General features: G+C 35.1%; 8 protein-coding genes and 1 pseudogene across 13 annotated transcripts; 4 read left to right on the top strand and 5 right to left on the bottom strand.

Moving 5' to 3' along the window:
* Nucleotides 1-56,139: 56,139 nt before the first annotated feature.
* LOC132295866 (uncharacterized) lies at nucleotides 56,140-57,958 on the bottom strand. The gene is made up of 4 exons (XM_059794133.1): nucleotides 57,843-57,958; nucleotides 56,878-57,268; nucleotides 56,638-56,808; nucleotides 56,140-56,508 (listed from the first exon to the last, which is right to left on the bottom strand). Exons 1-4 carry the CDS (start codon nucleotides 57,956-57,958, stop codon nucleotides 56,140-56,142), a joined length of 1,047 nt encoding a protein of 348 aa, XP_059650116.1.
* A 21,813-nt stretch (nucleotides 57,959-79,771) lies between these two features.
* Nucleotides 79,772-80,768, top strand: LOC132286214 (vacuolar iron transporter homolog 4-like). The gene has a single exon (XM_059788489.1). The coding sequence runs from the start codon at nucleotides 79,855-79,857 to the stop codon at nucleotides 80,527-80,529; it is 675 nt and encodes a 224-aa protein (XP_059644472.1). The 5' UTR covers nucleotides 79,772-79,854; the 3' UTR covers nucleotides 80,530-80,768.
* A 4,569-nt stretch (nucleotides 80,769-85,337) lies between these two features.
* LOC132295865 (uncharacterized) lies at nucleotides 85,338-86,128 on the bottom strand. Its single transcript, XM_059794131.1, has 4 exons — nucleotides 86,037-86,128; nucleotides 85,803-85,965; nucleotides 85,599-85,728; nucleotides 85,338-85,504 (listed from the first exon to the last, which is right to left on the bottom strand). Exons 1-4 carry the CDS (start codon nucleotides 86,126-86,128, stop codon nucleotides 85,338-85,340), a joined length of 552 nt encoding a protein of 183 aa, XP_059650114.1.
* A 5,304-nt stretch (nucleotides 86,129-91,432) lies between these two features.
* On the bottom strand, nucleotides 91,433-93,684 carry LOC132294313 (uncharacterized). The gene is made up of 2 exons (XM_059792121.1): nucleotides 93,094-93,684; nucleotides 91,433-93,009 (listed from the first exon to the last, which is right to left on the bottom strand). The coding sequence occupies exons 1-2, from the start codon at nucleotides 93,181-93,183 to the stop codon at nucleotides 92,479-92,481; spliced, it is 621 nt and encodes a 206-aa protein (XP_059648104.1). The 5' UTR covers nucleotides 93,184-93,684; the 3' UTR covers nucleotides 91,433-92,478.
* A 142-nt stretch (nucleotides 93,685-93,826) lies between these two features.
* Nucleotides 93,827-98,099, bottom strand: LOC132294312 (serine decarboxylase 1-like; annotated as a pseudogene).
* Nucleotides 98,100-99,058: 959 nt separating this feature from the next.
* On the top strand, nucleotides 99,059-111,270 carry LOC132294308 (uncharacterized). Of its 5 annotated transcripts, XR_009478030.1 has the most exons (4): nucleotides 99,060-100,761; nucleotides 110,013-110,181; nucleotides 110,780-110,900; nucleotides 111,016-111,270. XR_009478030.1 is itself a non-coding variant. In XM_059792115.1 (2 exons), the coding sequence occupies exon 1, from the start codon at nucleotides 99,214-99,216 to the stop codon at nucleotides 100,750-100,752; it is 1,539 nt and encodes a 512-aa protein (XP_059648098.1). In that variant the 5' UTR covers nucleotides 99,059-99,213; the 3' UTR covers nucleotides 100,753-100,761; nucleotides 110,780-111,270. The 5 variants fall into 5 exon arrangements, 3 of the variants coding, with proteins under 3 accessions (XP_059648098.1, XP_059648099.1, XP_059648097.1); XR_009478029.1 differs by having other exon boundaries at nucleotides 110,780-111,270; XM_059792115.1 differs by lacking the exon at nucleotides 110,013-110,181 and having other exon boundaries at nucleotides 99,059-100,761; nucleotides 110,780-111,270.
* Nucleotides 111,271-113,732: 2,462 nt separating this feature from the next.
* LOC132294310 (vacuolar iron transporter homolog 4-like) lies at nucleotides 113,733-114,639 on the top strand. The gene has a single exon (XM_059792117.1). It carries the CDS (start codon nucleotides 113,788-113,790, stop codon nucleotides 114,424-114,426), a length of 639 nt encoding a protein of 212 aa, XP_059648100.1. The 5' UTR covers nucleotides 113,733-113,787; the 3' UTR covers nucleotides 114,427-114,639.
* A 2,977-nt stretch (nucleotides 114,640-117,616) lies between these two features.
* Nucleotides 117,617-121,590, bottom strand: LOC132294311 (glycine-rich RNA-binding protein RZ1A-like). Of its 2 annotated transcripts, none has more exons than XM_059792118.1 (4): nucleotides 121,477-121,590; nucleotides 119,192-119,310; nucleotides 117,984-118,501; nucleotides 117,617-117,902 (listed from the first exon to the last, which is right to left on the bottom strand). In XM_059792118.1, exons 2-3 carry the CDS (start codon nucleotides 119,300-119,302, stop codon nucleotides 118,007-118,009), a joined length of 606 nt encoding a protein of 201 aa, XP_059648101.1. In that variant the 5' UTR covers nucleotides 119,303-119,310; nucleotides 121,477-121,590; the 3' UTR covers nucleotides 117,617-117,902; nucleotides 117,984-118,006. The 2 variants fall into 2 exon arrangements, with proteins under 2 accessions (XP_059648101.1, XP_059648102.1); XM_059792119.1 differs by having other exon boundaries at nucleotides 119,192-119,311; nucleotides 121,483-121,584.
* A 3,095-nt stretch (nucleotides 121,591-124,685) lies between these two features.
* Nucleotides 124,686-127,434, top strand: LOC132286204 (putative clathrin assembly protein At1g03050). Its single transcript, XM_059788484.1, has 2 exons — nucleotides 124,686-125,355; nucleotides 125,761-127,434. Exons 1-2 carry the CDS (start codon nucleotides 124,701-124,703, stop codon nucleotides 126,873-126,875), a joined length of 1,770 nt encoding a protein of 589 aa, XP_059644467.1. The 5' UTR covers nucleotides 124,686-124,700; the 3' UTR covers nucleotides 126,876-127,434.
* Nucleotides 127,435-144,179: the final 16,745 nt, after the last annotated feature.

The raw sequence follows: 144,179 nt of genomic DNA, 5'->3' as shown, positions 1-144,179 counted from the left end.
CAGGTTCTACTTCTATCTCTTTCCCTTTGATTCGTGTTTCTATACATGCCTAGGAAATTCCAGAATTTATTAAACACATAAAATTAAATAATTATGCATGTTTAATTGGGTTAGAACATAGGTTTTATGAAATTGGTTCATATCTGTTCTTGTGTTATGAATTGATAAAATGCATGATTTTGATTTGATTTCTTATGTGAATTTTTACATGTTTAAATTATATATATTTCGTGGAATGATGGAACGTAGAAACATGCCTAGGATTCCTGAACATTAAATAGGAACTAGGTTTGGGTTTAAATAAATTTAAATAGACTCAATCATAATGAAGTTTGCTATTTGAATGTTTTAAACAAACGAATGAATTTAATTTTTTAATATGTTTTAACAATTGAGATTAAATGTGTAGGATGAATTGGATATGGAGAATGCTTATTTGACGGTATAATAAAATATCATCATATGTATAAGATTCAGTTTATGTAGGACATATGATATAGGAAACTTAAATAAATAATAAGTCATTCCTATTTTGTGATAACTTGAAATCATATTATCATAGTTATTTCTGGATTGTTTGATGTATTTCCTTAATTGTTACATCAATTGTTGAATTGTGTGATTTAATGCACCGGTATAGGACGGTGGCATTCTAGGGACGGATTAACTTATCAGTTAAGTCCTACCTATTTTATATAATGGAATGGATTAACTAAAATGTTAAGTCCTACTTATATTCAAGTTAGGGCAGCTGAACAAGTTGAATGACTTATGGATGATTAATTTATTATATAAGGGAATGGATTAACTAAAATGTTAAGTCCTACTTATATTCAAGTCAGGTCAGCTGAATAAGTTGAATGACTTATGGATGATTAATTTATGTCGGATAGGATGGTTACTAGATTATATATATATAAGTATGGTGCCATGATATGAGCTTGAGTCTCAGGATCAATGGTTAGGGTGCGTATATCGCCAGGGATGTGTAGTTAGATATAGTGTAGTTGTGTACCCTGGTAGGTCTACGTATTCATGCCCACTATATGTGCGTTTTGCATGTTGCCTACTATTCAGGTTGAGACAACCCTATAGTCTAGTGAGGTTCCTTTAGTGTGTATATATATATATACGGACTACTAGTTACTGTTGGATTGACTAGGATGTATACGTGTATCGGATCTTTGCTTGGACTGTAGTAGAGTAGAACTTGTTTGTGTGCCTGACCCACCATTATTTTTCAGGTGTTCGTCACAAGTAGAGGTTGTTCGTGCTGAGCGGGGATTAGTCTACTTCATTCTTCCGATGCTACATAGGAGTTCCTTTATGATTCAGTTTCCTGTTTTAGATTACTGTCATTTGTTTAGTTTGGATTTTCTAGGGGTCCACACAGTATGGATTCCCGAGTTGTATTTTGGAGGATCAGTTGTATCAGAAGAGTTTATTAATTAATGGAAATATATTATGAGGTTTATTATTAGATTATCATTTTAGTTTCTTCTCAGCATTTTATTTATTCTTCTTTATTCTTTTGTACTCTGTGTTCGTTTATCATCAATTTGCTTTGATATCCTTGGGTATTCGGGCGTGGGCTTGGCCAACCCGCATTCGGAAATCCGAGGGTATCACAGGTTGTCTCTTATTGTAAATTCTACATAGTACTTTGCAGCCACTGCTTTCTGGTTTACTGTAGTAGTGTTTGTAATACCCCTACTTTAAAAAGGGATAAAATTGAAATTTAAGTGTTATTTTATGCGCATTTTTTTTATTTTATTTATTAATTTTATGATTAAGTGCTTATGTGGCAAATTGTTTATTTGTGTGTATTAATTGATTTATTTGTTAATTATTTATTTGCGTTTATTATTTTGGTTTAATTGCCTTAGTTGAATTATTTAACATTATTTGCATTAATTGACTTAATTGGATAATTTGATTTAATTGATTTATTATTGTTTTATTAAATGGAATTTAATTGTAGATTTTTGTTATGGGCCAACTCGGATTAAGTTTAGGGTTCTATCTCAATGTGACAAGGATTAGTGTTTTAGTATTTAGTTTATAAATACACCATTATGCGTTAAGCTAAGGTTTTACGATATATCACATAGCATATTCACGTAGAAGGTTCTGCAAAACACAGAAAGATACAGAGTAAGGTTTGAGAGAACAGAGCAAATTGTGAGTTCTCGACTGAGGTTTCAAGGCCAAACCTAGGAGAAGGAAAGGGCAGATGTAATAGGAGGCTAGACAGTGTTGCAGTGGTCACCAGAAAGTCTAGGAGGAAGACGATGTTGAAAGGTTTCAAATCGGAACCGAAAGGCAAGTTCTATCTTCCTCTTTCCCTTTGGGCCGTGTTCTGTGCACCTAGATAATCTCTAGGGTTTAACTAATCAGTAATTGGAACTTACGTGTTTATATATATATTTCATTGATGATATGTTTGCCTTAAAACAAATCTGTTACAAAGCATGTAACACTGGTTCCAGTTTTCTGCCTTTTAAGCATGTTGTAACTTTAATTTTTGTAGTTAATTTAAACTACTGTAAACAAAGTATAAGAATGCTCCTAGGGTATATAAAACTCATAGGGATGCTATTATTCTATTTTAATTACTTGTTGCAATCCGTTCTGTTTCAATTTGCACATGGTTCCAGTGTTCATACTAACAGCATGTTAAGTTGGGTAGCAAACTTAAGCTTTGTAATTGATTTAAATTGCTATAATCAAACCCTGGGGATGCTATTAGGAGGGTATTAGATCCTTAAGATCAGTTTAAGAAACCAACAGAGGGGTAGGAATTGATCAGAGAAGGAGCAGATTGACGGAAACGGAGCAGAGATAAACTGGAGGCTCTCAAGAGGGAGAGAGCCGGCTCTAGAAAGTCAAGAGCCGGCTCCCCTTCAGCAAGAGCCGGCTCCTAGGGAATTGGAGCTGGCTCCAATAGGGGAAGAGCCGGCTCTTCCATTTTAAGAGCCGACTCCAATTTGTTTTACGTCCAGAAAGTGTTTTCTAGGGCTCTATTTGGTGTTTTAAGCACTGTTTGAGCTTTTGAGTGATGCTAATGAACTGTAGGGACTTAACAGAGGATCTAAGTAGTTAATTTTAAGTGCTATTAAACTTATTGCTGTATGGTTTAAGTCTCTAAGACAAAGGATGAAGCAGTGTAAAAATATACAACGATGTATGCTACTAACAGAGAAAGGAACTAAATGGCTTGATTAAATTTTAGAAATTTAATAAGACTTCACGGGGGGATTAAATAGTTAATTTTTGGTGTTATTAAGACCCTAAATTGATTTAAGGTTAATTCTAAATTAACGGATCAAACTGTATAACACTTATGTACAATTGTATACGGTTAGTGGATGAATGAAGTTTTAAATGCTTAAGCTTATTTTTAGGCATTCCAGTGGGATTTAATATATTTATAAAATGGGTTTAGATATATTATAGGGTCATTGGTGTGTTAGATGTGATCTATGCATGCTCTGGATGTTAGTTGTTGATTTATTAAATCATCTCATGTAACTATATGGTTAACTGTTTGGATTTAGATTACTGAAACTTTAAACAGTTTCTTACAATGGTTTGGATATTGGTTTGGACTGTAAATTGCTAAACTTTAATTTAGGTGTTGTAATTTACTTGGTTTGGATGCCAATTGTGAAATCTTATATATTATTCTGCAATCAACTGGATTAGGGTTTTGAACTGAAATTGCTATAATATTGTATAAACGATGCTGCAATTACTTGGCTTTAGTTTTGGATTTAAATTACTTGCTTATTATATATATGTGGTAATTTACATGGATATGGAGGATTGTATGTACCGGTATGGATTAGTTATAACACTAATCCTACCTAATTTGGAATAAGTTGGATTAACCATACAAAGGTTAAGTCCTACTTAAATGGATGTATATGAACCGGTATGCGACGGTGTCATATTAGGGATGGCTTAGTTCAAAACACTAAGACCTACCTATATTGGGAATGGATTAGTTCAAAACACTAAGTCCTACCCAAATTGGATTAAGGTATGGATTAACCCTAATGGTTAAGTCCATCATCTATTTGTGTCATATCAATTGAGAACTGAATGACCTATTTGGTTTCAGGATGGATTTGTTATACATATATCAGACCCCTATATATATGGTTGATATTTTGTATTAGGAGGAGTATGGACTTTACATATATAATATACGTGCCATGGTATGAGCTTGAGTCTCAGGACCATGGTTAGGGCGCGTACATCGCCTGAGATGGATAACTAGACATAGGTGTTGTTCCCTGGTAGGTCTAGGTAGTCATGCCCACCTTAGGGTGCGTATTTGCATGTTGCCTTCTATTCAGGCTGAAACAGACCTACTGGACTAGCGAGCGTCCTATAGTGTGTACTATATACATATATGGACTACTCTAGCTATTGTTGAGATATCTAGGGTGTATCTGCGTATCGGGTCACTGTGTGGATTGCAGTTAGATTAGAACTTGCTCGTGGGCCTAACCCACCCTTCTATTATTTTTTTTACAAGTGTTCGTTGCTCCAGTCATAGAGCTGGATCGTGCTGAGCAGGTACAGTCATTCACTCCACCGTTGGCATAGGATTGTATTTCATATGGTAGAATTGAGTTTTATTTCCAGTTCTTTTGAATACAGTTGGGATTTGAATAGGAGTCCACTAAATGGATTCCCGAGTTGTATAAGGAGGATCAGTTGTATCATAAAGGTTGTTTATTAATGAAATTTTATTTCGGGATTTCATTCAATGGATTATCATTTTAGTTTTCTATTCAGCAAATTTTATTTATTCTTATTTACTTTAAAATTGTACTCTGTGTTCGTTAATTGCTAATTTGTTTGATATCCTCGGGTAATCGGGCGTGGGCCTGGCCAACCCGCATCCGGAAATCCGGAGGTATCACAGTTGGTATCAGAGCACTCCAGGTTCTAGTGTCCTTAGGAGTGTTTTCGTTATAAGTCTTCCGCGTTGCGTCTCTTAAAACTTAGAGCCATATTAGGATTGGTTGTATTCTACTTACGATTCGTTAGGAGGAACGGATGTCAATTAGATTCCATAGTTATGGAATGGTTGACACTAGGAGGAGGATCGGGTCCACGACGAAAGCAATACGGACCTAACGGAGTAAAGGAGTATGTTGTCAATTTCTTTGCAAGAAACATAACTTAGGATTGAAGGCTTAGTTCCAAAATTAGCATTGCTTAGAAAGTATACGCCATGGTAGGATTAAGGTGTAGGTGGTAGGTCACCGTTCATCGGGACCAACACAATTTCAGTTGTGTTCAAAGAGGAGAAAAGCGAAGAGTAGGATTCTGAAGAGGATCCTAAGGTAGGAGATTTCGGCGTATCCAAGAAAAGGGATACTGAAATTTGAGGATGACAAATCGCACAAATGTGTTTTCATTCACCAGTAGTATAGTGAATGATACTGGTAAAGTTGGTGTGAACCAATCTACATATGGATGAATTTTTATATCATGTCTTAAGGAGTTAATTGAAAAGTACTCTTTAGGAGTTTGGGAATCGGATGGAGTTCTTGTCAGAACAAAGATGTGATTTTATATCACATTCTGGAGCGTACGGGAATTAGGATGTAACGTGCTAAGTTGTTTTAATAAAGCCACGATAGACGGTTTGCGTATTAGGTGGATGAGGGTTAAGCCATTGGATATTTGCTTAAGCAAATGATTGTGCAGTTAAGCTACGGTTAATGGATCAGTTTCAGGGTTGGATAATTACCAACGAAACTATGGAACAGACTTTTGCGAACTTGAGTTCAAAGGAGGTTTTCTTCTTTGGAATGGAGGATATCTTTAAAAAGGATTATATTTTGGTTGTTTTATGTGTTGTGTGTATCTACATGTTTCATCTTTGATTGCTATGTGTTTCGGTTTTGTTATTGCATGTTTTATTTTTGTTAATTAATCCGGATTAGGGGTATGGATTGGTCGGGGACACAAGTATGTGTTCACTTTTGGATTTCGCATTAGTTCTACATGGCACTTACAATGGAGGAGATACTTGGGATAGGTATCCTAGGTTTTTATGGGAAGTTGTAAGTGTTTTTTTTTTCACTTCTCATATTGTTGGCACAGGGAGGATAGTATGATAACGTAAAAGGTTTTATATTTTATATGGTGCAGACTTCTTACCTGTTGGTTTGACATGGAAACGGGGGGTTATACAATAACTTCATTTAAGGATACGTTAGAGAGATATACTCTTCTTTGTAGTGGATTACGCGCAGTTTGGAGGCGGTAATAGGATATGGTAACTAATTCCATTCATACACTAACGATTTTCCTGTTAAGGAACAGTTGATTGGGTTGTCTTCCATATCGGAAGCAAGGAGCGTGATTAAGAAAGGTCAGTTTTTATGTCTTAATTAGATTGATTTTTTATGGATGGTGTTTCTCCGTTTAAGCAGTAACCTATCGATTTGTGTTTTCAAACATTGGGATGGGATGCATAGAAGTTTTACATATCTATGTTATGGAACTTGTAGGAATATGGACCTTTACCCTATATCAAAATTTGGGTACGGATGAGTAATTGTTAAATACAACTTACATGTTGGATAATTTTTGTGTGTCCTGTATATCGGACATATATATTTTTCTTTACGGATTTGGAAATCAGTGGAGCCCTTACACGGAGGCAGAATCCACAACGGAATGGAGTAAAAAGTGTAATCAAACTAATTCAGAGTTTTGTGAATTCCGAGGACGGAATTCCTTTTGTTAGGGGGGAAGAATGTAATACCCCTACTTTAAAAAGGGATAAAATTGGAATTTAAGTGTTATTTTATGTGCATTTTTTTTTATTAATTTTATGATTAAGTGCTTATGTGACAAATTGTTTATTTGTGTGTATTAATTGATTTATTTGTTAATTATTTATTTGCGTTTATTATTTTGGTTTAATTGCCTTAGTTGAATTATTTAACATTATTTGCATTAATTGACTTAATTGGCTAATTTGATTTAATTGATTTATTATTGTTTTATTAAATGGAATTTAATTGCAGGTTTTTGTTATGGGCCAACTCGGATTAAGTTTAGGGCTCTATCTCAATGTGACAAGGATTAGTGTTTTAGTATTTAGTTTATAAATACACCATTATGCGTTAAGCTAGGGTTTTACGATATATCACATAGCATATACACGTAGAGGGTTCTGCAAAACATAGAGAGATACAGAGTAAGGTTTGAGAGAACAGAGCAAATTGTGAGTTCTCGACTGAGGTTTCAAGGCCAAACCTAGGAGAAGGAAAGGGCAGAGGTAATAGGAGGCTAGACAGTGTTGTAGTGGTCACCGAAAAGTCTAGGAGGAAGACGACGTTGAAAGGTTTCAAATCGGAACCGAAAGGCAAGTTCTATCTTCCTCTTTCCCTTTGGGCCGTGTTCTGTGCACCTAGATAATCTCTAGGGTTTAACTAATCAGTAATTAGAACTTACGTGTTTATATATATATTTCATTGATGATATGTTTGCCTTAAAACAAATCTGTTACAAAGCATGTAACACTGGTTCCAGTTTTCTGCCTTTTAAGCATGTTGTAACTTTAATTTTTGTAGTTAATTTAAACTACTGTAAACAAAGTATAAGAATGCTACTGGGGTATATAAAACTCATAGGGATGCTATTATTCTATTTTAATTACTTGTTGCAATCCGTTCTGTTTCAATTTGCACATGGTTCCAGTGTTCATACTAACAGCATGTTAAGTTGGGTAGCAAACTTAAGCTTTGTAATTGATTTAAATTGCTATAATCAAACCCTTGGGATGCTATTAGGAGGGTATTAGATCCTTAAGATCAGTTTAAGAAACCAACAGAGGGGTAGGAATTGATCGGAGAAGGAGCAGATTGACGGAAACGGAGCAGAGATGAACTGGAGGCTCTCAAGAGGGAGGGAGCCGGCTCTAGAAAGTCAAGAGCCGGCTCCCCTTCAGCAAGAGCCGGCTCCTAGGGAATTGGAGCTGGCTCCAATAAGGGAAGAGCCGGCTCCAATTTGTTTTACGTCCAGAAAGTGTTTTCTAGGGCTCTATTTGGTGTTTTGAGCACTGTTTGAGCTTTTGAGTGATGCTAATGAACTGTAGGGACTTAACAGAGGATCTAAGTAGTTAATTTTAAGTGTTATTAAACTTATTGTTGTATGGTTTAAGTCTCTAAGACAAAGGATGAAGCAGTGTAAAAATATACAACGGTGTATGCTACTAACAAAGAAAGGAACTAAATGGCTTGATTAAATTTTAGAAATTTAATAAGACTTCACAGGGGGATTAAATAGTTAATTTTTGGTGTTATTAAGACCCTAAATTGATTTAAGGTTAATTCTAAATTAACGGATCAAACTGTATAACACTTATGTACAATTGTATACGGTTAGTGGATGAATGAAGTTTTAAATGCTTAAGCTTATTTTTAGGCATTCCAGTGGGATTTAATATATTTATAAAATGGGTTTAGATATATTATAGGGTCATTGGTGTGTTAGATGTGATCTATGCATGCTCTGGATGTTAGTTGTTGATTTATTAAATCATCTCCTGCAACTATATGGTTAACTGTTTGGATTTAGATTACTGAAACTTTAAACAGTTTCTTACAATGGTTTGGATATTGGTTTGGACTGTAAATTGCTAAACTTTAATTTAGGTGTTGTAATTTACTTGGTTTGGATGCCAATTGTGAAATCTTATATATTATTCTGCAATCAACTGGATTAGGGTTTTGAACTGAAATTGCTATAATATTGTATAAACGATGCTGCAATTACTTGGCTTTGGTTTTGGATTTAAATTACTTGCTTATTATATATATGTGGTAATTTACATGGATATGGAGGATTGTATGTACCGGTATGGATTAGTTATAACACTAATCCTACCTAATTTGGAATGAGTTGGATTAACCATACAAATGTTAAGTCCTACTTAAATGGATGTATATGAACCGGTATGCGACGGTGTCATATTAGGGATGGCTTAGTTCAAAACACTAAGACCTACCTATATTGGGAATGGATTAGTTCAAAACACTAAGTCCTACCCAAATTGGATTAAGGTATGGATTAACCCTAATGGTTAAGTCCATCATCTATTTGTGTCATATCAATTAAGAACTGAATGACCTATTTGGTTTCAGGATGGATTTGTTATACATATATCAGACCCCTATATATATGGTTGATATTTTGTATTAGGAGGAGTATGGACTTTACATATATAATATACGTGCCATGGTATGAGCTTGAGTCTCAGGACCATGGTTAGGGCGCGTACATCGCCTGGGATGGATAACTGGACATAGGTGTTGTTCCCTGGTAGGTCTAGGTAGTCATGCCCACCTTAGGGTGTGTATTTGCATGTTGCCTTCTATTTAGGCTAAGACAGACCTACTGGACTAGCGAGCGTCCTATAGTATGTACTATATACATATATGGACTACTCTAGCTATTATTGAGATATCTAGGGTGTATCTGCGTATCGGGTCACTGTGTGGATTGCAGTTAGATTAGAACTTGCTCGTGGGCCTGACCCACCCTTCTATTATTTTTTTTACAGGTGTTCGTTAGCTCCAGTCATAGAGCTGGATCGTGCTGAGTAGATACAGTCATTCACTCCACCGTTGGCATAGGATTGTATTTCATATGGTAGAATTGAGTTTTATTTCCAATTCTTTTGAATACAGTTGGGATTTGAATAGGGGTCCACTAGATGGATTCCCGAGTTGTATATGGAGGATCAGTTGTATCATAAAGGTTGTTTATTAATGAAATTTTATTTCGGGATTTCATTCAATGGAGTATCATTTTAGTTTTCTATTCAGCAAATTTTATTTATTCTTATTTACTTTAAAACTGTACTCTGTTTTCGTTAATTGCTAATTTGTTTGATATCCTCGGGTAATCGGGCGTGGGCCTGGCCAACCCGTATCCTGAAATCCGGGGGTATCACAGTGTTGCAGTTGGATGCCTGTGATAGTGTTGCAGTACTGTTGCATCTGCATTTGCATTTGTAATTGTTGTATTTAGCTGCCACTAGTTGCAGTTGTTTTTGTTGTTTTCCCCTCAGGGACCCCATGTATATTCTTCCTTTCTTAATACAAGTTTACCTTTAACCAAAAAAAAAAAAAAAAAATTTATCATTAAAAACTGCATTGACTGACCACACAGTCCATTTTCAGACATAAAAATAAAGTATACTGCCCAATACAATTCCAATGGAAAGAAGGCATCAAAGAGCACTAGAGGCTGAACTTTATCTTCAATATGGTTAGAAAAGAATTTGATTGATAAAATGCTCCATTCAAATACTAATGGTTAAAAGAGGACACTACTGATTCACACTCCAAATCAGTATATTACATTATGTTTACTGCTCGATTGTTGGTCTTGCACTTTGCAGCAGTTCTGGCATACTATACATTATTTACATATGGTAATTCAACAAGGTCATATATATCTAGCTACTTGGCACTACAAGAAAATTTTAACGCATTGTATTGCAGACATAAACAAACCACGTTTTAAATTAATGATGAACACTATAGCAATGACGAATATCATCGTTCAAAATGAGGAATTAGAAAAAGATGACAAAACAAGTAATTTACCTCACCTAGCTCTCTTTCTACCCTTGTAAAAAGTTGTTTCACAAGCATCTGCTAGCTATTTTCTTTTTCTTTTTTCTTCTGCTAGCTAATTCAGAAGGTGGATTTTCATTATCAAGTGGAAAAAGACTCTATAAATGCACCAATAAAGTTGAATCAAACTCTCCACATAAGAATATGCGCATAATAAACATCCATGGATTCCTAACTCCTCAGCTTTTTGGGTGTCAATATTATTAGTCAGCAGCTGGGTGTGGTCTGCTACTAGCAGTTCACCGCTCTTTCTCAAGCAAAGCACTCTCCTATGTGAGTCACCAAAATCAACACCTACATCAACAGTAAATCTTTTTGTCAAAGAATCTATTTTGCCACACTCCATTGTCCGTAAGTCACACCACCTGTTAAAGTGATAGTCTCCGAAAAGATACAGTGTTTCCCCCAAAACTGCAATAGTGTACTGATGACAACCCCGAGCACCATCCGGTAGGTAGCATTATCTCTTCAAAAACTTCATCACCCATTTCGAAACGCACAAGTAGATAACAATAACCCTCATCAGTTTTCTTCACTGCAACCCAATATACAGCTCCATTCACGATTGCAGGTTTCCAACAAACAAAAAAACATGAAGGGGCAACATCAATTCTTCTCCAGGAGTCCGTGCTTAGACTATAAACCTCAGTTAGGTATCCATTCTTGTAGGATATAATCCGCACAACCTTGTAGTCATTAACTCCCAGGTGGAACCCAAATGCTACATGGGTAGTAATCCTATAATTATGATCCAAATTGGAAGTGGAGTTAAGAATTAGAGATTTAGGTAGGGTTTTTAGTTTTTGAAGTGCTGGGTTCCATAAGCATATGGTGCTCCTTACATTAGACAAGCATATGAGCCTATTACAGGAACTGTGCAGCGATAAAGATTGTAGGAGGATGTGTGAGGGAAACTGGGGTTCAAAATACTCGTGAAAAGATTTATCATCATAACGTATTGAGTACAAGTATTTGACTTGATATTGGTAGTTTCTGAGGATGCTGTAACTGTTTTGGCTTGAGGTTTTGAGATGTAGTTGAATGAAAGCAGACTCAGTGATTAGAGAATACCAATGTTGCCAGACTGACCTGAATCGTAGTGATTTTACCGGCAGTCTGACGAGGATCTGAATCAAGATTTCTTCAGGGAAATAGTAATAATTGATGAGATATATGTACTTTTATAATAGCAGAGAGAGGACCAGTTTTCCTTTTAGTAATTTAATATTCACTTTCCATCAAAGTAAGGAATAAATAGAAAAGCACTTCCCCAATAATTAATTAATAAGTTGACCAAATAATATAATATTAATCTGATATCTATTTACTTAACCACTAATTAATGAAATATATTACATATCCAAATCATGTGGGCCACACAATTAATAAATAATCTTATAGTCTCTCACTTGACCCATATGATAACTTCTGTAGTGGTTTAGTAAAATAGTCATTAGTGTGTACCACAAATTAGATTGACTCATTAAGCTGGCCATCATAAATACCATGGTAAATAAACAACCAATGCGAGTCATGGCGGTTATATGTCACTAAATGACACAGTCCCTTCCATGTACCACAACACTAATAACCTATTCAACATAGTCTATAAATAAGAAGTATCAATAATGATCTAACAATAGTGTATTTTCCAAAACTATTCCTATTACCATTTATTAAAGCAATACGTACATGTATATTAATTAATAAGAAATATCATAAACACATTTAATGAACGCAAAATGTCAAATATATATAAGCACTGTTAAACAATCCACAATTAAAAAATAATCATCACTGACTACATTCAAGACCCATTCTTTCAACATATTCCATAAATGTCTTGGTTTATAGTCCATTCGTTAATGGATTGCAATAATAAATTATGTGATTATATGTTCAATAGACACTAGTTGTTTCTAAATATCTTTTTTAATGATAAAGTATTTTAACTTTAAGTTACCTATCATTTTTCATACACGCAGATCAACAATTATAGCATAAATTTTCAGCAATCTGAAAATGGTACCCATAACTCCAAGTCCTGAAATAAATTATGTAACCATAAATTGTAGCATCAAAGCATACTACAAATAAAAATAAAATAAAAAAATCATAATAGACAAAGTAATAATAAATTATTTTCCATTTTTTCATAATATTGTTCCTCCAGCAAAAAGGAACAAATAATCAATTGTGAATTAATAATTGTTCACATATTTATAAAAATGTCTTCCTAAGTGTGAGCATATAATCTTTTATCCCTTACCAACCTATATATACATCAAACTCCATAATATATACATAAGGAATATTTTTCATTTCTTTACCTTCTAGCTAACTCATTCTTTGGGATTGCATTAGGCTGAATTTATCTCCTTTTATATATGGAATAATACTGGTTAAACAATATTTCATACCAAATTTTTCTAGAACTCTTTCAATATATGCTTTCTGAGACAATCCTAAAAATTCACGTGATCTATCATAGAATATTTCTATTCTTATCACGTAGGATGCCTTATTCATATCTTTCATTTCACAGTTCTTAGAGATAACTTTTAGTTTCATATAATGAACTAAAATCACTACTAGCAAACAAAATATTATCAATATATAGAATTAGAAATATAAACTTACTTCCACTGACCATCTAGTATATGCACCGATCAACAATGTTTTCCTTAAAACCAAAAGAAATAATAGTATCATTGAACTTAATATACTATTGTTAGGAAGTTTGTTTAAGTCCATATATTGACATCTTAAGTTTATAGACCATATATTATTTACCCTCTAATGTGAAGCCTTCAGGTTGATCCATATAGACTTCCTTTTTCTATACTCCTATTCAAAAAAGTTACTTTCACATTCATTTGATGTAACTCTAAATCATAATAAACTACTAATGTCATGATATTTTAAGAGAATCCTTCTTAGATACTGTAAAAAATGTTTCTTTATAATCTTTTAATTCACGGCACTAATTCATTTAGTAAAATCATTACTGTTAATGGCTTGTGAATATATAACTGGATCCTTATATATCTTAATATCAAAATTAAATTCTTACAGAAATATCACATAGTCATCCGAAATAGCAAATCTCCTTTCTTTTTGAGATTGTCTTAATGTTATTCCTTGTGGTTCTTCTATAATCTATTCATTGGTGACAATCTCATCATAGAGTTGTTGATCATTCAATTATTCTTTATTGTTATATTGTTTAACAACTGAAGGAATAATTATTTCCTTAGAAATTATGGGTAAATAAATTTGTACTCTAACTTTTTGAAAGATCACATTCTTATTTTTATCACTCTCATTGACTTCACTATTTTCAATGTATCTGACATTACCAGTTTCAATAATTATCGTACTATGTTTAGGATAGTAAAACTTGTACCCTTTAGATTACTTAACATCCACAATATTATGAGTAACGAGGAATTACTTAACATATTCCTAATATTTATAAGAGTACGATTACGCCTTTTAGCTACACGCTTCTGCTGTAACATGCATAGTATAGTGTATTGAGCACAAATGCCATACATTTCAAGGAGTTTAGCAAACGGTTAGAGTATTAACCCGTTTCATCATACTTTCCATAATATTCACCACCTCTATATAACCTTATGATTTTTATTTTTCTATCTAGTTGTTTTTCAACCTCATTTATGTATATTCTGCTTGAGATTTTTTATGCAACAATTAAATATATCCATAACGTGAGAAATCAACTATAAAGAAGATAAAATATTTTTCTCCACCAAAAGATGGAAAGGTCTACAAATGTCTATATGAATAATTTCAAGAAGTTATGTACTTCTTGTGGCTCATTTCTTTTTATGTTTGGTTTGTTTACCTTTAATACAATCCATACATACACCAAAATCAGTAAAGTTTAGATTTAAAATAATCACATCCTTTACTAATTTTCCTAATCTTTCACTGAACATTGTCATAACCTTTTATGCCACAAGATAAATGAATTTTCAATAATTGAGCTACGCCTAATTCTAACATTATGATGCAAGGTTAAAAGGGTTTTAATAAATAAACTATCAAATTTAAATATACGGAAATTATCAACAAAAATATCATAACTCACAAATTAGAATTTCTTGAATAAATATTGTTATCAAATTTAAAGGACAAATCATTAACATAAAGTTTTGAAATCAAATCAAATTATAGGAAATTAAAAAATTATAAAGAGTTTAAAATAATTTAAATAAAATTTATAGTCTAAGACTAAACAAAATGTCTCAATGGTTTCAACAAAATTTTTTTCCAATTCTCATAAATAAGAAATTCTCATTTGAATTTGTGGTTTAGGCCATAAGAAATCCTTGCATCTATTAGAAACATAAATATTAGTACTTAAGTCAATCCATCATGTATTAGAAGGAACACCAATAAGTGATTCGAAATATACAAAAGCCAAAGGCTTACCATTCTTTTTCGAATCATTTTTTATGTTTCATGTAATCTTTCTAAAATTGAACAATACATAAATGACATTTTTTGCATTATTACATTCCTTTCTTTTAGTAGATTGACCTAAATCTTTTAATTTTGGGTGTTGCTCACTTAATGTCTTTTCAGGCTTATTCCCAAATTTATTTCTAACTTCTTGAGTCATCAGATGAACATAATGATTACCTTGTTGCTTAAGCCTTGTCTCCTTCTAAATTAACATAATAGTCAATTCTTTCACTTTCCAATTGTCTTAATAGTGTTAATTCGAAATGACCCATATTGAGTAAACAAGAAATTGTGAATAAATTGAACAAGAAAATTCTCAACCACAATCATCTCTAAGGTTCTTAATTTTGCAGCAGCATTAGTCATCTCATAATTATGTTCATACATGATATGAGTACCAACAAAAATGCACAATAGTGATATCAATTAATAATTTTCGGTTTAGATATTTATCTACAATACAAAAACATTCTTACAGTAAAATATTCCTTAGCACTATTACTACGGGGAACAATTATTCACATAACCATAATGCTTAATATGTTCGATCTCTCCCAAGTTTTATGGAGAATATTTTCTTCCTCGCTATTTTTATCAGTAATGACAGCAAGTTTCTCAATTTAAAATGCTAAATCAAGATTTAGCACACCTAAATTTTAAACTTAACTTACTCATTCTATTATGAGAAGTTAGTCCTATTGAGAACTAGAACAAATATAGCATGCATATTAAGGGATGTAATAAAATAAATATAATAAGATAAAATGCTTACAACAATAATGCTTTAAGTTAACAACACGTATATATATAACTTAAAATATAAATACAATATATAACTATAATACCCCTTTGGGTGGCAACTGTAAAATACTAATAATGATGCTTGCATGTATTTATATGTATACCTTTATTGGTGATATATTATTTAAGTAAACAGATAAGTTACCTTTGGATATCCTATATGTACCCAATTAAAAAATACATACAACCCTTTAATTTTCATTTAAACACTTGAAAATCAATTCCCTTTGGAAAATTATTTCTCATAATTAAATAAGCTCAATATTCATGAATATCACAAAAAATCGTAAGCATCGTAATTCATGAAATATTGCAATTATATCTACCGCTAAAATTAATATCCATCAACCATTATGGTTGGGCCACTTTGGTAGTTACCAACTTTTACATAATATGAATATTAAATTAGTTAATAACTAATTCATCATTAATTATGTTTACTACTAAAATTAATATTCATCAATCATCATGGTTAGGTTACTTTGGTAGCTACTAACTCTCACATAATATGAATATTAAATTAGTTAGTAACTAATTAATAATTAATTTACCCATTTAACATTATACACACATACTCATACTGATCGATTCAAGTTTAGGTAAGTTTCATCTCAGAAATTTAATAGTCCAAAAATTCAATAAAATATCCTTTTACTTTATATACATAATAAAACATATTATTTTTATTTTCGGACTTGAAGATCATAATTGAATCAATTTAAAATTGATTCTCCTTCATGTATATATGTTTGAATACAAAACAAGAAGTTATTTGCATGTCCAATAGTATTAGATCAAATTTCTAAACTCACAAATTATTCTACAAATTCAAATTCCTAAAGTAAATCAATCAATACATATATTTTATATATTTAATAACTTTAAGTTTAATTAAAATTAGAATCTTCAAATTATTGAACAAGCACGTATAACAATAATTTAAATTTCTTTAATAAAATAAATAAATACACAAACTTTATGTATTTATTAATTTTCAAAGAATAGTAATAATAATGAGTACTTATATTTTGTAATCAGTGGACAGCCATTGAGTTTCTTTAAAGCAATAGCAAACAAATACTATTACTTTTCAATTCCATGTTCTCAGTCATGCGCAAAAATCAAGTAACAAGCACATGTATATATGGTGCATCTTGTTTGTTTATATCTATACATGACGAATAATTTAAACTAATCCACACCATGAACTAGGCAATCCGTGAACAATCTTATGAGGCCAATAAAAACACATAATATATATATATATATATATATATATATATATATATATATATATCAATTCTAAAAGAATATATTATACAATCATTTAATTTTACTTTTATTTATGCAACTTTAGAGGAAAATCATGAGTTCCTAAACCAGAAACTCTGATACCACATGTAAACTTTAATAATTCGTGGAAACCATTCATCACAAATAAACATGAATCCCAAAATCTAAGAACATCATTATTCTCACGTACCTATAATGCATAAATAAATAGTTAAATATAAATACATCGATCTGTAACTACAAATCTCATAGAGATCAAGTCACACATTGAGATCTTTTTTGCGGAATGAATAACGTGATAAATTGTAAGTACAAACAATAGCCAAAGCGTGTGGAAACTGATTTCTCTCTCGCCTTTTGCACATATAAAACTTTATACGTGTTATTTCTTTAGCGTACATAATTGATGGGATATATGCACTTTTATAATGGCAGAGAGATGACCAGTTTTCCTTTTAGTAACTTAATATCCACTTTCTATCAAAGTAAGGAACAAATAGGAAAACATTTCCCAAATAATTAATTACCAAAAAGGTAATTAATAAGTTGACAAAATAATATAATATTAATTTGATATCTATTTACTTAACCACTAATTAATGAAACATATCACATCTTCAAATCATGTGGGCTACACAATTAATAAATAATCTTACATCATGATTGCAGGTCTCCAACAAACAAAAAAAACATGAAGGGGCAACATCAATTCTCCTTCAGGAGTCCGTGCTTAGACTATAAACCTCAGTTGGAATCCATTATTGTACGATATAATCCGCACTACCATGTAGTCATTAACTTTAGGGTGGAACCCAAATGCTACACCGGCAGTACTCCTATATTTATGATCCAAATTGGAACTGGAGTCTATAGTTAAAGATTTAGGTAGGGTTTTTAGTTTTTGAAGTGTTGGGTTCCATAAGCATAAGGTGCTGCCGGTTATATTAGACAAGCATATGAGCCCATTACAAGAACTGTGCAGCATTAAAGATTGTTTGAGGATGTGTGAGGGAAGATGGGGTTCATAGTACTCCTGAAAAGATTCATCATCATAACGTATTGAGTACAAGTATTTGGCTTGATATTGGTAGTTTCTGAGGATGATGTAATTGTTTTGTCTTGAGGTTTTGAGATGTGCTTGAATGAAAGCAAAGTTAGTGATTAGAGAATACCAATGTTGGCATACTAACCTGAATCAAATTAGTGATTTTACCGGCAGTATGACGAGGATCTGAATCAAGATTTCTTTAGGGAGATGGTAAAAATTGGAATTTAAGGACTCTGCTCTGCCCATACTCCTTGCCATTTTGTGGATAGTCAGAAACCCTAGATTTTGATTTCAAATCAATAAACATGAACTTATAATCAGAACCCTAGACACTTCTGAACTCCTAGCCATCGTGGAGTTGGGAAAATTGCTTTAGTTGGGTTAGATTAGGTTTGGTTTCAAGTTTTTTTTTTCCTAGTTTGGTTTGAAGATTAGATCATCTATATATATACTCCGTATATAATATGGAAAAGGAAAAGGAAAAAGAAAAAAAATTATAAGGTTAAAATAAGCAAAGAAGAAAAATATGACTTACATTTTATTTTTCTCTACTCCTATAGGATTTCAAATTTAGTTTCTATATAAACTTTGTGAGGTAGTTACATACTTACTTACTATATTTTAATAGATCATTTTTTTCACTTTTTCTTCTATTTTTCCAAAATGGAACTTGGATCACTATTGGGACTTGCCGGATCCATTCCGGGTGGCAGCGGTGTCCGCCTTGGTGCGGTGGGTGCAGTGGTGCTGGCAGGCTTAGCGTGGTGGGGGCAATGGTGCCATTACTGGCGCCAGCATTGGGGAGGGTGGTTGTTAATTAATGAATGAAATGCTTATTGTGTTATATCATGTGTGGGTTTTAAATTCTTTTTTCTTGCTGATATTTCAGTTTTCTTTTGGTTGTACTTTGATCGTTTTTAAATTTTCAGTATAAGCTTCGGAGATGCCAAAAAAAGTGATTGGTGTAATTCTGAAAACAATTTACTAAGAATTTAGAATACATAAAACTCTTTTTAAAGTAAGTTTTACGTTATATGAAAATAGTCATTTTTATTACTCAATTTTCAAAAAATAAATTTCCTGAGTTTTTGTATTGTTTTCTGTAAGGCTCCGTTTGGTTAGATAGAAATAAGCAAGAAAAGAAAAGAAATGGAAAATGAAAGAAAAGTGAGGTGAATAAAAAGAAAAGTTATTTTCTATCAAGCATTTGGTTAACATGAAAATTTATTTTGGAAAAATTAAATGAAAATATTAGTTTGTTAATTCGGATAGCATGAAAATAAAAAGAAAGTGATTGTGCATATCAAAATTACCCTTATGATTTCAAATACTAAAAAAATAAATAAATTTGTATTTGATGATGTTTATTTTTATCAAAGTTTTAATAAAATGATGAATTATTAAATTTTTATAATATAATTATTTATATTTTTTAAATTAAAACAATACTTCAAGATTTCTTAGGTAGAACTGAAGAAGTAGATCGGTAGAACTATTTAATCATTTAAGAGAAATAAAGAAGCTTAAAAATATAAAAAGTAAAATAAAATTTTTTTAAAAAATTTGGGCTCATGGACTTTCAAGCAAAGAACACAAAAAGAGAAAATATATATATATATATATATATAATAGAGGTGTATAATATATCTCATACAATGTATATATTTGGAACCAAAAAAAAAAAAAAATCGTTCAAATAGTATTGCAAGAGAACATGTTTAGATAAAGTTGCCTTCTAAAGTCCACTAAAATAGAAATTGTTAGAGAACTTACATGATTGAGTTGTTGGATAAAATAGGAATTTCAAATAAAAAGGAGCAATTTTTACGAGAAAATATTATTTCCCCATATTTTGTGTGAGAAAAGTTTTCGAGAAACTAATCTAATGCAGAAACTATATTTTTTATTTTAATTCTTTTTCCATCTATCCAAACTCTAAAAAAATTTAAAAATTTGTTTTTTCATCTTTGATTCCATCAACCAAACGAAGCCTAAGGGTTCAGATTTTACCACAAATAGTTTTTTTCCTTCAATCATACCATGTATTTTTCTATTTTTTTATAGACAAAATTGTTTTCAGAATATACAAAATTATCATATCATGCCTCACAAAACTTTCATATCATCTGCCATGTAATTCAATTACTTTCACATAATTTGTGATGTTTAACATTTTTCATATATAATTAATGAATTTTTTAATAGAATTGTTAATCAATTACTTGTACGCAATTCCTTTGGACCCAAGTATGATTACCCAACAAGAATTTTTCCTAAATAAACCTAACTCTTTAATCAAAAGATATTAAAAATAGATCATTGAAAAAAGAAAAAAAAAAGTATGAACCCCCACCAAAAACTTTGATCCAATGCTATATATCTATTATTGCTTCCCAAAAATATGTAAAACCTCACTCCCCTATTGACATCATTCAAGAGTACACAATTAAAAAGAAATCGTGATCAAGCTTAATACCCTTTGCTTGCATCTGCCCCAAAAGTTGCTCATCACCACCACCCCCACCCCCACCCCAACATATTCTTTCTTAATGGAGAGTTTTTTTTTTTTTTTTTTTTTTTTTTTTGTTGGTACCCTGACAATAAGAAACAGCCATACAGCCATACGGCATCTACATAATAATAGATTCATAAATGGCTGTATAGAGGCAACAAAGGCAAGCCAAAAAAAGACAAACAAATCATGAAACAAAATAAGATAATTGAATAATAGGATCCAGATTTGTTGAGAAAGAGCCACTGCTCAATAACAGAAACCACCAAGGGAGAAGAAGAAAGGTTAGGCCATCATCTAGGAAACAGCTCCAAAACTACATTCACAAGGCACCTTTGACCGGAGAAAAAATCACCCAAACCCCGCACAAGATAAAATCAAGTCGGGGACAACAAAAACTGACATAGATCTGAGATCTAGCCGAAGATAAAATAACAAATCTACCCATGCGAGCCGAAAATAAGCCAAATAGGAGCAGATCTAACAAAACAAAAGCAAAAATGACGTGAAAAACACCCCCAAGAAGAACTTATTGTTACAAAAACAAAAGCAAAAATGACGTGAAAAACACCCCCAAGAAGAACTAATTGTTACACGCCGAATTTATTTAGCCTGTGGAGACAAGAAACGGCACCTCCCCACTCCCGTGGAAGGGAACAGGGAGAAAAACAGAAGGGGAAGACAAAGGTGTAGGCGGCCGAACTGATAGAGAGAGAAGAGAAAAAACAGTAGAGAGTTTTATGGATATGTTTTGCTGCATTTTCTTAATGGAGTGTTGGGGACAGTTGCTAGTTGCCACTTTTTTTCGATTTCCTATCACATATGATACTCTGTGTAATAGGAAGCCAAAAAAAAAAATGTGGCACTTGTGTGATTAGTTTAACAAATGTTGCAGTTCACCGCTCTTTCTGAAGCATAGCAGTCTCCCACGTGCGTCACCGGAATGAACAGTAAATCTCTCTCCTATTGACATGATCAAGCTAAATCAAGCTTAATACCCAGTTTTTGAAACCAGAACCGAACCGTTGGAACAGTAGAACCGAGCAGAACCGTTAAGATTAGTCCGATTCGGTTTGGTTCCACGGTTGCCCTTGGGTTTCTTTAATTGCTCTCGTACTGAATAATTTCCACTTCTGCCCATCACGTACTTGAAAGCCTATTAAGCCGTGGTTGGGGTTCCTCAGGTGAAGCTCGTTGGATGATTGAGAACTTGAGACAGAGAGACTGAGAGGGAAGATGATGAAATCAGTGAAAAAAAGCTGTATCAGTCACCAATATTAGCCAAACAAGCATCAATAGAAAAATTCCAACAAGAACCTGCCAACAAACATGCAAGAATTGAAACCCTAGTTTTGAAATATGGCCAAAAAAAAAAAAAATTGACTCGGTTGATGATTTGATGAATGGATGAAGACTTGAAGCGTGCTATAACTCCAAATTGATTTGATGAAGGCTTCAACGACTAGACCACAGATGACTCGAAGAGACAAAGACGAATCAAACGTTTGAATCGATTAGTCTCAATTTGCAGATTTAAAAGCCCTCAAACAGTCAAACATTGAGGCGATTTTAAGTTTTGTTTGGGGTCCGTTGTTATGTACATGGCGGTGATTGAATAATGACAAGTAAGGTGTAAGTCTGACTTTTTAAGTTTGGTGAATGGCAGTGACTTGGTAATATAGTTATATAGTATTAAATTAGTAATTATATAATTTAAAAATAATATATATAATATATATTAAATTGCCGGTCTGGTTCGGTCCGATTTTAACAGGCCTAGAACTAAAACTGAACCGTAAACTAATGGTTCTAGATTTTTAAAACCGGGATCATCTCGTGAGACTCGGAACCAAAGCTCTCCAAAGTTTTTTTTTTTGCGCACCCCTGTGAATTGTCACCACTTTCTCATGTCCCAAAATTTAAGACAGAAAAATAAAGCATATATACTGCCCCAATACAAATTCCAATGGAAAGAAGGCGTCAAAGAGACTAAAGGATCAACTTTATCTCGACTCTTCAATATGGTTAGAAAAAATATTTGATTGGTAAAATGCTTCATTCAAATACTAGTAGGTAAAAGAGAACACTACTGATTCACACTCCAAGAGTGATAAATCAGTATATTACACAAGGTTTACTTGCCAAAGACAAAACTCCAGGCAATTATCCTCCTCGCAGAGTCGAGTTTGGGCTTAGTGCCGGCTAGGGTTACGTTGATGAATTCAAGAGAGAGAGAGAGAGAGACATGGGGTAGGTTTTGGTTGATGGATCGAGCGACGATTGAGAGGAGTATTGAATATCTTCGCGCGCCGCTTAATGATAGTGATAAAAATAAGCGCCATACTTTTTAGACACTGATTATTATTATTATTATTTTCAAGATTCCTTTAGAATCAACTCAAAAAAAAGAAAGGAAATAGAAAGTTGGCTTTAATTCAGTTAGACTCTCTGTGATTTGTCCAATTTTTAAGGAAATTCCATATTTGCAAAAATTTAAGGGATTTTTACGTATAAATGTACTTAAGGGCCTATATTTACAGTCTTATACAGTCAAAGTCTCATATTTTCTAAAAAATGAAATTGACCAAATTAATGATGTGGACATGAATTTTTACTGTTCACTATATTTTATTGTCCAAAATAACCTTTCACTTTTTGAACCAAATTACCATGTTACCCCATTTCATTAATTCACCTAAACAAAGCCCATAATTTTTTTTTAGGGCATTAATGATTCTGTTCATGCCCGCCGCTTCTCTCTTCCGGAGTCACCATTGACAGCGGCGATTGTCCTGAAAACCTCAGCTTCTCACCTCAGAAACCATAAACTACCACCACACAACCTCCATCACCTAGTGTAACATACAAATTCACTGCTACCACCCAAAACCAAAGCAATAGAAACTCTCAAATAATTGATGCTGAACCAGATTGTGAAACCCACAAATCCACTCCGCCACCACCATCATCACCAAATCAAACCATTCAAACCATCACCATCATCGCGGACACCTTGCAGAGCCCTAATCGAACCCAACACCACCACCCTTACCGATTCGGCTTGTCTGCAGAACCTAATTGAAACCCAACAACACCAAATCAAACCATCACCATCATCGCGGACACCTTGCAGAACCCTAATCGAACCCACCACCACCATCTGCAGAACCTAATTGAAACCCAACAACACCACCATCGATTGCTCAACCAAACTCAGCGTGGACAAATGCTTGTTGGATTCAATGGAAATGCACAACGGGCTTCAAGAGTAGAGATAAAGTAAGCTATTGCTTTGCATGGCTGGCTCTGCATCAGTGGGAGGTCCGTTGATCGATGGTGGTTTTTGAGAGCTCTGGGCATCATCCATGAACTTTAGAGAGGGAAAAAAATGAGATGATTAACAGTGATTTCTTATTATTATTATTATTATATATATATACCAGCTTGGTTTTGTTCATGCCCCGCCGCGCCGCCGTTGTGGTGGTGGTGGTGGTGACTGGTTACTGAGAAAATGTTCCAAAAATGTGTGTAATGATGGAAGAGAGAAGCGCCGACGGCTGGGCTATACACAATCATGCCCTAAAAAAAATTAAGTGGTTAAGTTATTTGGGTGAATTAATGAAAAGGGGCAGTATGGTAATTTGGTTTAAAAAGTGAAAAGGTTATTTTGAGTAACAAATTATTGTAAACAGTAAAAATTCATGGCCACGTCATTAATTTGGTCAATTTCATTTTTTAGAAATTTTGTGACTTTGACTGCATAAGACTGTAAATATGGGCTCATAAATACATTTATATGTAAAAATCCCAAAATTTAATGAGACGCCTACACACATCAGTCTTTCCCCGGAGCAAAACTGGTTAGAGACACTTTTTGACCACGTAAGCAAAAAATTAAATTTTAATGACCAGATTGGTCCTCAACGGTTATGTTTGACTACGGACTGTAAACCACCTTTGAATTATATCAAAATTACAATATACCAACTTTGAATTATACCAAAATTTCACTCAAAGGTCAAAGTGATCATCAGCACTCAGCAGCCGCCATGATTGGTCCGTCCAGTCCGGCAAATGCTTTTATAGTCAAGCTTAATAACTCCGGTGTGGCGTAAAGTTCATTCCAGGCTTGCATTGCATTGCATTCTTGCTTCACAGGCTTATGAGTTGCACAGCTCTCAGGACCCATCTTTATCTTTTTCCTTCAATTCAGTAAAAAATCAATTCAAAGAAAAAATAAAATGGAATACACACTAGAGCTGGTGACTAGAGAATACAAATATATATAAATATATATATATTAATGTTGATTATGACCTAAGAGAACAAATTTATTGTATTTTCCGTTGTGTTGGCGTCAAAACCAAATCCCAATTGGCTCCGGCTACCTTCTGGAATCCACCACCATCACCCTTCATACACGCACTCCTTCGCATACAGATACCCTTTGTTTTGTTTTTTTTCATTACATTAAAATCCCACTTAAAATTCCATTACATTAAAATCGCCATCACATTTAAAAACACCTCCACCCACAACCACCTTCTTCTCCCAACCCTTTTACAGAAAAAAACAAAAACGTCTTCATATCCATGCGTTTGTAGTGAGAGAGAGAGCTCACCTTTGGTGAGAGAGAGAGAAGAGAGGGAATTTAGCGATGCTTTGTTCGGGTCGACTTTTAGCAGGTTCGTACCCCTTAACGCCTTTGTTTCGTCACCATTACACACCCTCCAACTCCAGAGTTCTTAATAAAAAGCTCGAATCTGGCCTGAAATGGAGACCCATGGCGTCGGAGCCCGATGCTTCCTCTTTTGCGTCTTCCATTGATTCTGATTCAACCGATCAAAGTGCTACTGGGTATTCTCTAATCACCAGAGACCAAAAAAAAAAATAGAGGATAAGAGAGAAGAGAGGAGAGAAGGGAAAAAAAAGCGAAAAGCCTTACCGGTGAAATCGGCCGCTGCTCTACTTCGCGCTACTTCGACGACTCGCTTAATTTTGTAACCCTAACTTTGCTATTGAGAAATGAGGGTTGAGAGAAGATTAGGACTGTTTGGTTCAACAAATAAAGCTAACGTTGGTGGGAGTTATAAAACATGTTGTTTGGTCAAGTGTATATAGGAAAATGACAAAAGGGTAAATTAGTCTTTACATTTATTTATTTGTTTTTGTAAGCCGACAATGTCAGAGTGTTTGATTGAATTTTTACAAATGTGAGAAGATCTCTTTGAAGATTGGACAAACCACATGGGGTCTAACTGAATTAAAACTTTTTTTATAATTTGGTTAGATAAAAAAAGAAAATTCTAAAAAATTAGAATTCTTGTAACTATTTATTTTTTCCAAAATGTTACACGAGAAAATTTTTTTTTTCCGTGAAAACATTATCTTTTTATTTAATGTTCCTATTTTACTCAATAATTTAATTGATATTATTTTACCCAACAACTTCATCTATATTTAGAGACAACAGCAATTTTTTATTAGGTTTCATAGAATCGGAAGTCCACTAATAACTTTATCTTTGATAAACTTTTAATTAACTTGATTTCCATGGTTGTTTTTCATCATATATGAATAATAGTAATTCAGAATGTTTAAATTAATTGAAAACTTTATTATTTTTTTAATATATTTTATTGTTAATTATTTATTATTTTATTATTTTTATAAAATAAGGGTAATTCAGGTATCCAAATTATAATACGATATTTTTTTATTATTTTCTTGAATAAATTTTTATGATAACAAAATACATACTAGAAAATCAATTTTATTTTCATTCACTTCACTTTTATTTTCATTTTTCATTTCTTTTCCTTTCTTGTTTTTTTCATATAATCAAACGGAGCCTCAAAGAGAGTGATTTTTAGAGTGGTATGTTAGATTATAAGGGATGTACACGGCTAATATTTACTAATTCAACTATAAAATAAAATTGAAGATTGTGTGTACGAGAAAGAAGTTATCGGATGTATTGGTAAAAATTATATTTTAAGAAAAATTAAAAAAAGTTTTAAAATTAATTAAAAATTAGATGAAAACTTAAACTATTTTTAAAATTAAATAAAAATTTAAAATTAAATAGAAACTATATATCTATATTTTTAATAATAGTATACATATAGATATATAAATTTATGTTTACATAATGCATTTCAATTGGACCGCTGATCTCATTATGCCAATAACTGGAGGATGGTAGGAAATGAGCTTTGGGAATTAAAAATTGCGCTGGGTTAGTTTTATTTTAAAAGAGAAAATGATATCAAATTGGGTTAGGCTGTGTTGTTGGGCTAGTGTTATTAGATAACTAATGGGTTGGTTTGGATTGTTGGGCTTGGTTTTAAAATAAATTCGAATGATTGGCAAGAAACACACACCTCACCCACACATTCACTTTGTCATTTGAGAATTTAAATCTTTATCATTCACTTTAAAAATAAGAGAAAATAACCACCACACTACAAATATATGTACACAACTGTGGACTTTGTTTTGAACTATTCGGATATCTCTCTCTCTCTCTCTCTCTCTCTTGCCTATACGTGGTACTTGGATCGCCAACTAACATGAGTCTAACTCGCCTCTCTCTCTCTTGCCTATACGTGGTACTTGGATCGCCAACTAACATGAGTCTAACTCGCCCTTTATTAGCCATTTTTCTACCTGAGAAATTATCTGTACGTATAGCATTAAAATAATTTATTTCAAAATAAATAATATGTTCATCTACTTTAATTTTCAAAATGAATTTACAAATGAAAGTTAACATCATAAAATCAGTACAAAAGATAGAAGTCCTTGTCACATCGATGGCTGAAATTTAATGATGTAACTAGGAAAATTTAATTATCATGGAGCACCACGAATCTAGAATGGAATGATTTTTCTAAAAAATATCATTTTCGGTTTATATTATTTTTTAATAAAATCAATTTAATTAATATTTTGACGATGAATTATGGGATGTTATAAGATGCTCAGAATGTGATAACAACAAATTTCCAAGAGAATTCTTCTCCCTGTCAATTAAATAAGCAATTCGTATTCCAAACATTGTCGTTGAATGAATGTTCAATGGTTAATCTCAATTGCTTAGATGTCAACCAATGTAGATTTTTTAAGTGACTATTTGATTCTGTTTTATTAGAATAGTTGCGCTGAAGAAGAAGAAGAAGAAGAAGAAGAAGAAGAAGAAGAAGAAGCAGCAACAATAACAACACCACAAATAAACAATTACATTTGATTAATAGGTCGTAATAAATAAATATTAATGATTGTTAATTTTTATTTTATGTTATCGCTCTATATATAAATGTTCGAAGAGAGAAAGATGGAGAAATCATACAAACGTTTCAACACAAAGATACAAAAATAAATAAATAAATAAAATTAATACAAAAAAAGAAAAAAGTGATATACTCATAGAATAAAGAAATTAATACCTACAATTTGGTTTACGGACCTGCAACTTTTTGTCAATGGCAGCCCTGAGTATATTCAGAAGAGATAAAAGATGAAAGACATTTACCACGCCTAATAAAGAAGCTCGAGAAACATGAAAAATGGAATGTGAAAGATTTTTTGTCTATGCGAAAGATTTTTGCCTGTTATTGAAATGTAATGAAGGGTTTATTGAAAATATTATAAAAATATTTAATCTTATTATGGAATGGAATCGTCATTCCATAAGTTTAGTAATTGAATAAATTTTCATTCTAATGGAATGGTCATTCCATTCCATTTCTGCACACCAAACAAATGAATAGTTAAAATAAGTATTTCATTTCATTCCTGCACACCAAACATAACATTATTCTTGACTAAATAAAATAAAATAAAATAAGATAGATTCATTTGTTCATTGACCATATGGTAGCATTAATAGATACAAATTTCAAAACCAGTTGAGATACATGCATTTGGTGTGGTATATATATTGGTTGTAGTAACATATAATTTTTTTATCATATAAATAAATGGGATTGCAGATTTATCTATATTTTACAGAGGAAAGTGTGGCATCCACAATAAAGCCACATTATATATATTATTCATATTCCAGACCAAACCAAAGTTGTCATTTTCAAATTTTTAGCAAACCATGGTGAACAGTCTAAGCAAAGATCAGTACACTGTGTATGTGTATATTTGATCATAATGAAGAGGACAAACTAATTAAAATTGATGGACCGAGTATGAAGGACTAAAGCGTGTACAAAGAGATTAGGTTTTCTCTGGGTAAGTTAAGATATTCTAGATGTACAAAGAGATCAGTTTCTACGAAAGGGTTATGTACATATCCCTATGATATATACACACACACGCATTACAACAAATGGGGCTATTTCCGACGCCAAAAGGCGTCATAAAAACCCAAAATTAAAAAGATGGCAGGGTTGCAAAAAAGGTATATTTATTTCCAATCCCTTCTTGGAAATAACTTGTTACTGACGCCGGATTAGTGTCGCTAATATACTAGTATTTACGACACCATAGGGCGTCGAAAATAGCCTATTATTTTTGACCCCCATAATAGGGTCGCAAAAGCCTACTAAGTACGAAAATATGTGGCCTATTGTGACGCAAAACAACTTGTTACCACCCCTCTTTGGCGTCACAAAAGGTCCAAAATTTATTTTATAAAAATATAAAATCTCAAAAATTTGTAGTACCTACAATAATACGGTACAAATTTTTTAGATTTTATATATTTTTTAATATATATGCAAAAGATATTTTAAATAGCAAAATTAAAAATCATAAACCGTTTACAAATAAAGTTGAAGTATGGTTAACGAAGATCTAAACCATAGCAAGTATTTATATGTAATAACCCTAGTTTTCAAAAGGATAAGATTGAAATTTAAATTTGTTTCTCTATATCAAATTGTTTATTGAATAGTGGTTTATTTTGTTTTACTTAAATGAATTATTTTTTTTATTGTTTGTGTTTGTTTGAATTAATTAATTTATTTAAATTTGATTTTGCTTTTTCGTAGTTACATTAATTGTGTTTATGGACTTAGTGTTTAAGGACTTAATTGGCATTATTTGAATTAGTTGCATTTATTACATTAGTGGATTTAACTTGTGTAAAGGTGTGTCCTTAAGTGTTTTTGTAATTTTTCTTTATTATTATTATTATTTTTATATAATTGGGTAATTAAGTTAAATAAGTGTTTTTATTATGTTATTTATTTACAGTCTTTTAGAAGTCAAATATGTAAGTGCCGTAGATGACAACTGTGGTTTTGTTTCTATGGGCCGACTGGGATTGGAATTAGGGCTTAGTCTTTAATTGAATATGGACTAGGGTTACGGTAATAAGCTTATAAATATAAGCATTACAGTGGTTTAGGGTTTTAGAGACGTGAGCATAATGGTGGTAAAACGGAGAGAGTTACAGAGGGAATTACAGAGAGAGATAAAGGGAAAAAGTTTAGGGTTTTGCCTTAGGCTAGGGTTGAACCAAGGAAGAGGAGGAGCAGAGGTTGGCTTGTGGGTAAAACCAAGAGCAACAAAGGTGGAACGGTCGTCGGAGATTTCATCGGAAAATTCAGAAACGGTTAAGGCAAGTTCTTTCCTTTCTCTCTCCCGTTGCCTGTGTTCTGTGCATCCTTAGACTGTCTCTAGGGTTTTAATTGATCATTAGTTAATTTATACATGCTTGTTATATGCTAAATCAGATGTCTGTATATGTGGAAGTAATCTGTTTTAGTTCTTGTACCTCTGGGTTCTAGTTTGGAGTGGAAGCATGTTTAATCGGTTAAGGTTTTAAATACTGTATTTGAATTGAACTATTATGAACAAGGCATAGGGTTGTTTTTGGATGTTTCTAGGACTCTTAAGACCAGATTTAAGAAGCAACAGAGGGGTAGGAAAGGGTCGGAGATGGAACAGATCGTCAGAGACGGCAAAGGAACAAACTAGGGCTCTCAAAGGGGAGAGAGCCGGCTCTAGGCAAGGAGAGCCGGCTCTAGGCAAAGTGGAGCCTGCTCCACTTATTTTGGGAGCAGGCTCTTTCTTTTTGTGTGTACACTGAAGCAGTTGCACCTTGTTTGGTCCAACTGTGGGTTTTTGAACAATGTCTGGGCTACTGTGATGATTTTTAAACACTAATTCATGGAGTATTAAAGCCCTAAGATACATTAATTTGTTTGTATGCTAATGTTTTAAACAGGAGGAAAATCTAAAGTAAGTCGCAAGCTATTTAAGGACTTAACGGACCGGAAGAATATTATTGTGCAAACTATGTCTAGGAATTAAAAAGGGTTGGAACATGGATTCCAAACAATATTACCATGTTATATTAGAGCCTCACATAATAAATTATTGTCTTAGTACTATTGGATTTAACAGTAAGAGGGAAAGTGCAGCGGTGCAGGCTGTTAATGGAAGGAACGAATTTAATTGCCTAGTTTAATTTCAGTAATTTAACGGAGTATATTTATATTTAAAAATCTTATTCTGGTGGCATGCTAGGATCATTTAATTAACAAGTGTGATCTATGCATATCTTGGATGTTAATTGTTGAAATACTAAATACTTTTATGCAATGCATGGATTTAAGCTTGGAACTTTAGTTGCGGTAATTTTAAGCATTACACTGCAATTATTTGGATTAGAGTTTGGACTTCAATTAGACGTTGGCTTGGAATTAATTGAAGAATTAAATATATTTTCTATCAATTACCTGGATGGATGCTGGATTATAACATGACGAATTAGTAAACTTTGTCTCGTTTAATTACAATGATGGATTCTGGATATTTAGTTGATGACTTGTTTAAATTCTGTGTTTGTCAACTATATGGATAGTGTGGACTTTATTTGATGTACTGCTTATAATGTTGCATCATTTACGGATCATTTGCATATATGCACTGGTATGGGACGGTGGCATACGGAGGGATGGATTAGGTCACAACGCTAATTCCTACCTATTCATATATACGGAATGGATTAACTAAAACAGTTAAATCCTACATGGTTTCATGTCCTGTCAACTAAAACAGTTGAACGACATACTGGATGGTTGTTTATATTTCTACGTTATGATGGATAGGGTTTTAACTAAAACGTTTAAATCCTGATTATATGTTGTGTCTTGATCAATGAACTATTGACCGGCACAACATTGTATTTGGAAGGAACTTATATATATAATTGGAGTAGGGATTTAATTAAAACATTTAAATCCTAATTTTATGTCGTGTCATGGCAATGAATCAGTTGAGCGGCACTACATTGGTTTGGATGGGAATTTATAGATATAAGTTATGGTACCGCGATTTGAGCTTAAGTTTCATAGTCGACGATTAGGGTGCGTATATGCAGTAGGATGCGTAGCTAGCTATGTTGGTTGAGGTATACCCTGTTAGGCTTAGGTAATCATGCCCACTCAGGTGCGTATTGCATGTTACCTTCTATTCAGGTTGAGACCCTCAGCATAGTTAGTGAGAGTCCTGTAGTGTGAATATATATTTATCTATTACGGACTATATAGATATATTTGAGACGTCTAGGATGTATCTGAGTATCCGGTCTCTGTTTGGATTGTAGTTAGGATAGAACTTGTTCGTGGGCCTGACGCACTATTATTTTTCAGGTAACGGACGGTTCCAGGTCTTAGAGCTTGTTCGTGCTGAGCAAAGACGACTACTCATTCTTCCGACGACGTAGGCGGTTCCTGTATGGTTTAGCATTGGATTCTTTTTCGGTGGTTCATTTCTCAGTAATGATTTTTATTAGGGGAGAATTTGGATGTATCAGAATAATTCTTTATTAATTTAATTTTATTCTGAGGTTTCAGTATTTGGTTTATCATTCTAGTTTCTTTTCAGCAAATTTTTATTTATTCCTGTTTCCTTAATTGTATTCTGTGTTCGTTTATTGCTACTTTGTTTGATATCCTCGAATAGTCGGGCGTGGGCCTGGCCAACCCGCATCCGGAAATCTAGGGGTATCACAGTTGGTATCAAAGCACTCCAGGTTCTAGTGTCCTTAGGAGTGTTTCCATTATAAGACTTCTGCGTTGTGTCTCTTAATACTTAGAGCCATATTAGGATTCATTGTACTCTTTTTGCGGTTCGTTAAGAGGAGTTGATGTCAATTATATTCCATAGTTATGGAATGGTTGACACTAGGAGAAGGATGGGATTTAAGGGGAAAACGATACGGACCCCATGGAGTAAAGGAGGATGTTGTCAAGTTCTTTGTCAAAAGCAAAACTTGGGGATCGAAGATCTAGTCCAAAGGTTGGCATTACTTGGAAAGTATACGCCAAGAATGGATTAAGATGTAGGTGTTAGGTCACCGCATGTCGGGACCAACACAACTTCAGTTGTTCTCAAAAAGGAGGTAAGCGAAGAGTAGGATTCTGAAGAGGATCCTAAGGGAGGAGATATCAGCGTCTTCAAGAAAAGGGATATTGAAGCTTGAAGATAAAGGATCGCACGAGGGTGCTTTCATTCACCAGTAGTATAGTGAATGGTACTAGTGGAGTTGGTGTGAACCAATTTACATATAGTTAAAGTTTCGTATCATCTCTCCGGGAGTTATTTGCAAAGTACTCTTTAGGAGTTTAGGAATTGAATGGAGTTCTTACCAGAACAAAGACGTGATTTTATATCACATTCCGGAGAGTATGGGGATTAGGTTGTGATATTCTAAGTTGCTTTGTAAAGCCACGATAGACAGTTTATATTTCGCATATTAGGAGGATGAGGGTTAAGCTTTTGGATAATTGTTTAAGCAAACGATTGTGCAGTTAAGCTACGGTTAATGGATAAGTTTCAAGGTTGGATAATTACCAACGAAACTATGGAATGAACTTTTGCGAACTTGAGTTCAAAGGAGGTTTTCTTCTCTGGAATGGAATATGTCTTAAGTGGAATTATATTTTGGTTGTTTTGTGTATTGTATGTACTACGTGTTTCATCTTTTGTTATGTGTTTTAGTTTTGTTATTATGTGTTTCATTTTATTAATTAGTCCAGATTGGGAGTATGGATTGGTTGGGAACACAAGTATGTGATCAACCAACTATTATATTGATGACATGGATAATAGCGCTATGTACGCTAGGATTTGTGACGGTATGGTCATAGGATTGGGTAGAAATACAAACTTCTAGCCAATCTAATGGATCTGGATATGCATCAATATGGTATGCTAGTTAGGATGGGATAGTTAAACTATCAAAATGAGTCAAATAATCAAAAGGATCAGTTTGATATGCTCAATGCTAGGTGGGGATTCGTTTTTACAACGCTATAATAATGGTGGTTGTTGGTGTCTTGGGGATTCGTGAGTTTGTGGTAGGTAAAGATCACTGTAATGCCACTATGGTTCAGACGGAGGATTTTGTACTGGTAGGTACTTATTAGAATGACGCTGAGAGAGGATAGTGGGCTGATAAAATCTTTAGCAGTCTATTCGTAATCAAGACATTATTTTACGAGGGTGTCATTTGGAGGAGTTGCTGGTGTTACACTTAGAGGAGGAACCAAAGTTTCTACACTGTATAAAAAAGTGGAATTTTTTTATTTATTTAATTTTTTTTTTTTTAGGGTTATCTTTCGCAACAATTAGCTGTTGCTCCGACATTGATGACTAAATGGAGGATACAAAAGGTTTCAAATTCAATTGAAACGAGACAAGGAGTTAACTTGACACTTACCCATAATAGAGAAGTAGGGTGTGTCAAGGATAGGAAGGTGAAACTGAACACCTATATAAGGAAGCGGTGCACGGTGTGTGTGAAAAAGTCATAATGAGTTGACCTTCAATAAATGGAATTACCGGTTAATTTTATTATCGGTAAGTTTATCACTAACTGGTGATGCATAGATACAGTTTCTGGGTTAGCTTTTGACAATGCTTCGATGTAAGCAATGGGTGCATACGAACGCTGGTGGTACCAGACCAGTTGGTACTTTCTATAGACAAACGGGAAGGAGGATATAAAAATTGAGATTCAGATCTCTTTATTCATCCCGGTACATCATAAAATGCTTCATGGTATGAAGCAGTTGTTTGGCGGATTGGCAAGCAGAGGGATGTGGTGATTTGGATACCATTTCTCATATGATCGTGATGGACCATTCGAGATTACGAGACCTTTGTAGACATTTTCTATGTTCAACTGATAGACCCTTTTCACGGATTTGGATTCGGATTTGGTTAGGATGTTGGTTCGTTTCTTTATTAAGTCAGCTAAATTCTGGTTTATTGCGAACTAGTGGGTCATCAGTTCGTATGACTAGAGGGGATTACAAGACGACTTAGATGCCTCAATGTGATGATTCACATTTTGCATTAAGTTCTGTCCAGTTGAAGGGAAATGGGAAATGGACGTTTTCAATAACCGCTAGGAGATTGTGATTATTTGTTGAGTTCGTAGTTGAAGTTTAGCCTGGATAATATTGACACTGGCTTTTATCACAGAAATAAGCAAGTCAACTGCAAATGTTGGGGTTGATCTTCGTGGAGGTGTTACTTTACTCCACTTGAGCTTAAGGTGCTGACGGGGGTTTAGTGGTTTGTGCTAGTGCTGTCAAGATGGGTTGCGATTTAAAATCGGCACTTCTTTTCAATGCACTCGGATGATTATAAGGTACATCAGGATATCAAATGTCTGGTTAAGTGAACCGGATAATGTTGGATATATAAAAATTTGTCTATCTGGATGGGTTGGTTTTAGATTAATGTTATACGTTTGATATATAGGCTCGGACTATGGGTAATTTAGTTCTTTGTTCAGTTTCAAATTGGTATATAATTAAATTAAGGCATGGTTGATTTGCTAAAGTTTAACTAAATAGACTTAAGGTGGCATGGTTTATTTGCCAAAGGCATGGTTAAATTGTCGACATGGTTGATTTGTCAAGTATAATAAATTGTCAAGTATAATAAATATACTTACGGCGGCATGGGTGATTTGCCACAAACATGGTTGATTTGCAACGGTTTAACACAATATACGAAAAAGGGGGCATGGTTTATTTGCCAAAGTATAAATACTTATACTTAAGGAGGCATAGGTTAGTTGCCAAGGTATGGCTCAATCTATTCGTACTGATAGAGCGGAGTCCACACGAGAACAGAAATGAATTTTAAAAGGAATAATTCAGGGTTTCGTGAATTCCGAGGACGGAATTCCTTTTGTTAGGGGGGAAGAATGTAATAACCCTAGTTTTCAAAAGGATAAGATTGGAATTTAAATTTGTTTCTATGTGTCAAATTATTTATTGAATAGTGGTCTATTTTGTTTTACTTAAATGAATTATTTTTTTTTATTGTTTGTGTTTGTTTGAATTAATTAATTTATTTAAATTTGATTTTGCTTTTCCGTAGTTACATTAATTGTGTTTATGGACTTAGTGTTTAAGGACTTAATTGGCATTATTTGAATTAGTTGCATTTATTACATTAGTGGATTTAACTTGTGTGAAGGTGTGTCCTTAAGTGTTTTTGTAATTTTTCTTTATTATTATTATTTTTTTATATATAATTGGGTAATTAAGTTAAATAAGTTTTTTTATTACGTTATTTATTTACAGTCTTTTGGAAGTCAAGTATGTAAGTGCCGTAAATGACAACTGTGGTTTTGTTTCTATGGGCCGACTGGGATTCGAATTAGGGCTTAGTCTTTAATTGGATATGGACTAGGGTTACGGTAATAAGCTTATAAATATAAGCATTACAGTGGTTTAGGGTTTTAGAGACGTGAGCATAATGGTGGTAAAACGGAGAGAGTTACAGAGGGAATTACAGAGAGAGATAAAGGGAGAAAGTCTAGGGTTTTGCCTTAGGCTAGGGCTGAACCAAGGAGGAGGAGGAGCAGAGGTTGGCTTGTGGGTAAAACCAAAAGCAACAAAGGTGGAACGGTCGTTGGAGATTTCATCGGAAAATTCAGAGACGGTTAAGGCAAGTTCTTTCCTTTCTCTCTCCCGTTGCCTGTGCTCTGTGCATCCTTAGACTGTCTCTAGGGTTTTAATTGATCATTAGTTAATTTATACATGCTTGTTATATGCTAAATCAGATGTCTGTATATGTGGAAGTAATCTGTTTTAGTTCTTGTACCTCTGGGTTCTAGTTTGGAGTGAAAGCATGTTTAATCGGTTAAGGTTTTAAATACTGTATTTGAATTGAACTATTATGAACAAGGCATAGGGTTGTTTTTGGATGTTTCTAGGACTCTTAAGACCAGATTTAAGAAGCAACAGAGGGGTAGGAAAGGGTCGAAGATGGAACAGATCGTCAGAGACGGCGAAGGAACAAACTGGGGCTCTCAAAGGGGAGAGAGCCGACTCTAGGCAAGGAGAACCGGCTCTAGGCAAAGTGGAGCCTGCTCCACTTATTTTGGGAGCAGGCTCTTTCTTTTTGTGCGTACACTGAAGCAGTTGCACCTTGTTTGGTCCAACTGTGGGTTTTTGAACAATGTCTGGGCTATTGTGATGATTTTTAAACACTAATTCATGGAGTATTAAAGCCCTAAGATGCATTAATTTGTTTTTATGCTAATGTTTTAAACAGGAGGAAAATCTAAAGTAAGTCGCAGGCTGTTTAAGGACTTAACGGACCGGAAGGATATAATTGTGCAAACTATGTCTAGGAATTAAAAAGGGTTGGAACATGGATTCCAAACAATATTACCATGTTATATTAGAGCCTCACATAATAAATTATTGTCTTAGTACTATTGGATTTAACAGTAAGAGGGAAAGTGCAGCGGTGCAGGCTGTTAATGGAAGGAACGAATTTAATTGCCTAGTTTAATTTCAATAATTTAACGGAGTATATTTATATTTAAAAATCTTATTCTGGTGACATGCTAGGATCATTTAATTAACAAGTGTGATCTATGCATATCCTGGATGTTAATTGTTGAAATACTAAATACTTTTATGCAATGCATGGATTTAAGCTTGGAACTTTAGTTGCGGTAATTTTAAGCATTACACTGCAATTATTTGGATTAGAGTTTGGACTTCAATTGGATGTTGGCTTGGAATTAATTGAAGAATTAAATATATTTTCTGTCAATTACCTAGATGGATGCTGGATTATAACATGACGAATTAGTAAACTTTGTCTCGTTTAATTACATGGATGGATTCTGGATATTTAGTTAATCACTTGTTTAAATTCTGTGTTTATCAACTATATGGCTAGTGTGGACTTTATTTGACGTACTGCTTATATGTTGCATCATTTATGAATCATTTGCATATATGCACCGGTATGGGACGGTGGCATACGGAGGGATGGATTAGGTCCCAACGCTAATTCCTACCCATTCATATATACGGAATGGATTAACTAAAACAGTTAAATCCTACATGGTTTCATGTCCTGTCAACTAAAACAGTTGAACGACATACTGGATGGTTGTTTATATTTCTGCGTTAGGATGGATAGGGTTTTAACAAAAACGTTTAAATCCTGATTATATGTTGTGTCTTGACCAATGAACTATTGACCGGCACAACATTGTATTTGGAAGGAACTTATATATATAATTGGAGTAGGGATTTAATTAAAACATTTAAATCCTAATTTTATGTCGTGTCATGGCAATGAATCAGTTGAGCGGCACTACATTGGTTTGGATGGGAATTTATATATATAAGTTATGGTACCGCGATTTGAGCTTGAGTCTCATAGTCGACGGTTAGGGTGCGTATATGCAGTAGGATGCGTAGCTAGCTATATTGGTTGAGGTATACCCGGTTAGGCTTAGGTAGTCATTCCCACTCAGGTGCATATTGCATATTACCTTCTATTCAGGTTTAGACCCTCAGCATAGTTAGTGAGAGTCCTGTAGTGTGGATATATATTTATTTATTACGGACTATATAGATATGTTTGAGACGTCTAGGATGTATCTGCGTATCGGGTCTCTGTTTGGATTGTAGTTAGGATAGAACTTGTTCGTAGGCCTGACCCACTATTATTTTTCAAGTAACGGACGGTTCCAGGTCTTAGAGCTTGTTCGTGCTGAGCAGAGACGACTACTCATTCTTCCGACGACGTAGGCGGTTCATGTATGGTTTAGCATTGGATTCTTTTTCGGTGGTTCATTTCTCAGTGTTGATTTTTATTAGGGGTCCACCAGAGGGATTCCCGAGTTGTATTAGAAATGGAGAATTTGGATGTATCAGAATAATTCTTTATTAATTTAATTTTATTCTGACGTTTCAGTTTTTAGTTTATCATTCTAGTTTCTTTTCAGCAAATTTTTATTTATTCCTGTTTCCTTAATTGTATTCTGTGTTCGTTTATTGCTAATTTGTTTGATATTCTCGAGTAGTCGGGCGTGGGCCTGGCCAACCCGCATTCGGAAATCCGGGGGTATCACATTATACAACTTGTAAGCCAAGCACTAGTCCTAAAAAAAAAAAAAGGCTTGACACATGTTCAACAAAATTACAAACAAGTACAGAAGACATCAGTCACAATTGTTTCCTATGCAGAACTTGGTGGTGGAACATTGCTTTGAGAGAGCAACCCTTTTAGGATCATGCTCATCTTAGCTTCTAATCTTTGCTCCATATTGGGTCTCCATATCCTTGATTACTTTAGTGGCATTAGCATATTTCTTTTCGAATGCAATACTAAGTCTTCTTTCATTCTCTAGCTCCGCATGCATTAGGACGGGCTAGTGGGGGTTTCATTCTATACCCCAAGCCACAGATATATTTGGGCTTCTTCCTTGCTTCTCATTTTCAAGTCTATCTCCATCTATAGGATCTAAAGCCTGTATTGTTGCAACCAGCTCCCCTTGCAAAAGCATAATAACTATTAATTTTAGGATTCGAAAATATAAGATGTAAAATAAGAAGATGAAATAGAGAAAGAAAAGATTAAAAACACAGCATATACATGGTTCGACACTAAGACCTACATCCATGGATCAAGAGTCACTGAGGCTACATTTCTCTTATTACTTGTATTTCTTGATATGTTTACATTGTATTGATACACAATATATAGGGAATAAAGTTGCAGACAAAAGGAATAAATCAAAGAGTAAATCAAGGAGGAAAGAAGGGAAAATGAATATAATATATTATACATATATATATTATATATTTCAATATTTTTCCACAAACTCAAGATGGATTTCTCGAAGCCAATTTGAGTTTGGAGATGAAATCTTAAAAACGGTGATGGAACGAAAAACATCCGAAAGGCCGGAACAACGCCGGGGAAATGGCCGGAACAACGCCAAGAAATAGTTGAAAACGGTGGTGGAGTGAAAAACATCCGAAAGGCTAGAACAATGCCGGGTAATGCCGGAACAATGTCGGGGAATAGTCGGCTCTCTGGCGACTGCGGAAGCCGAACAAAGGAGCGTGTGGGCGTGTGTAGTGCGAGTGAGATCTACTCACAGGGGTGTGTGTCGCGTGGGCGCGTGAAGTGCGAGTCAGATCTACTTCGTAGGAGCGTCAGCGCGTAACAGTTTGGGCGACAAAGAGAGATTGATTTGGACCAGAAACGGATAAAATTTTACTGGTGTTCTCCTTCAATGCTCTCTGTAATCAGTAAAGGAAAGGAAAAAAAAAAAATGGCAGAGTTCCAAATGGAGCCACAGAAAAGACAATGCAAACTTTGATGCAAACGATCTAGGATCGTTGCTCTGACACCATGTTAATTTTAGGGTTTAGAAATATAAGATGTAAAATAAGAAAATGAAATAGAGAAAGAAAAGATTAAGAATACAACATATACATGGTTCAGCACTAAGGCCTACATTCATGAATCAAGAGCCACTGAGCCTAAATTTCTTTTATTACTTGTATTTCTTGATATGTTTACATTGTATTGATACACAATATATAGGAAATAAAGTTGCAAACTAAAGGAATAAATCAAGGAGGAAAGAAGGGAAAACGAATATAATATGTATGTATAATATATTATACATATATATAATATATATTTCAATAATAACTAAGAAATTTCAGATTTCAATTAAACTAAGAAAGTTCAGATTTGTAGCTATGACAACCCAATTTATAGTAGTATGTATGTTGTCTTAAAGATGTAGTTCCATTAGCAAGAATTCTAGTTTCAGTTTGTATGTTCTTCAGCCATTGTTTGAACAAACGGGATTCAATAGCCTTGAGTTGTTAACCACTTTCAAAACAACCGACTTGCAAATTACAAATAACTAACTACATATAATGGGAAGATAAAATTAGATATATATATATATATATATATATATATATATATATATATATAAACTCAAAAAATTTTAAATTGTTCTTTGGTCTCTCAAATTGGGAATAGTGTAATGGTAATTCTCACGTCAAATTCTACAGGTTGGAAGTTCAAATTTTCTTAGGGTCATCCCAGGAAATATTTTCAGTAATTGTGAGATGAGAGGATTATTCGGTGGTAGAACATGAGAGTGCTCTAAGAGACTTGACACGACAATTGTTGAAACAAAAAATTATTCATTGTGAAGTAGTATAGTTTACATCTTGAACCGCCATAAATTCAAGTCAGGAAATATTCCATGGTAATTAATCTATGAACATGTTGTTACTGCTGAACCCCAATTAGCAAATGTGCACCCAACTTGAACACCATTTTGATATGTACACAGCCATAGCACAACAACCTGGTCTCCTCCATATATTTAATAGCCAATATGCACCCCAACTTGAATATCTATGTGACATTTGACAACATATATAACAAGACAATATTATTGCTTTAAAATAATTTATTTTGACCTGCTTAGGAAATTTTTTTAATTGTATTTATTAAAACACTTATATGTATATATGTATTTATGCTGGGGTCCTATTGTAATTGGATATAGGGTTTGTGGCCATTATGTAAATAAGCCTTTCTTGTATCATATGTAACCCCTTTTATGTTTTAGGGTTAAAGAATAATATGTGAAATGTGTGCTGCGCCTCAAACTTTCTGTCCAAGCTCTCTCTCTCTTTCTCTCTGTATTTCTATTCTCTTTCTATACAAATCTCCATTTTTACATGGTATCATAGCGGATTGAAATTATGATTTTGGGAAATTGCAGTTGTATCATTCTTGTATAAATCTGTTCAAAGCTCATGACGGTGGTGAAGTTGTTGCCGTTTTGGTTGTCGATAAGCTCGCCGCCTTCTCTCATTGTCGCTGCTCGTTGCTTGGTCTCAGATCTGAAGCCCAGTTTGGTTGCTCGTGTTGTTGCCGTTTTGGTTATCAACGAACTCACTGTCTTCTCTCGTCGTCACTGCTCCTTACTTGGTCACCGACAGCTGTCGCGAGTTGTGTTGCTGCTTGTTGATTCCATCGCCACCGCCACTATCGCTGCTGCAGCGTGCTTGTTTGAGAACTGAGATTTTGTAAAGAAGAACGGTGTTTGGCTATAGGGTTCTCACTATCCCAATCCAGGTTAACATAAACCGGATTTGTTCCGACCCGATTTAAGGTCCAGCCTGTTTGGCCCGATTTAAGGTCCGGACCGTTCGACCAGATTTAAGGTCCGGCCCATTCGACCCAATTTACCGACCGGGTCTGTTCTACTCCGAGTCATCTTTTGTTCCTTGTTCAACTCTGTTCTGGCCTTCTCGAGTGCAACAGTTTCTTTGTTCTTTGGTTTCGGTACAGATTTGGCATCTTAACTTAGCGCAAATAAGTTTTTGTTTTTACATCTTCATATATCCATGTTGGACGATTCAAATGTTGCTTCTGGGTTTACTGGAGTTAAATCTTCTGCAACACATGTTCATCCTGTCAGGCTATAAATTACATCTATGAAATTAAGTAATTCCAATAACTTACTATGGGCTCAAGCAGTAAAGATCTCTTTAGGTGCCCGATGAAAGCTGAAGTTTATTACAACTGATCCTCCATCAAAAACATCAGCAACATATGAGGATTGGGAAACTAATAACTATATGGTTATGTCCTGGTTGTGGAATAGTATGGAACCTTCCATTGCATCCACTTTTATGTTTGTCAATACTGCAAAGGCAATCTGGGATGTAGTTAAAGAAACTTACTCTATGGACACGAATGTTTCTCGCATATATTACAGTACCATCTCTTGACTACTGATCCTGACGTTCTCAAACGACAACGTGAGGAATTTTCTGTTTCTATTTTTCTTGCTAGTTTGCACCCGAGCCTTCATAATATTCGGGATCAGATCTTTGCTGGTGATGGAGGACTCCCATCTTTGGGTAACATTTATTCTTGCTTACTTCGGGTTTCAGACCAATCACATATGACACCCACTGGAGTAAAAGAAAATTCAGCTATGATGATTCCTTTTATTTTTCTACAGTCCTCTAGAGGTCGTGATACTCCTAGTGGCAACAGAGGGTATGGTGGAAATTTAGGTGATACTCTTAGTGGCAACAGAGGGTATGATGGAAATTCGAGTAGTTCTCGTGGTGGTAGTGGCCGTGATAGAAGTCGCAATCGCCGTGGTCGTAGATATAATGATACTCGCATCTGTAACCATTGTCGGGGTATTAACCATTCTGTTGAGAACTGTTGGACTCTTCATGGAAACCAGCATAGGCAAATCAAGTAGTGCTTTCCTCTGATCTTGCGGGGTCTCATCACTCTCTTGGTCAGACTTCTGTATTACCATCACCTGCATCTATTAGTGACACCGTGACACTATCATTATCACGAGCTGAGTTCAGTGCATTGGTCAACCGAACACATCCCAACTTTACTAATGTGGTTAATTTTGCGCAATCAGGTAATATTGCATGTTTTTTCAATTTACAGACTTCAGCATCCCCTTGGGTTATTGACTATGGGGCTTCTACCCATCTCACAGGTGATGCCTCTCTATTTTCTAATTTTCAGAAGTCTAGTTCCTTATCTTTTGTTACTCTGGCTAATAGTAGAATATGTTCTATTATCCAAGGGAATAATTAAATTAACCCCATCCATTTTTTTTATCCTCTATGTAATTAGTTCCAAATTTTCCCTTTAATTTATTATCTGTAAGTAAATTGACTCAAACACTGAATTTTTTTGTCACATTTATCCTTTCGTTTTGTGTCTTTCAGGACCTCAACACGAAACAGACGATTGGTGGGGCAGTAACAGAAATGGCCTATACTATTTGGATTGCAAACCTACCACTGTTGTTTTACATTCCCAGATGTCTGTGTACCAGTGGCATTATCGGTTAGGTCATCCCTTGTTGCGGTATTTGAAGTCTGTTTTGCCTTTCCTTGAGTCAGTGTCTTCTTTAAATTGTGAGTCTTGTCAATTGGGTAAGCACCATAGAGTGCATTTCCCTCCTCGTATCATTAATCGTCGATCTTCTTTATTTGAATTAGTGCATACGGATATTTGGGGTCCTGCTTGTCACACTAGTCACTCAGGTTTTTCTTATTTTGTTACCTTTGTTGATGATTATTCAAGGATGACTTGGTTGTTTTTAATGAAAGACCGTTCTGAACTTTTTTCCATATTTCAAATATTTTTAAAAGAAATTGAGGTCCAATTTGGGTGTGTTATACGCACTTTACAATCTGATAATGCTATGGAATATGTCAAAGGTGTTATTTCTAGTTTTTGCGACTCTCGTGGTATTTTGCACCAAACTTCTTGTTCTTATACTCCTCAACAAAATGGCGTAGCTGAACAGAAAAATAGGCATTTAATTGAAATAGTTCAGACATTGATGATACATATGCATCTTCCAAAAGCATTTTGGGGCAATGCGGTTTTAACTGCTTGTTTTTTAATTAATCATATGCCATTTTCCGTTCGTAATTGGAAATGTCCTTATTCCTTTGTTTTTCCTACTCGACCGTTATTTGCATTGCCACCACGTGTTTTTAGGTGTGTGTTTTGCTCACATATTACGCCCTGGCGCTGATAAATTGTCTCCTCGTGCCATTAAGTGTGTCTTTATTGGATACTCTCGGACTTTAAAAGGTTATAAATGTTAGGATCCTAGCACTCATAATGCTTTTGTGTGCATATACGTTACCTTTTTTAAGGATACTCCTTATTTTTCTTCACATAGTTCGTCTTTAGATACCGAGTTGCTGCTTCGTTGCCTATTGCGTCACATTTATTACCCTGTGACCCACCACAACCACCTCATGTGCCACCGCCACTTCAAGTGTATAGACGTCGATCACGAGTACCCCCCCCCCGCCCCCCGCCCCCCATTGTCTACTTCCATTGAGGCTCCTCCTACTACTGATGATCTTCCTATTGCATTACGCAAGGGTATTCGCTCTTGTGTCACTACACACCCCATATCTAACTTTGATTCCTATAAAAAGGTATCGCCCTCATTTTCTTGTTTTTTATCCACGTTATCTACTATTGTTGTTCTGAAAACTGTGTAGGATGCTCTATCTGATACAGCTTGGTGCAAAGCCATGATAGATGAAATGGATGTTCTTCATTATAATGGGACTTGGGACCTTGTTCCCTTACCTCCCGGTTTCAAAACAGTTGGTTGTAAGTGGGTCTACACTGTCAAATATCTCTATGATGGATCTATTGAGCGATTGAAGGCTTGCCTTGTTGCAAAGGGATACACACAAACCTATGGTATTGATTATGATAAGACTTTTTCCCTTGTTGCGAAGATTTCTTCTATCCAAATCCTTATTTCCATTGCCGCCAATTGTAATTGGTCGTCGTTTCAATTAGGAAAAATGTTTTCTTACATGGTGACTTACATGAAGAGGTTTACATGGAGCAACCACCTAGATTTGTTGCTCAGGGGGTGTCTCGTTATGCTTTATGTTGTCTTAAAAAGGCCCTGTACAGATTGAAATAATCTCCAAGGGCTTGGTTTGAAAATTCTCTGAGGCGGTACTTTCGTTTGCCCTTAACAGATGCCAGACAGATAATTCAGTATTTCACTAACATACTAAAACTGGCTTTATATTTCTTATGGTATATGTAGATGATATTGTTATAACAGGTGATAATTTTGACGGCATTGCAAAGTTAAAATTGTTCTTACAGAATCAATTTCACTATGCAAACTCAAATATTTTTTGGATATTGAGGTTGCTAGATCCAAGGAAGGTATAAGTCTATCTCAAAGGAAATATGTGTTGGACTTGTTAAAAGAAACAGGTATGTTAGGTAGTCGCCCTGCTGATGCTCCTATGGACCCAAATATAAAATTATTACCTGATGAGGGTGATTTATTTGACGATCATAGCAGATATCGATGTCTAGTTGGGAAATTAATTTATCTCACTATCACCCGACCTGACATTTCATATGCAGCTAGTGTTGTAAGTCAATTCATGAGTGCTCCTAGAGTACCACATTGGAATGTTGTTCTTCAAATTATTTGATATCTCAAACAAGCCCCAGGTTTTGGATTATTATAAAAACCTAATGGTCATCTTAATGTGACAGGTATCACAGATGCTGACTGGGCTGGTTCTCCCTCAGATAGAAAATCTACTACAGGCTATTGTACATTTGTTGGTGGAAATCTTGTTACATGGAAAAGTAAAAAGCAAACAGTTGTAGCACGGTCTAGCGCTGAAGTAGAGTACAAGGCGATGGCCATACCTCTAGCGAGTTAACGTGGATACAACATTTTCTTGAAGAAGTTAATAGTCAAGACCCCTATTCCACTGTTCTGTGATAACCAAACAGCTATTCACATCGCATCCAATCCAGTGTTTCATGAAAGAATCAAGCACATTGAAGTTGATTGTCACTTCACTCGAGAGAAAATAATAAGTGGAAACATTTATACTCCATTCGTGAAGTCTGAAGATCAATTAGCTGATATGTTTACTAAGGCTCTTGGTCATAATCGGTTAAAAACGATTTGTTCTAAGTTGGGATTATATGATATATATTCTTCAGCTTGAGGGGGAGTGTTAAAACACTTATATGTGTGTCTGTATATATGATGGGTCCTATTGTAATTAGATATAGGGTTTGTGGCCATTATGTAAATAGGCCTTTCTTGTATTGTATTGAAAGTACAAAGAATTTCCCTCAATTGCAGAGAGAGAAATTTTACACTCCCAATGATTTCTCACACCTTTTCCCTCTTAATTTCCCTTATTTATAGACGGTTATAACCTCCTCTGGCCTGGGCCCTATTTGTTCTCTTTTGCCTGGACTCAACTTCTCTCATTTTAATATGGGCTTCTACAATAACCTTATGGATCTGGGCCCATCCAGCGTGAACTTGCTATATCCTGGCTACCCATACCCGACACGTCCTTTGCAATACGGATCATACCAAGCCCGGGTCATTTCGGTGTCCTCATCTGCCATTAATGAGGGTGAGATTATTGAAAAGACATGATCTTGGTCTGACGGCTCAGAGCGATAACACGTGGTATCGAACGGCTGGCACAAAAACCCAAACTTCGAGATCTGCAGCGCCACTTTTTGCCTTGACCTTTTGAGTTCCATGTCGCCTTTACTTTTTCTTCTTATAAATTCCGGTCTTTCTACCTTCATCTTTCTTTTTATATCTTGCTTCTACTCTCTGCTACCTTCCTGCACATTCCGGCGATCCTTCTTCAATTTCTCCGGTAAGTTTTTCCTTTTCAATTCTTGGCTACTGTGTTGTTGCTGTGTTCATCACAAACTTCCAAGGTCAGTTTTTTTACCTCTCTCTTTGAAAAAGAAACCTTTATTGCCTAGGACTCCTCCCCTTCTCTATGGCTCCCCCTAATCTGAACGTCATTCGATCCAAGAATTGCATTCCCCGTGATGTTTCTCTTAGAGTCTATCCAACAAACTTAGATGGGAGATCTGGTGAGGGTCTCCTTCCTGGGGAAGTTTTATTCTCCGCCGTTCATTTGAACGTCATTAGCTTCCCCCTACACCCATTCTTTTGTTATGCTTTCAACAAATTAGGGCTATGCCCTCTGCAGGTTAACCCTAACTTCCTTAGGGTTATTGCGGTCCTTCTGCTCTTAAATCGTGACAGGGGTCTCAATCTTGACATTATCGACCTTCTCCTCTGTTATCGGATTAATAAAATTTCACAAAATGATTTGTACTATCACTTCTTCCCTATTGACAAATGGTTGATCTGCACTGATAAGAACTCATTTGACAAAGGTTGGAGACAAAACTTAATTGTGGTTAGTGGGAATTGGTGGACTCCGCTCGGCCAATCTTTCTCTATCCCTTCTTCCTTTGGAACATGCTCTGTATTTGGCTACAAAAAGCTGAAAACACATCCTACTGAATGCCACTGTGAAAGTTACCTTCCTCGTTTTTGCACTTTTCTTTGTAGATACCTTCAAATTCCCCATGATGAACTGGTTTATAGCGTCTGTAGGGCTAGGCTAAATATCTTGCAAGAGAGTGTGTTGAACAATGTCCCTTCAGCTACTGATTTGCTTACATCTGACAATCTCTCTGACATCTCTCTTTTAAGGTCTACAATGGAGAGCATTCAGATCCCATCTTTCAGCAGGAGGAGGCGTTCTGCTCTCACCCCTTCTAACGCTCCTGCTACCATATCATCATCTACACCTGCTACCACATCGTCCACCCTTGTTGTCTCTGCCCCAGGGCAAGCTGTGATTGCTCCAACTGTGACTCAGGTCACAAACCGTTCTACTGTTGAGCCTTCTGAGCTCACTCATGCTGAAAACCCTATTATAGATCACACTGCTGAAATCCGTCCTGCTGCTCCCATCATTATGCCTTCCAACATCTCGTCTGATATTTCCTCAGAGAGCACTCAGGATGCTGGAAATTCTCAGGACAATGGAGGACCAGCTAATGCTGGTCTGTCAGAGAAAAGTTTAGGAAAAAGGCCAATGCCTGAGGGCGGTCATGATCAGAGTGATATCCCACCAGCTCGGAGGACCAGGATGGTTTCCTTCAGGGTTACTGAACCATTGCCCCCTGCACGGTTCTTCATTCCAGAAGGCGAATCAGCCAGAACTTCTAGCCCGATTCCATCCGTTCTTCCATGGCGACCTTTGCTCAGCCGTGAAGATGGCTTGACCATTGGCTCCACCGACTTTATGTATAAGGACACCCTCACCTCCTTTGCTTTCTACAAGGGTTTTTGGACTCCCAAGGACCTTGAGATTCAGAATAAGCTATCTTTTGGAGAAATGTTCCAGCGGTTCCCAACTGCAGCTATGGAGGTAACTTCTCTTTTTATTGAAATGTGTTTCTATTCTGTTATAACTCTTTAGTAGCTAGTCTGACCTAAATTTCCCTTCTTTTATACAGACTCTATTTGGGATGTTCACCTTCCAAAAAACCATTGAGACTCTGAACGAGAAACTTAAATCCCTCTCTGTGGGCCTTAAAAGGTCTGTTGAAGCAGATAATCGCCTTGAGGCCAAGGTTGCTGAGCTTGAGTCTAAGCTGAGCGAGTCAGAGAAAGGGGTTAATGACTTAAAGGCAGAGAAGGACGGTCTGGCAAATGAGAGGGACTCCCTCAGAGCTGAACGGGATACCCTGAAGGCCGAACGGGATTCTCTTTAGGATGAGGCTGATGTCTTAAAGACTGAGAAGAGCGTTGGTCTGACAAAAAGGGACTCTCTCAAAGTTGAAAAGGGAAACCTTCAGCGTTCTCTCATTGCTGATCGGTTGTCTCATGCCAACTCACAGGAGAAGCTCTTAAGCGAATGCTCTTCCTTGCTGAACATAGTAGCAGAGTTGAAGGGGGTATGAAAGCTCTCCTGGCTCGGTTCACCAGAACCAGGGCCATCCGATACGCTGAAGGGTACAGAGATGGTTTTATTGACCGTTTGAGTACCAGAGGGTGAATTAGATGTTTCTCTGGATATCCACCCACCAAACAATTATCAAAACCCACCCTGCGACTCTGCTGAGAATATCTTCATTGAGTGCATAGAGGTTGCACCCTCTGGAATTGTTCCACCCTTTCATCCCCTGAATATTCCTCCCCTTTTCTACTATTGTGCCTTCTTCCTCAGTTGTTACTAACAGACTTATGCCTGCTGAGAGGGTGATTCATCTTGACTCCCCCCCTAAGGATGATAGGGCAGCTGAGAGTGGAGAAGACCTCAATGGTCCAGAGGGTAATGGTGGGGAAAACGATAGGTCACAGCCTGGAGAAGATCATGAGAACTAACATCCTGTAGCAGCTTTTTTTTTTTTTTTTTTTTGTAGCAATTTTTTTTTATATCTTCATGTATCCTCAGATCATCAAGCTATGTACCTCAAGACCTTTTTGTAATGAATGACAATGCTTTTGTTCAGCATAACTTCCATTCTTCAAGTTTTCTATTTTCAACTTTGCTGTATATTTTCACAAGTGTTTGGTGTTCGGCCTGGTTACCGTTCTGGCTTTATTTTTATTTTTGAGCAAGTATTTGGCGTTCGGCTCAAAGTGCCAGCTGCCACTAACTTTGCTGAATGTCTGGCGCTCGGCTTGAACGCCACTTGCCACTTGGCTTTATTTTTATTTTTGAGCAAGTGTTTGGCGTTCGGCTCAAGCTGCCACTAACTTTGTTGAATGCCTGGTGCTCGGCTTGACCGCCACTTGCCACTTGGCTTTATTTTTATTTTTGAGCAAGTGTTTGGTGTTCAGCTCAAAGTGCCAGCTGCCACTAACTTTGCTGAATGTCTGGCGCTCGGCTTGAACGCCACTTGCCACTATTTTTTATTTTTATTTTTGAGCAAGTGTTTGGCGTTCGACTCAAAGTGCCAGCTGCCACTAACTTTGCTGAATGCCTGGCGCTCGGCTTGAATGCCACTCGCCACTTGGCTTTATTTTTATTTTTAAGCAAATGTTTGGCGCTCGGCTTGAACGCCACTTGACACTTGGCTTTATTTTTATTATTGAGCAAGTGTTTGGCGTTCAGCTCAAAGTGCCAGCTGCCACTAACTTTACTGAATGCCTGGCGCTCGGCTTAAACGCCACTTGCCACTTGGCTTTATTTTTATTTTTGAGTAAGTGTTTGGCGTTCGGCTCAAAGTGCCAGCTGCCACTAACTTTGCTGAATGGGAAGGATGTCGATTGATTTTTGAGCAAAGAAAACATTTCTTATAAAACTTGGGAAATTCGTATACTTGCAAGTATGCAATTTAAAGCATGTATACTGTTTGAAATTAAACTCTATTTCTACTGGTAGTACCTTTTCAGGGACGTAGCAATCCATGGCTTATTGACCACCCTTCCTGCCATAGTTTCCAGGACGTACGCCCCCTTTCCTATGACCTCTGCTATTCTGTATGGACTTTCCCATGGGGAGAACATCTTTTTGACTATTCCCACCTTCCTTTTCAGAACCAGATCGCCAAGAGCGAAGTCTCTATGCCTTACCTTCTTGTTATGACTATTCACAAGCATCTGTTGATAAGAGGCAAGCCTTACTGCAGCCGCATCCCTTTTTTCCTCCAGCTAGTCGAGATTAAACCTTAGCATTCTATCATTCTGCTCTTCATCCCACGCCAAGTTTCTTACAGTTGGAACCAAGTGCTCGACTGGTATCACCGCCTCGGTGCCGTATGCCATAGCGAATGGGCTTTTTTCGATCGGCCGTCTTGGGGTCGTTCTGTAAGCCCACAAGACGTTCGGAAGCTCATCTAGCCATTTTCCTTTTTCATTTTCCAACTTTTTCTTAATGCAGGCAAATATTATCCTGTTTGTGATTTTGGCTTGGCCATTAGCCTGGGGATGACTGACTGCTGTTAACTTCTGGTTGATTCCATATTCTTCCAGCAACTCTCTCACTTGCTTGCTATCGAGGTTGGTCCCATTGTCCATTATGATTGACCTTGGCACGCCAAAACGATAGATAATATTATTCCAGATGAAGCGTCTTACTTGAGTTTGGGTGACACTGGGGTACGGCTCTGCTTCTACCCATTTGGTGAAGTAATCAGTTGCTAACAGAACGTACTTATTTTGCGATCTTGCGATCAGCAAAGGGCCAACCACATCCATCCCCCACTGTGCGAAAGGCCATGGGGTGGCCATTACGTGTAGGTCTTCAGGTGGTTGGTGTATCAATGGCCCGAACCTCTGGCATTTATCACATCTTCTAGAGAATTCTTCTGCATCTCGTGCCATGTTTGGCCAAAAGTACCCTTGTGCCATTGTTTTGCGTGCTAAAGACCTTCCTTCTGAATGATTTCCGCATACTCCCTCATAAATGGTTCGCATAATCTATCTAGCCTCTGTTAGGGTAGCACACTTCAAATATGAACCCGAGAAGGAGCGTCTATACAACTGATCACGCACAAAGGCATACTTTGCAGCGTTGGACCTGATTTTTCTTGCCTCGTCCTTCTCCTCGGGGAGTACACCATTACGTATGAAAGCCATGATCAAATCAATCCAGCTCGGCTCATATGGTATAACATTAACGTGTTGAGCGCTCGGATTAGGTAGCTCATCAAAAATGGAAGGTTGGACCAGCACATCCACCAGGATGACCCTAGCCAAAGTTTCTCCAGAACTGGACGCACTGCAAACCTAGTGGTCGGCATCTTCGTTATACTCCCTCGGTAATTGGATGAACCTAATCTGATCAAAGCCCTTCGCCTCACGCAGAACCACAGTTCGGTATGCTTTCATGGTCTTATCCTTGGTCCCATATTCCCCAGTGATTTGCCAAATGATTAGTTGTGAATCACTATAAGCAATCAGATTCTTTATCTTCAGCTCTTTAGCCAATTTCAGCCCAACTATCAACGCCTCGTATTCTGCCTCATTGTTGGTTGCGTTGAACTCAAGTCTTATCGCTTGGCTCAGCATGGTGCCTTCTGGTGTTCGCAATTGGATTCCAATCCCTGCCCCCATTTGATTCGAAGAGCCATCCACAAAGAGCTTCCACAAGGAACAATTATAATCCTCCACCAAATCTTCAACATCACATTCAAGTAGGAAATCTGCCACCGCTTGACCTTTTATTGCCGTTCTGGGCTCGTACGCAATATCAAATGAACTCAATTCAATGGCCCATTTGGTCATTCTCCCCGATAGGTCCGGTTTGTGCAAGATCATTCTTAAAGGGAAAGTTGTTAATACGACGATTGGGTGAGATTCGAAATAATGTCTGTAATACCCCTAATTTAAAAAGGATAGTCTCAGTATTATTTTAATAGTTTTAATTGCATTTAATTATTTAGTTATTTTCTTGGCTAATTGTTTACTTGTTTAATTGATTTAATTATTTGTTTAAATTGAATTGTATGTGATGATGTGTATTTATTTAGGAATTTAATTGTTTTATTTTTATTTTTATTTTATTTATTTTATTTTTATATTTTTAAGGAATTGGATATGGATAGTAGTAATTGACCAATCAATTGGGCTCCATGGACTACTTGGATAAGGGGTTTAATGGGTACGGATAATCACCCATGTATATATATATTTAATAAATAAATAAATATATATATATAAGGAAAGTCCTTAAATAATAATCTGATATATATTTATATATTATATATAAAAAGGAGTACACATAGATTATACGTAACATATATTTAAGTTACCTTTTTAGTATTTAAATTTTATTTTATTTTATTTTTATTTTATTTTAGTTTGTCTTGGAATGGAAAAAGGATTAGGGTTATTTTAGTTGCCTATAAATATATAACTATAGAGTTGTGAAAGAGGTTAGAAAATATATCATGTACTATATTTTAGAGAGAAAGAAGGAAGAGGAAAAGGAAGGAGGCTAGGGTTTTTATCAAATCCCTAAAAGCAAGTTTTAATTCTTCTCTTCTCCTTTGATTTGTACCCTATGCATGCTAGATTAATTCTAGGTTCTTTAAATAAATTAATTGAATCTAATTATATGGATTTATTTGAAAAATTCAGTTCATGTGTTTTAATAATGGGTTTGAGATAATTTTCATATTTTGATAAATTAAATTTTCATGTGTTGTATTACAGTTTGGGTTTTAATAATGTTGTAATACATTATGGCTTTAGTATGGAGTAATTTATATAATTCAGATGGAATTAAATTTGGTTCACACGCGCCGAACGAGGAAACCATTAACAGTTGATTTAAAAAAAAAAAAAAAACAAACAAACAGATTGTAATTTAATGGTAATTAGAATTTCTGTTTGTTTACTTCATATATGCGTAACGAGGAATTCTTTTAGCTTATTATGAACCAAATTAGCATGAGCATGCATCAGTTATATGCATGTACGAATTCTGTGTGTTTTCCTTCCATGCACGCCGAACGAGGAACTTTTATAAACATGCATCAGTTGTTATATTAATTGAGACTTTTTTTTTTTTTTCCCTTCACATGGTTAATAATACTTGGATTAGTTTAATGTATGTGTGAGAACACATGGGCACGCCGAATGAAGAAGAAAAAAAACAAAAGTTAAAGGCTGCATCAGTAGTTAATATTAAATGAAATTTCGTTTTGTTTTTTTCTTGATATGATTAATATCAGTTTGGATTAATTTGCATAAGTTTGTAAATAGTAACTGATATAAAATTTAATTTAAAAGATTAAATTAATTAAATAGGGTTGAGTTAAATTATTTAAATCAGTTAATTAAATTTAAATGAATTTAATTTGTTTGTGGGAGAGTACAATTAATTGAGATGCATGTTATTTTTTTTTTATGAGGTAAATTAATTGCATGATACTTAGAATTGTTATTTTTGCTCAATTAAATGTAAGTGATGTACATATGATTACATCATATTTATTTGGATTATTAGATGTAAATATTATTTACATTGTCATTGGATTTGAAACTTTTATTTGATTAAGATATGAATTAATGCACCATTATGGGATGGGGGCATATTAGGGACGGATTAACTTAAGAGTTAAGTCCTACCTATTTTTTAATAAGGGAATGGATTAACCATAGTGTTAAGTCCTACTTATTCGTGTCAGGTCAACGGAATAGTTGGATGACATATTATTAAAATAATAATTGGATAGTTTATTTTTGATGGTTAGATAGAACGGATTTTAAATATATAATTATACGCCATGATATAAGCTTAAGTCTCAGGATCAGTGGTTACAGTGCGTATATTGCCAAGGATGTGTAGCCAGATATAGCGTAGTTGTGTACCCTGGTAGGTCTAGGTACTCATGCCCACTATATGTGCGTTTTGCATGTTGCCTACTATTAAGGTTGAGACAACTCTATAATCTAGTGAGGTTCATTTAGTGTGTATATATCTACATATGGACTATTTAGTTATTGTTGAATTAATTATGATGTGTACGTGTATCGGGTCTCTGTTTAGGATGTGGTAGATTAAAACTTGTTTGTGGGCCTGACCCACCATTATTTTTCAGGTGTTCGTCAGTTCCAGTCTTAGAGATTGTTCGTGCCGAGTAGAGACAGCCATTCACTCTTCCGACTCTATGTAGGACTCGTCTTCATTAGTTACTTATTATTTTTATTTCAGTTCAGTTATTTCAGTTAGGATATTATTAGGGGTCCACAGTATGGATTCCCGAGTTGTAGTTTAATTAATTACTAGTATCCAAGGATTGGAGGATTTTATTATTGGATTTTTAATTATTATTTATTTGAGGATTTTAAAATAGGGTTTTATTATTTAGTTTCCTTCAGCTTATTATTTATTTATGTCTTTATTATTCTTTTTGTATTCAAATGCTTGTTTAAATATTAATTGTTTGATATCCCTTGTATTCTGTGCTCGGACTTGATCACCCGTGACTCTAGAATCGAGGGGTATCACAATGTCTAAGCTTCCTCTTTGCGTTGACTAGCGACAAGATCATCCGTTCGGCCCTTGAGTACCTTCTTTCCGGCTCAGACATTGTTTTGCTAACAAAAAACACCGGGAATTGCTTTCTGTCTTTGCAACGGATCAGAACGGCACTAGTCGCTATGCTGGATACCCCAAGATACAGAAAGAGCTTCTCATTCGGCTCGGGAGCAAATAGAACCGGAGGGTTGTGTATATATTCTTTTAGGCTGGTTAGCGCATGTCGTTGTTCATCCCCCCAGGTTTGTCTTCCGTGCCCTCGAATTGTATCAAAGAAAGGTTTACAGCGGTCGGAGAGCTTGGAAATAAATCGACTCAGCGCAGCTATTCGACCTGTAAGTGATTGCACCTCCTTAATTGTCTTTGGCTCTGCATTTCTGATCAGGGCTTCTGCCTGCGCTGGGCTGGCTTCAATTCCTCTATGATTGACCACATATCCCAGAAATTGGCCGGAGCTTACGCCGAATGAACATTTGGCCGAATTAAGATTCATCCCATATTGGCGCAACACATCGAACACATCCTGCAGGTGCACTAAATGATCGTTCTTCTTCTTACTCTTGACCACTATATCATCAATATAAGCCTCGACAGTTCTTCCCATTTGGCCTTTAAAAATCTTGCTGATCATCCTCTGATAAGTAGCTCCAGCGTTTTTAATCCAAACGGCATAACTTTGTAGCAATAAGTCCCTCGTTCAGTAACAAAAGAAGTTTTCTCTTCGTCAACTGGATCCATGGGGATTTGATTATAACCGGAATAAGCATCCAGGAAAGTTAATCGCTCGTATCCTGTGGTGGCATCCACCATTTGATCAATCATTGGCAATGAGAAACTATCCTTTAGGTAAGCTTTGTTCAGATTAGTGAAGTCAATACACACTCTCCATTTCCTATTCTTTTTCTGCACTACAACAACATTGGAGAGCCAAGCCGGGTACTGAACTTCTCTGATGAATCCTGCTTCAAGCAACTGATCAACCTCCTCTGCTATAATCTGATTTCGTTCTGGAGTAAATCTTCTCTACTTCTGCTTCACTGGCTTTGCATTCGAGTCTACATTGAAGAAATGGCAGGATACAGAAGGATTTATCCCTGGCATATCTGAATGGCTCTATGGGAATACATCTGCATTCCGAGTCAAGAAATCAGTCAACTCTAGTTTTTCCTCTTCAGCAAGTCTGGATCCCACCCTTATTGTTCGGTCCGGCTTCTTATGGTCAATCTTCACTTCATGAAGAGGTTCTGTGGTCAGAACTGGTGGCTCCTCCTCCCCATCTCTACTAGGAGGAGGTTCCTGTAATTGCTATTTTGGACTAGCAGAACGGATGGGATTTTTCCCTTTTCCAGCAGATTTCAAAGTTACTGAATAACATTCTTTAGCTGCAACCTGGTCCCCATGTATGTCAATCACTTTGGTTCCATCTGGACCCAAGCATCGCATCACTTGATGCAAGGTTGATGGGACGCCCTGAACTCTGTGAATCCACCCTCTGCCCATCAAGAGATTGTAGGATGGATAAATTTCCACGACTACAAAACTCTCAGTCAAAACTCGCTCAGCAGCTTGTACTGTCAATTCCACCATTCCGATGGGATCCACTCGCTTCCTATTAAATCCGAGCAACGGATTTCCTGTGGGTTTGAGTTTTTCGGGTTCGATCTCAAGTCGGTCGAACGTCACCCTGGGCATAACATTCGTACTACTTCCTGGATCAATCAAAACTCTTCGAACCAGGCATTCTGCAACCGTCAGACTGACGACTAATGGATCTTCATGAGGAATTTAAACGCGTAGTAGGTCTGTTCTGTCGAACTTTATCGGTGTGGATGCGTTCTGCTGGTGCAAAGTATGCACACTGCCAATCCTTTTTTTCAACTAGGCCTGGCGTAACCGCGTTCTAAGTAACTCTTTTGACTCCATCGTTTGTTCTGGTCGGCCATAAATTACATTTATAATCCAAACAGGCTGAGAGTTGTGTTGGTTCGGCCTCTGGTTCCGCTTGATCTGCTCAGCCGGGCGGTTCTGCTCTTGCGCCGGACCTTGAACATAGCTTGCAAATTCCCCCTTTGCGATTAGCATTCTCTACCTGCCTCCTTAGGTTCCTGCATTCGTTAGTCTGATGTCCAAAATCACTATGGAAAGCACAATGTTTAGTTTGATCCCTCTGTTCAAGAGGTTGTCTGATTGGTAAAGGAGGACGAAACTTATCTTTGTTCTCTTGGTATAGCCTTGCTAAGGTGACTCTGAGTGGAGTCACTGATTCCTCCTCCCTGGGCCTTTTCTCTGCCTTCTATGAGGTATGACGTTGTGGCTAAGCTTGTTTTTGCCAGATCTTGGCTATGGACTTCTCTTCCGTCGAAATAATTGACGTCTTTCTCGAATTAGCTGCCTCTTCCTCCTCAAGGCGAACAAAACCATCAGCTCTCTCGTTCAGCTCGTCCATGGTCTTCGGCGTATTAACCACCAAGCTGGTGTGGAACGGCGTCTACCGGTTCATTGCGAGTTTAAATGCTTGGACCGCTGTGGACGGATGACACTCCATTACCATGCTTTTAACGAGGTTGAACCGGGTGAGAAAAGTTTGGAGCAGTTCATCCTCGTGCTGCTTCATTGTGAAAAGGCTTGATACATCCTTAACTAGACGTTTATTCCCGTAGTACTAGCTTATGAACTTATTGCATAAGTCTTGGAAACTAGCGATTGAGCCCTGAGCCAGATTCTTGAACCAATTGAGAGCTGGTCCAACTAAGCTCGTAAGGAAGCATTTGCACATCAAAGGATCATTGTTAGTATTCAGAGCCATTTTCAACTAAATGTGGTAGATATGATTAACTGGATCGGTTGTTCTGTCAAACAGAATGAAAACCGGCATGGAGAACTTCTTCGGATTCGGCGCGTTCAGAATTTCATCAGTGAATGGAGATGCAACCGTCCTTACTGATGAGCGCAATGCTTCGTTTTCCCTTCAAAACCATGATGGAAGCCCCCGATCGACAGATCTCCTTTCTAAATTGTGGTAATCAAATGTTGCTATTGAAGGTCGATAAGGTAGATCAAACGACCTGCCCTCCGCAAACTCACTTTGCCACGGTGACGCACCCCTTTGTTCATACGCCGGCGCTTCCTCCCTCATGATCCGTTTACGATGTGGTTCTAGATGAATAGATCCTTCTTGATCCTCTACTCGATGGACATTCTGAGGAAGATCGCCGATTATAACTTCATCACGACGTGGATCAACACAATTGACACCTTTTGGATCACCTTAAGGATCAGCTTGGGACGGTAAGACTCCCTCTCCTTCAGGAGGTGGCCTCGGAATTGCAGGAGCCTCTCGACGCTCCATTCTAGCTCGTAGCTCTGCATTTTCTTTCCTCAAAGCGTCGATCATATTCATCAGCTCATCGAGCTTCGTCTGCTAGCCGTTCTTCAAAGGATTTGAGTTCGCCTCTCCGATCATCATTCCAAATCGGAGCAAAGTCATCAACTGCAGATTTCTTGACCAGATCGGAGTTCCGCTAACGCGCACACACCAGATCTGAACTCACACTTGCTGAATTCAGTCCGCTACTGGCCGGATTCAGTAATCACAACAGATCGTAATTGTACAGTTTACCGAATCAAACACAGATCTGATCTGCATGGATCGAACGCCAACTTCTCGAAATCAACCGGAGCCTGGAATCATCGAGACAAATCGTATTATTCGCCAATGTTGATTCAGCTTTCGCAGATTAGTCGTCTTCCTCGCAGAGTGCTTTGAATCGAGTCCTTCTGGAACAACATCAATCAATCCTTCTTGTTCTTCCCACAGACGGTGTAAATTGAAAGTACAAAGAATTTCCTCCAATTGCAGAGAGAGAAATTTTACACTCCCAATGATTTCTCACACCTTTTCCATCTCAATTTCCCTTTTTTATAGACGGTTATAACCTCCTCTAGCCTGGGCCTTATTTGTTCTCTTTTGCCTGGACTCAACCTCTCTCATTTTAATATGGGCTTCTACAATAACCTCATGGATCTAGGCCCAGCCAGCATGAACTTGCTCCATCCTGGCTATCCATACCCGACCCGTCCTTTGCAATACGGGTCATACCAAGCCCGGGTCATTTCGGTGTCCTCATGTATATAACCCCCTTTATGTTTTAGGATTAAAGAAATATATGTGAAATATGTGCTGTGCCTCAAATTCTCTGTCTGAGCTCTCTCGCTCTTTCTCTCTTTCTGTATCTCTATTCACTTTTTATACAAATCTCCATTTTTACAGTATTCCTATCAAATAAAAACTCTTAAAAATGCTCCATTAATACTAAATATGATTGCTTAATTATCACAGTCCTTAACGTACATCAAGGTGTACAAATCAGCTCACTTGATTAATTACTGTGATACCCCTCGGATCCGAGACACGGGTTGATCAGGCCCAGGCCCAAACCCGAGGGAATATCAAATAATTAATATTTAAATAAACACAATACAAATTAAAATAATAAGAAATAAATAATAAATGGCTGAAACAAATTCTAATTTAAAATCCTCAAAATATAATTATTCAAATCCAAACTCCAAAATAACTTCATAAAGTTAACAACTCGGGAATCCATCAAGTGGACCCCTAACAAAAGTCCCAAAATTAAAATAAACAATTAAAGATAAAATCCAGCTCTAAAACTTGGAAAAGAATCCTACGTCATCGAAAGAATGAGTGTCTGTATCTGCTCTGCAACACCAAGCTCTAACCTGGAACTGACAAGCACCTGAAAAATAAGAGAGTGGGTCAGACCCATATGCAAGTCCTATTCTACTACGATCCAGACAGAAACCTGATACGCAGATACATCCTAGATAACTCAACAATATCTAGAGTAGTCCATATATGTATAAGTACACACTATAGGATGTTTACTAGTCCAATAGGTCTGTCTCAGCCTGAGTAGAGATACCATGCAAATCGTACATAATGTGGTCATGTGTACCTAGACCTACCAGGGAATAGCAACTACTGTCCAGTTATCCATCCTAGGCGATATACGCACCCTAACCATGGTCCTGAGACTCAAGCTCATATCATGGCTCCATAACATAAATATATAAAATCCGTTCAAGGTGTGTCATTCAAAAGGTTTATTGACCTGACACATAGATATAAGTAGGACTTAACTTTTGTAGTTAATCCATCTTATTTCACTATAGGTAGGATTTAGTGTTTGAACTAATCCGTCCCTAGAATAGATAGGTCTTAATGTTTTGAACTAAGCCGTCCCTAATATGCCACCGTCCCATACCGGTGCATATACATATATATAAATAGGATTTAACTTTTATTGTTAATCCAACTTATTTCCAAATAGGTAGGACTTAGTATTTTTAACTAATCCGTCCCCAGCATAGGTAGGTCCTAGTGTTTCGAACTAAGCCGTCCCTAATATGCTACCGTCCCATACCGGTGCATACAATCCTCCACATAACATAATTGTTAAAATAATAATTGTTATTTATCAACCATTATCCAGGATATGCATAAATACAGTTTAATACATATATCTTGACATTAGGCATTCATTACAGAACCTAAAAATCATGCTCCAACAATCGAAACAGCTAAAATAATTCATAGCATTTAAATTCTCCAAATCATCCATAAATTGATACAGTTAAAGCAAACTAAATACCAATTTAATCCAAACTAGGCAGAGTTAATTGCAAGTATTTTACTATACTTATATCACTGTTTAGATATGATTAAACAGTGCTAAATTATATCACAGAAGCTCTAAATTCTGGCAAGTAATTTAATTAACCAAATAGTGCGCAACCTACCGGCTTCTCCCTTAGGTTCATCTTGCCCTATTCCTTCGTCCAATTATGAATTAATGTTTCCTTATAATTTTACAGGTCTATACCAATCATATACAACATTGAACATAGTTTATATGAAGTAAAACTACCCTGTACAGCCCAAACAACGCTTAAAACAATTAAAACACAACTTCTGGGCAATTAAACCAAAAATCCAGATCGCGATCCAACTAAGCGGGCTAAGTTACCAATTCAGCAAGCTAAGTTACCAATTCAGTCGGCTTAGTTGGTGCTAAAGTCGTCTTCTTCATCTGTTCAGCCTCTGTAAACCCTAAAACTTCATTGTTAAGGCCTCTAAACTTCAACCTAAGTTCCAACGCCCATACTAAATTATTTTAAGTGTTTTAGTAGACAAAGATTCAACTTAAACAATAGTTCATGCATAAAAATCTAAAAATAAAGAAAATCATGAAGAAGCATATAAAATCATGAAACTCTCTGTTTTAATCTGATTCAATATGCATGACTATTTCATTTTAGCATTAATTAAACCCCTGGAGTCTAGCTAGGCATGCACAGAACACAGATTTAAAGGAAAGAGACATAATAGAGACTTGCCTTGAGTTTCAGTTTTGAAACTCTACACCACCAATCTCTGAGTTTTCCGACCACCTTCTACACTGTCGTTCCACTCCTCCGTTGCCCTTGGTTCAACCCAGAAACACTCCGTCCCGTCCTCCTTAAACCACCCCTCTGTTTATCTCTCAATTCACTCTATGTTCCTCTCAAGTCCTCTCTGTTTCTCTCTACCACCAGCTACGGGAAAAGTTCTAAACCTTTGCAGACACAATATGATATATATATAGGCTTAAGAAAAATCACAAACCCTAATCCTAATTTAATTTAGAAACGGGAAAAGAAAATAATACATTTTATATCTAAGTCGGCTAAACCCATTACGTGATTTCCCAGACATCCAAAACCCTAACTATGCTTTAATTAATCAATAAAACTAATTTACCCAAAAAAAAATCAATTAATTCATTTAATCACAATAAAAACAAATAAACCATTTAAACAATTAACACAATTAATTTACTAAATACAATTTACAGTAAATAAAGAAATAAAACAATCAATTTAATTAATGAATAATCAAGTGCAAAGAAGCAAATAAACAAATAAATGCAATAAACAAAGAATTCAATTAAATAAACAATTAATCAAATAAAAATATTAATTAAAACAATTAATTAAATACCAGGACTATCCTTTTAAAATTAGGGGTATTACAATTACCACCCTAGTAGCCTAAAATTAATTCTTCTTTCCTTTTACAGAACATATAAGTATGATCGAGGTTCAATTGTGGGAGGCCTGAATCATGTTTTTTTATACTCTTTTGGTCTAAATTACCCTCCTAACCCATCTATTTAGGTGTGAAAGTAATCTATCTTAGGTAGGGGTGCACAAAAATCCGGTCAAACCGAAATTCCAAACCAGACCAAACTGCCAATGGCAGATCCAGGATTTCTCAATGGGGTGGGCTAAATCAAAATATATCTAAGTCTAAGTATAAAGTTACAAACATATATATATATATATATATGTGTGTGTGTGTGTGTGTGTGTGTGTGTGTGTGTGTGTGTGTGTGTATGTGTGTATATATGTAAGATATACGTAGTATCATAGTAGATTAGTAGAGTTATAAATATATAATATTAATTATTGTCTCTATCTGTAACTTTGAGTGTATCAGAGCTTTCCATTTCATTATTGTACACTTCCTAGATACGATGCATGAAACAAAGCAAAAGTTCACAACCCTATCGTTGGTTCACAGTTGTCATACACTTTTGTGCCCCCAACCATATATCTTTCTCTCTACAAGTCAATATCCATAAAGGTCTCCCATGCCAATATTAGTCAAGATGCTTAGAGAACTTATTTTGTCCTAAGTTGGGTCATTCTTATTGGTGGACTCTTTCTTCTTTGTTGTTTCAATTTCAACATTTCAGAAGCTCTGTCAATGCTAAAACTGATAAAGTTAAATTAAAATTGTAAAGTCTTCTTTTTCTTTTTCAATGATAAAATTAGGGTTTAAAGAGATGAAAAAGAAGAGAGCCCAAGTAGATGAATCATATTACACACCATTGTTTCAGAATTTTAGGAGCTGAAAAATCGTGTCTGGAGTGACCAAAGATTTCTTGCAACTAAAAGAATTAGACACTATGCTCAATAGGATGTCTTTAACTCTAAATTTTCTTCAATTCTAAGTGTTTTGACTTAATTTTGAGTGCATCAACATATTATCAACATCATCAGTCGTCATCACTAGAGTCAACGCTGACATCAACATCCTCATAACGTTGACATTAACATCCTCATCTAGAATCGTCATCTAGAATCACGTAATCCTCTTGCATAGATATACATTTGATTAAGATAAACTGAAAAGAGACTTCCTATCATAATTGGTCATTTTAAAACCAACATCAGTGCTACAACGCTAAAAGGGGATTTATATAGTTCAATTAGCTAGGCAAAAAAAAAAAACATACCTATTTTCTTTATCCCTACTCCACCCATTCCAATCAACTCTCTTCTTTCAGAAAAAAGACCTACATTATTAGAACAAAAGAGGAAAAGTTTTTGAAGCGTTAAAAAACTTATAAAACATATATTCAAAAATTGAAAACTAAACTTCCAAGTCTTTAATTCCCATTAATAAATTGTCCGAGCATCACATCATAACAATATTATATATATGTATATTGAAACAAAAACAATATCAATATGTAAAACATGAATATGTAAATGTAAGTACGTAACCAATAGCTAAAAATGCCAATTAAAATTTTAGAAAAAGTAAAAGTTTGTTACCTGATGACTGAGGAGATATGTTTCTTGAACCTTGTTCTTACTAAATGTTAAGGCCCGATGTCAACTCTAAAAATAAGAAAACACTCAAGTTGTGAGGAAGAGGTTTCATAATCTCACTCATAACAATTAAAACACCACCATCTAAGTACCATCTGTATCATGTATCAACCCAACCCAACCCAACCAAACTATGCTTTCAGTCAAAATGTTGGACACCTATCCGTAGAAAGAGGTGTGATTACGGATAAGTGTGATTAGCACATATTATACTCAGCTATTATGTTAAATTAATCCAATAACAAAGTACAATGCATCAGTTTAAGAATAATCTTCAAAATTAACAAATCAATATCCTGATATTCTGCATTCTAATAACAAAAGAAAATCAAAAACCAAAATTTGAAAATAAAAATATGGCAGAAAAATTGAATATATCCTTCGTGCATTACACAAATTGTATTTCTATGTGAAACAAAACATCTAGGATTTCTCAATGGGGTGGGCTAAATCAAAATATATCTAACAAAATCAAGTGTTGTTTAATTCAATTTTAGTTAACTAACAATGTTCTTTAGACAATTGACTGATTAAGGCATAGAAAATCCTATTTGGGTAATTAATAAAAAAAAATTACCAATTTATTTCTGAACAATTCACCACTCAATACCCTATCTCTTCTTTTGACCAATTTACTAATCCTATTTGAGAATCTATTAGTGGAAGCAATGTGTGAGGTAGTTCATGGCAAGCCCCTTCCAACACTATGGAATTCACTCAAAAGCATGCTTTTTGTAAATAATTAATTTTCAAGAACTTTACAGCTTTACCCTATATTAAGTACTTTTACTTGTCAAAGTTCTTGTTATGATTTTTTATTTTTAGTTCTGAAAAGATTTCCATCTTCTTTAAGCTTGGCATGTTGATAAAAAATTGTTTCAGATTTAATCTCTACAGATTTCTAATCCAATTCAATCCAATTCAGATTCTTTTTTTTCTTTTTTTTTTCTTTTTTCATTGCCCATTGATTCAAATTGTATGCACCAACCTTCAACAACATAATCTATTCAAATCCATAGTGAAGGAGGCAATGGTGGATGGTGTTTGGTATACAAAAAAAAAAAAAAGGTGAAAAAAAAAAAATTCCCTATTTCAACTCTTAGATATACAATTACATAATACTATATATATATATATATATATATATATATATATATATATACACACACACACAAAAGTAAAAAATACATAAGATAATAGATATAGAGAGAATATCCAGAAGAAAATCACCCATCCACCACCGACAATGTACTGCATCTGGATGCCGAAGACGGCTGCGGCAGAGTCGCCACAGAAATTAATAATTGGAAGACCAATTGCAAAACCCAATCCAATAATAGTGGCTGACAGTTGCTGGTCATGAAAGCGAAAGTTGAAGGCCGACATTATTCGTAATCTTCAATTCTGTAGGATCCCTTTGATTACTCCAGCACCACCACCATCGCCAAAACTTGGGCCACCAATACCTTATTAGAGCTGCACTACACAATCAACCGAATTTGATTCCAGTTGTTGTAGCGGAAACGCAAAACAACAACGCACGTTGTTCGAGAAATAATCAAGCAATCACAAAGAAAAAAAAATTACACACAAGAACACAAGATATACATGGTTCACCCAAATCTTTGGGCTACGTCCATGGAGCATACCGAACAAATTCACTATGAAAAAGATGAAGAATTACAAGGAGAATTCTCTCTCAATCTCTCTCAATTGCTCTTTCTTGCATTGGCACACATTTTCTCTAACTTTCTCACCCTATTTATAGAGTCCCCAAACTTGTCCTACAAGAATTTGCCTTTTGTAGAATCCAAAACCAATAAAGAAGTTAAATCAGATTAGGAAACTGAATTTTTCTTAAACTAATAAGGAAGTCAAATCAGATTAGCAAACTGAATTTTCCTTAATAGATTAGGAAACTGAATTTTCCCTAAAATTTAGTACTCTTGAAGTTTTCATATAATTAAATCTTCCTAAAAATCTTCCACCTAATCAGACTCCACAAAACCACAACAATCTCCCACTTGGAGTCTGGAGCACTTGTAAACCCATTCCATCTTCTTCTCTTGCATGTCGGTGCGCTTCTTTCTGTCTTCAAGCTAGAAGACCAACTGAAGTTGTGCATAACTTCAGTTTCTCCATGGTCACTGTCTTGGTCAACATGTCAGCCAGATTCTTAGTGCCAAGTATTTTCTCAAGTGTCAACACCCCATCTTCTAACAAAGATCTGATAAAGTGATACCGATGTCCTATATGCTTGGTTCTTGAATGAAATGCTGAATTCTTTGCCAAATGTATCGCACTCTGACTATCACTGTGCAAACATTCTTCTCCTGTTCGAATCCTAACTCTATCAATAAACCTTGTAACCAAATCATCTCTTTACTAGCCTCTGACATCGCCACATACTCTTCCTCTGTAGTAGATAACGCTACAATCCTCTGTATTTGCGAAACCCAACTAACTGCAGTTGTACCCACCATGAACACATACCCGGTAGTACTTCTTCTGTGGTCCACCTCGCCAGCAAAGTCTGAATCTACATAGCCATGTAGCTTCACTTCGCCCCTTTTGAAACATAGGCATCTGTCTGTGGTACCCTGTAGATATCTCAATATCCACTTTACTGCTTCCCAGTGTAGCTTACTCGGATCCTCTATGAACCTGCTTACTGTTCCCACTACATATACAATTTCTGGTCTTGTGCACACCATGGCATACATCAAACTTCCAATGGCTGAGGCATATGGAATTTTAGCCATAAAGTTTTTCTCATCTTCTGTCTTCGGACACTGATCTTGAGATAATCAGAAGTGATTAGCTAAGGGAGCACTCACCGCCTTAGCATTATTCATGTTGAACCTCTTCAAAACCCGTTCAACGTACTCAGCTTGAGACAACTGCAAAGTACCTTTCTGTTTATCTCTGCTAATCCTCATCCCAAGAATCTGTTTCGCTGCACCAAGATCCTGCATCTCAAATTCACTAGATAACTGCTTCTTCAATTTGCTGATTTCTTCAAAATCAGAACCTGCCACTAACATATCATCAACATAAAGTAGAAAGATAATGAAACTTGACTTAAACCTCTTGAAGTAACAACAATGGTCAACGTTACACTTGTTGTAGCTATGTCGCTTCATAAAACCATCAAACTTCTTGTACCACTGCCTCGAGGCTTGCTTCAAACCATATAAGTTTTTCTTCAACTTGCACACTAGTTTCTCTTTCCCTTTCACTAAGAAACCCTTCGGTTGTTGCATGTAAATCTCCTCCTTTAGGTCACCATAGAGGAAAGCAGTTTTGACATCTAACTGCTCAAGGTGTAACCCCTCTGCGGCAACAATGCTAAGAACTGAGCGAATGGTACTCAGCTTCACAACCGGGGGAAAAATGTCTGTGTAGTCAATGCCTTGCTTTTGCTGAAAGCCTTTGACCACCAATCTTGCCTTGTATCTCTTGGAACCATCATGTTCCTCTTTTATCCTGTACACCCATTTATTGTGAAAAGCTTTCTTCCCCATGGGCAACTTGGCTAGTTCCCATGTTTTGTTGGAGATAAGGGACTTCATCTCATCTTCTATTGCAAGCTCCTACTTGCTAGCATCTTCAACCTGACATGCTTCATCATAGCATTCAGTCTCACCATCATCTGTGAGCAACATATAATCCAAATATTTCCTATTCGGTACATGAGGTCGTGTAGACCTTTTAGGTGCAGGCATAGGAGTTGGAATCTGCGGTGAACTATATTCTGTGAGTTCTGGCTAAGAACCCTCATCTGTCTGCTCCGCATCAACGCTCTCTGGATCATCATCTAACTCAATAAACTCAGGTTTACTCTGTACAGGACTAGTTAACTGTGCTGCATCTCTATCCTTGTAAATCACCTTCTCGTTGAAAATTACATCTCTACTTCTGATGATTTTCTTGTTCTGATTATCCCAGAGTCGATAACCAAACTCATCTTCGCCATACCCAACAAAGATACATTTTAGTGACTTGGGGTCGAGCTTTCCCCTAGCGTGGTCACTAATATGTGCATATGCAATACAACCAAAAAACTTTCAACCATGAAAGATTTACCTCTTTGCCACTCCATACCTCTTCTGGTATTCGATACTCCAAAAGCACCGATGGTCCACGATTAATTAAGTAGGATGTTGTATTGACCGCTTCTGCCCAAAACTGTTTGGGTAGACTCGAATATATGTGCATGCTTCTGGCTCTTTCTGTCAATATTCGGTTCATCCATTCTGTCACCCCATTTTGCTGTGGGGTTCCTTGTACAGTCCTCTCTAATCTGATCCCATTATCAAAACAGAACTTCTTGAACCCAATGTCTTTATACTCACCACCATTGTCTGATCTCAACCTCTTGATCTTCAAACCTGTCTCATTCTCCACCATGGCCTTCCACTTCTTGAACACATCAAATACCTCATATTTCTGCTTCAAAGAATAAACCCATACCTTCCTCTTGTGATCATCAATGAAAGTCACGAAGTATGATTTTTCGCCAATGGATGAAACAGTGGTTGGCCCCAAAACATCTGTGTGAACTAACTCAAGTTTCTTCTTTCTGAGATCTCTGTCACTCTTCTTAAAACTGATCCTCTTCTGCTTGCCCATCACGCAACTCTCACAGAAATCAATATCAATTGCCCATATGCCTGGTAGTTTCCCCTTTGAGTGCATAATCTTGAGCCCCCTTTCACTCATATGACCTAGTCTCTGATGCCAAAGGTTGTGATCTTCTCTATTTTTTGCAACTGCTATAGACCCACAAGCACTAGTAGTTGTGTAGAGAGTGCCAGATTTCTTAGCACGTGCAATGGTCATAGCGCCTCTAAAAACTTTCCATGAGTCTCTATTAAAGGTTATAACAAAACCTTCATCTGACAATTGTCCTATCGAAATCAGATTCTTCCTCAAGTCCGGTATGTGTCTCACATCCTTTAACTTCCAAGCTGACCCATTCAACTTGATTTGCACTTCACCCTTGCCAATGACGTTGCAAGGTTGATCGTCACCAAGATACACCTTAAAAAGGTTACTCGGTTCATAGCTATTAAATAGCTCTTTGTTTGAGGTGCCACATAACGGTGCGCCAGAATCTAAAACCCATAACTCCGCCTTGCTCTCCAAAGAGCATATCAATGCATCATCTGATTCTTCTAAGACAAAGTTTACTTCAGTTTTTCTTTAAGTTTCATTCTTTGGAAGTCTGCAATCAACACGATAATGTCCCTTCTTTCCATAATTCCAACACTCAACGTCATTGAGATTTGTAGAATTCCTGAAATTTTGAGCCTGTGTCCTTCCATTCCTTGACTTGGATCTGCCTCTATTTCTATTATTGTTGCCCTTCTTCTTGTTTAAAGCCTTACCTCTATTTTTAATATTCAACGCCGAACCACTGGTGGAAACCCCTGCTGTTTGCCTTCTGATTTCTTCAGTCAGAATCATGCTCACAACTTCATCAAACTTCAACTTGGTCTTCCCTGCAGAGATATTGATCGCTGTAACTATGCCACTCCAACTCTCGAGTAACTACCCTAGAATTAGCAGTGCTCGGACCTCGTCTTTGAAGTCGATATCAACAGACTCTAATTGCCCAACTATCTCATTGAACACATTTAGATGTTCGTTGAACTTACCACCTTCGACCATCTTCATGTTGAACAACTTCTTAATCAAGTGCACCTTGTTCGCTGCAGAATACTGTTCATACATACTAGAAAGGGCTGCCATGAGAGACATCGTCGTCTTCTCGTTCTTGATGTTGAAGGCAACTGATTTTAACAATGTTAATTTGACAGTGCCAAAAGCCTTCCTATCAAGTAATTCCCAATCTGCATCCTTTGTATCTTCTAGCTTCTCTCCCAAAGGTTGATACATATTTTTCTGAAACAAGAGGTCTTCAATTTGCATCTTCCAGAAATTGAAGTTTGTGCCATCGAACTTCTCGATCATGGATGTGGATGTCTTATCTTCTGATGCCATTACTCCCACTTGAACGGACAGATCTGATCGAAAAACTTTCAGAATTTCGTCAAACACCTTCTGTGCCTTAGGTTCTCAACCAAAGGCTCTGATACCAGTTGTTAGAGTTGCACTACACAATCAACCGAATTTGATTCCAATTGTTGTGGCAAAAATGCAAAATAACAACGCACGTTGTTCGAGAAATAATTAAGCAATCACAAAGCAAAAAAAAAAATCACACACAAAAATAAAAGATATACATGGTTCACCTAAATCTTAGGGCTACGTCCAAGGAGCACACCGAACAAATTCACTATGAAAAAGATGAAGAATTACAAGAAGAATTCTCTCTCAATCTCTCTCAATTGCTCTCTCTTGTATTAGCACACATTTTCTCTAACTTTCTCACCCTATTTATAAGTCCCCAAACTTGTCCTATAAGAATTTGCCTTTTGTAGAATCCAAAACCAATAAGGAAGTTAAATCAGATTAGGAAACTGAATTTTCCTTAAACTAATAAGGAAGTCAAATCAGATTAGGAAACTGAATTTTCCCTAAAAAATTAGGAAATTGAATTTTCCCTAAAATTTAGTACTCTTGAAGTTTCCATATAATTAAATCTTCCTAAAAATCTTTCACCTAATCAGAATCCACAAAACCACAACATACATACCCAAAATCGGGAATTGACAACAAAATCTGCAATCGGTCGGTGACACTAAGGAGAATGAGCACAGAGGTGGTGGTGATGCAGCCGACGACTGCGATTTGGGGTGGAGGTTGCAGTGGAGAGAGAGAAAAGGGGCGGACTGTGGCGATGGTAGGTGGTGTAAGGGTGGACAGAAGGTGGTAGTGGCCACGTGATGGTGGTGACTTTGTATATGTATACGTATATACATACATATAATAGAGATAAATAGTTAATTATATTTCATTTTGGTGGTGGCGGCAGCAGTGAGTGGAGAGATATAAACGGGTTGGACGGAGGTGGATTGTGGTGGCAGTGACGGAGGAGGATTGTGGTGGCGGAGGTCAAAGGTGGGTTGTGGTGGCGATGGTGGAATGGAGGAGATTGAGAGGTTAAAGAGAGAAAGTAGAGAGATGGGTTAATACTGTTTTATTCCAAAAATAAGGGCATTTTGGTCATTAATTTTGATATTTGAGATTAAAAATAAATAAAATATTAAAGGGTAAAATAGGTATTTCACTCCTTTTTATACTCTGTTATCTGACCGTTCAAAAATTGGGCTAACTTTGGCTAACTTTCATCTGGATCAAACTGTCACGCCCCGAATTCCACGACTCGGGTCATGAAGAAATAAAAATAAAAATAAATGAAAAATAATAATAAAAATAAAAATAGATAATTAAATAATTAATTAATTAATTGGATTCACTTGAGTAAATAAATAATTAATTGGAGAAAACCGGTGTCATTCACCACATAAATAATAATAATAATAATAGTTTCATAAAATAAATAACACCATGATTAATTAACCATTTATATTAGACTATCCAAATGAACCCACATGTACACAACTTAAACAATATTTGTTCAATCCCACTATATAAGTCATGGCCACCATGGCCTCATTACAATCCATAAGGTGAGAAATAATGTTAAGGGATTACATGTGTAAAGATAAGAGATGACATTTCATAAGAACTCCAAAAGATAGATGGGTGAGTTCCTACGTCATTTCCCTCCTCCAAAAGAATATTTCAAACATGTCATCAAATATAATATCCAAAATACACCATGTGTCAAAATAAAAGTCCAAAAGTAAGCTACACAATGGATGTCACAATTATCACAAGTAGCTCAAAAATGTTGTCAAGATCCCAATCAAGCTAGGGATGAGGAACCTCCTCTTGGGCAATGCCCTTTCCTGAAAAATATAAGAATCAATGGGGTGAGCAACGAATTGCTCCGTATGAAAGTCTCATGAATATAAACTAGGTTTCTCAAAATTCTACAAACATTGCATGGTCATACAATACAAGGAACATGCTCCCTAATGTCTAGTCTCAAGGGGAACCTAAATAGGATCATCTTAGTCTAGCATAAATAATATTAATTCATTCATCAAGACAAACATAAATAATAATGTGTAATGTACATAAATTCACAAGTTGCAATAACACATAAATGCCAACTTGAAAATAAAAGTCGAAATCAATTAACGGGATAACTCGGAACACACCCACACTCCAGGTCACATAGCCATGCTATGTGCCTAAATAAAAATAGTCGTTTTCGGATTACTAATCCGCCGAAAACTAACCGATTGGCCAATATAAAATGGGGAAACTCATGTTTCACCCGCGAGCGCCGAGCCCTCGCATTCTCAAAGTAACAACCCCCGAGTATCTCCCAAAATCAACAAACAACTCCACAAAATAATCCACATACCATGATATGCCCAAATTACACTTCATATGCGCACATAAATTATACTAATCACACAATCCATGTCTTATGATCCAAAACACTATAATAGCATACTCTTTGATGCAATGTCAACAAATCGGGTATTTTAAAGTCATTTAAATTCATGTTATCATTATATCAAATTTTAAGTGTGTAAAAGCTTATACTTATCAAAAAAAAAAAAAGTGTGTAAAAGTTTAACATCATCATAGAAATATACATCTTCAAAATTAACCTTCACAAAATAATAAATACATGATAATTCCATGAATAAACAAAACATATAGGGCACTTTAATTACAAGAAATTGTACACATTAAGATCTAGAACTTTAATTAACATCCATAATATCAACAATTGAACAAATAACATATTACAGATGAAAATTGATATAAAAATTCAATAAAACATTATGGACATGCAATTAAATCATTATATAAACTCTCTAATTAAACTCACACACACAAGTATATGCATAACTCACACAATGGTCATAAAATTTCAAGAACTCCTAGGTTATAAGCACAATACACCCCTAACTCAAGCTAGGAGCAAACCCTAGCTACTCCAAAAGAAAAATGTGCTCCAAATCCAAAATTGATTGAGGGGTTTTGTTCCTCTCGTAGTCCCCGTCAATTTTCCTTCCATGCAAGCTTAAAATCTCAAAGGTTGGAGGTGAAATGGTGGAGAAATGGTTGAAGTAAAATGAAAAATAAAAGAATGGGAGAGAGAAGAGAAAGTGTCGGTGGAGTGAGAGAAATGAGATGATTTTTGGTTTATCTTACACTTTCTCTCTCTATACAAACACACATATACATATTACACACATTCTCATCCACATATATCTTACCCACTAGTCAACTCAGGCCCCACAACATAACAAAATGCAATTAAAAAAATAAATATAAAAGGAAAATAAAAATGAAAATAAACTTGGTCATCACAGTGAGTATTGTTGTGGTGACAATGGTGGAATGGAGGAGATTGAGAGGTTAAAGAGAGAAAGTAGAGAGATGGGTTAATACTGTTTTATTCCAAAAATAAGGGCATTTTGGTCATTAATTTTGATATTTGAGATTAAAAATAAATAAAATATTAAAGGGTAAAATAGGTATTTCACTCCTTTTTAGACTCTGTTATCTGACCGTTCAAAAATTGGGCTAACTTTGGCTAACTTTCATCTGGATCAAACAGTGAGTATTTGAAAGCTTATAAATTCTTCCCTCAAGAAGTAGCAACATTTTGGAACCTTGTCCAGTGATAACTTTAAATTTTTCTCTCTATATAATAGTATATATCAGTAAAAGTTTTCTAATTGAGGCAAAAACAACTGCTAATGGATATTAACATAAGATGGAATATCTAGAGGTCGCATGCATTAACAAACTGTAAAACCCAAAACAATTAATTACTCCTCTTCTACTAAAATCACTGTTGTCTGGCACCACAGCTTCATTGGCTTTCAATGCTCCTTCATCTTAAATAAAAAATAAAAATAAAAATAAAACATGGGAAGAAAATTAAAAATTAAGCAAAGTAGCAAAATCAATAAATTGAATCACATTTACAATGGAAATAAAGAGGAAGAGGAAAGGAAGATCTACACATAAACCGTACAGCACAAAAATGGCAAAATTGAGAATGGCTCTATCCCAAAAACATCAACTATTTCTTTTCTTTTCATGCTGAACAAGTGGCACATCTAAATAACATTCCAAATATCAATCTCAACAACAAAATATCTACACCATCAAAAACAAAATAATTTAAATAAATACTGACCTTTCTTCATGATGATATATGCAGGGCCCATAAGAATCTGTAGGTAGAGAGTAATGTGGGTTATAATTTATAAGCCTTGAAGTCAACATACATTGTTTGAACTACTTTACAATGAGATTTTTTTTTTATATAAAAAAAAAAAAGAAAAGAATTTACAGTGTGGATTTGGTTTCCCCTGAAATACACAGATGGAGTTTAATTTCATCGGTTTTCCTTTACTTTAGTTCGAGAAGCTATGAAAAAGGAGAGAAAAGATGTTGACATGATCTTATCAAAGATGACCTTCAAATTGAGCTTATGTGATTCAAGAGTTTGCAGTCTAAGAGAAAGCTTGGAAAGCAACTGACTCCCTTGACTATGAAAAGCCTTGAAGTTAACTAGTTGGAACAGTAACATTCTAAGTGTAACAGCAACTAGTTAATCATAAGAAAGTTACAGTATACACCGCGGTAAGCTACTTTCCAAGCCAAAGCAGAAAGTTTATCATCATCTCCCTCTACAATAAATACTTACACTCAGAAGAATTTGTCAAGTACTCCCTCACGGGACACAAACCTTTGCACCTGAGAGATGCTATCGGATACACCGCCATAAGGCACTCGTCCGCAAAATCTGAATCAACTTTGATTCCCTTATTCAAGTTAAAAAATGAAAAAACAAAGAAAAAAAAACGTTAAAATTTGAATTTTTATAAAAACAATTGATAACAATTAACCAACTTGATTTAACTTGACATACATACCGCTTTGTAGCAGCTGGCTATAATATGCCCGATCGCATTTCTCGTATCTAAAATGGTCCCAACCATGATCATCATATGACATCACCGGAGGGGTATTTCCAGGATAAAACAACACCTTAGCCAGTTCAGTATTTGGGGAACACAGCTTCGCCAATCTGTTATAGGCTTCCCCTTCACAGTTATTTGGAATTTTTTAATTTGTTTCATAAGATATGAACAATTAGACAATGACTTAATGTTGTCTACCAACCTCGTGATAAAAGAAGTTATATCTGCTGGACTTAATAGGGTAGAATGTTAACAGATATTGGTTGTAGCTGAAAACAAGACAAAATTAGGATGGTTGATGGAGATGAAAACAGACAAAATTAGGAAAAAAAAAAAAATGAGAGAAAATTAGGGGAAAAAAAATGAGAGAAGTGTGCAAAAACAAAGAAATTCCAGACCTTAAGTGACCCCTCTTCAGTATGTCCAGGAATTCAACAATATCAGACGGTATAAAGTTTCAATTCAATCCATTCAGCACATTTGATATAATCATTGAAGCCTGAGTCCTCCGCTCCTTTATCAAGTTCTGCCAACCGTCTTGGGCTATGTTTCACAACATAAACGTTGCCAATAGTGTGGAATCCCAGACCACGTAGATGTGACAAAGCAGCAAGTATACCTCTGATTCAATAACACAAGAACAGTTACTAAACGTATAGCTAAAAAAAAAAATTATTTTGATACTTCTTATTTTAATTTAAGGCTTACCCCAATATCTTAACGTATCGCTGGTTTTGCTGGTAAGGAGGTGCCTTGGGTTGAACGGGGTTGTCGGGTAGAATGGCCCGGAACATAAAACCAAGACTGTCATTTTAAAATCAACATCACTACTACAATGGTAAGAGATTTATATAATTCAATTAGCTAGGCAAAAAAAAATATACCTATTTTATTTTTCCCTACTCCACCCATTCCCATCAACTCTCTTCTTTTAGAAAAGAGACATCTATTATTAAGACAAAAGAAAAAAAAAAGGTTTTAAAAGCGTTAATAAACTTGTAAAACATATATTTTGAAAATTGAAAACTAAACTTTCAAGTCTTTAATTCTCATTAATAAATTGTTCGAGCATCACTTCATAACAATATTATATTTATTATGTACAAACAAAAACAAAAAATCGTAACCAATAGCTAAAAATGCCAATTAAAATTTTAGAAAAAGTAAGAGTTTGTTACCTAATGACTGAGGAGGCATGTTTCTTGAACCTTTTTCTTGCTAAATGTTAAGACCTAATGATAACCCTAAAAATAAGAAAACATTCAAGTTATGAGGAAGAGGTCTCACAATCTCACTCATAATAATTAAAACACCACAATCTAAATACTATTTGTATCATGTATTAACCCAATCCAACTATGCTTTCAGTCAAAATGTTGGACACCTATATGTAGAAATAGCTGTGATTACGAATAGGTGTGATTAGCATATATTATACTCAGCTCTTATGTTAAATTAATCCAATAACAAAGTACAATGCATCAGTTTAGGAATAATCTTCAAAATACAATGCATCAGTTTAGGAATAATCTTCAAAATTAACAAATCAATATCCTGATATTCTGCATTCTAATAACAAAAGAAAATCAAAAACCAAAATTTGAAAATAAAAATATGGCAAAAAGATTGAATATATCCTTGGTGCATTACACAGATTGTATTTCTATGTGAAACAAAACATGCAGGATTTCTCAATTGGGTGGGCAAAATCAAAATATATCACCCAAAATCAACTGTTGTTTAATTCAATTTTAGTTAACTAACAATGTTTCTTTAGACAATTGACTAATTAAGACATAGAAAATCCTATTTGAGAAATTAATAAAAAAAAAATTACCAATTTATTTATGAACAATTCACCACTCAGTACCCTGTCTCTTCTTTTGACCAATTTACCAATCCTATTTGAAAATCTACTAGTGGAAGCAGAGAGTGAGGTAGTTCATGGCAAGCCCTTCCAACACTATGGAATTCACTCAAAAGCATGTTTTTTGTAAGTATTTTAATTTTCAAGAAGTAACTTTAGAGCTTTACCCTATATTAAGTACTTTTGCTTGTCAAAGTTCTTGTTATGAGTTTTTTTTTAGTTCTGAAGAGATTTCCACCTTCAAAAAGCTTGGCATGTTGATAAAAATTGTTTCAGATTCAATGCAGGTTTCTAATCCAATTCAATTTTTTTTTTTTCTTTTTTCATGCCCAGATTCAAAATTTTCTTGTAGATATAATTGACAAAAAAAAAAAAAAAAAAGTTATAGAAATAAAAAATATATATATTTGTTTTGCTGAAATAAAATGTACGTGATTACCTCAAAATGCAATGCAAATTTTGTTACTTTATATTGTAAAAAAATAATAATAATAAAATTATTTTTTAAAAAAAATCATAAAAAATTTCACCAAATAGGATTTAGTTAGCAAAACAAGAATTACATACAGACCTTGAATTTGATTAGTTGATTTAGAAAAAAAAAAAAAAATTAAAACAAAACCCATACACACAAGTTAGCAGTTGAAGAGAGAGAGAGGGGGGAAAAGCTTGAGAGTTGAGAGACAGGGGGCCAGCGACTGAAGCTTGCGAACGGTGAACCCGAAATGGAACAGCGGGCGACAGACACTGAAAGATATGGGTTTTGATTTTTTGAACAATCTGAAATGATATGCCGATATGGGTTTTGAACTTTTGATTTCTGCAGACAGATAGATAAACTGAAATATATGGTTTTTGAACTTTTGATTCTTGTAGATGTTGTAGTTTGCAGTTAGAGAGAGAGAGAAGGCAAGTTCAGAGTCCGAGAATAGAGATGTAGGCGATTGGGGAGGCTGAAATGATTTGCACTAAAAATATTTTATTTTTTTGGTGACCCATCATCCATGGGCCTATAAATTTTGAGGCCCCAGGCGACAATGGTCAAAGTCGACCCTAGGCTTATTTGGCTTGGCCTTTATTTTAGTATGGTGGTTGAGTTGACTTGGGCTTGATTGGGTGGATTAATTCTATTAATAATTTTATATTTTTGGGTTGGACTAAAATTAGCATTGTAAAAAAAAATTTTTTTTTTTTTGGAATGGACTCAAGCCCACCTCTATATCCACCCTAGCAAGCTGGATCGGACAATTTGGTTTGGTTTGCTAATTGTTTGGTTCGGTCACGGTTCTAAATTTTTTAAACTGTAAAGATACGATTTGGTCACAGTTTGAGATCTTTTAGATCCGAATTAAATCTAACCGAACCATAATATTATATATATTTATTTATTTATTTATATATTAAATTATAGAGTATATATAATATAATATAATCCTACAATCCAAATCACTTAGAAGTTTGTAACAACTATCAATCATATGGTCCACTCTTAATTATCTTAGGCTACGTTTGTTTGGATGTAAAATATTTTTCAGAAAATATTTTTTTATTTTCTGGTATTTAGTTATCGTAAAATATTTATGAAGAAAAAAAATAACTTATCCATCAATTTTTGAAAAGTTATTTTATATGCTCTACTCGATAGACTAGATCTCAACCTCAACATAGACCTTTGTCAAATACAGACAAAATAAAAATAAAAAAATATTTTACCTGAAAAAGAAAAATATTTTTCAAAAGGAATATTTTACTTTGAAACAAAGAACCTTAATTCTTATCAATTTATTAGATAAATTTTTTTTTAGTGGCTGAATTGAATTGTGGTTGATTGTTTGTTGTTGAATTAGTAATTCTAAATATCTTAGGTTATTAATAATTCTGAATTTATTTCCTTCAGTTCCAAAAGTGATAGAGAATAATGAATAAAAAGTTCTGAATATATTAATAGTTCTAAATATGTGGTAACTTGGTTTATTGTTGTGCATATAGATAATATGAATACTTCTATAAAATAAAATAAAAAAGAACCGTAGAATCGAACCGAACCAAACCGGTTTTTCACGATTTGGTTCATTTGGTTAAATGGTTCGGTTTGATTCCAAATTTTATGAATCCGTTGAGGCACTCACAACACCCTACAAGCTACATGCATTGGACATGTCTAGGGCGAGAAATTATTCATTGCAACCGTTACGTGATACAATAGATGGTTACAAACACTTTACCAAAATACATATATTAGTTTTTTTAGTTTTGTTGTAGATCCATTTTTTTTTGGAGGAATATTTATAACCGTCAGTTATATCACATTATCCTTACAACAATTCCAATGTATAATTTCTCAATCTGATTACAACTTAACAGGGGCATCTCTGTAAAAATTATTAATCCAGAGATACTTCATAAGGCACTCTCGTCCGGTAGGCCAACAAGCAAATCTAGCCATCTTTATTTGTCCCAAATCATCTCATTGGAACAACATTTTTCTATTAAAAAATCAAGTTTGTTTTATTTCTTTTTACAAGTGTGAACGCATCAGATCCCTAGAAACAATACCCCACCACACTATGCCAAATGCCCATCAACATCTCCTACAGTACCCTTAAACTCCTCCTATATATTGGGGGCGTGTGTCCTTCACACTTTCTTCACATAAACAATCTCTCTCTCTCTCACACACTCGCACACACATATTATTCTCTTTAATTCCTAGCTGCTGCTGCTTCTTCTTCTTCTGTCATGGCAAATACCAACCAAACTACTGAACCACAACCATCCTTAAATAAAATGAAACTTGCAATCCCTGACGACAGTGATAAAAATGCACAAACCAAGCAGGGACTGGAGGTGGAGGTTTTTGACTACTCTAAAAGAGCACAGTGGCTTAGAGCCGCCGTGTTGGGAGCCAACGATGGCCTTCTCTCGACGGCATCACTGATGATGGGAGTTGGGGCGGTCCGGGATGATGTAAAGACCATGATCCTCACCGGGATTGCCGGGTTGGTGGCCGGAGCTTGTGGTATGGCCATCGGAGAGTTTGTGTCCGTGTACTCGCAGTATGAAATAGAAGTGGCTCAAATGAAGAGAGAGAACAGTATTATGACTAGAAATGCCTTGGAAGACAAGAAAAGGGGCTTGCCGGACCCGCTCCAGGCAGCAGTGGCATCAGCCTTGTCGTTCGCGATGGGGGCGGCGGTGCCGCTGCTGGCGGCGGCGTTCGTGAAGGACTATAAGCTGAGGTTGGGGTTGGTGGTTGGGAATGTGAGTTTTGCACTGTTAGGGTTTGGAGGGTTGGGTGCAGTGATGGGAGGGGCACCTGTGGTGAAGTCCTCATTGAGGGTATTGGTTGGGGGGTGGCTTGCAATGGGGGTCACTTTTGGCTTAACCAAGTTGGTTAGTTCTAGTGGAATGTGACACTATTATTTTGCTTTCCCTTTTTTTTTTTTTTTTTTTTTGGGGGGGGGGGGTAACTAATTGTATTGATATTGTGATCATTTTATCACGTACGTGTTAGGGTTTTAATTTAATTTAATTTTCTTTTTTTTTGGTATTTTGGTTTTCTTTTGGTTGTACTTTGACCCTTTTTAATTTTCAGTATGTGTTTTGGAGATGCCAAAAAAGTGATTATAAATATTAAAGAAAAGTTGCTTTCATTGTGCATTTTTATTAATCTTCAACGGGCTCAATCCTTTTTGTTCTTGATTATACACTATCATGCTCTTTTATTTTGTAGTAGGCTAAAAAACCAGGTCAATATGTATATGATGATCACATGCAACTTCAGTTTATGATGATCACATAGCATCCGTTGAAGATGATATATTAAGTCTCTCCAAATTTGATAGAATCCAACAAAAACTCATATAAATTTAAAAAGAATAAAATATTTCTCCTCCATATTTTTTTTTTTTTTGGTTAATAAAATATTGGTAAGCGAAACATTTGGAAAATAAACAAGTTTAAATATTCCTCCTCCATATTTTTCTTAATTAATTATTGATTAACCCAAACACACCATGTATAATTAATGAACTTATGTATGGAGTCGTTAATCAATTACTTGTACACAATTCCTTGGAACCAAAGTTCTATTACCTAACAAGACTTTTCTCCAAAGAAACATAACTCTTTATTGAAAACCTAATAAAAATTGGAAATTTGTATATAATTTGTTGGGAGGGTGATATACTTGTAGTGTACATCTCTATTTAAGTGTTGATAGGGACTCAAATGGCATAACACCATTAAGTTGTTAACCACTTTGAAAACACTTGCAAATTACAACAATAATAAATAGAGTAAGTTGATCATGACAATGCGTGGCGTGCACCAATAGTATAAGCTTTTAATTTCCAATATAGAATACTTGTGTATCATTCCAACTGTCCTAACCAAATAATATATATACATTAAAGTCCATTACCATTTGGGAAAAAAAAAAAAAAAATTAATAAATTGAGTACAGTTATGTATAATGAGGGGTGTTCACCGTAAATTCACGCTATTATCCATTAAATCGACTGAATGACATCTAAGTAAATAGATGAAGCCACACCAAGAAACAAACAAAGAAAAAAAAAAATTATAAGCTTAATAAAATTTACTTCTTTGCTCAGGAGGATTTTGCCAGCTTCAGATTGAAGTTTTTAACATAAATATATATATATATATACACACACACACACACACACATATATAGGATGCGTTCTGCTACTAATTTAAAAAGCTCTAACCATATATTTTTTTTTCTTTCTAAAGGTAGCTCTAAGTCCCATCTAATTTTAAAAAGTGTTGATAATGTGCGGTCCACACCAGCCGCAACTATAATGGGAATGTTGTATCTGGCATATATTTTCTGGTATAATTGAGGAATCCATTTTCTGGTAAAGTTGAAGAATCCCTTGTGTTCACACTTCGGAATGAATATTCTTAAATTGTGCGACTTCAACCTTTCAAATTGGGATGCTCTCTCCCTCTCTCACTAAATAGAGACGCATATTATTAGGTGTCCCTCACCCCTTTGAGAGACAGATTTTTTAATATTGGCAATTGTGTTTGCGTATAGTGTTCGTGTCAAGATGTGAGTATCTTGATAAATGTTGACATATAGTATTCATGTCAAGATGTGAGTATCTTGATAAATGGATCAAGACAAAATTATTATTGATATCAATAAATTTGACATGAACACGATATGACTTATTTAACTCATTTAATAAATGGATCAAAACTTGACATGACATAATAAAATATGCTTAAGTCATTTTTTACACAGACACTATACGTTTAGTTAAATGAGTACTTTTTAATGCAAACATGACACATTTAATTAAACAAATTGATAGGTCAAATATAAACACAACACATTTAATAATTACTGTGTCAATTTAGGTTAACATGATTATGACCCAAACACGATTAAATTAAAACCAAATTCGTTTATGTGTCTCATCAAATATTATCTCTACCACGTAATTAAGAGTTATCTCTTTGCAAGTGCTAGTAACTTCTCTCAAAGGCAATTTAGTGCAATTTAGTGCATATATGATGGGAAGATAAGATTAGAATCGACTTCAACTTTTAACATTGTTCTTTGATATCTCAAGCAGACAACTAAATCAAGTACATATACAGTTGAAGCAATGAAATTGTCTAGTTTAATAGTTGTCATCTGGAATCCTAAGAAAATAATTCAACGACAAGATCGATTCTCACATCACCATCTTAAAAGTTACAGGAGTTCGAATTTTCTTGAAATCACAGCATCACGCCAGAAAAATTTTCCAATAATTATAAGATTAGAGAATTGCATGTGTCTAATGGTAAAATATGAAAAGATTGGAGAGGTCCAACGCCACAGTCATTGACCAAAAAAGAATATTGTGAATAATATAAGAACACGCTGTCATTACTGAACCCCAAGTTGAACACCATTTTTGATATGAAACACAATTACAACCTGGTCTCCTCCATATATACAATAGCCAATATGCACCTAATTTGAATACCTATGTGACATTTCACAACATACATAGCAAACCAATACAGCACAGTATGCATCTCAATCTTCTAAATTCTGTACTTGGACCATTAGGCTATGTTTGGTGTGAGTGAATGGAATCAAATGAAGGTGGAAAGGAATGTATTTGTTTTCATTCTCTTGTTTGGTGTGTCCCATTAAAAGTGGAATGGTCATTCCTAGGGAATGCCCATTCCATCAAAAAGGTGGAATGCTCATTATACTTCTTAAGAGGTAGAATGACCATTCCATTCCCACTAAGAATTAATAAGATAATAAAATAATTTAAAGAGATAATTCACGCATACACACACTATATAAATATAATATATATATATAATATGTATCTATATGCTGTTTGTTCCCCCTCTCTCTATCTCGTTTATTTTTCTCTCTCTATTATATCTTTCTCTTTTATTTTTGCAAATTAATTTTTTTAGTTAATTTTTTTTACTAATAATAAAATGTAATTTAAAGAAACAATATAAATTCATTTTATTCTAACTTTCTTACCAAACATAGGAATAAGTATGAGATTCCATTTTTACACATTTCATATTTACAACCAAACGGTGGAATGAGAATCATTATTCTCATTCCATTCCCACCTCCATTCTCATTCCATTCCAATTCATTCCACCACACTAAACATGCCCTTAATGTTTGACCGAGGTCACTGCTGAATTCTCCAATATTCCGATCATTTTCAATGTTCTTCAGGATGTCTAATCAATTAATGCGGGTAGGGAATCAGCCATAAATATTGTAATAAAGCATCAATCTTAGTAGCTTTTCAACCCATTCATCTAGCTACAATTGCACTATTAACTCCACCCTAGAAGATCATATTCCAACTTTTAACATCAACATACGCGTATATTTACACGAATATATGTACATATAAAGCCGTAGTTAATGAATTATATCACCCTCCCAACAAATTACATACAAATATATACACACAAACATCAAACTTGATCATAATAATAATGAAAATGAGAAGTTTCCATCAACTAAAAGTGTATATATATATTGCATGTTGGCATGCACTCTTTTGAATAAGTGACATGCACCATTAGCTGCAGGAAGAGGACTAAGCCCTTGGAAATAAATCTTACGTTTCACATACCAGCAGGTATTTGATATATATATATATATAGAAACCGAAAACAGGTTGCAGTGTATGAATTATATGGTGAAAAAAAAAAATTTATTGAAATGTAGTCCAAGGAATACCTTTAATAAGTGAACTGTTCCCAGAAATCTACAATGAGCCGTGGACACAACGTCCCATGTGGCCCACAAGATGTACGATTGTACCCAAAAAGGACCTGCTTTAGCAAATATGATGCTATAACTTCAAATTTTGATAATCATCAATCTCTCCCCAATTGGCACCATTCAATTTGCCTCACGGGTAGGCCGCGAGCCAGCCCGCCATCGTGATTTTTTTTTTTATGTTTTTTTCTTTTGTAAAATGGCGTCGTTTTGCTGAGCCGCTTGTGTTTTTTTTAACAGACAACAAACAATAGGCACTGTTTGGTAGGTTGCTTTTTTTTATTAAAAAAAATCCCCAAAAATAGGTTATTTTGAGCTCATTTTTTAAAAAAAAATAAAATAAAATAAAAATTCATTAAATAAAAAATATATTGTTTATGCACTGTTTGTCCAAAAAAAAATTTATTGGGGCCAAAAATAAATAAAAAAAACCTTCTTTTTTTTTTTTGCTTTTTCCACTTAATGTTTTTTTTTTTAATTTTTTACTTTAAATTTTAAATTTCTGCCACAAACAATGCATTTGGCCGTTAAGATACTGTTTGGCTGACACAAATAATGCCTTAACGGTTATAATTGTTTTTTAAAAAAGTATAAAAAATTCAATTTTTTAAAATTTTTTAAAAAAAAACAATTAAAATTAAAAATTCATCTACTTATTCACATAGGAATTTTTTAATCCTTATTTTCATATTCCAATTCATTATTTTTAATCTTAAAAAACCATTACATAATAAAAATTCTAGCACACGAAATCTCATAACATCTTAAAAGCAAACAAAATGCAACATAAATTAAACATCTTCATCACCGTAGCGGTTCCACAAATTTTTCATAAAATCATTCCTCAACTGCGTATTTGTCTTTCTGTTGCGAATCTGAAGTTAGCGAGGGAATATGTGTGCCGCTAAAACCGATAGGCATCGACTTAAAGTGGGAATCGGTCCTCCGTTGGCGGAGTCCATCTTCCAACATTTACGTGACGCTCATCTTCAATGATCATATTGTGAAGAATGATGCACGTTTTCATTATGAGGCGCAAGTCATCTTTCTCCCAGTAACGCATTGGTCCTTGCGTTACTATCCACATCTTTCCTGGATGTCTTTTGTCGCTGAACAAACAATTTTTATTTTCCAATGGTTGGGTGCGAGATGGTCTGCATCAAAGTTGCCCACTTAGGGTATATACCATCAGACAGGTAATACCCCATTCTATAGTGATGTCCATTCACTACATAATTAACCGGAGGTAATTGGCCATTGACGATACCGTTGAATACAGGGAAATGATTAAATACATTTATATCATTGTGTGAACCCTGCATTCCAAAGAATGAATGCCAGATCCACAAATTTTGTGAGGCAATAGCTTCCACTATGAGAGTATTCTTACCAGAGCATCCCCTATGTGCGTCGTGCCACGCCATTGGGCAATTCTTTCCTCCCAGTGCATACAATCAATAGAACCAAACATACCCGAAAATCCTCTATGCTCCTCTTCTTCAAGCAGTCGTGCTATTTCGGCTTCATGGGTAGGCGTATATACTCCTCTGCATCTACAACAACAATGGCATTACAAAATGCCTTCAAGCATTTAATGGCAGTGTTTTTGCCAATTTTAATATACTTATCATAGTGATCGGCTGCACAATCATATGCGAGTATACGAATAACAGTTGTTATCTTCTGTATAAAAGACAACCCCAGATGACTAGTCATATCCTTTTTTTTTTTTAACAAAGTAGTCATCATAAGCTTTGACATCATTAAGGATACGAAGAAAAAGTTCTCGTTGCATCCTGAATCGACTGTGAAATTACTCCGGTAGATATGTGCAATTCTCGTCAAAGTAGTCTTTCATTAGTTGATAGTGGCTTCCCTCTCGGTCACGATGAATGTACTGCTTCTTATTACGGACTTGAAATACTTGCTTAACTATCTCTGGCCTCACTAAATTCATAATCTCATAGAACTCGTCTTGATCCTGTTGAATCAACACGGCAATAGAGTCATCTTCCGAAGAGGATGACGAGGAAGATGAAGAATTAGAGTCTGCTAAAAGAAAAGCTTATGATGACGAAGCCATTGGAATTTCAAAATTGAAAAAGATAGATAATGATATTTTGCTACAATGGAGAAAGATAATTGTAGTGATGATTTTCAGATGAGCAAATGAGTATTCATTATATAAGATGAAAAATATAACAGTTAGAAATATAATCGTTTAGAAAGGGTTAAAAAAATATTTTAATTTTAATTTTAAATTTTTTTTTTTTTTTTAGAGAACGAAAATTCGGAGAGCATGATGGAGTGTATATTTTTGGAGAGCGAAAGTTAGTGACGTGGCTCTTGGAATTGCTGACGTGACTCTTAAAAAAGTTGAAGTGGTATTTTTAGAGATCTAAAATCTAAAGAGGCTGGTATAGATGACATGAGGAGGTCAAACTCAAGACTTATGTAAGCAACTAAGAGTAGGCATGCCACCCAAAAGAAAAAGAAAAAAAAAAAAGTACACATGTATGCATATAATAATTCTTCTGCACAGCAAAAATGCATTAAAATTATTGAATAAGTATGTCATATTTGCTGATGACCTTTTGCTTTTCTCAGACACCAGCATTCCCTTCCTTCCCTAATTACTCTCAATTAAGCATGCTATTAAGACATTTTCTTCTCTCTCTATCCTTCAAATCAACCACAGTAAGAGCTAGGTCTTCATCACAGGTGTAAATGAGCATCTAAAATCCACCATCCTAGCATTCCTTGGATTTGAGAAATGTGTCCTCCCAGTGATATCTTGGAGTTCCTTTAGTTACTTTTATGCTGAAAGCCTCGGATTGTAGGACTCTCATCGATAAAATCAGTTTTAGAATTACACATTGGAGAAGGATCTTTCCTTTGCTGGCAGAATGCATCTTATTAGAATTGTATTTTTTTTCACTCAACTGTATTGGAGCTCCAAGTTCATTTTGCCAAGAAGTATTATACTGGAGATGGACAGTATTTTCAAAGCTTTCCTCTGGTCTGGCCCTAAACTCAATAAAACTAGTTCACAGGTGGCATGGAACACCTGCTATTTACCTAGAAGAGCTGGTAGTTTAGGAATTCCAAATCTAGTAACATGGAATGAGGTTGCAGTCATGAAACATTTTGTCAGAGACGATGGTGCTGCAGCAAGTCCTGGTGAACTAATCGAGCTGTTGAGGACGGTATGAATCCTACAAAGCCGTGGTAATGGTAATCAGCACTAGGTTGGATATTGTTGGTGTATCAAGTTTTCAAAATTATGATATTTGATCAGTACCTTTATATCATGTATGGTATTTTGGTAATGCAATTATCAGATTGATGATTAAGAGTTTTGTGGCCTAATGGTATCTCCTCTACTTTTCAAAGTGAATGGTGATGGTTCAAGTCTCCAAAAGGAGCAAAGTGAGGTGTATGAGTGGTGTGTGTGAGTTTCTTGCAAAATAAAAATAAATAAAAATTATCAGATTAGTAATATATATAATTTTTACTCATCTACAGATTTGGCTCAAGGTGATAGCTAGGTCATCCTCAAAATAGAAAATCTAACTCAAACTAAGCTAAAGAACCAAAATACCATACATATATGATATAATTAATTAACCACTTCACATCCCTTATCTGTTTAAGCATTCCTCCAATTTTTTGGAACAATAATGAAACTACGTTTATGAATTTTGGAAGTTGTTGAATGGTAGGGAATTTTATATCCATTACATGATTGTTTGATATGAATAAATCATGTTAGTATGTTGTGATTTTGTATAAGTGTGATATATATTCTTAAATGTTTGCTTTAGAAGGATGTGCAATGATTGAATACTGTTTAGTTTCTTTTAAAAAAAAATCAAAAAAAAAAAAGGGGCAATTAGGAAATAGCATTAGTAGAGAAGTATACTGCAAAGATAAGAAAATAAATGACAAATAGGATATTTGTGACGGTGAAACAGTGTCACAAATAAAAATATTTATTATTACACTTTGAATTGTCAAATGGATGCACAGTAAAAAGTGACCGTGATTTTTATGGTGTCACAAATAAATATATATATTACACTTAAAGTGAATTGTCAAATGGATGCACAGTAAGAAGTGGTACAAAGTGACTGTGATTTTTATGGTGTCACAAACGCTATTATTTGACTTGTGTAGTGTATAAGATACTAGTTATCGTAGTGTTGATATGAACACAACAATAGGTCCTCGATTGATCTAATCTTTGCTTTTGTTTGATTCACTTTTAAATCATCGTTTTGTGCCACATTGATTTATTGCATGATTTGCATCAAATTTTGAAAATATATTTATGTATGAATATATGTTAGTTTTATGTCATGCATTGGCGTCAGTTTTACGTGATAAATTAGACTGCATGACTTATTGTCATTGTGGTGGTTAAGTAGAAGGTCTAATCCCAACAACGAGATGAGTTTGAATCATGATTTGGATTGCTCAACCATAGATATTTAAAAAAAAAAATTTGAAAAATGTAAATCATATGTGTGTATATATATATACACACATATATATATATATATGTGTGTGTGTGTGTGTGTATTGATTATTACATTTGAAATTAATAGTTTGTGATTATATATAGAGATCGAGCATTTGTTCTTTTCTTGCCCTCCCTTGCTATGATGTGGAACACTATTAAGGCTTATTATATTTGGATTGAGAGGAATATATAATAGGCTGTATGGTCAAGAGACAAATGATTTTCACGATGTGAAGCTTAAAATGATTGAAAATGTTTGATGCAGAGCTGTCTTTGAGAGAGATTCCTAACTACCAGTAGTTAGGGCTAATCAGTGGAGACTGCTGGATTCTGTCATGAAATCGATCTTCTTGATGTTTTCTTTATGTGCTGACTGACCTTTATCGGACAATGCCCACTAAACATGCACCAGTACCAATCTGGCCAGTGTCTACCTCTGATTATCATCGATCACATGGTTGGCATTAAAAATGCCATTGATCAGTTTCCCTCTCTTAAAGGGACTGGTCTTGATATGTTTGTTCCAAGGAATGCTCATATTGGTAGTGGTTTCCTTGCTTTCTACCCCCATAACAAAAGGTTATATTGATCTTCAGAATAGATCTTGGATGCGCCGGGCTCATTCGATTCGTATGTGTATAACACACTTGCATGTGCACTACACGTAGAGTTGGGATGGGTCCAATGCACGATGTGACTGGCACCCCTAGACTTTCTCCCTTGCATGCCATACCACTTTAAAAGTCAAATAGCACTTCAAAAGGACAGAAAACTTAGAAATTCTGCTTTTTTTTTCATAATATGACAGCTGCTGTTGCAATCTTTTTTACCATTAGACTTGTCAATAGATCTGATTTTATTCTTAATCTCATTCATTAATTTGAATAGGAATTCGAACATTCAATCTAACAATTCGTTAGTTATCTTAATTCAATAATTCTAGAGTTAAACAAATGATTGATCCAGTTCGATAATAATTCCATTGGATATAATATGATATATAATGTTTTTTAAATACATTATTTAATGCTACAATATATAATATTTACATATTATTAAAATACTATTTATCAAATATATCTTTTTCTTCTTCTTCTATCTCCCAATTTTCTCTCCCTTTATTTTTTACTTCAGTAAAAAGTCAAATACCTATTTTCACTCTCTTTTTTATTTTTTCTCCAAGTTCTCTCCTTTTTTCAAATCATTGTTTACTAATTTCTTTTAAACATTAAAATAACAAAAAAATTGAATATTTTCTCAATTGAGTTTTCGAATCGGATATCCGATTATTAACATTATAATTTTTCAATTGGGTATTTCAAATCGGATATGCATTTATTAACATTATAAAAATTCGAATATGGATTCAATTTTTTTAGAAAGTAATTCGGATATGAATTTCATTCTAAATAATCTACCAGGTTGTAAATCCAAACAAATTGAATATTTATCTCTTATCATATTCGAATCAAATCAAGTCTGACACCATCCGAATTCAGTCCAGACCTAACAATAAAAGTCTAATCCGGTCCCAATTCAATCCATTTAACAATAAGGTTAAGGCGACTAATGAAGTAAAGGCTCCAACTTCCGCTTTTGATACCCATATTACCAAAATCTAGGGTTTTCGATTATCCCCCACTTGCAGGAGCAAAGGCAAAACAAGATGGTGAGGAGGAGCATAGCAGATTCAAATTCGAATCTTTACTATCTCCCTAAAGAAATCTTGATCCAAATCCTCGTTAGATTGCCGGTAAAATCATTTCTCCGATTCAGATCAGTTTACAAATCATGGTACTCTCTAATCACTGACCCTACCTTCAGTCAAGCACATCTCAAAAACTCGAGCCAAACCAACGTGCCAGTAACCTAGTGGTATAGGCCTTTACTTCCCAAATGGAGGTCAAGGATTCAAGCCTCTCTGTTGAGACATTTGTGTGGATACCAATTAAGGAAAAAAAAAAAAAAAATCTCAGAGCCAAAACAGTTGTATCATCCTCACCTACTAGGAATCTAAGTTTGGCATAATTCATCATTACTTAATAAGTTATGATGATCAATCTTTTTCACTAGTACTTTGAACCAGAGCTTCCCTCCCACCTCAAAGAATGTTTCCGGATACTGTAATGGGCTCATATGCTTGTCTGAGATAAAAATAGGCGCATCATATGCTTATGGAACCCCAGACTTAGAACATTAAAGACCCTCCTATTATCTCGAATTAGAAGTTGCTAAACCAGTAAACCTGCATATAGAAATTAGCCAGTATTGCACCAAACCTGAACACCATTTCGATGTGTAACACGGTTGCCATATACACAAATAGCAACCATCGTGACAAATATGTACCCAACTTAAATACCTATGTATGTGACATTTCACAACTTATATAACAGAAAAATACAACACAGTATGCAGTTCAGTATTCTAAATTCTGTACTTGGACCGTAGTTGGCAACCGAGGTCACTGCTGAATTGTCCAGTCTCATATAATTCTCAATGTTCTTCAAGGTGTCTAATTAGTTCATGGGGCAAGGAATCAGCCATAAAAATTGTAGTAAAGCATAGCTTTTCAACCCATTCATCTAGTTTACCAATTCCAGTATTAACACCACCCTTGAAGAACATATTTCTGAGTTTTTACATCAACATACATGTATACATGTATATATAAGGTCAGTGTTGATGAATTGCTTATATTACCCTCCCAACCAATTACATACAAATATATAAACACACAAGCACACACACAAACATCAAACTAGGTCAATATATGCAGGAAGAGAAGATACTAGTTGGATCAAGTCCATAATAATCTTATGTTTCACGTACTAGCAGGAATAACTTCAAAGTTCAAATACCTACCACATATATAGATATATAAAGAACTTAGAAAGATTTTACGTTTGATATACATTTAGATACTGAAAACAGGTTGGAAGTGAATGGCTTTTATGGTGATTATTCAAAAGAAGTACAAAGAATACCTTTAATAAGTGAATTGTCCCCAACAATCTGCAATGAGCCATTGACGCAGCGTTCCATGTCAGCCCACAAGATGTAAAATTGTACACACAAGGATTGATCTTCACATTAAAGTTTTTCTTGTAGTGGTGATCTGCATACGGACCTGATTGAGCAATTATCATGCTATAACTTCAAAATTTGACAATCACCAATCTCTCTCCTATTCAAACCATTCAATAGTACACAATTAAAAAAGAAATCATGATTGTAATGTTCTCTGAGGAGGTCAAATTCAAGGTTTATGTAAGAGACTAAGAGTAGGCATGCCACCTAAAAAAAAAAGTACACATGCATGCAGATTAATTCTTGTCCACAGCAAAAATGCATTGATTCAAAATTCTGTAACATTAATTGAGTATAGGATATAGTCTACAATCTGCATAACAAAACACTAAACTAAATTACAATAAAAGTAACTGGCAAATTAACAAGGGAACTTTCAATCATAAGTCAACTGAACGGTTAAATGAAAATATTCACAAGAAATAATAGGAAACAAACTAATCGAATAATCTATTCAAAAAAATCCTAGTTTTTTGGCATTCATTTTTATCCAAGTAATCCTAACTTCTCCTGGTTTTTGAGCTAGTAATATCCACTGCACTCTATGTGCTTTACCTTCACAAAAGATACTACAAGCAGCGATATATAATGGGTCATCCACTTGAAGTGTCTGCATGCCATCCAAATAGTGATGGCACTCTTCGATACTAGGCCCATCAGACTTTTCTAACGTCTTAAGAATAGCTGATAGATGGTCATCAAGATCTCCATACTTGTTGCTCTTGCGACGTTTACCTTTTGGCAACATATCTTTACTTTGATTGGAAGGCATAATTGAAGAGCTGGACTCGAGGTCAATTCGTATTTGTGAACTTCCTACTTCTGGTTGAGAAGATGCTGAGTTCTTTACACCATCTGAAAAAAAACACGTCCTAGATGGACTCTGCGCTGCTTGTCCAATCATTGTTATGCCATCAAATAAAGATTTCAGCTCATCAATATATTGTAAACCAACATAACGAAATTGCTTTGCATCTGGATTTTCCTGTTACATATCAAGTTTTATTCTACATATTAACCACCAAATATATTCATCTTAATTAATGTGTGAAATGAAAGAGACTGCTACCTTTATATAATCGTTCCATTTCTCCGCACCCCAATTCTTGGTGTCTGGATCATTCCCATTTCCGATATTTTTCATCAATGTTTTCCACATCAAGTACTTTTTCTTCCCACTGATTTTTCATTTGTCTTTGGCTGAGTTCAACATTCTTTTTCTCAGCCATTATTTTCTTGATCTTGTCCCACGATTCTCTTTTAAGACTACCACCACTTTTTCCTCCGTTATTTGCTTCTTTGAGACATGATTCTAAGAAAAGTTTATATAATTCTGGATCTTTCCAATTTGCTCTACTACTGATATTAGTAGCCATCCCTAAACAACTATTATCACCATAAAAAATAAACTATATGTTTATAGGTTATTAGTGCATAAGCCTATTAAGCAATTACATATACAGCTACAATGAGATAATATGATTCATCTAGTACCACATGAGCTGCTAGCAAGCAATTAAAGACTAAGCAAAATAAACTCAAAGCAGTAAAATAAACTCAAAGCAGCAAATAAACTTACACAAGCATCAAACTCACGGCAGCAATACCACACAAATACTGCCACTGCCGTGCACAAGGTTAAAATGTAGACGAGATGTGGACCACATGCTTGTAAGAAGTCAATTAAGGAATCTCAGATTTCATAACAAATACATAGCCAGAGAAGTATGAAGGCGAAGTGTAAAATTGAAGAGCGAGTGGAACTCATCTAATATCTGATAGGAATAAAATTGAAGAGCGAGTTGAACTCCACTAATATCTGATAAGAGTAAAATTGAACAGCACATGGAACTCATCTAATATCTAATAAGAAACAGTCTTTGATACAGATAACAAACAACAAAATGTAATAGCTCTGAAAGCACAAGAGTCCCTCACCTGTGTAAACCACAAAGACAATTCTCCATACCTATATCGGATGCAACACAAGGAGATTGAAGTTTTCCATCTTGATACCATGTAGCACGTTTCTCAATAAGCTCACTCAAGAAATCATCAAGCTTCTCAACAGTGATGTTGGGCATTACCACCACATGAGCAATGTTACCCTGGCAAGCAAGCTGCCATTTGCGAACAAACTCCTCATCTTGTGGACATTCAAACACAACTGTGCTAAGCATTGCTCCAATTCCAGCAGCGTTAAGACGGTCTTTCAAGTAGTGTGCATTTCTGAGGCATTTCTGGACTTCTTTCTGGAATCCTCTGTATCCTTTCCGGTTTGAGGCATACCAGAGGAAGATTGGAGCATGGCCATTCCGGCTTCCCATGATAGTTGCATCCCTAGAAGCAAGGTACTCCACATTCCTTGAGAGGGCATTAATGTGCTCCAATCTTGTTATTTGGACACCACAAGGCATTGGACATCCCATAAACTTGTGGCCTGAGACACTCACTTCCAATGGGCTTCTTAAAAGTAACTTTTGGTGCCTAGTCATCACCAAAAACAATGAGCACAAGGAATTTTCTAATTTTTTTAATTGCAAAATTAATTTGAAATGCTATTTAGATTATATAAACGGAGATTAAAATGGCTAAAGAACTATAGTAATGTGAAAGATTCATTGCTGGCTTTTTGTATAACAGAATTCCCTTTATAATTAAGATCATGACTAATATTGAAGACAAGCATACACAAGTGGGAAACAAGAGAGGGAGGCTATTCCTATATAATTACTATTTATTAAATCAAGCTCATAAGAGATATTTGCTACTTTCAAATCACTTCCAAACATTATTTCTGGAAGATACTATTTTTTTCCATCTTGCAATCAATTAAGTATTGACAATGGAAGGGAACAATTTCTAAAGTTTTTCTTTTTTGGGTTGGCAAGTGTTCAATATGTGTGTCCGAGGACGAGAACCAAGTAGGGACTAACTCATCCCATTTGCAGTCAACGCACCTTCAACAACCACGCACTTGTGTTTCTCATGCCAAAAACAAGGAATATGTACAGGATCCACTGTTAAATGAGTGAGTCCAACCAAGGAGATCCTAACCATTTGATCGTACCACATTTGTCCAACACCCAATAACATTACACTAGTAGCACACGAACTTAAATCAAATGCTTAACATCAGCAAAAGGAAAGATATTCATCTAATTATCTTCCAGGCTGAAACTCACTGATGGAATTTTCTAACTTCCCCAATAAATATATATATATATATGCATCAAGTAAGCAACATTCTGGAAAATGCAACCCATCTTCTGACCAGAAAAGTGAGCACTTACTCAGGAAAGCACTGAAAACTTACACGCTTGACAAAAGGCACCATGAGGCCAAACAGAGCCCCATCACAATGGATGTAGAACCGGTCATGCGTGAATCCTATTTCTTCAAGGGTTTGTCTAACAAGATCAAGATCATCAACGGCTCCTTTAACAGTTGTTCCTTCAAAAACATAATGGGTGAGGCATGCATCATATCACATTGTGGGGGTTTGGAGAAGAAGGGGAGGGAGAGAGAGAGAGCAATACCTATGTTTACATTGATAATAGCTGGTTTGTCCTTGTGACAAAGGAGTTTAGCTTTGAAATCTTCACAATCAATCTCACCTGAGACTAGAGTGTTGACCTTTTCACATTCTATCCTGTACATTCATGCTGCTTTAAAAACTGAATAATGCGACTCACGTGAGGCATATAGAATTCCATCAGGAAACACTTCCCTCCTGCAAAACCAGTATATTTCTAATTTTGTTTTGAAAATAGAAACAGTAGTTTATATCATCTTAAAAAGAAAAAGCTCAAAGGAATAAAGCTCGTTGCTACTAACCCGACTAATATACCATGAAGATTGCCTTCTGTGCCACAATTTGTGATGTAACCCCAGTATTCATTCTTCTCTAATTCCCATAGACGCGCAAACCAGTCTAATACACCCACTTCAAACTGTCTGGAATGGACACCATAGTTGCTCTCTATAAATGGATCGCCAAGGTTGTTGATGGAGAAATGCTGCAACTGTGCCAGGGCACCATAATCAAAATCCAGATTATAGGGGTACCCTGTAACAGAATACTGATTTTCATAAATGAATATGCAAAGGTAGAACTTTAATGAGAGGTTTCCAGATTTATTTCTATTTCAGTTCCAAAATGTAACTCTTGAACCAGTAGCATTGATGATATCAAAAAGTAATTTAACACTATCATTTTGTGATTTCTGGTTTGATTATTCTGGATAAGAGTAGTTTCAGGAAGGATACTTGAAGTTGTTGATTCCAACGTTGATGAATCTTACAAGAGGGACTCACAACGCGTAAAACAACTCACAGGAATGGCCAATGCTTTATTACCTAACAGAATAAAATCCTATTCCTTAAGCAGTACCATGAAGACTACAATAAATTAACATTGAAAATAGTAGAGGTAGTTATAGGTGTTTGATGTCAAAGATTATTCTATACTATGACCACAAAGCATAATTAACTTGTCAGGGTTCTATGACTTTGGTACCAAGAATAGAAGAAAGATAGGGGAAAGATGGAGAAGAATAAAGGGAAGGAGGAAAGATGAAGAGCACTCGGAAGAATTATATTACAAACAGGGTATGGTATAATATGTCGGAAGAGCAGTGGGGGAGGTTGAACAAGTCTCAAGCTATCCGGCATAAAACATTAACTGTCTAGTTGCCCTTCTGGACACTAGATGGAATAGGTTTAATTATGATCTTATCACAAGGTTGAAGCAGGTCCCCAAAATGCCCATGTCTTGATTCAAGTTGAACCAAGCTTTACCCTGGACCTTTCTAAAACTACCTCCCCAATTTAAACAAATTCAGCTGTTTCCTGCATTAACCTAGATGCACAGTTCCATCAAGCATACCTATAATTAATATAATCATTTTCATCCATATTATATTCTTATGATAAATATGGACCATCTGATCTATTAATTGCCACCTAAATCTTACAACCTCTAAGTCACCAACCCTAAAGAGTGTGTGATCAAAATACTTTGAACAATCTTATCACGCAAAAGACATCCTCATCTTTAATCATATTGCAAGTATGAATGAACAGACAAGTGATACATCATACATTTTCTAATAAACCTAACATGATTTTTGCTCACATAACATGGCGAAACAGATGCACATAACTAACATTTGTGATAAATTATAATTTATGTTATCCAGATGTCATGTTATTTTATCAAAGCACTATCCCTATCATTCCATTACCTTATCACCCTCATCACTTAAGTACATAGGCAATTAAAAGACGCGCAATTCCTAAAAGAAATCATTTTTATTAAAAAAAAAAATTCAACTATAATTCTCACAAAACAATCAATCTACATAGAGTCCCCTTAATCATCTGCATTTGTCATACATAATGCCAAAATGTATAATGCACCAAACTTGACAATAAATGAACATTCATAAAAGTAAAATTAAACCCCAAAGGTCAGAAAAAGGCATTCTTTGTTACCCAGATGGTGTTTGGTCCTTTCAATCAAAGACTTCCTATATCTTGCCAATACACCAGCCATATAAGCTTCCCTCTCTCCTGTAACCTCATCGTCAGCATCGGGCTCTTTAACCTCAAGACACATTGTATGCACATTCCTTCCAAGCACAATCTCCCTTTCCTTCTTCTCTCCATCATCAACAGCCGACGGCAAAGGATCATTTATAACCGCCAAGGGATCGAAATCCTCCGGTCTTGTCAAGATTAGATTCACCAGTAAACATTTCAACACCTCCAATTATGGCTATTCAAGCCAGAAATTAACCTAATTGACGGTATTTCAATGTGTCAGCAACTCATGAAACAAAGCAGAACCAGGGAGAAGAAGTGTCACAGAAGCACAAATCAAGAATGGAACTGTTCGATTACTAAATAATTACAATGATAATTTGTATAAGAATTGCAGATATGATTGAAGTGTGTTCGAAAGTGATAGTTTAGTACCTTAGAGGAGGCGATTGAAACGTAACTTCTTCAGAGGGTTAGAGACACACGAGTGCGATTAGAAATATAGAGTCGGGAGCCTAAATGCCATTGAGAACGTAAACTGTTTCTCTCTCACCCGGGGGTCACGTGCGGTGCATGTGCATTCAAGGACAACCTATATCAATTTTACAGGTGAGTATTTAGTGGTATTTTACTTTTGTCCTTCATAAATTCAGGGGTAAAATTAACATTTTGAAAGTTTCATTAATTTTGATATTTTATTTTTCAACCTTCTTCAATATTCTTTTTTTTTTCCAGCAAAAACATTATTTTCTTTCATAATTTCATAACTAATACCATATAAGCTTTCTTCCCATATCAGATTTGATGTAGAAATTTATTTTGTTATAACTACTTCTACTTAATTGTTTGTAGCTTTAATTAAATTATTTAAGAAACGATTTTTTTTATAGATAATCTAAGTCATCATACTCATATTTAAAAAAAAAAAAAAAAACTCATATTTTGAAGTTATATTAATCAAAATAATAGTGTAGAAAGAAAAACGTAAAGACATATCTCTCAATTCATTTTATTATTGAAAAGATCGAAAATATGCAACTATTGATGTTAGAACTTTTTTTCACATATGCGTAAACCTTACTATACATAGAGAAACTTGTTCGAAACACTAAATGATGGATCCCCTCTGCATATGTGGAGATCTAGATTATAGTGAGACCCACCACGTATGCAAGAGAATTATAGAAACCGCAGTTAATATTTGTATTACATATGTATTATCAATAATTACTGTTGTATTATTTATTTAGTTATTTGTAAAATTTCTAATTATGTAGTACTATATAATTGTTGAATTTTATTTATTTACTTATTTTAAAAGAATATTTTATATCTATCTAAAATTGAAAATTTGTTTTTGAGAGAGTTATAGAAACGAAGATTTCTAATTATGTATATATAGTTGTTGAATTTTTATATATTTATTTTAAAGAATCATCGGGTGGGTGGGGTTTTTTGGGATAGGGCGGGTGCCCACAGTACACTATCGTCCCCACCCCGATTTTTATTCAAATCACCCAACGGTTTTAGTTACTCTCTAAAACCCTAAAAAATCCGACAAGATGAAAATTTTAGTAGTTCAGTACAATCCCAAAATGTCTCCGTAAACCCTAGAAAATTCTCTGCAAAGCCGGTCACACACACGATGAGAGACAACGAAGCGCACGATGATAGAAAAGAATCCACCGATGAAGCAGCTTCCGATTCAATTCCCACTGATTCTCCATCTCGGAAGCGTCTTCTCATCGATCCAAACCCTAACCATTGTTCAACCGCATCGTCAGCCTCGGTCTTGTCCTCTGACGCCTCGTCGGATAGATTCTGTCGAAAAACCAGAGATTTGCCCAATTTGTCTGATTGCCACAGTTGTGGACTACGAATTAACAACACTGACCCCAAGGACAAACTCCAAACGCTAGACAGCGTTTGGCGCATCGTCCTCCTCTGCAAAAAATGCATAAAACGTGTCCAGTCGGCTGAATTGTGCTCCTACTGTTTTTCAGAAACGTCCGCAGCCGAGGAAAATTGTTTCAGATGTCGCGACTGTGTCCGTCGGGTTCACAAGAGTTGCGTTTTGGAGTACAGGTGTTCTGCACCGTGGTCGTATTGTTGCGTGGAATCTGGGTTTTCGGTTTGCATCGACTGTTGGGTTCCGCAATTGCTTTCAAATTCGCATAGGGTTTATAAAAGGAAGAGTAATAAGAAGAGTGTAACAAAACCGGGTGATTCTAGGGTTTCGGTTAATGGAGGTGGATGTAAGTCACTTGTGGATGTTGCAAATAATGCTAAATGCGCAGCTCAGAAGAAAATTGCAGCTGCTGCCGAGGCCAAAGAGAATGCGTTGAGGAAAGCTGTGATGGCAAAAAGGGCTGTGGAATTCGCGAATGGTGCATTGGATTTGGTGACGAAGAAAGATGAGAGTGATGAAAAAGCTGAAAGTTTGGTGAGCAGTTGTAGTGCTTCTGCTACTACCACGACTACGGTTGTGGATGATGCTGAACTGGCATTTCAGTTGCATCGTGCTATAAATAGTTCACCGAGGATTTCAAAGAACCTGTGCTCTATAAATTTAAGTCGTTTGGATGCTATAAAGATGTGGGAATGTAATGGTAATTTATCCAGTAGAGTGTTGGGCTCAAGAGGGAGTTCTAGTTCTAGTGCTTGTGGGAAGCTCATGGTAAATAAGTTCATTGAGAATCTTGATAGAAGCATTTCAGAGCCATCAGCTTGTGTAAGAGCTTCAGATGATGGTTCTTGTGTTGTTTTGGAAAATTTAAAATCAGGCAATATGGTTGGTATAATAACTAGTACAAGGAGCGAGGAATGCCGGGAAAATAGTGAAATTGTTTGGGATGTGGGCCTTAATGGAAAATGCAATTCAGATGATGACAGTGGAGTGAATTCTGAATCCGAGTCTTGTCAGAAACATGGTGGAAGATGCAACGGGAAGCCAGTTAACAATTTGATAAAGTATAGCAGGAGAGCTGTTGGTTCCAAAGCAATTTCAAATAAGACCAAGTTACTTTACGACGGTTTTAACCTTGAAAGAAAGGCTATAGCTGCTAAACAACTGGTGCATTGTTACAAGAGACGCAAAAGATTATCTGATGCTTCAGCTCAGTCTTGTGCTATTCCTGTGCAAGCTCTTGCTTGCGATAGGGATTCATCCCAAGAACAGTCCTGACACAAACAGGTAGACATAAAACATTTACTTTATATATATATATATATATATATATATATATATATATATATATATATATATCTTATCTTTACTGTTAGTTGTTATTGATGGGATTTGTATGTGAATTTGCTTCTATTATGACTGGTGAATTATACATCCTAGTGACGAGTGGTACATTTTCCATATCCAATTTCTCAACAAGTGTTCAACTTTGCATCAAGTGTTGAACTTTTAACTACTTGCATTACGGTGACGAGGTTCATCATTGGTAAAAATTGTCCCTAGAAGCGGATTTGTACTTAGTTGTTTGCCTTGCCATCATGAGCAACCAACTTACCATTAAGGTTCATTATTTCTCTTTGTAATTCCTGCACATTCTAGAGTTTGCAATAGAACAAAAATTGATTTTAGGTTCCTAGATTTGTTCCTTCAAATGCCTAAATTAAATACATCAATTTAACAGCATTGAATAGGCCAAGTTCCATAGATTTCTTTGACAGTTGTATTTAATTAGAATGGGAGTGGTTTAACTGGAAAGTTGATTATTTGTAGACTACCACTTGTTATCATGTGACCGCTGAGAAAATAACAGAAAGTAGACTTAGGCGGATGCACCACTGAGAAAAAGGAAGATTGGTTTCTATAGGTGAGAAATTGTATATCTCTAGATGAGATTGTGGACTTTTTGGGTTCTTTGGGTCCATAGGGTTGTATTTTGGTTTGGTTCCTTGTATATCTCTTGGGATGCGTTCCCCTTTTGAACGCTATCTAATACATTTTATTTATCAAAAAAAAAAAAAAAAAAAAAAAAAAAAACAGCTGAGAGATAAAGAGGCCAACCAAAACTAGCTAAGTAATAAGAAATTATTTTAAAAAATTAAATCTGATAGGAGAAATGACTTATGATAGAAGAGAATGGAGAAAAAGAGAATCCACATGGCCGACCTCATTTGTATGGACTAAAGTTAATATGATAATGATGATGTGCCATTATACAGGAGTGGATATGGCTTTTTGTTTAAATTCCATGTGACTAACTGAATAGATCACGTAAATTGCCATCTTGTATAGTGTGGAGTGGTGGGGCTTAAGTACCCACACTAAACCATCAGGTCAGGCATATTACTAACAAGGTGGAAATCGTAGATTTGATAGCTTTGTTAATGTGTTTATAATATCTTGGACTAGCTTCTCTAGTCACACTATTCCAGAATAGCATTTGGAACTCTTCGCAAATCTCACCACTTTCAGAACTACTGCGACACCCTTGCCCATTTTCTGAAGCAATTGGGTACCAATGCAACACATAACTTTAGGAAATTACCCTAGTATTTACTCGAATATTCTCAAGATTTACTTGTAGAACCAATCAAAGGTTTTACATTGTCTGTTAGTTATCTAACACAACTGTCCTCCTTATTCCGGGTTTTGAATCGGCTATATGAGGATAACACCATGGGCATGACATTGGTGGAGTTCTCACAAACATTATATTGGAGGAAAATTTAGAAAGGGCCAATATTCATGTTTTCTCCAAAATTTAAGATCTCTACAGGTTTCTATGATTCTATATTTATGCAACAAATTCTGGATGGTTCTTCTGTTGTGGTAGTTCATACTATGAAGTTTAGTTTCATAAATAGACCATCTGACAGAAACTGGGGTACAATCTCTCTTGTCCTTGTGGCTTATGAATTTACATTTAGCCCAAGTTTTAATCATTACACCAAGGAATGACTCCTACTATATATATATATTGAATTATGTAATTCATTGCTAGAAAGGGCCAATATTCATGTTTTGTCCAAAATTTAAGATCTGTACAGGTTTCTATGATTCTATATTTATGCAACAAATTCTGGATGATTCTTCTGTTGTGGTAGTTCATACTATGAAGACTAGGCTTTAGTTTCATAAATAGACCATCTGACAGAAACTGGGGTACAATATTGGAGGTTTTTTTTAGAACATTTTAACCCCATTAATTTCTCTTGTCCTTGTGGCTTATGAATTTACATTTAGCCCAAGTTTTAATCATTACACCAAGGAATAACTCCTACTATATATATATATTGAAATATGTAGTTCATTGCTAGAGTGTAAGTGTGACCATAATTAAATTAACCCACTAGAGTTGACTGTTTTAGTACACATAGTTAGCAGAAATAGTCCGAATAGGGTCACCAGGCTAGATCTTGGGACTCTGATTATGGCTGCTTCTTACTGATGGTTTGTAATACTTGGACACTTGCTTAACCCTGGAATTTCTTTGTCAAAATTTTAATCACGTAAGAGAGATCTTCATTTTGTTTCTTTTGCAAGAACTAAGTAGAGAGACCTTCATTTTGTTTCTTTTGCAAGAACTAAGTAGTCGGAACCTATATTTACATAATTTTGTTATGATGGCTGTGCTGTATACTATGCTGACACTAATGATTAAAGAATTCTGTTATGGATTAAATGTGGAGAAGTTGATATAGCCGAGATGTCCATTCACTGAACACCTCAAGTACAATTAAAAAGGAGGCAGACCTTCTAGTTATTTGCTTCCAAGTTCTGACCAACCAAACAAGTAATCATTAGCTACTGTTTTTCTCAATATCTGCAGTTGGTTGCTGGACGTGTTACAATTAGTTTCTAGTTCTGACTTTACAGCCATGAAAATATAATGTTCTAATTTATGTGTTGCTTCTTATATCATGAATGTAGTTAATAAAGCTTAATGTCTGTGCTTTTTATTTCATGAATATCGATAATAAAGCTTTATTTGCATTTTTATGATGGCTTATTTTCCCATTCTCTTTCAGTAATTCTTCTGAAGAATTCTTTCTTTAATCTCTTTTTTTTTTTTTCCTAGTTGATACTCACACACATTTGTCTCTTCTGAGACTTGAACCTCTGACCTCCCTTTGAGAAGTAAGAGGCTAATACCGCTAGGCCACTGGCCCGTTGATTTTCTTTAATCTCTTGCCTAGTGCTGATTCAATCCTCTCTCTCCCATTTTGCCTCTTATTCTCAATTATTTAGTTGCAACTTCTTTCATTTGAAATCTTCATTCAATCGATTTTGCAGCCTTCAACTTAAGCATACTACTTAGGAACTGCTGGCACTGATTACCCAGTAAATCCCAGACCCTAGTAACTTGAAAATTTTGGAGGTTTAGTTGTCACTGCTGCAAGACTTAAGACGACGTCCTCTGCCACTTGGATTTTTTTTGGGTGGGCGTGCCGCTTGGATGTTGCAGCATAGACTTTCTTGGGTTATTCTGTGTCGCACCACATTCTGAAGAAATGGTGTTCGGGAATGTCTATCAAGCAATAATTGGTTCCACTAATTAAACTTTGCCTGCCTTTTCTATCAGATGATAGGGTAAAATGTAATATTAAGCGTTCTTGTAATCTTGAGTTTCATGGCTGTGATTTTGATATCCGAATTGTAGAATGTTGCCTGACTTGATACTCTCATTGACACCTTAATATATTTATTTTGAACTTTTCTGTAACATATGTAATGAGTCTGTTACAGACTTGAACTCTTTCTTGGACAAGAAAGCCCATATGAATGAATCATGGGGAAGTTGCAAAGGTTTTATAAGGGGGTGGAAAGATGTAGGATAACAGATGATCTGCATGAGGACAATGGGTGAGGATAAAGATGTGGATGTCTAATATTCGCTTATGTAGTAAACTACTCAATCCATTAGGTTATCAATTGATGTGACAATCTGGTTAGCCAAATGTTTACTTATATATCCCTCAAATCAGCATTCTAGGGTCTCCCGTGTTGTGAAAATATTAGGGAAAACCTAGAGCTCTGGCACAAAACTGATAAGGGACAAGCCTTCAGAGAGATCTCAGTAATGTAGGGGTGGAAGAAAGGGTAGAATTGGGTCAAATTAGAGAGACACTGGGAGAAGCTTGCAGCACCCATGATTCTAGGCTATCGTATCTCGGCTAACAATTATAATATGGGTCTGAAAAGTTCATGTCTAGTGTCCTTGCGGAGGTCCAATGAAATGAACTGTCACAATGGGGCAACTTAATACACATAGTTAAGCCACAAGCCACATTTTGTCTACAAAATGTGATAATGTGGCACATTGGAACAACAATCCAGTGTCCCCTGCTTTTGTACCATCCCAACACCGGATTGTTGTTCCAATGTGCCACATTGTCACCTTTATAGACAAGATGTGGCTTAACTGTGTGTACTAAGTTGCCTCATTGTGACAATTCATTTCATCAGAGGACCTCGGTAGGGACACTAGACATGAAATTTTCAAACCCATATTTCCGTCTTCAACTCCTCTACCTTTTCGTGCTTCCTCTTCTACTATTCGTACTCATGATACCCCTCCAGCAAAGGGGAATTGTTCCTTTTTCACAAGTCTACAGTCGTAGACAATAGGCTCAAGCTTCTACTCCCACAATCGACTGCCTTGTCCCTTTGGCACCAACTCCGCCTACTCAAGTTGTTGTTCCACTCGATAATCATCCTATTGCTCTTCGAAAGGGTAAACATTCTTGTACTTACTCTATTTCGAATATTGTTTGTGATTGTACTCGCTCACCATCCTATTGGGGTTTTCTTGATTATGTTACTTCGGTTACTCTTCCTTCTTGTGTTGAAGATGCACTAGCACTGCCTCAGTGGCGTGACGATATGATTGAAGAACTGCATGCACTTGAAAAAAATCAGACTTGGGACATGGTTCCGATTCTTAATGGACGAAAGGTTGTGCGTTGTCGATGGATGTTTACATTTAAGCATAATCCAGATGGGTCAGTTGCTCGCTATAAGGCCCAGTTGGTTGCCAAGGGTTAAGCTCATACCCATGACATCAATTATCAAGAGACTTTCACCCTTGTTGCCAAGATGAACACCATCCTCGTATTATTTTCTATTACTGTGATTTGTGATTCATTCTCTGCCTCTACTTCAGTTAGATATTAAGAATGCCTTTTTCAATCGTGACTTGTAGGAAGTGTATATGGTTCCCCCTTTGGGCTTTCGCTCCCCTGCTCATTTCAGGATGGTCTATCGTCTTCATCGCTTCTTGTATAGCCTCAAGCAATGCCCTCGAGCTTACTTTAATGCTTTGGCACTAACATGTTCCAGTTTGAATTCCATTAGTGCTGCGGATTAATGTTATTTTTCTCATCAAAGATGACACTGCCGAAATCGCTGAGGTTAAGAACTATCTTGGCCGTCAGTTTGAGAATAAGTATCTTAGTCCCCTTTGTATTAGGGACGCATTACCCTTTTGAACGCTTTTCTAATCGATTTTTACTTATCAAAAAAAAAAAAAAGGGTATCTTAGTCCCCTTTGGTACATCTTCAGCACTGAGATGGCTCGCTCTAAGGTTGGAATTTTAATCTTTCAACGCAAGTTTGTTTTTGACTTGCTTTCTGCTTTTGGCCAGCTTGGCACTCATCCGGTTGATTATCTAATTAAGCAAAACTATTGGTTGGTTGATTCTGAGGGGAGCTAGTGTCAGATGATGTTCAGTATCAGCGACATGTTGGGAAACTCATCTATCTATCCATGACTCAACCTGACATTGCTTATGTCGTGAGTCAATTCATGCATTCTCCTCACACCTCTCACTTTAATGCAACTATTTGGATCCTTCATTACCCGAAGGGGTGTCCGGGCGGTATTTTGTTTGCCTATCATGGTCAATTATATGTTGAGGCTTAGATAGATGCTGATTATGCAAGATTAATTTCAGATAGGAGGTCAACTTTGGGCTATTGTACTAATGTTGGTGGCAACTGGGTTACTTGGTGAAGTAAGAAGTAGGATGTTGTCTCTCGATCGGGTGTAGAGGTAGAATATAGGGCTGTGGCTCTTGGAGTGTGTGAGTTGCTATAACTGAAAACGTTGATGACAAACTTGTACCTTCCAATATCACTTCCATTCTCACTTAACTGTGACAACAAGTTTGCCATTAATATTGCAACAAATCTCGTTCAGCATGACAGGACTAAGTAATATATAGGATTGACTGACACTTCATTCAGGAAAAGATCATATCCAGTCAGATTCGCACTCCGTTTGTCACTAGAACTCTATATCTTGCAGGCATTCTTACAAAGGGCATCAACGAGACCGTGATTGACGATGCATTGTCTAAGTTGGCCGTCTCAGATATTCACGCACCAACTTGAGGGGGAGTGTTAGCCAAGATAGATAGCCTAGAATCATGGGATTTGACTTACCATATCAACCAAAACCAAGATATGATAGCGTAGAATCATGGAATTTAACTTTATTTACGCATGTCTAGGCATGGAATCTGCCTTGATTTTATTTAATTTCTTTTCTTGTAATAGTAACATGTGCTCTTTTAGTACATTAATACCAGAGTTGCGAATGAGTGAAGATATTCATTCAAGCCTCATACACATTTCTCTTTTATTTCTTCTATCTTGTATTTCTTCTATAATATCATGCAATACCTCTATTTCCTACTCACCATCAAGAATTTACATTCTATGAGGTATTCTTGCAATATCATGTATGGAAGGAACCATGGTTGAGTTCGAGGTCGCTCAAGTGTTGTTCGATCAGTTACATTATAGCACAACTCTACTGAACCATTATGTAGCAGAGTCAGGGACTTCTCGTGATTCACACACAAATTTTCGACTCCATTTAGGTTAGATGAAACATGACCTAGAAGTGAATTTTGACATTCTTAAGGTTTTGTCTGCCAATGTTGTCCCAGTTTCCGTACACCAAATTACCTGCATATGCAACAATGTGGTGTCACCATGATAAAACATTCTAGCGGTCACTTCAACTATCATGATAGCTTGCCCTATCCTCTGGTTCATATGTTATTCTTGCCGAGGTCAAACCCATTCTGCGAAAAGAGTGTTCTTGACAACCTCCCAACATCCCAGAACTCATGTTATACCTCCCTACTTGACAAGACAACTGACTGGTCATATCAGAGGATTTTGCTCCTCCAAAGTTCACCAATTTTGATGGGAGAAAAGGCAACTCTCAAGAGCATCTACCCTGTTCATCGAGTCATTTGCTATGTTCAGGAATGATTGGATTCTTCACTTATGCGAGTTGTCAGAGCCACTTACACCATGCTTATACTTGGTACAACAACCTCAAGCTAGGTGCCATCTGTGTATAGTCAACATACAATTATCAAATAAGTCACCATTTTAGGATAGGCTTTGTTGCAACTTGCAAGGACCTCTTCTCCTCAGATAGGTCTTGTTGCTATCTCTAGAGGCATCTCTAAATACTATTGTGTGGTTCTCTTTTCTTTTGATTCCCACCATGAAAACCTCTTATCAGTCATGCTTCATACTAAAGGCACCGTGATGCATCATGTCAGTCTGAAGCTATCTTAGGAGCCTTCTAGAACTTGGTTTGTTGTTGTCAATAAGGGTGGACCCACCATGGGCCTATGCTAGCCCTTTTGTTTTTAGGATAAATTACTCTGACCTCCCCTTACACTGACATCCCCTCTTGTTTGTCAAATTACACTGACCTCCCTTGTCAGGTTTGTAATTACGTTTCTGCCCTTATATATCCAAGGGTAGAATTGAAATTTGAAGGTTACAAAATTGTTGACATCAGCATTTTTCGTCGTTGACCGTCAACAGAAGGGAGGTATGTGTTATTTACATACAAATCTCAAGGGAGGTAAGTGTAATGTGGCAAACAAGGGGGGAGGTTAGTGTATATTGACGAAACCTCAAGGAACGTCATTGTAATTTTCCCTTGTTTTTACTATATTTATATGTATATAATTTATAAAATGCCCCCCCACCCCCCCCCCCCCCCCCCCCCTAAAATTATTATTTTCTTCCTAAAAATATCATTAATTCTTTGTTTATTTTCCTTCTTACCTTATTCTCTTCTTCAAATTTCTTTTTATTCTCTTCAAAAAAAAAAAATGCATTTCCTTTATTCAATTAAAACGTAATTCTTTTTCATTTTTTATTCACTTATTCTTCAAATTTATTAGTGAAATTTTATACGCTTGGCGCATGTTTGACAATTGTTTTCTGTTTTGTGTTTTCTTTGTCAAATTGGGGAAAAAGATAACTAGTCACGAAAATACATTAATGCATGTTATTTCACTATTATTTTTCGGCTGCTTGTCTTCTTGCTTGTTGGATTTTTATTTTTTATTTTTATCATGCTTAACATGCCCCCCGAACCAAATACCTGGCTCCGCCGCCCTTAGTTGTCAACATGGCCTACTTTGTGGCACATAAATATTTGAAAACCCTTTGCACAGTTATCATTATGGTTCATCTCAGGATATTTAGACATGTCACTATTTACTTGGATCTTAGGAATACTTGGCCTGGTAGCTGAATTCCAGGGCTTGTTGATCTGGCCTCACCTCGAGGCCTGCACACACCTTGACTTGGCCTTTTGAAAGAGAGATTATGCAACTCGGAGATGACATATGCCTCTATGTTGTGGTACTTCCTGTGGACCACAACACTATCTTGAATGGGGAGGCCTTGGTGCCATTCTGGCACTACTGTTGTCCCTATTTGATGCATTATAACCTCGATAGCAGCAATGCAACCTAGCTAGCATGTCCTATATGTGAGTTCTGTTTACGTTGTGGCATCTCACTGGACCGTGGGTATTGCACATGGCTTGACTTTATTAAACCTCATGTTATTGTGAGCACTTTCTTGTCTTTATCAATGTGCTACAATAAATCCTCTAGTTTTCATTTGATACAGGCCATAAAACACTCAGAGACCCTTGAGATTGAGTAAGACCATGATATTTTTGCAACCTTTGAAATAGTAGACGAGACTTTCACCTCTCTTGGCTTGGACTAATCTCGAGAAAGGTCCTGACCTCGTTGAGATTGTGCTAATCTTGATGCTGCTACTCTCTGTCTCACTTCCACATAGTCTAGTCTACCTTGTCTCCAACTATATTACGCGTAATATCTCAATTTCTCACCATTCAACTAGAACAGACACGTTGCATCTAACCCACTAATGGAGAAGTTATATGATGCGTACTTGTAACAAATGCTTATTTTAAAATGATGCAACTCAACGGACTCATCAAAATAGGCTTTTTCGGTGGATTCTCTAGAGAGTTGCAAAGTTTTGAAGATATGGAATATGACTGCCTTCAATCTTTTATCAGCTCTTCCAATTGTTAAGATATCGATTACTTGCTGTGATACCCCACAGTCTTTGATTCGCTTCCAGATGATATAAAATTCATTTGATAAGTCTGCCATCTACAGGCAACGGAATGACAAAGGATAGAAAAGCAAATGTTGAGTTCCCTTGGTGGTGAAGCGGCTTGGATTCTGATCTGTTGTACATTCCTCCAATAACAAATGAGGATGCTTAGAGACATGAAAAAGAGGCCCAGGATATCGACTTCCAGTTCTTTTTTGTATTGTAATAATGGTGAGGAATACATTGTTTTTTGATGGGTAATCCTGTATGCTGAATATTTATTAGTGTTTTTTTCTTTTAAATGCATTCTTGAAACCTCTGGCCTCGTATCAGGTGGTAAAAGGGTAGGGTGATGTTGGAATAGGCCTTAGGTTTGATTCATTCCTAGCCGTTAAAAGGATCACACCATTTGAGAATTGAAACTGATTGACTAGTTTTTTTTTTTTCCCCTTCCCCCCGGGTAGAAGGCTTGAATTTTTTTGCGTCAATGCTACATGCCACTTTGATAGGCGAGCTCTTATGATTACATATTTTCAATGTGCATGATGGAAGGATGTAAATTTCATGAGGGGAATTCTATTTAATACATAGTTACATACACCTGATATGGTGGCTGAGAAGGCATATAAGATAAAGAAACTGGCTTATACATTAGAGTTGCTATTGCTGCAGGATTCCCAGGAATCTTTTATTTACAACAAATGAAGGTGTATCAACCCTTGATATGGTTCAATTTTCCCTTGAGCCTGTTTTCACTCGTCTTTTTTTAAACTCTGCCATTTCATTTTTCAGAGAATTGTCAAGTTTCATTTGATCTAATTTCTCTTAGGTAAATCGTGAAGATTCTAAATTTCCCATTGAAGTGTGTGACAATCGGAGCTGCATAAACTTGTCGGTGATATTTTGAAGACAAAAAGGTTGGACTCGAGAACAAGACTAAAGGAAGTCAGGTGGTTAAGCATATAGCTTCTAAGCATTCAACACCACCCCTATGCCTATAATCCTTCATTTCTCATCCATGGCTTTGATGAAAGAGGTTCCTAATTTGACATCTTGTTGCAGCAGCTGTATGCGAGCACGAAGTGAACTATCGCTTGCTCTCTCCTGGATAATTGTTTTCAGTAATAATGCTCTTCAACATCCTCTTGAAATCCAACTGATAATGCCACAAGTGAAAGTGATCTGACCTTTGGTTGAATTATAGAAGTTTTGCATTGTAAACCCTCTGGTTTTATGACGAAAGTCATGCATGTTCTTTCCACACACATAACTTCTAAGAGTTTTATCCTTACATCTTAACAGGGTCGTCGCTTGGTGCCAGATTTGACAAGTATAATGATGCTGTGCTTGAGTTTTTATTTATTTATTTAATTCTCCCGCAAACAAGGGAGCATACGTGTTCGGAGAGTTAGGTACTCAACTAGAGCACTGGGTAATGCCACTTTGTGCATAACAATAAGTTCAAGATTACACCTCTATCCAGTTCTTCAACCACTGGTAAATAATGGCTTATGCCTCTTATAATCAACACACTTCCAAGCAGTGTTTTTGAGTTCACATTTGCAAATTTGAAGTCTCTCATTGCCTCTATGGCACTGCCAGAAATAGTAACATATAGTAATTATTTTGAAAATAGCTAATATGCAGCAAACTCAATGTCACTAGAGTCGGAATCCTCCCTCTTATCACATTTAAATCGTGTTTCAACATATTGGTTCTATATTTTAAAAAGTTAAACACTGAGAATAAAAGTGTTGAAGCATGATTTAAGTGCATTGAAGTTAGAAATAATGACGTTGAAAAGAAATTTTCAACATACTTTAAATCTTGTTTTAACACATTTGTTTTAGATTTCAATATATAAAACAAATGTGTTAAAAGATTGGATTTGAATGTGTTTGAAATTTTTTACAGAATTACAAGAAAGTCTTCCCAATCCCAATTACAATGATAGAGAAGAACAGATTGCCAAAAAAAAAAAAAGGGAGTTGTTACAAGGACCATAACCTAATATAATAATAGTCACAAAAGGACAACAAAAAGATCTCAACCAACCCACCAAAGAATGGGATCAAGATATCCTTCAGTGGCATTTAAAAAAAAAAAACTCACACACACACACACACACAACTCCACACCATAGTTTGTGTTGCTTGAATGGAGAGTTGGTAAAGGAGCTAAAAAAGAAGTATAATTTTGTCTTTTGATGGATTTAAATAGTGAAGAGGTGGTGATGAGCTTGTGTGCACCACACACTCCTGCAATTTGTTTATCAATATATATATATATATATATATATATATATCTACTTTTGCGTGGATAGCACACTCCCTCGAATATACTAACAAGATAATCTTAAAAAATGTGTGTGATTTTTGTGAGTGCAGTCCAATTCACCACTCCATCTTCCTAAAAGAGTTGTTTGTTCAAACGTAATAAACAGGTCATGTAAGAAGCACTGACCCCTTCTAGTGGAATCATGCTTTAGGTATCATAACCATTGCATAACACTAAAATAATCACGAAATTGATGCTTATATATTAATAATTATATGCACCAAAATGCTAGAATCAGAAACACTTATTTATTTTTATTTTTTTCACGAGTCCAGAAGACTTGTACAATTTTGGTTATCACAAACTGTCACATTGAGAAATATTTTCCTCCAAAGATAAAAGACTGTGTATGGTACTTCATTTAGTTTTAATGTTGTGACAATAAACACTAGTTAAGTGTAAGAACACACATTCAAGTAAAATAACTATTTTATGCAAATAATAGAAAATTCAGGATTGTAAATACTAGTTCTGTTATAAAAATAGGCTTGCACCCCAAAAATCCATTTGCACAAATTTAATCATATATACTTTGGGCTAATTTGGTGTGGTGGAATGAAATAAAAGAAAATGGAATGGAATGGTTTTTTTTTCATTCTTGTGTTTGGTGCCAATTTAAAAATTAGAATCATCATTCTTCACTATTCTTGGAGAATGGTCATTCCATTAAAATTATTCCACATTCCAACAAAAGGAATGACCATAACATTCCCTACTCATTCCATTCTCACTTCCATTCTCATTCCATTCCACCACACCTAACTAGCCCTTAAGGATAATATATATATATATATATATATATATATATATATTGTGATATTGTGGTCCAAATTTGGTGCTGGGTCGCGTTGTGACCCGCTTATGACCCAACGACCAATTGGACAAGCTTTGTGTGGGCCCAAGTCGAGGAAAATTTTTTGACCCTTTTTTTACTCATGGTTATGGACCCTAATTATTTTCCTATAACCCAATATATAAGGGCGCTTAGGTTTTGGAGTGGAGAAAGAGAGAGACTCTGAAATTCATACAAAAACAGAGTGGGGCTGAAAACTTGTAATCTCTGATTTTACACAGTGAGAACTTTCGCCGAATTCCAACCGTAGACGTAAGTTGTTACCGAATCACGTATAAATCTGTGTTCTTTGTGTGGCGTTTTTATTTTTTTATCATGATTCTTGATTCAATTTGGATTCGTTGCATTTGTCATAACATATATATATATATATATATATGTATGTATATATATATAACGTAACAATTTAAAGAGTAGGTCACCCAAGGAAATTCATTAAATAAAACCCATCATCAAGGCCTTGTGTCTTCCACAATTTCTTCACTTTTTGCATACTAATGTCCATAACCACCATAGACTTCCTAAACCAACGTACTCTCCCTCTATATATACCCTTCATGAGGGGTGTGTGCGCCATCCACAAGCACTTATAACCTCTTCATTTCTCTTACTTTGTTAGCCTTTGGCTTGCTTACTACTATTTCCTCATGGCTGCACCAAATGATGTCCAAATTTCAATTCCTAAAAATGACATTGAGGAACAAGGATTCAAGGATTTTGACTACTCTCAAAGGGCACAATGGCTCCGAGCCGCGGTGTTGGGAGCCAATGATGGATTGGTTACCATTGCTTCATTGATGATAGGCATTGGAGCTGTTAATGAAGACGCAAGAGCCATGGTCCTAACCGGCTTTGCAGGGCTGGTTGCCGGAGCTTGTAGCATGGCAATAGGGGAGTTTGTCTCAGTATACTCTCAGCTGGAGATTGAGGTGGCTCAAATGAAGAGAGAGAAGAGAGTGGGAGAGAGAGGAGAGAAGGAAGAGGAGAGAGAGAAGGAACAGCTGCCAAATCCAATGCAGGCAGCTATGGCATCAGCCCTAGCCTTTTCACTAGGGGCCATGGTGCCATTACTTGCAGCTGCATTTATAGTAGACCATAAGGTGAGGCTTGGTGTGGTGGTTGGTGCAGTGAGCTTGGCATTGGTAGTGTTTGGATGGGTTGGAGCTGTTTTGGGGGGAACTCATGTGGTGAGGTCTTGTGCTAGGGTTTTGGTTGGAGGGTGGATGGCCATGGCTATCACTTTTGGACTCACCAAGTTGATTGGCTCTAGTGGAATGCAATTGTGATTGTCAATTTTTAATCCCTTTCTTTTCCTTTCCTCTTTATGCACCCAAAAAAAAAAAAAAAAAAAAAAAAAAGCAACTTATGCAACATGAATATGGCAAATTATAATTTATGAGAAAATTTTCATGATCCACAACATGAAAAAACCTTTTGTTATATACAAGATTTGTGCAATTATGCAAATCTGTCACAATCAGTCTTATTATAAATATTGTTTGCTTAACACACTCAGTATTCACGATTTTCAAAACTGTATCTACATAAAATATCCACTTATGTAAGTGTGACCAACCTCTTCACGGTTTTATTTTGTTTGGATTGAAAAATAGTACTCTGTTGACTTCTAAAACCAAGATTTTGCTTGAATTGCATTGATTTCATTGTTTAACAAAAATGATAAAAGGCCCTTACTTGAATTGATTTTACTCAGTCTTCTTCTTATGCAATTACGTAAACTTGTCACAATCAGTCTTGCTATGTATATTTTGTCCGCTTTACACACTTGGCGGTCACGTTTTTCAAAACACATGACCAGGTTCAGGTTTTGCAGTAAACAAATCAAAATCATGCTTGTCTAGGGTTCAAACTAAGATTCTAGTTTAGCAATATGATAAATAAGAAGTCAAGAACAGCCTAATATTATTCTTGTAACATAATTCGTTTTCTCTCAATAACAATTTAAATAGAATTGAGTTTGTTTATTGGTTTCTACCTTGAAGAGAATCAACAGAGGACAAGCCTTCCATCTTAAAGATACAGAAACCTGACTTACAGCACCAGCTTACACAAACAAACATCATCGGTTGTCAATATGATGAAAGGCTTAGGTAAGAGCCACTCTTAGAGATTTCACCATACAGATGCACCAAAAATATTTTCTTAAATAAAGATATTTGTGCTTGGATGGCCGCTCAAGATCAACCTCATAAAAAAATTATGTTCCTTGAAAATTTTAAATTTGTGTTAATGATAAAAGACCTTCGCTTGTTATTCACGAGGTTAATTGTACTCTGAGAAACTTTAAAGTTTTCGTAAAAAATTGACACGACTAGAAAGTTTCTTTAATACTTTTTCTTCCTTTTTTTCAAAAAAATAATAATAATAATAATAAATTTTCAGATCTAAAACTCCAAAAATTAGAATCTTACTTGGTTTATCACTCCAAAAATAATTTTTTGTTTTCAGATAATTAAAAATAAATAAATAAAAGTACAAAAAGTATGCTTATAGTTTAATTTTTGAAAAACTGTTTTATAAAAGCTTAGTTATAAATAAAAAATAAAAACCTATTTTGATTAGTTATCTGAAAATAATTTTCTGTTTTATGATCATCCAAAACCTGAATCCTAAAATGCAAGTTCAGAATAATACTCGGTGGTATTAGAATGCCATAAGCTGAATCATTGAGAATCACATTTTACACAATTACCAGAGGCTGAACTAATATGCAATGTCCGCCCTCATAACAAGTAACAATACTGCTATCATTCAACACAGCCATGCATTCTCCAGACACAAAATAGAAACACAAATAAGCAGACAGCCTTTTTACCCTTATAGGCTTCAAACCATCTACAAGCAGCAATAAATTCATTCAAAGCTTCATGATCTTAGTTCTCTTAGCAAGAGCCATCAAAAATTCACTCAAAGCTTCCAAGTGTTTTATAATTGAAAGCTCCATAACCGAAATAAAATTCATACAACACACTGAAACAAATACTTCAACAAGGTACAAGGCAAACATTAACATGTGGAATTATGACAATGATAAAACTGTAAATCATTTTACGAGGAGCAAATACCACATAATCATTTAGGCACCTACACGAACAGGTGCATGCGTGTGAACAACCACCACTTCAAAACCTAGGGATGATGATCAACAGAAGTGACTATGAATAAAAAGAAAAACTATGCCCTAAAGACACAAGTCACACAACAATAATACTAAAAGAATCACATATTCATTGCTCCATAAAATATTGTCCATGGCAAGAGAACAGAGCCACAGGGAAGAAAATTGTAAATATTACAATAGTCATCTCAACAGCAAATAAAACTCCAACAAATAACCTTTTTTTTTCCCTTTATTATTCTTGCAACAGTAGGGAGTACAACTGAAGCAAACAGGAGGCAAGTAATAAACTACAAACATGTCATATACAGACAACATTAAGTGCATTACAGATCAACATGTTAGAGTGGGGAAAAAAATGCAGAAGTTAAAACATTTAAAAAAGATAAAACAGGAAAAAGTGTCTTGTGAAGCAATGAGAGAGAGACGTGAACAGAAAAGCCATGAGCAGCCAAAAGCACATAAAGAAAAAAAGAATCGCTATGAATCCCAAGAATCATTTATCCTTCAAAGACACTTTGGGACTAAAGAGAGGCTGCAGTATCCAATTGAAAATTTAGAGGTGGAACTGTGTCCTCAAGGTCAAAGGGCACAGATCATAGGAACCACTAGCTGACAGGGACAGTAAGCGGATTTGAAGGAAACATAACCAGTTATCCGGATCTCAGCAATAAGACCAACAAGACATCACAAATGGAGAACAGCAAGAACCTCTCCAATAAAGTAACATGGAACAGAGAACCACAATGAAATAATTGACAGCAGTTGCTGAACTCTTCAAGAGCTTCCAAGCAACCCGTCACGTGTTTTGGTAAAATGGATCTCCTCGATCAGTGCTCTGTGCAGAAGATAAGAGTGCCTTATGGTGAATTAACTTGCCGGTGGCTGGTCGCTGCCCAAAATATTTTCTCAAATTTTTATATGTTAATACGTATACCAACAAAGAGACCCAATCATGTATCCAGAAAGACCAAAAATAACCAATGTAGCCTGCCAAAATGTTAACAATATTAATATTACAAGAACTAAAAAGTAATTTTCTAGCATCCATTAAAATATTATATTAGATTTGAAAATAAAGCTAAGAATAAAGATGTTTACCCGATTAACTCCTCTTTATTTCTTAGAACACTTGTTTAGAAGAACGGGAAGGGAATCACGCCTCTAAGACAGCCTTTATATCCCAAAAAGAAGCAAACACCCTAGGTGGATCCCAAAAATATTATGTGAAATCACCAAAATCACCAAGTTCTCACCATTGGTCTACCAGAGAAACCATCTCAAACCAAATATGTGCAATTGCCTATGCAAGAAAATCATTTTGAATCCAGCAGCAATAACGGAAATTGCAATTTCTTATGCAAGAAAGTAGATATCCAGCAGCAATTACGACAATCAAAAGAGTAAGATTAGATTTGAATGTGCATGTCAAGCAACCATGACTCCATCAGACCAGAATATCCAACATTTAAGGGACATAAAATAGCAGATCATTGGTGCCAATTTCACACTTTAGAAATATTCATCCACTAAATTTGCCCAAACATTAAGAAGAGAAGACATCCTAACAGAAGAAACTTCCGCCACTTTGCATCCAGGAGCAGCAACATCCCAGTTCTACAGCTGCAATAGGCCGTTGGAAATAGATTAAGTCAGTATTAAATAGACCTGAAGAATTCACAAAGCTCAGTATATGTTGCATACCACTAGTTTAAGAAGTCATTCTTTCAAAATCGGGAACCTCCAGTACCCCGATCATATGGTCCAGAGCGATCACGTCGATCGCCTCCCCCGTAACCACCAGAATACTTGCGTCCACCAGATCGATCTCCATTCCTATCAGAATAACGCCCACCGCCGCCGCCGCCACCGCCACCATACCTATCATCCCTGCCACCATACCTCCCTCCTCGAGCCCCTTCATCAGGACATTCTCTAGCAAAATGCCCTGGCTTTCCACACTTAAAGCACTCTCCACCACCAGATCCCCGACCACCCCCATAACGGTTGCGATCATGATCCCGACCACCACGGTCACGGGTGTAACCGCTATCATGATCTCTACCAGAACCTTGCTGAGGTTGAGCTTTGTCAACAGTAATACTTCGCCCATCTAAATCCATTCCATTCATTGATTCAATGGCATCTTCCATTGCATCCTTCTGATCAAAAGTGACAAACCCAAATCCACGAGAGCGTCCAGAGACCTTGTCAACAACTACCTATATTAAAGGACATGTTTTCAGTAAGAATCTCAACAATGGCACTCTAATATTGACTACATAAATCACCAATGGAACAGCTTGAAAAAAGATGTGCAATTCCATATAAACCGTATCAGAGCTGTTTTTTTTTTTTTAAGTTAAATGTTCATCAAAAGGACTAATCGCTATGCTGTGCTAATTTTACCACCCCACCCAACCCAAAAGAAAATGTTAGGGAAACTGATCCTAATTGCTATCATCAGACAATATGAGCTGATTTTCAAACAAGGAACCATTAAGTGACGAAATAAAAATGCTTCTTCTAAAAGAAGGAAAACAAACGTAACAGCAGCACCATACAAAATTTTGTAAGTGGCCTAGGTACCAAGTATACATGTAACGTATGAATTGTGATGTGAATAGAAGCATGACAAATTTTCAAAAGGAACTGGAATGGAGAACAGAAGATTCCAGCAAGGTCGTGAAAAATAGAAAATGTCACACACTAAGGAATCTTCTTGGGAATGAAGAAAAAGGGGGGGGGGGGGGGGGGGGAAGCAATATAAGGTGAGGAACTAACAAGTATATTCTGAAATGGTGAAATACAGATCTAATGAAACAGAAATCTATACAAGCAAACAAAAGAATACAAAATAACTATGAAACAGAAATCTATACAAGCAAACAAAAAAACTAATAATCTATTACCTTTGCCTCGAGAAGATGGCCATACTTTTCAAATGCACCTCTTAGAGCTCTATCAGATGTTGACCAGGACAGGCCACCAATAAAGCAACGGTACTCCAGATCTTCCGACATACTTTGAACTGCTTATTTCCCCCCAAAGAAAGGAAACATCAAAAATAAAAATAAAACAGTGTATAATCTCCTTCTGTACAGTGCATGTATAAATAGAAGGGAACATGAAAAAAGTTGATAACTGGCAATCTTGTGACCATCACAAACCATTCTTGTAATGCAAAACATGGAAATCAGTTATACCACTCAGCAATGACTAATCCATACACAAAAGAATTACTCTTAACAAGGTCCTCGCGATAAGGAATGCAGCATTAAAAATAAAATAACTTAAGATTTGTCTGTAACATAGGCTGCTTTTAATTTCAAGAAGTAACTTTCTTCACACTATCGTTTCAATAGATATGCACATTCCCTGCAGTGGTTCGATTCTTAACAAATTGTAAAACTTGATTAATGTTTTGAAACAGATGCACCAGATCCTAACCCGAACACATTCTCATCCTATTTTGGCTAAAAATAAATAAATAAATTCCAGTTGGGGATGTATTCTTATTCAACTTTCAGGCAACCCTAATGGTTGACTGGTAGCAAAAAGAAACATTTTACGGAGAAACACCTGGGAAATACATAAAATGCTAATTAAGCTCTCAACAAGTAATCCCTATGTCTCACAATAACCATATTCTCAAATGTACTTTGATAGTTCCATCAAACAAAATAAACCCAAATTTTTCCCTTATGAATGAAGAACCATCACATATCATCACCAAATATTGCAGATGGCTCAAATCAAACAATTGAAAATTTCCAATATATATTACTCTCCCAAGTCAACATACAATAGTATGATCACAAATTCATAGTGCGTTTGTTCCTCATTATTCTCAACACTTTCTCAAATACAACACTTGTTGATGGGTGCTCCGATTGGCATATCACTTGTTGTTTGTGGCTGATACCATTACCAAGAATCAGTCTCCCGTTATAAGAACTACATGACAGAGAAATCCACATGCCAGCCTCCACACTTAATACATGGCTATCCTCACTACAATAATAAAAGAGCCACTCAAATCTATAAACCACTCTCTATCTTCATCAACAACTCTCTTATTAGCAATTAATTAATGAACGATTTATTTTTTTAAAAAAAAAAAGGGAGTTCACAACTCAACCAATATTATTAAAATTGGTTCCTTTCTGGGATCAATTTAATTAGTTTGTGATTAAATTAATTTTATTTACAAACCTTCTATACCTAGTAATAGGCGTGTATCTTAAGAATGCTTAGAAATACACCAAAACAAACAAAAACTAATTTAGATAGAAATATATACAGAGAGAGAAGAATCAAGACGTGTTACAGAAACTTCCAAAAGCTCTCCATAAAAGAAAAAAGTAGTAGTATGTAAATGTTTAATTTATAGAGTACTAGCTATAATTGAACGTTATAAAGTCTTACACAATCTTGAAAAGGAGTATATTTGAAGGGCATGAGCTTGCTATTCATAGATTGAAACAAATACCTTTAGTAACAGCTTACTTTTGGGTCCTAAAGTCATACACAATCTCTATTGTACGCTTTCATAAAGATTCCAGAAGATGGGAATTGCATACACCAAATATACAATGCAAATAAGCTGTAGACACCCTCTGGCACTCCTAGTGACACTAGTCAAATAATTCTCAAATATCTAAATGATTATGAATTTATTGCAATGAGAAATAACCTCCCGATTCCGAATCTATCAATATCTACACATCAATAAACCATAAACAGCGTAAAAAAATTCCTCCTTCCATAAAATCAGTTTCCATTCATAAAACACATTATAAATTTATAACCCTTCACAATTATCACTCCATAATCCTGACAATCTATCTCTACGCAATTTTCAATCTTGTACAACAAGACTATAAGAATAATCTGAGATGATGCTGATGATGATTAAATAACCTAAAAAACAATTTAACATAGTCACAATTTTTATCCATAATATCAGATCTAAAGGTTACGATTGATTACAAAAACATATTTAATACCGTATGGTTGATAAAAACACAGCAAAAATCATCTGGTCAAAACATCAGATTGATATAATAAGATAGATCGAATTCGATTAAATCATATAAGCAGGAAAAGGAAGAGTAACAATCAAAATTCAATAAATTTCTAATAATGAATAGATTTGAGAATAAACTGATCTTAAAAGGGCACGAATTGAGAATACCAGCAGAGCAGAGCAGAGCAGAGCAAGCACAGCTAGACGAAAAGCCTTTTGGTGTTTTGCGTTTCTTTGAAGCAAAGAACCCTAATACCGTACGTGGCGTAATATAGACAGATAGATATAGGAATACTTCGAATTTATAAATAAATAAATAAACACGAATCAACGTGTGCCACACTTGTATGGTTCTGGTGACATGACGAATTACTATTGGACCTAGTGGGTCCTACTGCTTTAGAACCGAACCCGACCTCATTATTAAACTAATAAATTCTTAGTTCAACTTCAAATCCGAACAAGTTCAATTTGAGCATATTTTTTTTAAGTCTTTTTTAAAAATAAATTCAAATATCCACCCGGTTTATAAATTTTATTTACTGAAAAGTGTTTTTTTTTTTTTTTTTTTTTTTTTTTTTTTTTTTTTTTTTTAGTAATAGATCAATTTGGCACTTTTTTTTTTTTTAGGTAAATACTTGTAGGTTAAGCCTTTAGGATTGAGATTTAACACCAGTTTTACTTTGAACTCCTCCAAATTAATTGTAATAATGCATATAAATAGCTATTTTATTATTTTTTTTGTTTCATTATTTTTTATGATATTTTAAATTTGTAATCATAAAATTATCAAAATTTATGGTTATAGTTGTTAAATGCTTTATGATATCCCAAAAAAAATTCTATTTTTTTTTTTAAATCTTGTATATGTTTATGATTCTATTTAATTATCTAAGTTATACACATCAAGATAATCCGAATCCACCACCCGACTTCAGGGCCAAGCAAGCAATTTTTTACTTAATTTTTATTCACAAAAAATTATGATAGGACACTCCGTAGTCCGTACTATACCCACCCAATTTTCTCTCCAATTTATCAAAATATAATGGTAACAAAGCTCGTCAGGAGCTTTGCCTTACGTGTATCGTTAGACCCGATATGTTGATCCCATTACTATGGTTCAAAATTTCCATTTATGTAATCTTATGACGCGTAATAGTTTTTCGTGTTGAGTTTTAATCGAAATCAATTAATATCTTAGTTTTCACTAATTTCCAACCCTTATAAGTAGGATCAAGAGAAATGTACTGCTAGTATGTAACAAGTTTAGTAGTAAAAAAACCATACCCTAATTATAACCATGCACCATTATGATCAGTATTCAAACGTTAGTTCCTAAAATAGAAAAGAAAATACTCCGTACAATGTTTAACTGTTATATATCACATGAAAAATATAATGCACAGTGGATATTTCCCTTTAATTTGACACCAGACAACCTAAACTTTTCTTTTAATAGACCTAATGTCCAAAAACATAAATGCCATGTGGTTCATTTGCTTCCATCAAGTTCCCAATTTCTATGCTAAAACAAAGGGTGGTTTATGGTAGTTGGTAGGAATTAGATTGTCCACTCAACATCAGAAAACACAAGAAAAGAAAAACAAAAAACAAAAAACAAAATTAACGAGAGAGGAGGGGAGAGAGAAACAGAGGAGAAGAGCTATACACAGAGCCATCTTTCTTCTCCCACCTTTTCTCATAAAGCTATAGTTCTCATTTCTTGATCCTACAACATTATTTGAGGATAAACAACAATCTAAATAAACACCTTGCATTGTGGAGTTCAAGGTTCAACCAATTCCTATGTCTACAATTTAACCAAGACAAGTAAAAATATTTGGAACCATTCTTTCAAATATTTTCTGAAACAGGTGAGTCCTCATCCCTCTTTTCTTGACACCACTTTCACACTTTTGTTTATGCAAACTATATATATATATATATATATATATAAAAGGTTAGTCCAATGCACAAGGTTAACCATTGCGATTTTTGGGATGGGTCAGATGTAAGCAGTCGTATCCTTGTACGTAGAGGTTATTTCAATTTTCAACCCGCGATCATCATGTTACAACATGTGACAAGTACTTGTGTTTGATTTTAAACATATTTTGGATTTGATTATTTCAGGTTGGCCCTTGAGTCCTATTGAAAATCAAACCATACTAATCCTCACTAGTTGGAAGACAAAGCATTAATATATAATATACACAGGCCCTTAACACTTCATGGCACCAAGCAAAGAACCCTAATACCGTACGTGGCGTAATATAGACAGATAGATATAGGAATACTTCGAATTTATAAATAAATAAATAAACACGAATCAACGTGTGCCACACTTGTATGGTTCTGGTGACGTGACGAATTACTATTGGACCTAGTGGGTCCTACTGCTTTAGAACCGAACCCGACCTCATTATTAAACTAATAAATTCTTAGTTGAACTTCAAATCCGAACAAGTTCAATTTGAGCATATTTTTTTTAAGTCTTTTTTTAAAATAAATTCAAATACCCACCCGGTGTATAAATTTTATTTACTGAAAAGTGTTTTTTTTTTATTTTTTTTTATTTTTTTTTTTTAGTAATAGATCAATTTGGCACTTTTTTTTTTTTTAGGTAAATACTTGTAGGTTAAGCCTTTAGGATTGAGATTCAACACCAGTTTTACTTTGAACTCCTCCAAATTAATTGTAATAATGCATATAAATAGCTATTTTATTATTTTTTTTGTTTCATTATTTTTTATGATATTTTAAATTTGTAATCATAAAATTATCAAAATTTATGGTTATAGTTGTTAAATGCTTTATGATATCCCAAAAAAAATTCTATTTTTTTTTTTAAATCTTGTATATGTTTATGATTCTATTTAATTATATAAGTTATACACATCAAGATAATCCGAATCCACCACCCGACTTCAGGGCCAAGCAAGCAATTTTTTACTTAATTTTTATTCACAAAAAATTATGATAGGGCACTCCGTAGTCCGTACTATACCCACCCAATTTTCTCTCCAATTTATCAAAATATAATGGTAACAAAGCTCTTCAGGAGCTTTGCCTTACGTGTATCGTTAGAGCCGATATGTTGATCCCATTACTATGGTTCAAAATTTCCATTTATGTAATCTTATGACGCATAATAGTTTTTCGTGTTGAGTTTTAATCGAAATCAATTAATATCTTAGTTTTCACTAATTTTCAACCCGCGATCTTCATGTTACAACATGTGACAAGTACTTGTGTTTGATTTTAAACATATTTTGGATTTGATTATTTCAGGTTGGCCGTTGAGTCCTATTGAAAATCAAACCATACTAATCCTCACTAGTTGGAAGACAAAGCATTAATATATAATATACACAGGCCCTTAACACTTCATGGCACCAAGCAAATTCAAGAAAGCTATTGGGGCGGTCAAGGACCAGACCAGCATAGGCCTAGCGAAAGTTGGTGGCAGCGCCTCTCTCGCTGACCTCGACGTTGCCATTGTGAAGGCAACGAGGCACGAAGAATACCCTGCCGAGGAGAAGTACATTCGAGAAATATTGAGCTTAACATGTTACTCTCGAGCCTACGTGGGAGCATGTGTGAGCACCATTTCTAGGCGTCTAACCAAGACCAAGAATTGGATTGTGGCACTCAAGACACTCATGTTGATCCAAAGGCTTCTCATTGATGGTGATCCTTCCTATGAGCAAGAAATTTTCTTTGCCACGAGGCGTGGGACTCGCCTCCTCAACTTGTCCGATTTTCGTGACACTTCGCGCTCAAATTCATGGGACTATTCGGCATTTGTGCGCACCTATGCGTTGTATCTTGATGAACAACTCGAGTTCAAGATGCAAGGCCGGAGAGGGAAGCGTAGTGCATTTGGATATGACGATGACGAGGAGGAGGCAGCCCCTGCCCCTACCTCTGGCCCTGCCTCGGTGAGAGCCACACCGGTGCGTGACATGAAGAGTGAGCACGTATTTACAAGAGTTCAACATTTAATGCAACTCCTCGAGCGATTTTTAGCGTGTCGGCCAACAGGTTCGTATAATAAATTATTAAAAGAACAATGAATCTCAAACCTAACACACTAGTTGAATAAAATGGTCATTTGTGTGTGTGTTTTGACTGGATATAATCAAACTAATAATTATTGGATACAATCAAAGTTATAATTATACTTATAATTATAATTGATACACATTTTGACCTACTAATAATAGCCACACATGTGCGTGAATGGAGCACTTGGGTTGAATTATTTTGAAATAATGATACATTTGACAATCTCACATAGCTGTGAGCCTCACCTATGTGAGACATCAGTCACATTATAAATTTCTCATCATTTAAAATGACAATATCGATAATTTTGCATGATGCTTCTAGCTAGCCTTAATTAACTCACATCATTGACATTTCTATGTTTTGTTAATTTTGAAACAGGTGCAGCAAAGACCAACAGGGTTGTGCTTGTGGCTCTCTACCCAGTTGTCAAAGAAAGTTTTCAACTACAATATGACATAACTGAAATACTAGGCATCTTAATTGATCGGTTCATGGAGCTAGACTTATCCGATTGTGTGAAGGTTTATGAGATCTTCTGTCGTGTCGCGAAACAATTAGACGAACTTGATGCATTCTATGACTGGTGCAAGTATGTTGGGATCGCGCGTTCTTCAGAGTATCCTGAGGTGGAGAAGATCACAAATAAGAAATTGGAAGTCATGGATGAGTTTATTCATGATAAGTCCGCGTCAGGACAAATCAAGAAGGCCAAGCCATTAGAACTTGAAGATGAGCCAGTGGAAGAAGCCATAGAACCTGAAGCAATCGAAGAGGGGATGAATGAAATCAAAGCATTACCACCCCCTGAAGGGTTTCCAGAAGAAGTAGAGGAGGAAAATGAAAAGATGGAAGTCGAGGAAAAGAAAGAAAAGGACAATGTTACCCAAAAAGAAGGGGATTTATTGAACTTAGGTGAAGATTCAAGGACAACAGAAGAAAATGCAGATAAATTGGCCTTGGCATTATTTGATGGTGCCCCAGCAGCAACTGGTCCTTCAACCACACTTGCCTGGGAGGCTTTCAATGAGTCAGGGGACTGGGAGACAACACTGGTCCAATCTGCGAGCCACTTGTCCGGCCAGCAAGCATCTTTGCCGGGTGGTTTTGACATGCTGCTGCTTGATGGGATGTACCAACAAGGGGCAACAACAGCAGCAGTGGCATCCTCAGGGGTCACACCGACAGGAAGTGCAAGCAGTGTCGCGCTCGGGTCAGCAGGAAGGCCTGCAATGTTGTCTCTGCCTGCACCCCCTGCATCGGATGGCAATGCTGCCACGACAACAAATTCTGACCCTTTTGCAGCCTCCCTTGCAGTGGCACCACCGTCATACGTGCAGATGTCAGAAATAGAGAAGAAGCAGAGGTTGCTAGTGGAGGAGCAGCTAATGTGGCAGCAATATGCAAGAGATGGGATGCAAGGACAGCTTGGAATATCTAAGCTGCAGCAAAATCCCTATCCTTATAATATGGGAGGTTATACACACACGCGTTGAAGCTTTGGCTAATTAGGTATATGTGAATGGTCTGTCTGTGTCCTTGGGTGTCATAAGTATAACATGCCCTACAATTGAGAGAGCTGTGAAGGGTTTTTTTTTGGGTCATTCGGATTATAAGGCATGATGTGTATAGAGAAACTTTGGTAGGGGAATTGTGCAAGTCTACCTAGGCCATTATAGAGGTCTTTGTAATCAATAGTGATGAAAAATACTCTTGTAATGTTTTACAAAACTCATTTTTTATTTTATTTTTTCTTAATTTCTTCATTCTGTCAATTAATTTTCTCATTGGTATTTAAATATTTGAAGCTAAGGTGACACACTACATGGAGGAAAAATCAAATCTATATTTACTTACAGGGATAAAAAAATTAAAAAGGAAAAAAGAAAAAGGAAAAAGAATAAGAGAAGTAAGAGAGATCCATGGACCTTTGAAATAGTAATTCTGTTGTCATTCTTTGAAATACAAAAATAAAAAAGATAATAACTAACTCTTATTTACATTTTTATAATAATTACTCATCTCATTTTTCATTATCAATATTGTTTACCTTTATTAATGGGCATTAATTAGCTACACTCCGGTCCTCAAAAGATTTAAAAGGATAGTGTTCGAACCTAGAAAGCAATAAGCAGAGGTTGTTTATTTTGTTTAGGTGTTGTGTGGTGTTGTCGCCGCACCAACGCTTAAAGATGTGTAAAAGATAGTGAATGTGCAATGTAACCAAGTTTTATATTTATAAATGTCACTACTACCATTAACTAAAAATATAGCAAGGGTGAGTAGGGATCATCCCAAGGGATTTGAGAGCTACTAGTAATGGAAACAAGGTTTAGGGTTAGTAGGTCGAGTGATCAAAGGTAGGTTGTTTGATTGATTAAACTACAATTAAGATTAAACAATATCAATATAAAACAAATAATTAAAGGATAGAGAAAACAAGAGAGAGAGATCTTGGAACTTAGAAATCACCACTAAGCATCACTTTTCTCTACACTAATGAGGGGAAGGCATATGTTACAACAATAGTGAGTGTGTGTGATTGTTTCAACAAGCATGGATGACCAATTAAGTGTATATTGTCTAAACAACACAATGAATAGCACAATATATCAAACTAAGCCATTAATCATTCCTTTAAGCTCACAATCCAAACACATCACGAAATTAGAGAAATATATTACTTGCATTCATAAGTATGGAATATCAAATAACAAGCATGGATTATCCTCTCATTTAACAACTAAGGTAATTACACTACATCTACACTAATGACATGAAAATTAAACTAAGGGAGAGGCACAATCCATCAAGAAATAAGCATGAAACATCAAATAAACCACAAGAGCATTCTATTAAGCACTATGTCTTGACAATCTCTAGATCCATAACATCAACACACATAGACATGCCTCAACAACACAAGAAATAGAGATAAACACATGAACATCTATTCTAGCATACATAGACATATGGATAGAATGAAATGATCACTTGGAAGAATTAAACTACACAAATCATTGAATAAACAAGATCTATGTATATAAAGATGTCAAAACATGTATACATAAATCCCCTCAAAACATGTATACATAAACAAGATTTATTACAACACAAATCCCCTCAAAAATAAATAAATCAAGATAAAGAAAGTATGCTTAGGGCTAACTCTAACCCCAAGAGGATGTCTAGCCACTCATGGATGGTGTCCTCCAACCCTCAAAGGCTATCTCCATGGTAGAAATACTCCTCTTCTTAAAGTAGATAGAAAATCTCCCAAGAGTGTGTCTCTAGCTCCTCTTCTCTTTTCTTCCTCTCTAAGACAATCTCTAATATTGTGTATTGGGTCTTGTGTCTTGTGTCTTGTGTATTGTGTATCTTGTGTCTTGTGTATCTCCTCTCCTTTATCAAAGACTATATGTAAAAGTGGCTCGTATTCCTTATATATGTAGCTCAAATGTCACACCCAATAGTCTAGGCTCATACACAAGGGCTCCTCCAATGATTACACAATGAGACAACTTTTAATGAGCTAAAAATATATTTTTTTGGGACTTGAGGAAGTTCGATCGATCGAACTTGTGCTGTGATCGATCGAACATGGCTGAGATCTATCAAACTTTGGCTGGATCGATTCTCCCATGGCGGCGCCTTTTTGGATAAGGACAGATCTGAGATATTTTGGGGAAAGAGACAAAAGTGGTAGGTGGGGTAGTACAACAGGATAAGATGGAATCTTTTCGATCGGTCTGAGAATTGTTGGATCGATCGAACTTTGTGGAATCTTTGGATAAGGACAAAAGAGCTTGGATCCATCTTGGAGAGTCTAGATCGATAAACTTTCGATCGATCGAAGTATCCTTGAGATCGATCGAACATGCTGAATTCCACATTTTGCTTCAATCTGCTTCCACTTTGCTCATTTCTTCCATCCAGCTTGAGTTAGCTTCTTTTGAGCTCTTATTTGGTTAAATTAGCTTATTTTGGGGATAAGTACCTAAAAAAGATAATAACACGAAATTAGTCTAAAACAGGAAAGTAAAATAGATAAAGGTCCTAGAATACTTAAGCTTAAGGGGTTTAAATACGCACTTTTCAGCGCTCATCATTGTGTCTTAATTGGGGGATGCCCCTTTAATGTCTAAAAGTGGGATGCATTCTCACTCATATAAAATAATCAAATGTGTCCTACCTAAGTGAGACTCTTTTCTTATTCATATAAATTTAGTAGATTCTGTCCGACAATTACATTCTGTATCACAAACTCTTGGAGCATCCCGTGTGGCGAATTCTATTACTTGGTATGTGCTTCCGCACTTGGTGACTCCCACATGAGATTTGACACTTAATGTTCCACTAGTATGGAATGAAGTAGCACTAACAATAAGTAATTGTGAGGCCTTATGGTCCATTTATGTTTTAAAAAGAAAAAATGATGGTGTGTAAAATAATTATTGTATGCATTGATTAGTTTTATTGTATATGCTTTTTTTATGGTGTATTGTATCAATTAATTAATTTAAAAAGAGTCATAATTTAAGAGTGATTTAATTTGCATAAAAATTTAATTAATTTTTTTTTTTTTTGAAAAAAAGGTTCGTACTTTTTGACTTATCAATTTAATTTATTCTTTATTTTTTGTATAATGATTTAATTAATTTACATAATAATGTGAAAATTACATTTTATTCAATTACACCAAATTTAAACACCTTCATCATTAAATTGATTCATCAAAAGTTCTATCAGATATTTTCTGAAATCAGCATTGTCCGCTTTATTGTGAATCTTTTAAAACGACTGAAAATGTGTGTCGCGAACATATTGTGGGAGGGATATTGGCTAATTTGGCCGAAGTGTCCATTGCAAAACGACTTATTTCTTACATAATTTCAAAGATTTATAGAGCACAATAAGTTGATGAATGACTTAGCACTCGAATCTCAAAATTTGAAAATGAAATTGAAATACGATTTTGCGCGTAGAGTAAGAACGTACATGGCGATTAGAGATTGAGGTACGAAAAGAAATTAAATTAAAGAAGATTGAGGTACAACAACAAATTAAGATGATGAAGATGGAACATGAGTAGGTTCTTTCGGAAAAACAAATGATAAAAAAAAATTCAAATGATGTTGCAACACCGGCGATCAAAGAATGAATTGAGGATTTACAAAATAAAATTATGTTGGGTTACAAACAAATGGGCTACTAATTGTAATGTCTAGAATTTTTATTAATTGTAATGCCTAGAATTTTTTTTATGTGTGGGAAAGTATTAATGTATTGTTTTCTTTTTTCTTTTTCTTTTTTTTTTCTTGAATTGTATTGTTTTCTTTTATTTGTAGGAAGGTATGTAATGTACTTTTTTTCTCCCTAAATATGTAATGTACTTTTTCTTTATACTTGCTTTTTGAATAATATTTATTTATCAATATATAATCGAAGCAAGAATTAGGTTGTGGCATTCAAAGACACTCGTGTTGATCCAAAGGGCTTTTCACTGATGGTGATCCTTCTTCCTATGAGCGAGAAATTTTCTTCAGCACAAGGCATGGAACTCATCTCCTCAACTTGTCCAATTTTCGTGACACTTATCGGTTAAATTCATGGGACTATTCTGCATTTGTGCGCACCAATACGATGTATCTTGATGAGCCGGTTGAGTTTAAAATGCGAGGCTGGAGAGGGAAGCTTATTTACAAGGCAAGAGCCACACCGCTACATAACACGAGGTAAGAGCCACACTGCTACATAACAGGAAGAGTGAGCATGATTTACAAGGGCGCAAATCCTCTACTGTGCAATTTCCATGCTGTCTCCTGCTGTGAGCATTAAGTGGTCTTGGTTTGACCACGTTTTACTCCACTTAATAGACACTAAGACTGTGTTTGGCAATTACACCACCATTTATAAGTAACATTTCACCACCATTTATAAATAACATCTCAGAAATCTAAAAAGTAATATCACGGGAGTCTAAAAAGTAACATCATCATTTATAAGAGGGTCACATCACCACTTAAAAAGTAAAGGTTGTTGACAGTCAAATACCTCGCAATCCTCTACAAAATCCTCTTTAAATTAATATGTAACTATTTTTTTAGATGTTCTATTTTTATGATAAAATTTAACTTAAAAAATATATAAATAATATGTTGAATTGAGTTAGATTTATGTGTGACTATTAGTTTTTCAGCACTATGTGAATACTTTTTTTTATGGTGAAGGTGGTGAGTGTGACAATTAATATTAAACTTTGCCAGATTTTTTCTTTTGACGGTGAAATGGTGAGTGTGACAATTAGTATTAAACTTTGCTAAAAAAAATTCAAAGATATGTTAAATAATTTAAAACTAAGTGCATGTTTTTTTTAATATTTTGAAGGAAAAAAAAAAGATGTGGCTCTTTTCGTTATTTTTGGAAACAACGAGTATTTTGCTTGTTGTCTAAAGTTAATCCAAGGGATTTTAATTTTGGTTTAAATTCTTTAAATTAACATGTTAAAGTGTTTTAAAATACTTTAATTTCAGATTATAACATAAATGATATGTTGAATTGAGTTACGTTTGTAAGTAACATTAATTAGTCTGCATTATGTGCATACCTTATTTTGAGGGTGAAGATACTTATAAATGGTGATGAAATGTTAATTATAAATGGTGATGAATTGAGTTACGTTTGTACGTAACATTACTTAGTCTGCATTATATGCATACCTTATTTTGAGGGTGAAGATACTTATAAATGGTGGTGAAATGTTATTAATAAATAGTTGTGTAATTGCCAAACACAGTCTTAGTGTATATTAAGTGGAGTAAAACGTCGCCAAACCAAGACCATTTAACGCTCACTGCAGGAGACAACATGGAAATCGCACAGCAGAGGATTTGCGCCCCAATGGGCTTTGGAGTGCATAACACAACCCATAGAAAAAATGTGAAAAAAACACCCTAAAAGGGTGGGAGACCACCAAACCTAAACAAAAGGCACCAGATGTGAAGTGGTCGATCCATCATGCGCTAGGTGAGTTTTGTATGCTGTGTTGACTTATGTTTTTTACAAGATACTACCTAAATAAATAAAGTTTTATAAACATGTTTTTCTTCCTCCATTGTCTCTCTGTTTTTGTTAGGGGTTGGACTGATGAATTCGATTTTTGTCCAAAATTTTTATGGGAGTGGGTAAGTTACTTGAGATTCTCGTAATATGCGATTGGGTTTAAACTTTAAAATTTAAATTTATTTTGGATAGAATTTGGTCAAATATTTTCATAATAAGAGAAACCCAAAAAAAACCTAAAGGGCCATAAATATAAGAATAGTTTATAAATTTTATATTTAAAATAGATTATTTATAGTATCATCAATCATAGAATTCATCACCTAAGATCATATTATTTCTTTAAGATCATATTACACAGTTTGGCTAATTTTTATCACACGATTTAGACCGGTGAACATAACATGTTTATTTTCTCTTAATGTTTATTTGTCAATAAGTTATTAAAATTTGAGATGACTTGAGAAACCCAAAAAATAACTTATGAAACCTGTGAAGTATGGCGTGGGTTGATACTAGGGGTGGCAATTCGTATTCGTAGGTCGTGTTCGTGTCATGTCGTGTCGATGTAAGGATATTATACTAAATAGGTAAACCCAAATCTAACCCATTTAATAATCGTGTCAAGAATTCTCAACACTAATCCAACTTGTTTGTTAAACAAGTAAACATGTTAACCAGTTTAATAACATGTTTATCAAAACGATACATTTAATATTTAATCAAATACTAAATAATAGAAGAAAAAAAAATTGTCATAATTAACCCAAATATTCAAAATAAAAAGAAAAATCATAAGGTATAGACAAGATTTATGTTGAAATGATTTAACTATCTATAGTAATTGAGTTTAAACAAGTAACATATTACATAAATCATATTCTTATAAATGGGCTACACGAGTTGAACCCCTCGACATTAACCCGACACGATTAAGTAAACGGGTTAATTGTATAAACTCTTTTATAACCCAAACCCGTTTATGTCAAACCCAAACCCTTTTAACTCGTATCGTTTTCGTGTCATGTTGTGTCTTAATTTGTCACCCCTAATTGATACACGATGAGTTTCTCTAGAATTGGACTTGACACAGACTAAGGTGTTAGAACATGGGGTTTAGTGTGGACTTGGCCCAATAAAATCAATCATCTCCAAATCACTATAAATGCTAGGCCGAAACGGCAGCTAACCTCTATATGGGGGATAAGCTCAAGTGGGTTTTTTCCAAAAATTCGGCGCGACTGCTGGGGGGTTAGAGGGTGGTGTTGTGACAATGGAAGAGAGTTGATTACTCTTTTTCATAATTTTGAACTTTAGCAGGGCAAGTGCATATTATCAAAAATATTAGTGGGATTATTTTAGTAGTTTAATAAAAAATTGTAAGTATATAATTGAAATAAATAAAAAAAATTTAGTGGAGATGGCCGAACCTACATAAACTCTTTTATTCATTAGTTGAAAATTTGATGCATGAAAACCCACAAGGACGTAAACTCATATGTTCAGAGTTTAATTCTCACGATGTAAAAACACTAGTATTTAAATAATATGTATAATTTACAAGTTATTGCACATATATAAGGTCATCTTATAGTTTCAGCTAATGAATAAAAGAGTTTACATTCTCGGTCATTAAAGAGCTCTCTTAATAGTATTACTCATTAATAAACAAGAAAAAAATGTTTTTCTAACGATGTAAATGAGGCAAAGGGCAAAGCTCATTTACACTTCAGCACCGTTCACAAAGAATATAAAAAAAAGTTGCAAGTCCAAATTGAAGGAATATTAACTTGAATTGGAATTCAACAAAAACAAATACTCTTAACCAATGATATAATCTCTCCTCTCCAATGAGAAGGTTGAGAGTTCAAGTATCAGAAAAGCAAAAGAGAGCATAATAAATAGCTAAGGGAGAGAGGAAGAAATTTTTTTTTATTTGAATGAAGCCTAAAGATTTAGGGGCGCAACATACATAGGCCAAGGCCTATAAATTTGAAAATGTCCATTTAATGGGCCCATTTTAAATTATAAAGTCTCAAAATTTTGATATTTGGCACCAAGTTTACATTTTAAATTTGTAATAGGCCCACCGAAAACCCAATTACATTGGCCCATCTGAACCCACGTAACTTCTGCCCCAACGCAAGTTATAGTTGATTGGATATATGTAATGGGTAAAAACAGAAAAGCTAAGTGACACGAAGCAAGAGAGGAAGCACAAAAGTAGTTTATTCTACACAAAGTGGAGTGGGAGCTAGAGCGTTCAAAGCGTGAGAGTAGGTATAATATGCTTAATTTACAGAGGTTTATTTATTTAAATTAATTACTTTATTTGAATTATTTATATTTATTTAATTGTTTGTGTGAGTTGTGTAATTGATATTTAATTAAATGTTAATTGTTATTTTTGATTTAATTTAATTTAATGTACTTAGGTGTATTTGAATTGTTTATTGTGTGAATTATTTGTTTATTTTATTATTTTTTACCAAACATATTTTCATATTTTGACGTCTAAAAATCTTGTAACAAATTTACGTTACAAAACAAGTTTTCAAATAGTGTTGAACATACTCTAAAACAGAAATATTATTTATGTTTCGAATTAAAGTAAAAATACAAAACAACTGTAGTTGGCAAGTTGCCATTCCAGACCCTAATTTTTGGCCAGTGGTCTTGTGAGCCTGTACAATTCCTACTTTTTAGGCGAACATGCAGCATTCATGGTGAACTTGTACCAATCCTAATTTTAGGTGAACTTGTACCATTGAGGGTGAACCTATACCATTCATGATGACTCAGGAGTCCATTTCAAAAATGTGTCATATCGTGAATAAAAATTAATTCTACAACCACCATGATTATCCTTGTCCACTTACTGTATTATTGTCTAAAGAGCCCTTGATTTTTCTAATTTTTAAATTTTGGACAAATATTATTCCAAATTTTTTTTTTTTGGTATTTAAGTTCGTAAGTTTGAAAAAATAATTAAAGAAGGACTTCACGCCACTATTTGATTACAAATTTAGTCATGTAACATTTTTAAAATATAAAACTTTAAAAATACCCTTTTATCTTTTAATAATGACTTTATATAAAAAAAAAAAAAAAGAAAAAAAAAAAAAAAAAAGAAGAGGAATATCTAGTTATTTCACATTTAATTTTTTTTTTTTTTACCCCTCTTAGAGAGAGGCTTTAATCTTTTCAACAACTAGTAGGAAGCTTTCCCTCGAGGACGCCTTGTCGAGATTATGTGGATTTTGCGATCTTTTCCATACATCTGGATAGTGCCTTCCTTGTTGATGAAAACCAAACCCACGAGAAGGTAAGCCCCACAATACTGTGCCATCCTTATCGATGAAAACCAAACCCACGAGAAGGTAAGCCCCACAGTACTGTGCCTTCCTTATTGATGAAAACCTATGAAGCACGGACACGGATTCGGGACACGGGTACGACACGACACGAATACGGGACACGGGTACGACACGACACGGATACGGCGACACTGCAAATTTCAAAAAAATAGGACACGGACACGGCGGGGATACACCTATATATATATATATATATATATATAATTATATATTCAAAATATAATTACTAGAATCTTGTACAGAAAAATAAAACAACAACAAAGAACAGAATCAATTTCAATAATTTCATCTCTGTTATAAGAAAAATATAGACAAGACAAAACAGAAAATAAATGAAAAATAAAGCTGATCCAAATTCCAAAAGAAGATGTGCAGAAGAGATATAGCTATAATGAACTAAATATGTATATGAATAAACATATATACTTTTAGTCTTTCACAAAGTTTTGTTCATGTAACTTAAATATATATATATATATATATATATATATATATATATATATATATATATATATATATATATATATATATCTTATTCATGAAGAGAGATAATTGAAGAAGAGGAAAGACTGAGAGGAGTGAGAGAAAATAAATTTTGTCTCACAGAAGTGTCGGACCGTGTGTCCGAGCCTCAGACACGCGTGTTCAATAAAAAATAATATTTAGACACTTTACAGAAGTGTCGGACATGTGTCCGAGCCTCGAACACGGGTGTCGGTGTCCGAAAAGTATCCAACACGGGTACGGGGTCCCTAAGAAGAGTATCCGTGCTTCGTAGATGAAAACCAAACCCAGGTAAGCCCCACAGTACTGTGCCTTCCTTATTGATGAAAACCAAACCCACGAGAAGGTAAGCCCCACGGTACTGTGCCTTCCTTATCGATAAAAACCAAACCCACGAGAAGGTAAGTACACTGGTAAGCCCCACGGTACTATCCTCCTCACCCCCTACAACCAGATCTAAGTCGTTCAAGAGATTGGGACACTTTGATCAAATGAATGCGGATCATCATTAACTGAGCGCAAGGACAAATCATGAATAAAAGTAAATGTCCCACAAACCATTTTAAAATGATTGGAAATAAATGACACTTTCAAAAACTTTATGATATTCTTAATTTTCGGAGGTTTTATTTATTTAAATTAATTACTTTATTTTAATTATTTTTATTTATTTAATTGTTTGTGTGAGTTGTGTAATTGATATTTAATTAAATGTTAATTGTTATTTGTGATTTAATTTAATTTAATGTACTTATGTGTATTTGAATTGTTTATTGTATGAATTATTTGTTTATTTTATTATTTTTTTACCAAACATACTGTCATATTTTGACTTCTAAAAATCTTATAATAAATTTACGTTACAAAACATATAATTATTTTTTACCTTTTTAGAGAGACGCTTTAGTCTTTTTAACATTCGGATTCTTATTTGTTCAAAAATTAAATGTTATGAATTTTTCAGATATAAAAAGTTATATTCTCTATATGCATGCTATATGAATATTTTTCAAATACCATATAAGTAGTTTCAAGGCTAAAAGTAAATGTCCCTCAAACCAATTTGAAATGATTGGAAATAAATGACACTTTCAAAAAGTTACGGTAAAGAGAAAGTTAAAAATCATTAGTTCACTTTATTAATTACAAAATTGAGATAATTTTTTATTGACTTTGCCTTATTTTTGCAAATTATGAGTTTTTATTTTATTTTTTATATTTATCAGTATAGCATTACTCTTTTAAAATCATAAAATTTTGATTTTGCTCCAAAATTAACAATCTATATTTTCTTATGTTTAGAAGGTTGTTTTTTAAATTATAAATCGAGACAAGCATATAATGAATGTCACACTAACAAAGTTGGAATTTCTTAAAGAGATTAGCTTTTAAGAACGCTCCCTTCATGGATAAGTTATGAATTCATCATATTTCCCATTTAGAATTCTAAAAAAAAAAAAAATTTAATCATTCAATTAAAGTAACTTTTGAAATATATAAAGAGTCCAATAATATATTTTTTAATCAATTAATTAAATATAGAGAACTCAAACCAGCTCTTATAAACATTATTCATGTATTTTATTGTTAACGTGACCGTTAACTTTGCAATTACTTTCAAGTGCAATCGATAGAGTTGTACCAATTGTATCGATTTATAAAATAGATGTTTTATATCTGCTAAGGGGCAGTTGGTAGAGTTGTACCAATTATGTCTCTTTAAACAATAGATGTTTCATATCTAGGAAGGGCCAAGTGGGAGTAGTCCAAATTTTCAGTGATTTGTTTGTTTTCAGGGGATCAATCAACTTGGTGGATGGTCGGCTGATTTGTCTGTTTCTGTGGCATCCGTTGTAATCTATGTTACTTTGAGAAAAAAATAATAAAAAACATTATTAAAAAAAAAAAACTTTACTTAATGAGTAGGAAAGGAAAATCTGACAAACCAATGAAGAGTTGACAACACACCCATCACACTGCCAAGGACCCAACATTTTCTTTTCTTCTTCAACAATAAGAGGGTTTGTGATAATCACAGCAAGCAGATAATGAAAAGTAGAGGCAAGCTTCTTCCGGAAGTGAGTGTTTGGAAGGCAACTAAGGAATATTTTAAGCATACACGACTAGCTCGGCAACGGTGCAACCTTTTAAACCCTAACATCTTTCTTGCCACGACGTCATTGAAAATCCAAACATATCCCTTGCTACATTGAATTTTGACTTAGGCTCACACCCTATTATTTTACCAAATATTAATTGCTCACAATTCCTGACTTTGCAACTCCCTATACTTCATAGATTATTACTTAACAAATCCGTTTACTTGCCCCAAAAAAAAAAACTACATTTCCCCCATGTCATTTGTGCATGACATTTCTATTTTTTTACTTAAAAAAATAACAACAATTTTACACCTCTTAGTACTAAAAAAAACTATGATGTTGATAGAAGATTTATATACAGAAAGTCCAAAATGTTAAACAACGCCTATATATATTTAGTAGTATAACATATTTTTTTTTTTTTTGAGGAAAACAAAAGATTTTATAACATCAGAACAAGGAAGTTTGAGATCATGTGTTGGGTCAGGCCCGTAGGGGATTTTATAACATCAGAACAAGAAGTAAATTTGAGATCATGTGTTGGGTCAGGCCCATAGGCCCCTTCAAAAAATTTCTTACTCAAGATTGCGCAAGCCAGTCGTCCTCGACACGCAAAAAATTTGACTAATTTTAAGTGAATAAAAAATTATATTATTAAATAAGTATTAATGATATTATAACGACATCAAACTACACTAAAATGCTATGTGAGTGGAGTTTGAAATCACAAAGTATAAAACTCAATGGCACTACACTCTATACTAGAGAAATCACAAAGCATAAAAGAAGAAACAGAAAGCCACCACAACCAAGTGTTACATTATCTAGTACGAAATCAAAGCCACCATACACATAATTATGGAGTATTTAAGTTTTTCTTATTTGGTTGGTACAATAAAATTAGATCATTGGTTTGTTTTTAACTGTTTAGATTTAACCAAGAACATGATAAAAAAAATAGAGTAATAATAATAATAATTATACAAAATAAAAATTTAACCAAGGACCGACATAAAACAGGCTGGCACCTGCAACTCCTCCCTCTCTACCCCACAACACATGCGTGACAAAATTTGGGAAGTGAGATCTATTATTGTACGGTCTTAATTTATTCGAATTGGACTATTGTGATCATAAGTTTGATTTCGATACCATTCCATGACTAAACCTCCTATTGCGGATCCAAGATGCTTCAGGTACCTCGGGCTCCAGAAGATTTGCTATTCGCTGCCAGGAATTTTGATGGGACAGGGCAAGGCTTAGTTGATAAGTCATATTTACGGTGTACTAGGTACTACTAGTACATCGTAGTGCTATTGTTGACAAGTCATATTTATGGTATACTGTTGTGCTATTGCAAGACAAGGCCGAGTTGACAAGTCATATTTATGGCATGCCATAAATATGACTTGTCAACTCGGCCTTGCCCTGCAATAGCATTCCTTGTAAATATGACTTGTCAACTCGGCTTTGCCCTTGCAATAGCACTACCTTTTAAACCTTTGGTACTAGATACACTATAAATATGACTTGTCAACTCGGCTTTGCCCTTGCAATAGCACTACCTTTTAAACCTTTGGTACTAGATACACTATAAATATGACTTGTCAACTCGGCTTTGCCCTTGCAATAGCACTACCTTTTAAACCTTTGGTACTAGATACACTATAAATATGACTTGTCAACTCGGCTTTGCCCTTGCAATAACATTACCTTTTAAACCTTTGGTACCAGATACACCATAAATATGACTTGTCAACTAAGCGTTTGCTCTGTTCAAATAGCACTCACGCACACCCCAATTTCCGCCACAGGAAGAGTATTTTCTAAATATTCAAGACACTGGTAACAATTAACGAAAATAACACCTTTTTCTCTCTTTTTATTTTATTGTTTTTTATTTTTTATTGCAATGGCGATTTGTTTTAGTCAGTCTCTCTCAAGAATCACAATGGTCGATTTTCTCATTTTTATATAATTTTTCCCCTTTGGGTAATAAGTATGCAATGATAATTGTGAAAAAATAGTATGCAATGCCCATTATATGTACCTGAAGCAAAAATTATTATATTTTTTTGTACCTCTTTTCACATTAATTCTAAAACATTTATAGATCCTTGAAGAAGATGGAAAAAAAAAGTAGCTTTTAAAGGAACACAACTAACTAACTAAAAGTAATCCAATAATAGGATCTCCAGCAACCTAACACAAACATTACTGGAGTTGTGATGAAGCAAAAATTACCATGTATTTTTCTCTTTCACATTAATTCTCAAAAATTTATATCAGCTGATCCTTGGAGAAGATGGTAAAAAAAAAATAGTTGCTAAAGGAACACAAAAACAGGTAAAAGTAATAAAAAATAAGAACAACAACAACCTAACACAAACATTACTGGATTTGTGCTGAAGCAAAAATTACTATATATTTTCCCCCTTTTTCACATTAATTGGCAAAAATTTATAGTAGTTGATCCTGGAAGAAGATGGGGGAAAAATAGCTGCTAAAGGAACGAAAAAAAACATTGTTGGGAATTTTCTAAAACTGGATTTGAACTCCACCATCACTCCAATGCAAAAGAATTCAAATATCAATTTCAAAATCCTGCCAGAGATTGAATTACAACATCCATTCTAATCTACACAAAAGATAATTATGTAGAACAATTTCACTAATTAAGAAAAGGTAACAACAAATTCACTTTAACATGTTATAAGGAACTCCAAAATAATTATATAAAAAATATTGTGACCAAAGAGCACAATGCATTTATGTTTAGAAAAATCAGACTACTGTGAAGGACATCCAGAATGGTCTTATTCTCAGTCATGATTTCATAACTAAATTACTAATTGTGTCCAATACACACATCTGATCAATTGAAATGAATGATTGCACAATTACATGTAAGAAGACAAATAAGAACATCACACTACAAGGACATGCTATAAATATGTTCACAGATAAGAATATGATGGGATGAAATTTTGATGGTGAATTAATCAAATTTTTCTGTATTTGCCTTTCATCAACTTGCCCTAAATTCGGGATGTAATTCTAAATAAAAATACTATCAAAATCTTACCTTACATTAAGAGGAAGACCGAATCGAGATTGGAGACCATAACTACTGGGTTTGTTTATAATCAGGCAAATATTTCATTCTTTGGCCAAACATGAGATAGAGCCGAAGAAGATATAAAGACAGAGAAGTTGCAGACTTTATCGAAGAAACAAAAAAGACAACAGGCAAAAGAGAGAGAATAGTGCTATGAGAGTTAACCAGGAGAGAGAAAGTTAAGTTAAGGTTTGGGTTAAAAAGGCAAAACGTACAAAGAAGAGGGAGAAAAAGGTGCTTTCATTTTCCTTAGTTGGATGAATGATGTGGTCCAAAACTTGAACTTATCCCTGAGCCTTTCACATTTAGTCTTCTTCTTTCGCCCTCCAGCTTTACCAAAATGCCCTCCTTCCATATTTTAACTACACACAAGTCACAAAATATCTCTCTCCACCTACTAGTCAGATAAATATTTATATATATATATACACATATATATACATATATAATACATAATCACGTAAATAAATAAATACATGCTAATGCTAATGGAAAATAATATTTGGACCCACACGATATGCGAAACAATGTACAAAAAATAAATAAAATTAAAAATACTAAAAAAATTTGGGACGTTACAATATGGGTGTTATGTGCACATTTAACCCACTTGTAAGAATTTTTCTCACCTCTTGGGAAAAAAAAAAAAAGAGTAATAAAAAATTTCTTTATGTATATTTTTCCTCATAATGTATTATGTCTCTCTAAGTTGAGAGTTATACATTTCTTAAACTTTAATGTCAGTCATAAGTTAGAAAGTTGAATGTAATATATGTATTTTTTAGTGCAGAATATATCCCTATAGTATACTTAAAATGCATATCACAGTTCTCATGTGCTAAATGACGTCATTTCGCCTGTGTTCATTTTCATCCTTTCCCAAAATAGGTATTTTTATATAATATGTAAAATGTATATATAAAGGTAATTTAAGCAAATTCTATCTTAAATATGTCCAGAATAACTTATTTGCACAAATTAAAATTTAATATAGTTATTTTTTTTTCTTTAAATGCAAGCAATTATTTTTAGGTCTTTGGACTTTGTAGCCTAATGATATCTCCTCTAACACCTAAAATGGATGGTGAGGATTCGACTTTTTAAAGAGTAAAGTGGGTGTCTGAGTAATATGTGTGAGTTTCTTATCAAATGACCAAAAAAAAAAAAAATCCAAATATTGAATTAATTATAGAAACATGAGATTAATTAGACAGTCCTGGAACTCGTGGCTTGGGATTTATTTATTTATTTATTTATTTTGGAAAGGATCGTGGCTTGGGATTGTTTGTTCAAATTGGCAATAAAGATCAAAAATTGCGGTAGCGCGGGGTCGAATATGTGAAATATGCATAGTTTGGTCGAACGTCAGTCTTTCTTTTTATAGAGAAGTTATTAGGCGATCCCACCATTTAATAGCTTTTTTTTGGGAATGTAAAGTTTATATATATATATATAAAAGAGACCCAACAAACATATGTTTGTCAGGAACCCAACAATTACATGGCACGGATCCCAATCAAGAATGATGCCCATCCACTACAAGACATCTTTGATCAATGTTGTATGTTCAAAGATATTAGGCGATCCCCACCATGTAAAAGTAAAAATGAAATCGACCGAAACTGGCTTATTTTTCCCAACCTCATTCCATTCCCGTCGATTTCATTTATGCGAACTAAACTAGGCTTTCTTTTGGCATATTGATTACACCAAGTCTAATAAAAGTAAAAAATATAGGACGGTAACAGTATAAAGATAAAAAAAATTTTGAGAACTTTCTGTTCGTTGGGGCCTTAGGGTCTAAGTTCTGTTTATATGTTTCCTTAATTTGATGTGATAATGCTAAGTTTAATTGTGAAAAATAAAAAATTTAAGCACAAGGTTTTCATCATTTCATGTTTTTTCCCATTGGTGATTTCCTCACGTGGGAGGTTGATGGTGTTTGAAAAATAGTTCCATGGAATAGAAATTTTCATGATTTTATTTCTCATTATATGATATGAATTATACTCAGATTCGGTAAAATAATTAATAAAATTAGAATGCAAATGCATTGATGAGATGATGAACTTAATTTTATCCATATACTTGATCCTCGGACAAATTAAACTTTTTTTTTTTTCGTGTATATATGATTACATAGTGTGGGTATCTTTCGGTTTGACTAGGTAGCTAGGATCTGTTTTTTATTTTAGTACCAGGCATTTATGAGAACTGTATTTGAATAGCCAAAAAATATTAACAAAAATAAGATTACTCACCTCTTAGTCTGCTCTATTGCGATTTCGATCAAGTCCGTACATGTGAGAAGTTAATTGAGAAGAGCAATCTTTTTTCTCGATTCACAAGCCAAATTCCCAAATCCTATTTTATGACCTTCGATTTTAAAAAAAGGTTGAAAAAAAATAATATAGAAAGATATTGTGTGGGGAGGTAATAAAGAGGTGAGTAATCTTATTTTTGTTAATATTTTATTTTTTTTTAAATATTTATATTACTATGTTGATGGATCATTTCAAGAGATTTGGTCCCTTAAGAACAGTATCCCAAATTATTATAGACTTTCACTCTTAAGAGATCAAGAGATCACGTCACACATTTTTCTTTTAACAACTAACGTCAAAATTCTATTGGCTC

Source organism: Cornus florida, unplaced genomic scaffold (assembly GCF_030987335.1).
Source record: "Cornus florida cultivar Cherokee Brave unplaced genomic scaffold, ASM3098733v1 CherokeeBrave_3.0.0_Hap2_Chr02, whole genome shotgun sequence".
Lineage (NCBI taxonomy): Eukaryota > Viridiplantae > Streptophyta > Magnoliopsida > Cornales > Cornaceae > Cornus > Cornus florida.
Note: the sequence above shows the minus strand (reverse complement) of the source record. Positions and strands in the feature narration are given on the sequence as shown.

Coding starts and splice junctions, on each gene's coding strand:
- LOC132295866 (XM_059794133.1), bottom strand. CDS start 57,958: ATGGACGAGCTGAACGAGAGAGCTGATGGTTTTGTTCGCCTTGAGGAG. Junction 57,269..57,842: donor AAGTCCATAGCCAAGATCTG/GCAAAAACAAGC, acceptor ATTAGTCGTCAG/TCTGACGGTTGCAGAATGCC. Junction 56,809..56,877: donor CAGCTAAAGAATGTTATTCA/GTAACTTTGAAA, acceptor TAGCAATTACAG/GAACCTCCTCCTAGTAGAGA.
- LOC132286214 (XM_059788489.1), top strand. CDS start 79,855: ATGGCAAATACCAACCAAACTACTGAACCACAACCATCCTTAAATAAA.
- LOC132295865 (XM_059794131.1), bottom strand. CDS start 86,128: ATGACTAGTCATCTGGGGTTGTCTTTTATACAGAAGATAACAACTGTT. Junction 85,966..86,036: donor GCAGCCGATCACTATGATAA/GTATATTAAAAT, acceptor TTGTTGTTGTAG/ATGCAGAGGAGTATATACGC. Junction 85,729..85,802: donor CGCACATAGGGGATGCTCTG/GTAAGAATACTC, acceptor TTTGGAATGCAG/GGTTCACACAATGATATAAA.
- LOC132294313 (XM_059792121.1), bottom strand. CDS start 93,183: ATGTGGAAAACATTGATGAAAAATATCGGAAATGGGAATGATCCAGAC. Junction 93,010..93,093: donor AATGGAACGATTATATAAAG/GTAGCAGTCTCT, acceptor GATATGTAACAG/GAAAATCCAGATGCAAAGCA.
- LOC132294308 (XM_059792115.1), top strand. CDS start 99,214: ATGAGAGACAACGAAGCGCACGATGATAGAAAAGAATCCACCGATGAA.
- LOC132294310 (XM_059792117.1), top strand. CDS start 113,788: ATGGCTGCACCAAATGATGTCCAAATTTCAATTCCTAAAAATGACATT.
- LOC132294311 (XM_059792118.1), bottom strand. CDS start 119,302: ATGTCGGAAGATCTGGAGTACCGTTGCTTTATTGGTGGCCTGTCCTGG. Junction 118,502..119,191: donor GCCATCTTCTCGAGGCAAAG/GTAATAGATTAT, acceptor CCTTTAATATAG/GTAGTTGTTGACAAGGTCTC.
- LOC132286204 (XM_059788484.1), top strand. CDS start 124,701: ATGGCACCAAGCAAATTCAAGAAAGCTATTGGGGCGGTCAAGGACCAG. Junction 125,356..125,760: donor TTTAGCGTGTCGGCCAACAG/GTTCGTATAATA, acceptor ATTTTGAAACAG/GTGCAGCAAAGACCAACAGG.